The following is a 132,198-nucleotide window of genomic DNA, read 5'->3' as shown; positions in this document are numbered from 1 at the left end:
GATTAAGCCGTCTGGAGACTGAATCAGGGCAGTCTAAGTTTATATCTGAAAATTAGTCTTACTCATTCCCATCTGCCACAGCGGAAAATTCAGAGTCTATTTTGTGAGGTAAAGTTCTTCCACCTCACTAGAGCAGGTGCTGGGGGGGCAGCACCATGTTGCTTTAGCATTAGGATTTTTCACACTGGAGAGAGAAGATAACTACTCGCAGTTTAGGATAGCAGTAGAAAGTATTCCTTTCAACAGATGGCATACCTGTCTATATTACAGATGGCATGTTAAGAAGCAAAGATCATTATTATTATTCAAAATTATTTATTTTCTAGGAAGACAAATAAAAGGCACTATCAGTACTATAAGCCATGTCCAACTCATGCTCTGATGGAAGATGTTCACCATCTTTCTTGTGTAAACTCCAGCCATTCAACAATTTTATCCAATCTTCTTCTGCTACAGTACGGTCTAAATGTGTTTTAAGTCTTTAAACTGGGATTGATGACTCTGTTACTAAAGCACTTCTTCCCAGAAGGAAGCTGAATACTTAAACCAGGCAAATGGTAAAATCCTCATTCCTTGGGGCTACCCAGTGAAATCCAAATAGAGATCAGGATTGTGGGAAGTCATCTGCAGATAGATTCGTCGGGAGAGTTCTGGTCCAATCCTCCGGGAGGTGGCTGTCACACCATCACCGCGGTGCACAGGGATATTAGCCAGCATGTTTTCCCGCTCCTGCTCTGAGAAGCATCTGCTATATGCCTAAAAGCAACACAAAGGAACAACAGTATCATCTGTTTGCATCCATTGCTCAAAAAAATAATCAAAGCTATGCACGTGTGACTGCTCTACCCTTTCACAATGTACGCTCATTTTTCACCTGGTCCCTCCCCAGATCTCATTTGTAGCTTACAGGCTGACACAGAACCAATACTGCTCCCTCAGTACTCTGCTCTGTAATGCTAAAGCAATGGGTGCCAAGGAATCGGTTCCTTTGCTACCTTACTAAACAGTTCATACAGAATTGTTGTGTCAAATTTAATACCAATGAACTGATTTCTTCCGCTCCTTACATTAATTGGCTGCCTGCACCCAGTACTCTGCATCCTCACCTGGTTCAGAAGCTGAGGAGAAGGGTATGCAGACGCAATAGCCTCAGCCATCTCGAGGCTGACCCGGTTAAATTGTTGTATCTGCCTCTTCCAAACTTCGAAGAGGCCCTTTCCAGAATGATCCACCTTCACCCCTCTGCACCACCCCTTCTCTAAGTAGAAAGAGAACCCCGTCTTCTCTCGCTCTCGCCTAGGGAAAACAAAGAATGGGAAAGTAAATGAGACAATGAAGCTATGAAGAAAATCCTATCCCTCCATCTGTTGTCACATAGCCAGAGAGCCATTTCTCACTCCCTCCAAACACCATTGGAATTAAAGTAAATGCTAAAAATTTGACCCTATTTTCTTTACATTCATTACCAATTTCCACGTTTCAGACCCAGATTTCCTACTGGACAAGAAACAATCCTGTATTTGGGAACAATCCTGACACAAGCCAACATGCATACAAAGTGGTAAACAAGAATTCACTTTCTGACTGTCAACCATAATAAAACACTTTTACATGTAATTTTTAATGACGTGTCATTTCTTCTCACGGCTGAGATGTAAAACACAGCAGCTGCTGTGATAGGAACACTAGCATTGTGTGAGACTGCACAAGATGGCTTTCTTAGCTATCGCTGCATAACATACTGCTGCCCTTCCTTATCAATGGAAACAGCTAGATGGTTCATTCTCAGTAACATCTCTCTTGGTTACACACTGAAGAATAATAGCTGGTGCTGCAAGAGCCCAATCCTACTTGAATTCCCTTCCTACTCCTAGAATCAGACTGAGAACAAGAGCTTTGCTTGATGTCAAGACTCCAACGTGAAACCAGGGTCAATCCTCACCCCTCCCCAGGCAGGACATCAGCTTCAAGAACTAAGGCTGTGTTGAAGGAGCTGCATTAGCAGCTGGTCCTTTAAAGATCACTACACTGTGTTGTACTGAAGTACAGCCACGTACCTCCTGTTCCCTCCCAGTAACTGTGAAAGCACAGCCTCTCCAAAGACATGACCAAACCTCATCTGCTTACTCACTTGAACGGTGCTTCAGCTACAGCTTTTGTGAACATAGTGGCAAACTCTCCAAGCTCGTCCCAGCTCTCAAAAAAGCTGACTTGAACTTGTTTGCACACCTGCAGATCCACCAAGGCCTGTAAACATGATTGGAAACAACAGATGGAACAATTCATCCTCTCACATCAAACCCCACTCTTCTTTGAAACAAAAAAGGGTCACAACATCTTGCTATAGGACAAGAGCATCCACTCTCTCCCCATTTTGGGAACAGTTAATTTAAGGTACTGAAGTATTTGGGGCAGCCTGTGTCCTGCCGGTTAATACACATTTAGTGGCATTTCAGCCGCCACAGCTCCTCAGCGCAGGCTCTGGTTACAGGCAGGCCACCCTGCCCAGGGCAGCGCTGATGTGCTTTGCCAGCAGGCCACGAAGGGCGAGAGACGTGACTGAGGCTGACACTCCACTGCCCAGGACCAAGGTGAACGAGACACGTCAGTCCGTGGCAGAGCAGATACATACCTGAGCTGGGAACTGAACCCAAAGAGCTTTGCCCACAGACACACAGACTAATGAAGGCTGAATCCCCCCCATCCAAGAAAGTGTGTGATTGGGTCAAAGGTTCAAACGATGGCAGACAACAAGAGATGATGGCTGCATGCCTGTTATAAGGGTACTCACTTCCTCCACATCCATTCGGGTTATCTCCAGGCCAGAATCCTTAACTTTCTTTTTTCTCTGTTTTCCCTGTACCTCTTCTTGGTTTCCACTCGCCTGTCGCAGTCTCTTTGTTGACTGAACCCCGAGAGACCTAAGAAGAGTAAAGTAAGCCTGGGAGCACATGCTGTTCCCCAGGTATTTGCTATTGGTCACTGTGGTGACAGGCCAGGTGGACCTTTGCTTCTGTTTCTGTATAACAAATGGTGGAGCAGTTCTGGCTGGCAATACCTCGTACACTCCAGTCTCTGCTAGAAGGGATTAATGTAAACACCTACGGTATTTTTTCAAGGCCAGAGACAACAGAGAAACATTTGGAGTGAAAAAAAGTTTAACCTGAAATAATTTTCTACTTCAACCACTGCCAGTGCCAGAATTTTCCCAGGCATCTTCTCCATCACATGAGCTACGTAGCTCTGTAGGGTCTCCTTCTGTCCTTCTGTACAGCCCTGGGCTTCCTGCAAAGACCAATGGAAAAAAGGAGTTAGACCACTCTGAGGTACACATGCGAGCCCGACAACCTATGGCTCCAATTCTGCAGCTGGGTCTGCAGATGAAAAAGTCTGTACACATAGCTCTTCAGGGGCAAACAGGCAATACTTGATCCAGTATAAAGTTATGGCAGAAAGAAAAAAAAAATAAAAATAATTATTTAAAAAAAATCGCACTCGATCTGACAATGTTATTTCTTCAAAAATCTGTGAAAAACTGTAACTAGGACAGAAAGCTTGTCAGAACTTTGCATTATACAACCCTAGTGGTTTTGATCCATTAATGGCTTCTAAAACCAGATTTTTGGTTTACTGGAACCATGGCTCCATCCCACATCAAAACCTTCCTGCTGTGAAGAGATATGACAAACACCACCCTTACAGCAAGGCATGTTCAAGAACACAAAAGTCATAAGCACTCACTTGTTTGTAGTTGTGAACCATGGACAAAAACTCCTCCAAGTGAAGCAGAACCAGGACATTTGGTTCTTCTGTCCATTCATCTCCTTCTCCCATCTGTTCAGATATGAAAACAAACAGCCAGACCAACAGTCTGTCTATAATTTGCTCAAACCGGTGCTCCCACTCAGACCTCTGAGGCAGGGAGATTAGAGACCGTTTACTTGGGTTGCTAAATACAATTACTAATGAATGCAAACAACAGAGGAAGAAAAGGGCAAGAACATCAAGATTTTGCTTGCACACCTGAGATGACACAGTCTCTCTCCTCCAGGTAATGCTGCAGGGAACAGCCTGATTCTCAACCACACAGGAATAATTCGCAGCCTGCAAAGCACTAAGGATCTGTCCACCACCTTCTACCTGTAGCAGAACTGGAATTGGTGCATAGGTCAGGCCTCCACAGAGAGGAAACAACAGTCAGTATAAGGCAGATGCAGGTTGTGAGGACAAGTACCTGGATCTAAAACCACTGTTATGTATTTCTGGCACTCCCCTGGCCGCAGAGCTTTCAGCATCTTGGCAAGGGCCCTCTTCCTCTCTTTTTCCTGCTCCTTCTGCCTCCTTCGTGCTTCTCGCTCCTTCCTCCTCTGCCACGCAGCCCGGCAGATTGCCTCCCTTTCCTTCTGACTATATTTTGGCTTCTTAGGACAAGGGGATGTTTCCGGGCTTGCAGTGCTTACCAGGGACCTATCAAGCTGGTCTGCGGAGTCAGACTGAGAGGCTGGCAGCGGGCACAAGGAGGGCCTCTCAGCACCACATGCGTCATTTTGTCTACCACAAGACACTTCTCCAGACGACACCAGGGCTTCCTGCGGCCCTCTGCAGCCAGGTGCCAACAGGTCACCACTAGCACTAAGGCCAGCTGCCCCTGCTGCATCCCCACCACCCGGCTTGGGGGCCTCAAAAGCCACCTCCCTCTTTGCTTCTACCCTTCTCTTGATCCTCTCAGACAGAGGGACGACCTCCACTACCTCCTCCTCCTCCTCTTCGCTCCCACTGCTCACCACCACAACCACCCCAGCGTTCCTCCCCGGTTTGGGAGCGGGAGATGAGGACCACCGGCGGTCCAACCTGCCGGGCGGTAGCGATAGCGAGGGCTGCAGTAGAGAGGCTAAGGTAGGCAGCTCCTCCTCCTCCTCCTCCTCATCATCATCATCGCTCTCCTCAGGCCTCGGTTCATTCTCTGCCATTCCCGCTTTTCCCCTAAGGGAAAAGAGCGACCGGCGGCCGCTGAGAGAGAAGCTTGCGCGAGTGACGGTTGGTCCGAACGCGCGCGCGGTTGGCGGCGGTTGGTCCGAACGCGCGCGCATGCGCGCGCGTTCGGACCAACCGCCGCCAGCCGCGCGTGCGCTTGCGCCCTCCCACCGGAAGAGGAAGAGGTGTTAAGGAAAATGGCGGCGCTGCGGCGGCTCTGTGAGTGAGGGGTTACCTTCCACGTACACGCGCACCCCTCCAGCTTTACCACTCCGTGGGGTGGGGAAGGGGTTCGGCCGTGAGGTGGGAGGCAGAACTGGGGAGGGGGAGTGCCCTGGGGGAAGGTCGCTGCTCTGGGGGTAGCTCGAGGTCGAGGCCTAGGCCTTCGCCTTTTTACCTCAGGCCGCGGCTCGGGTGAGGCGGTGCTGTGGTGAAACAGGGGGATTTCGGGGCTTAGTGTTACCGCGTCGCGGGGTTATTCATGCAGGAAGGGCCCTTAGGTGGTGTATGGTGCAACCTGCTGAAAGCAAGGTCAGCTCTGAGGTGGGGCCGATGTGCTGAAGGTTTTATCACTTCTGGCCTCGAAAATCTCCAGAGATAGGGGACTGCACAACCTCTCTGTGCTGCTGCTTGACTGCCCTCATGGTGAAAAAACCATCTTTGGAAAAACAGTATTAATGTGCGCTAGGTACAGACCAAACAGCATGCTGCTCTCCCATTGCACAGTGCTATAGTCAGGAGGCTTCAAAAATCCCTTTTTTAATATGGAAGTGTTACAGGCAGAAATATCCTCACGGTTTCCTCGGTGGGGTATCAGAATTGTGATGTTTTTCCACTGATTTCCAATATGACTTCAACCAAGTTACAAAGTCTTTGTCTCAGTCTTCTCTAGATAACGGCTTTTCCCCGAGTGTCTGATGCTTTGAGGTTGTTTTTTGTTGTTGTTAGCAAGCTTCTTGCGTGCAACACAGAATGTAACCCTGGAATCAGCCTGTTGGAGCTTTTTTGATAAAGGTTAACTGGACTATAACTTCATAGAATTTGTGTATACGAAACTGTAACTCTTTTTCATCTTTGCTGACTTCCCCGTAGTTTGTCAAGTCTCAGAGCCTTTATTTTACTCAATGGGTAAGCTTCTGAAATTAACGGTACTTTGTAGAGCAATTATTCTTTTCTCAATAATATTTCTAGCTGACTGAGTATCTATGATCATTTAATGAAGATAAAATTAATCCAGTGGTTTTACTTAGGATAAGGAAAGAAGAATGTTACGATAACCACTATTCCGTACTAATCCGCTGCTTAAGAGGTTGAATAGAGGGATTCAGAAAAATTGGATTTGCCTGCTAACTGCGTGAAAGGAGCTACTGAAGAGATTTTTAAAAAGATCTAGTTAGATCACAATCATTTTTAACAGAGAGAAGTTCACATGAGGGGCAGCTTTCTTGATAAGAAAACCAGTGTGTTTTCTGTCAGTGTCATTTGTTTAAGGAATAAGTTTATGGGGTGAATGATATTTTGTGTTCCAGAGACAATCAGCATCTGTAACAACTGTTTGGTTTTTTTTTTCCTTGACTTGTCCTGATTGTAACTCAGGAATTTGCACAAAATGCTTCAGTCAGTATGCTCAGGATAGCAAATAGTATGTGCTTATATATTGGCCTGAATTGGAGTTGTCTTATTTGTAAGATGTCAAAATATTACTGTGTAAGTAAATGCAATTCAATTGAAGGGGAAACTGAAACAGAGATCACAGCTTGTCTTTTCTCAAAGCAATATAAGGCCAATCCACAGTGACTGGTAACTTCTGTACCTCATTTTACACGGCCTTGCTGAAACATGAATTTGTGCATGTCCTTTAATATCATTGCTGAGAGTTTTACTCCTCCCTGGGCAGCAGCAGTACTTGAGATGCAGCCTCTTTGCAGGGGACTTAGGCCATGGTGGTCTAATTATGGTTTATCTTGGAAGTACTTTTTGTTTTCCCTCAGAGCTTTCTTTTGCCTTTAGTTTTAAAGCCTGTATTAACTGACATCCTTTAAATCTGAAAAAAAGAAAGTGTGTGTAACAGGGTTTTTTTTCAGCCAATGTTGTTGTTCTTGTTCCGAACCTAGTTCTAACTACTCCACAAACAAGCCTGGTTGCTGTCAGATGTGCTTCTAAGAAAACTGGGGGCAGCTCAAAAAATTTAGGTGGCCGCAGTCCTGGGAAGCGCTACGGATTCAAAAAATTAGAAGGTAGGTCTGAGTATCTGCTGAGTCTTATTTGTGTTTCATTGGGTTTGTCACAGCTTCTCCCCTGGTTACAGGTGTCAGTTGTTGAGCGTTTTGATAGGAGGTGGCCAGGGCACTCTTCCAAGAGAAAGGAAAGGGGAGGTTCAGTGAAACCTTATGATCAAAGGTAGCCGGCGGGAGGGCAGGGCGAGTCAGCCTCCCTCCCGGATGGGCCTGCGAGTGGCCAGCCAAAACTGCCTGCAGAAAACGTACTTTGATTCTAACTTTGCCTCTCTGGAGCGCCTGGGAGGAGGGTACGCTGTGGGACACCTAATAACTTAAGTGCACTTTCCCCCCACGCTGTGTTGAAAAGCTGGGCATTTTAGATATTTACAAAGGGGAGAATTATGAGGCTTAACAGAAGCCAAAGTACAGATTCTTGCAGCTGAGTGCCTAATAATTATTAGCTTTGCTGATGAAAACATATCAATGTAAAAGGTAATAAAACAAATGCCTTCAGCAACCAGAAAATGCCTTGTACCCTTGAAGTAATCTTTTCAAAGACTAGAATTGCTTTTTGCCATTGTGTATGAATTGCCCTTTATTTCCTGCTAACAGCATTTTTATTTAGATGCTTTTAGCATTTGAAGTAATTTTTCCTTAGGAAATTCTCACAGAAAGCTGGGTTTGTAAGTCCTGGAATCATTTTGTTTTCTGCCAGGGCTGTGGGGAGCTCTGTTTCTCTGCAGTCTGACTCTGTTGCTCTGTTGCAGGTGCATTTGTGCACGCAGGCAACATTTTGGCTACGCAACGGTTGATACGCTGGCATCCAGGGGCTCACGTAAGTTATTCTCCCATCTTTTCCTTGACTTTCAGAGAACAGCAGCCCAGAACAAGTCCCGTACTCGGTATCTCCTCTCTTTCAAGCTCATTCTTAATGCTCTTCCCTATTATCTGTATAATTCTGAAATTGGGTTTCATTACCTGGTATTTCTTAGTTGCAGAGCCTGCTCAGTCACACCTGTGCCTGTGTGACTGGGGAAAGGACTGAAAGTTATGGAAATCCCCAAACACTTCCATAACCTAACTGCATTCTTGCACTTCAGGGTGGAATCGGTATCTGCTCCCTTGTAATAAGCACCATAGTGCAAATGGCCTGGTTTTCTTTTTATTTTAAAATACAAAGCAACAGATGCTGTTGAAGCCAGGATATCAAACGAGGCAGACCAATGATCAGATCTGCTTTAGTGGTGGACCTGCAGCCTTTCCTTTCTAACACTTCTCATCCTCTTCTAGGTGGGGATAGGCCGTAACAAGACACTCTATGCCCTGGAGGATGGGATGGTGAGATATACCAAAGAGGTCTACATACCTCCGCCCCGCAGCAGCGAGAGCAGGGAAGTGATCTGTCGTCTACCCAAAGGAGCAATTCTTTATAAAACCTTTATCAATGTTATCCCTACCGCAGAAGTAGGAAGCTTTAAACTGGTCACCATGCTCTGAGCCTCCTGTGTCCGGTAGGGATGGATGGGAAGGAGAGGCTGGGACAGACTATTCCAGCTGGACTGGCATCTGAGGACAGGAATATTCTAGCTCTGAAGATACCAGTTTAGGACTTTTGTTTTCTTGCTCCTAAAGCACACGTGGTCAGTGTTCAGGCACTGGATCACCTGCTGGCATTTGCAGGAGTGTGTAATAAATGCTGCAGGGCTGCTGAAGGTCATGACTGTTCACAGAATGTGTTACTTGTCTTCATTTACTATTGAGCTCTCTCTTCCTCTGGAGAACCTGTTGTGTTGTGCCACTGGAGGAGTTCTCGCTACCCTTATGTTACTACTTGTCCCACTAATAACTCTATTTTTACTCATTTTTAGACATTTCTGTTATATTTGTATCTTAATTAAAAAAAAACTGCAGAAGAGGCCAAATCGTTTTCCACTTGCACCTAACTGCATCCCAGGAAGCTGGATTTTTCCTTTTATTTAACTCACCTCAATGATTAACTCATATCTGAAAGTGTTCCATTTACTAGCCCCATGAGGCAAATTCACACTCATAAAGCTAACTCATAACTAATTTTAGAGTGCCTGGTAAGATGCACAAGTCTCGGTGGCATTTGAAGTTAAGTGGCTCAAGGTGTATCATAAAGCCACAATCCAGGAGACTTATCCTTTTGTCTTCCCTGAGTCATTCCGTGACACTTTCAGGCTTATGTCACTCAAAGGAAAGCAGCCTGAATGCCTGGTAGCCAAACTGATCTCATTTTAGCTACAGGTTTGTAAACAATTTGAAACATTGGCTCTGCAGCAGAAAACGGGTTATCAAAATTGGGGGTGTGAGGACACCAGTGTTTACATTATTAGATTGTCTGCTCTGCAGAACACAACTAGGTAAACTGGTCGGCCACACACGTCCACCTTTGCTTTACATTCTTCCTGGAGACCACCAGCTATTTTGTCCACGCTTCTCCTGTCCCTTCCCAGCTTGCATATCCAGTCACACGGTTCATCTTGGCGGTCGGTATTTGCATACAGCGGGTGACACAACCCCTGCACCCTCCCCGAATCTTTGTCTGGAGTCCACACGAAGCTGCTTGTGGTCAGAGGACCGCTGCTGTGAGAGTACACAGCAATGCTCTGACGCAAGTTAGTTCTGCTGCTCACAGGTGAAGATTCCCACCTGGTATCTGATACACCGATAAAGTAAAACGTTTTATAACTTAAGACACAAGTGAAATAGCACAACACGACCACTGTCTGAGGTCTGGTCCTTGCCACGCTGGATAGTGCTTGCCTCACAGAGGTATGATACACCAGCTGCTCGGAGGAGCTCTGGCTGAGCAGACCTTCACCTTGGCTTTATTCCCTGCGTAGAAGCAAGCAGCTGGTCCGTCACCTTTGGTAACGAGAAGAAAAGAGCGAGCAGACATCCCCAGCTGCTCCGCTTGGAGCACGGTACCTGGCGGTGGCTCCGTGTTCATCCCAGTGCTGCGGGGGGGATGTCTCCGCTGGCTGGGTCTGACTTGCCTGTGTCTCGGCTGATTACGAATTGGGGTGGAGATCTGAGGTTTGACCGTTCCCTACAGACGAGAGTGATGTCACAGGCACTTCTGTCACTGACACCGTGGGAAGAAGTGGTACGTGGAGGCCAAGGCCTTACACAGCTGTGTTTCGCTGAGTTTGGTAGCTGAGAGGGGCCTGGAAAGGGTCTGGCACGCCACGTCTGTCCAAGGTCTCTGAGCTTATTACTGTTCCTGAGAAAGCCGGAGGATGCCTCAGAGCATGCTCATAGGGAGGCGGCATCTATTGAGGAGAGAGGAAGAGCGTTACAGCTGATCAGAAATAACCAGGAGATTATCCCACCTCTTCCAACAGAGCAGATGACAAGGCTGACAGCCACCAGCAGCCTGAAATTAAATGCCTGCAGTCCTCAAGAGCAGCGAGCTGCTGGCTAGATGAATGCCTGGAAAACAAGTGCTTAGCACTGGTTTGCAGCACAGCAGGGTGCAATCCACTGGAGAGGCACGTTCCACCTGCTGCCCCCCCCACGCTCTGTGCCAGGTTCCTGCTCCTCCCTGTCCCCTTCAAGGACTTGTGACTACTTGTTGCAAGGCCAGAAAAGACCTGACTTTTGTTCAAACAGGACTGTTACTCGCTTTCCTTAGATCAAGGATAAATTACTGGGATTTATACAAGTACCTACAAACCAGGCTTTTACTCAGGTTTTGGTAGTGAGTCTCAGTACGCAGCAGAGAGGAACCTCCAGGCTGTTGTTACACTTATTTTGGCAGAGCTGGGCCAGCTTTGTCCCGATAATGAGTGACAGGAGTGGCACAGGGATGTTGTGGAAGAGCTCCCATTGTAGTTCCTCAACTACTCGTCCTTGGGGGCTTTACTCTCCTGTGCCCTCGGTGCTCTGGTTTCAGGGCAGGTATCATTAGTTACAGCTCCAAACACCAAGTGGCAAGTGCTGACTATGCCAGGCTTTACAGTGCAGTTTAAAAGCCCAAAATCCAGGTAAATCGGTGAACCTTTAGTGCTCTACTCAGGGCTTCAAATGTTTCTGTTCTGCATTAGTCAGCGAGGTCTCTCTGTTCAACAGGAGCCTCTTGGGCCGCTGCCACAGGACCTACTTGGCAGATGCACTCGCTTTTCTCTATTGCGGAGTGCAAATCTTGGATGTCGTAACAGGCAAAACCTCCTGCTCATAAATAAGCCATAAACACTTCAAGGTAATAGCGAGAGGCCTCCCGGGGGTGTCCTGCAGGGAGAAGGGAGCAAGAAACTGGGGAAGCCTTACAGATCTAAAAATAACATTCCCAGCTTGGGCTTGCACCGAGCAGATGATCCGAAGGGCCTGCCCTTTCAGCAGCAACTCTGCCATTCCTCCTGGCACAGGCATTTCTGCAAACGCACTGGGAGAGATGGATCATTAACCAGCGCAGATGTACACCAAAGGAGCCTCCTGGTACACTTTGTGCCCTTCCCAGAGATAAAGGCTATCGGAGAAAGGCAATCGCAGAGAACAGAGTCCTTAGCTACTGCAAACTGCTGAAGCAGGACCCAGATACAGACCGAAGTGGGGACTGCCCCGGGCCTCCGCCAGCACCCTCGTGCACGGGAAGGAGAGCTCACCTCCTGGGAGGGCTCTGCCCACAGCCCAAATCTCTCGGCGATCATCTGATGGATTTCCCGCTGACGATCTTTCTTCCGCACGCTCTCGTAGCTTGGCAAGCGGGGCTGCTCCCAGGAAGGGAGTTGGTAGGTGCTGGGGGGTCCTACACAGAATAGCTCATCTCCCTAGAAATGCCCAGCCCCGAAGAGAAAGGTCAGCACAGCAGTGGCTCTCTTCTCTGGAAGTTCATGGCCTGGTGCCACCTCAAGTTACTTCAGGGTTCAAAGTTGTGGGTGCCCTTCCTTGAACCCTGAGAAAGGACATCCACCTCCCAGGAGGGAATTACACCACAACCTGCTTTGGAGGATCCCAAGCCCTGAGGGATCTGCCTGGCACTTCATGCCTGCACACGTCAGGGCACCCTGGGCTCCTCTGCAGCACCCCTGGCTCTCCCCACACAGGCAGCACTTCCCAAAGTTGCTCCCGCTGTCCAGCACCTTCTCCCTGTGCCCCAGGAGCTCCCCGGGTCCCCATAACCACAGTCTCTTCCCAAGCTCATCAGGATCTTTGCCACCATTTGCCACCCTCCCACGAGGGACCCAGCCGTCACCTGCACGCCAGGGTTCTCGGCAGCGCTCTCCAGCCGTGATGCTCCGCACTGGGGACCCACCAGCCGCTGGCTGCTGCTGAAGTATGGCGGGGGGCGGTCCTGGAACGAGGGGCGAGGGAGGAGGACGTGAGCAAAGCCGAAACCCCTCACATCCCACCTGGCAGCAAGCAGAGCTCAGCCAGCTCACACGGGACAGCCTGGGAAGCGGGACTCTGGGCTCTCGCTGCTGGCAGCCAACCTCTGCCTGCCTGTTTACTGACACTGACGGCTCGGGCACGTCCTCGCTGGGCAGTGCAGGGACCGCTGAAAGAGCCCGAGCCAGCTGGCCCCGCTACGCAGCACGGCCAGAGGGATGGCAGGGCCCACGGCAGGGCTTCATTCAGACTCAGCAGAACCATCTCTTTTTGGGGGACAAGAAAAAAAAACAACTCAACTATTCCGCTAGCGTAGATAAGAGCTCCGTCACATGCTCAGGGTTACAGAATTTGTAAACACTTATCTACCAAGGTAGTCATTTCACAATAACGTAGCAAGCAAATCTGCAGAGCCATAGCTGTTCTGTTCCAGAGCAGTCTTGCTCCAGTTAAACTCGATTCCCCATCAAGGCGTTGAGCAACAGCAGAGATCCCTCTCGCAGAGAGCAGCCCCTCGAGCCAGAGCCAGGACTTGAGCCGTGGGCTGTTCCTCACTCAGAAAAGTCCCATCTCTGCCAGCAGAAAACAGTCCAGAGACTCCTAAAGCAACCAGGGATTTGCAGGGGGAACTACAAACAGCAGATTTACTTTTGCTCTTAACAACCGAGGAACCGTTTGTCTCGGCCCTACAGCGCAATTACAGAAGCTGCAGGAAACTGGGCTGGCTGGGGGTGCAATTATTTGTTTTAATAAATGATTAGCAAACCCAGCACAACCAGCGCAACTACACCAGCTTGAAATATGCCTCACACCACTACAACTGCTTCACTTTTTCTGATGGAAATACATCCAATATATGTTCCCTTTCTATATATAGTTCTTTGCATCTACATCCATCTGTCCACACAGCCCTTTGCTAAAGGCAAGATGCCTTCTCCTTTAACCACCCACCCAAGAGCCAGCCCCGAGCACAGCAAAGGCTCTGCAGCTCACGGCACATCCTGCACAGCCTCGAGGAGCAGCTCTGCAGGGCGAGAAGCACGGCGTCCGAGCCCTCTCCCCCACACGTGCCACGGACAGGGAGTGGGGAGGAAGAGGAGGCAAGGAGCTGATGCAGCGATGTGGGCAGGGGACACCAGCAGCGCAGCCCATTCCCAGTGTGATTCCTGCGGGGGACTTCCCAGCCTGTGCTGGACAACTGAATTTGCCTTTCACGGCACAAGTCTGTCCATCCGCTGCCAGCTGAGGCTGGATGTCCCCTCTTCTCCCAGGGACCGCAGCGGTACCCACAGCCCTCCCCCAAGCAGCCATCCCTGCGGCCTTCGGAGCCCAAGCTTTCCCCAGGCAGCCACCACCACAAAGGCAGCGCCAGCTGAACACGCTGCTCTTTTTCCATCACCAGCTTCCCCACATGAAAGCCAGCCCCAGAAAATTACAGATGCGAGCAAAAGGGCTTTGTCTCTCGCTGCTCCGCACTCGGGAGCTGTGCACAAGAGAGCCAGTTGCCGGGGATGCGAGCGCTGGTGAGCGGCATTGTCTGCCCTCGCCCTGAGCTTCCAGCCCCCTTCCCCGCTGGGCCCCTTCCCTGTAAAGCAGAGCCCGGCCCCCCACACAACTGTGCCGGGGGAGGAGAACTCCCCTCCTGAGCTGTGTGGGTCGTTGGGGAACCTGCTAGTGCTGGGCCGTGCAGATATCACCCCCAACAGCACAGCCAGGCAGGGTTGGATTTCTTGGGTAGAGCAGGAGCAAGCAGGAGGCAGAGCCCGGCTCTGCTCGGAGGTCTCATGTCCGTCAGCGAGCCCGGCCAGGCTGCAGGAGGGGAGCCCGGCGATGCCGCCTCGCAGATGCCAGCGCAAGGGAACAGCCGGGGCAGCCGGGGACTCGCAGGCAGGAGGAGGAGAGGGGGGGACACTCACATACTGGCTGGGGGTCTGGAAGAAGCGGCAGGAGCAGAGGAACTGGCAGCACATGGGGTCCCGGTGGTACAGGAGCAGCAGCAGGATGAGGATCGCCACGATGAAGACGGAGGTGGATACCGCTGCCAGGGGAAGGGAGAAGAGGCAAATGAGCCGGTGGCCCAGTGGGCTCATGGGCTGCCCTGCCACCTCCCCCCTTCAACCTCGGGGTGCCTCAGCAAAGAGCAGCTCGGAAAAGCCCCAGAGAAGCCACGTTCGCCCGTTACCCATCCCGAGGACGCCAAAAGCCCCTTCGTGCCCAACACCTCCCACTGCCTGTGAGACCAGGGACCAGCCGCAGAGCCAGAGGGGCTCAGCCCCATCCCGGACCGCTGCAGCAGGGACCAGCCCCCGCACCGACCGCGGCCCCGGCACCCCAGCGCTCTCTGTCTCTCCCGGGTCCGGGGCTCTCGGCTCACACTCAGCACCTCGGCAGGGTGCCGGTTCGCCGGCGTTCCGGGAACCCACGGCTCCTACCCAGCCCACGTTCTGCTCCGCGGAACCCACCCGGCACCGCCAACCCCTCCCGCTGCTCCGCTCGGGCTCCCAGCCCCGGTAACCAGCCGAGCCCCGGAGAAGAACCAGGAGCCGCAGCGACCGCTCTCCCTGGCCGCCCCGGGAGGCAACGGCAGAAGCTGATCCTACACGGCGGCGGCCACCCCCGCACTCCCCGCTCCGTTCCCGGTCCCGCCGCCCGCCACTCACTCGCGGCTATAACGATTGCCAGCACGTTACTGTCCATAGCCGCACCGGCAGCTGCCGTGTGAGCAGGGACCTCACCGGGATGCGCCATCCCGCCACCGGCAACCGCTGCCCGCGCCCCATCGGCCGGGGGCGGGGCCGGACCGGCCCCGCCCCTCCCGGCCCGCATTGGCCATCGCACCGCCCTCCACCGATCCCTATTGGCCGGCGGCGGGACTGGCTACATTCGCGGTACCGGCGGTTGCCGTGGCGACACTGCGCGACCGGGCACAGCCGCGCTGGAAACGCGGTCCCGATCCGAGCCGGCGCTCTCCCGACCGGGACGGACGGAGGGACGGCTCCCGTTCTCTCCCCGGTGGAGATAAGCCCGGGTCAGCCCAGCTCAGCTCGTTCGCGGGTGTCCCAGCCCCACGCGGCCCCGTGCCGGGGTTACCGGAGCATCGAGCCAGGCCGGGTTTCGTCCTCCGGCCCCGCACGGCGCTGCCCGGGGTCGGGTCAGCGGGCAGGGAACAGCCCCAGCGCTGCCCAACGCTCCTGGGGAGGGAAAACTGAGCCGGGCTACGGGAGGCTCCCAACCCGAGCCCCGCAGGCACCGGGACGTGCCCGTTCATTAGCTAATTAACATTTCAACGTAAGTGCAATGTAAACGGAACCTGCGGGGCGCCTGCTGCCAGGGCCGGCCTCTGCACAGAAAACCAGCGGGCAGCAGCGGGTGAAAACACGGGTCCTAACCGGGCTCCAGCCCCGGGGTAAGCAAAAGCAACAGCTTTTTTTGTGAGCCGCACACCACCCCGGTGAACAAGCCCACCCCTGCTCCAACACCCCAACACCCCCTGCCCTGGTGCCCAGGACGGATTTACACCCTCACCAGGGTGGTGGGCAGAGGCAAACCCCTCCACAGCCTTTCTGAAACCCAGCGGCTCCCCCCGCCCCTCCCAGCACACGCAGCAAAAACCCGACACACCGCACTGTAGAGATATAGATATATTTGTGGTGATGTTGCATATTTAAGACAACTTTACATAATACTTCTGACACAGAGTTTTGGCATCCTCCCCTGCAGCGGGGCCAGGCCCTGCACGGCCCCTCTCACCCCACGTTCCCCCCCCCCAGCCCCAGAGCACCCCGCGAGGGAGCGGGCGCAGGAGGGGGGGGCTGGGGTGCTGGCAGGTACCTGCCCTCACGCACCAAGGTCTCCATCCTCTCCCTTTTACAACGTGCCTCTTGCGGCACCGGCATCCTTAAACCTCTTTGTTTTTTGGCCAGGGAAGCACAGCAAATCCCGAGAGCTTCTGCCGACCCGGGAGAAAAACGAAAGGCTGGGCCAAAGGGCCGTGGCACAGGGCAGCCCCCCGGGCACGGCCAGCTGCTGTCACCTCTGCAGCAGGACATCAGCCCCGGGGATGGCATTTTGGCAGGGGACTGGGGCATCCCTTTGCCGAAGTTGAGACGGAGGCGGGAGGTTCTACAGAGTTTTGTTGGACTTGAACCATGAACTGAGCGCTCCCTGGCTTACCGTCGCACAAAACACAGACCAGCAGCTCCAAATGTTTGGCACGGTTGGGCAGCTGCCTCGGAGGGCAGGCAGCACCCCACAACCCTGGGGCAGCCCTGCCCAAGGGGCAGCAGGGTGCAGCTCCCCAGCAGGAAATGGGGAAACAGCAAAATAATAATACTAATAATAAAAAAATACTAATAATTAAAAAAAAATTACGTAAACAACCCAGCACCCTGTCCTGTAGCACCAGGACACCCAAGAGAACAAGGTATGTTACAGTCCGAGGGGATATGGAGACACAAGGACTTCCCGGCCAATGCGGGGTCTCGTCTCTATTGCACTTTGCATCATATATATTTCTATATATATATTTATAAAAATACAAACTAAAGGGCTGGGGTGGAGGGGATGAGATGCAAGCCCTGGGCCAGCAGCAGCTCCGTGCACACGGCAGGCTCCGACCCATTCTGCTTCCGCCTGTCCCTAGAGTCCCATGCCAGCCCTCCCGGGGGGGGGGGGGGCGCAGCCAGCAGCACAGGGCCCGATCCTGCGGGGATCTGGCCTGGGGGTGGCAGGGAGGGCAGGCTGCTGAGCTGGGCCAGAGCCTGCCCATCCGCCAGCCTCCCCTCCCTCCCCCATCACTCCTTCCCGAGGCCTGAAGTAACAAACACGCAGCTCTTCCCAGCTGCCAGCGTCATCCATGCCCCCGCGGTGATGGGCACCCCGGCACACTGTCCCTGGCCAACAAGCGCCTGTTCCTGGGGGAGGTGGGCAACACCGACCTCACACCTCCCCCTCCGCCCAAAACACCCACAGGAGAAGGTTTTCCCCGGCCCAGAGGTTCCCATGCTCTCTTCCTTGAGCGACTATGGTGCGAATCACACAGGGTGATGCAGTCCGGAGACCCCCCCACGCCAGTGATGGAGAATGCTCCTCGCTCCCAAGGCCACCCCCCTGGCTGCTCCTGCTACCTCAGCCGCCCGTCAGGTTTGACGGGCCCCAGTTCAGATTTGGGGTCCGGGGAGAGGGAGCTCCAGGAGGTTTTGCTGCAGGTCTCCAGTGAAGCGCAGGCAGAGGGGCTGCTGACGCAGACATCTGCCACAGACCAGAAAGTGCTGATGGCACCGTCCGCCCAGTCCTCCAGCGCCTTGCCCGTCAGCTGCGCCTTCCGCACCGCGTCCTCCTCCGCCTCCTCGGAGCGCGGCAGGTTGAGGATCCCCCCCAGGCCCTGGAAGCTCTGCTCCATGTACTCGTTGCGGGGGGGCCCGCCGTGCAGCCAGTTACTGTCATCTGGGGAGGACAGGCAGAAGAGAGAGGGGATCAGCAGGGCAGCAACATCCCGGCACCCTGCCCCTCCTACCGCTTCCCTCCCAGCGGGGCTCAGCACCCCATCCCTTTGCAAGCCCAGCCCAAGGAAAGGGGTGCCGCTGCGGGGCAGAGGGATGGACCTGACCTGCAAACGGGCCCTCTGCAGCTGCCCAGGGGCCCGGTTTGAGGACTCACGTGGGCAAGGGGACACCAGTGGGGAAGGATGACTCCTGCCTTGTCATCACCTGCAGCCCAGAGAGGCTGGCACCAGGGGGAAGTGCCTTGCTTGACCCTCCCATCCAGCCCCAACATCCAGAGCATCCTCCTCACCTTTCCTGAGAGGCTGCTTGCGGTTGAAGGTCTGGGGCACCACCAGGAACTGGTTCTCCCCCAGGGGCTCCCAGAACTGAAGGAGGCGGATGGTCCAGACACCGGGGCGTAGGGGCCGATTGAGGGGGGGCTTGTACTGGGTGAACTCTGCCTCGGCATCCACCGTGATGTCGTAGGAGGCGGCGATGACATAGGTGGGGTCGATCCACACCACCGTGGCCGTCAGGTTAGGGCCTCGCGACCACTTCTGCATGGCCACTGGCTCATCAAAAGGCCCCATCAAGCCTCCAAAATTCCGGAAGAGCCTTTCCTTGGGGTCCCACTCTGTGCCCACCTGGAGGGACAGGTGGCATGAGCAGTGGGACATTGGGCACTGAGCTATCAGCTCAGGTTTTGCATTTCACCTCCCCAAACCAGGGAAGGCACAAGCTTTGGAGCCCAAAGCAACACACACCCACCCTCCGTGGCTCTCCTGCCTGCCTGCACCATGCCAGCGCCAATCCAGCTGTGCGTGATGCCTCCTGCAGCCGCAGGCACTGGGCACCACAGTCTCAGCTTCCCCCTGAAAGTCCCCTTTCAGGCCTTTTCCCCACCGATCAGCACCACACTCCGCACAGAAGCCATACTCCTAGGCAAGTTTGTTCTCAGACATGACAGCGGCCCCCGTGTCCCTCTGTCCCCACAGCGTGCAGGTGGGGGACAGGAGGAAGGGCAGCGCAGTGTGGGAAAGCCGGGGAGGAAAGTGGGCATTGTGAGGGAACCTTTCCCCATATACCTCAAGGTTTTGTAAGCGGTTTGCTTGCACTCCGTGACCCGCCAGCTTCAGAGCTCCTTGGGGCATCATCCACACCTCCAGGGACTCTGCCTGCCCAGTTGCCAAATTCTGCACTTCCTGCATCACCAGGTAACCCTGGAAACGGTCGTCATAGAAATATAAGTGCACACTGGAAGGGAAGCCCTGGGGCTCAAATCTGGAGAGAGACAGACAGATGGAGAGGTTCCATATCTGAGCATCAGCATCCTCCCAACACGAGAAGCAGGCCACCACTCGGAGCCCAGCTCGAGCCCGCAGCGAATACCCCACCTGCAGAGCTTGTCAGTCTTTGCTGCTGGCGCAGACGTGGCTTTGCGGAGCCCCAGCCTGGAAAAGGCCATGTAGAAGGTGAGGGTGACATCGCTGAGGCCGCTGAGCCCATCGACGCGGTCATAGACATTCTCCCAGTATGCCTTCAGGGCCGGCGTGTTGGGGGGGTAGCTGCCGTAGAGGTGTGTGTCCAGGATCTCCAGCACCTCCTGATTCACCGTTGACTCAAACTTGCGGGCGAAGAAGGTGGGTCTGGAGAGTTGCTGGAAGAGCACACGCATTTCTAACAGCGTTGGCTGCAGCCCCTCTGCCCTCCCACCTCAGCAGGGCAGCTGGGAGGGAGACAGACCAGGAAGAAACATGCTGGGATCCATCCTGCCCCCTTTTGATGGCACAGGCTAAGGAGCAGCAAAGCACAGCCAGCCTCTATGTGGGATCCTCTATGGTAGGATCAGTGGGAGCGTACAGTACGGTTACTGGTAATGCAGATGGGTTCCCATCTCTCCCACTGCCTCCCCCTTTTTGTGCTCAGAAACAGCCATGTGTCATCTAGCGCCTTTGCTGCAATCTCTGTTCAGATGGGCCCCCGCCCTGCAGAGCCGCTGCAGAGCCCTTGGCCACGTGGCACAGCTTGCAGGATTGGGGCCCTGCACCATATAAGCCCAGGACTGCTTGAAAATCCTGCTAATTTCTCTTTTCAGGGCTGGGTGTATCTCCCCCAAATCTCTCTTGTTCAGCGTACGTCCATACGCACTGAGAGCATGGGAGACAGGTTGTCACAAGGCATTTTGTCCTGCCAAAGAGAACAGCGCTCTGGAGTGGTTTTACTGAAAAGGTGTTTGCCCAATAGGTCTGCAGGGAAACTGCAGGAAAATGGGAGAGATGACCTGGGAAGAGGAGCAGCATTGCAAGCAAAAGCCTGGCTGCTGGGCAGAACAGTCAGCATAATCATGCCGCCCGAGCATTTACAGACAGGTCTGTGCCGAGCCCCATGGCGGTGGGGGAGCCACTCCTGCTCCTGTCCCTCGCAGGGCTGGGGTGAGGCTCGTGCGTGCGTGCACAGTAGTTGGCACTGCACCCAGGGCTGCGCCCGCAGGGGAGCTCCGAGAAGAGAGATGGGGAGGAGGGGAGAGAGCGGGAGGAGAAAGGAGGATCTTTTTCACCTGTAGCCGGAGGAAGTCCTGGGGTTTGAAGTCATTTGGGGAGCACCCGCACCAGTCGACTATGTGTTTATATTGGCACTTACAGCCAAGCTTCCGGTTCCAGTTGGTCACTCGGAGGTTGTTATCGACCAGTGTCTCGCAGGCGTGACTGTTCTCCAGGACTGTGTGGAAGAAGGACTGTGCACGGCAGAGAAGGGACAGGAGACCCAGTGGGGATGGAGGACAGATGGTTAAAGGAGACACACACACACCCTCCCATCACTTAGAGCAACAGGACAGGCCTTGATAGCTCCTGAACAGAAACTTATCCCTGTTCCCAGCAGAGGGCAACAGGTAAGGGACCAGGCTGTGTACCCCTATCAGTTCTTGTCCAGCCCAGAGGGGCATGAGGACCTAAAGCAGGGTTGGATATAAACAAGACCCTTGGCCTGTCTGCTCCTCTCTTTCGTACCTGGGTCTGGACAAAGGGGAGGCACAAAGGTGCCCAAGCAGAACCATCAATGCCCTTTGCAGCTACCCAGGGCGGGGATGAAGTGGGACAGAGACGTTAAGTACAGTGGGAAGAAAATCCAGCCTGTGCCCTGCAGCCAGCACCCACCTCGGCTGGCAGGAGTGTGTAGGTGTAGAACTGGCGCAGCTGGGACACCAGCTGGTCGTCAGTGTAGACCACGTACTCCACGAAGCTGCGCGTCAGCGAGAACCAGTCGGAGCCCCCATCCACCACGATGCCCTCGGGGATGTGGCGCTCGCCCAGCCGCCACATGTGGGAGTCACACTCATGGAACAGGCGGTCCAGGCCTTGCTTCTTGATAAATCTGGGCATGGGGACAAAGACGAGGGGTTAGGAGTGTCACCCATTTTGTTGGGTGCAGCTGTAGCCAGAACATCCCCCTCTGACCTAACTGCTTCAGTTCTTTTCTGAAATCCCTCCTTTTTCTGTTCCTCCAGCTCAGCTCTGCCCCTAGCTGGGATTACCTGGCATTGTCTCGGCCATGAGACTTCAGGAAGTTCTTATCTCGGTATTTGGACAGGAACATCACCAGCTCCTCATTGGTCCTGAGGTGCAAATTAGAAAGCATTAATGACCCCTGGGGTAAAGCAGCCCAGAAAACATTCATGCTGCAAGAGCCATCAGACACAAGGAGCCTACAGCTGCTTGGTGGGTGTGACTCAAACCCTGGTCCCATTGCTGGGGAGACAGATGTGGCCTCTCTGCTGTCTGGCGCCTCACATGCGCGTTCACCTGCAACACCCAGACCGCAGGAAAAAAAAGCCTCTGAGGTACTGGTTGGGCTCCTCTGCAGAGATGGGACCAGCCTGGCCCTGGAGCATCATCACCAGCATGTGGGTGCAATGTCCAACCCCATCTTCCCTCGGCTCCCTGCTCCTCTCTGCACCTCCCGAGGCTGCTGCAGCATCACACAGCACAAACACCTCCATCATCCTCCCCTGACCCAGCACAGTCCTCACCTCGTGGGGTAGTCAGTGGCACTCAGGTTGATGAAGAAGTCCCAGGGCCACTCGGCCAGTTCTAGCAAGTCCTTCATGCTACGCAGGTACATCTTCAGCAGGCTGGCACCTCCCCAGATGGTCACCATGCGCCAGGGCGTCACGCGGATGTTGGGGTAGTGCCGGGCCAGCTCCACCGCCTCATGATGGAGGTAGTTGGAGCGCTGCCAGGGAACAGGGCTCACGGTCAGCAGGGAGCTCATCTTCCCAGGGCCTTGCCCTCCTTGCTGCCAGCCAGAGGTCAGCCCTTACAGCAGCCTCCGCAGGGAGGAGAGCAGCAAAACAAGACTGCTCTGGGCAGGGAGAATAGATCCTGCTTCCCTGGGGCTGCAGAAATAGGGGTGGGAAGGTCACAGCTCCACCGGTAGTGAGGACAAACCATACCCAGCCACTTCTTCCACCCAAGCCGCAGCTCTGCACCCTGTCCCAGTGACCGATCCAGGCGCTGTTAGCACCCCCCCTTCCTCTCACCCCTGCCACATACCTTGTCAACGTGGATGTAGAAGAAGTGCTGCTGGTGGTACACCGCCTTGATGAGCCGCTTTAGCTGGCGAATGGCCCGGCCGTGCACAACCAGCATGTAGGCAATGCGCACGGGCTTGCTGGGGGGCGCCTGCTGCAGCCGACTCTCATCCCACTGGATGACAGGGCTGACCTTGCCTGTGCAGGGAGGGAGAGGGCTGTCAGCCATCCCCGGCCTTGGCACCCACCGCCTGGAGCTCCTGATAAACCAGGGAGACCTGAGCAAGGCAGGGGACAGCAGGGAAGAGCCTGGCCTTGGGCAAACCCCATCACACTACAGTGCCAGGGCATGGTGGCACATGCAGCCCCTTGCGTTAAATTGACAGAGCCACGTTGGGAAAGGAAGGGGTGTCCTCCTCTGGCCCCTCAAAACAGAAAATGCAGCTGGTCCTGGCTCTAACCTCTGCAGGCACTGCAGGTTGGGATGAACAGCCCATCTTAAGGAGGCTGGCACAGCTTTGATTGGATTACAGAGACAGTGGTAATCTGGGAATCAGTGACAGATTGAGGCTGCTTTTTGCCAGATGGGACAGTTTGGTGACATAAGGAAGGTGGCCTACGTGCCTGGATGGGATATTCCCGATGCCCAGGGGTGACCGGGAACACCCTGGAAGGACTCACCCGAGAGCTGACAGTGGCGAGGCACAGACTGGGGCATGAGGCTGCCAGCCCGGTGCAGACACACCACGTTGGCGATCTCCTGTTGGCACTGCTTGCTGCTGGCCCGAGCCAGAGCTGAGAGGGCATCTTTGCCTGTGATTTCACACTTGGGGGTGAAGCTGTTCTCGGTGGGCTGGGGAGCCCCCTCCACACTGCCCGTGTCACCCTGCTGGAAGACAGCCAGCTGGGCCTCCCCACGCAGCTCCGTCAGGTTCCTCCGGCTGGAAGAGTCCGGTGCCGCCGGCAGCCTCCATCCTGGTTTGTGTCTCACTGTGACGGCTCTCACCACCTTGGACACCAGCGCCCCAGGGCTGTCCAGCCGTCCCCGCCATCGCCCGTGCTTCCGGCTAGTGCTGCCCCGGCGCCCAGCAGAGCTGTCCGAGTCCTTGGAGCCGTCACTGCTCTCGGGCAACCTGGCTTTCTTCTGCCGCTCCTGCACCAGTTCCAGGTGGATGCAGAAGAGAGGACAGACAGCATTAACTCAGGCCCGCTTCCCCCCGGCTCTGCCAACAGGTTCCCCAGAGCTTCCTTGCTCCCAGAGCTCGATGCTCCCAGTCTCCGAGTTGCTCAGCGCTACAAAATAGCAGGTCCCCCAGGAGCAACTGCTGTGCAAACGACCTTACACTGCCCCTCTGCCACTTAGAACCCCATGATACCTCCCTGCATGGTCCTACGCCCCCCTATATGCCAACAAGGGAGACTCCAATTTGCAGACCCCGTCATCGCAGCAGCCCAGATGCACAAACAGGGTCTTGCTCTCTGTTGCCAGGCTCACTGCAAGACTAACTGGTGTCTGCACCAGCCACCTCCTCGGACAGTGGGGACGAGCACAGGGCCACTCTGGCTAGCAGTGGTTATTTTACCAGGAGGCAAATGCACCAGCTCCTCCCTGCCATGATCATGCTGTGAGCCCAAGCCCAGCACACCCATCTGGGAGCAGGCATCCCAGGCAGCCACAGCTGTGCTCTCTGGTGATAAAGTACTGGAGAGGCATTGAACAAGGTCCTGCCCGCACTCCTTTCCCTGGGCCCCAGCTCCCCACACTGGGCTGGAGCAGGCGCTGTGATTGCCAGCTTCTCTAGAAATCCCTTTAACAAACCCTCCTGCCGAGCCAAGCGGATGTGTAAAGGGAGCAGTTAATTACACTTCGTTACCTCTGCCAGGCTGGCTGATGAGAAGAAACGAGTCAGCCTTGGGGAGAGCAGAGAGCTGGGAAGTTTCGATGCCTGTGAGAGCCACGCTCATGGGAAAGAACTTTCCCAGCAAGTGGTGCCCGCGGGACCATGTGCCCCCAGCCCACCGCAGGTGCTCCTGGCCAACAGGCAGACAGGCTGGCAGCAAAGCTGCTGCCTGCTCCAGCCAGGCCTCCCAGGGCTATCTCACAACACCCTCAAAACCCTGCCTGCCCAGCCTCTGTGCCAGGTGCTGCAGGAGACAGCAAGGTGCATCACGGGCTATTCCTGGGCAGCGGCATCTTCCAAGGATGGGCAGATGCCTCACAAGGACAGCGGGACCGAATTAGCCCCCTGCACAAGCCCCGCTGTGGGTGTAGCTGCTGGGAAGGTCACAGCCAGGAGAAACCATCCTGCGCAAAGGCTGGAAAGCATCTGGCAAGATCTGCCCACTGTCCCTGAACTACCCATGTTTTGGTGGCACAGCCTGCAAACCATGGCTACCCAGGAAGGGGCCAAGACACCACTTAACTTCCGAGGGGCTGGCGTCAGCAAGGATCAGCTGAGCCCCCTTCTGCCCAGACAGGCGTCACAGGCAGTCCGAGACAGGCAGCAAACCGTTCATTAGTCACCAAGCAGGACCATCTGTTCGAGAGTTATAAACCTGTTTTCTCTGCCGAGCATCACAGGAGTCAGGAGGCGACAAGCAAGTCTCTTCCTGTGGGGACTGGGCTGAGCCCATGGAAGAAACCTGCCAGCCCTACTCACATCCTCTGCTCCCCAAGTTGTGTTAACCCTCGATTACAGTCCTGCTCATGCCCCTGAAAGGAGCCCTGTTCCCGGCTCATGAGCACACCCGGCTGCCGTCGTCAGCAGGGAAGTTGTTAGAAGCACCGCCAGCCTTTCCAGAGCTGGCAGTTAACTAACTCAATGGCTTCTAATTACTGCACCACAGTGGAATGATCCCTCCACCCCAGCCAGGCAAGGGAATGACTCCAGCCACGTTGCTCTGCTGTATTTAAGACTTGCGTGCAGGACTTTTGGTAAGACTCCCCATCCCTCTCCTTCCAACACATTCAGACGACCCCAGGTGTCAGCCAGACGTCACTTCTCCCACCCTGCCTCCCCTGATGTGACACTGCCATGGAGCTGTGGGTCAGGTATCTACCTGCACCCTATTCCCAGTGCAGATCCAACTGCGCCAACATCTCCAAGTTCTGCCATTGCAAGGAGCAGTGCTAACAGCACCTGGTGTCCTGCAGGGTTTCCCCTCTGGTTGACCGACTCTGGTATCCGCCACATATAAGCACTCATCAGGCCAAAATGGCCCCAAAACATTCCAAAGTCACCAGAGGAATCTGGACTCTTGATTGCCAACTGCGGCAGCAGAGCCTTAAACCTCACAATGAAAATGGCTGGAGACAGCCCCCTAAAAAGAAGGTCTTGGGGGGGGGGGGGGCAGGGAATAAAAATCAAGGAATCTCAGCAAAAGTGGAAGGAAAGATGTTTCGTAGGAAGCATCTCTGGCGGCCACAGCACATGGAGGACACCAACACACAGGCCCCAGAAAGGTGCCGCCTCCTGCCTGGAAGGAGGAAGATAGGAGACAAAATGGGGGAAGAGACGTGACTGGGCTGACAGATCCTCTTCTCTGCCCACGAGGACGCTGCGGTTTGCACATTCCCACTGCCAGCTCCACCACGGACAAACCACCCTGGCAAGCTCTTGTGCTTGCTCAGGTGCTGTCTGTGCCACCAAGACAGTGGTAGGATGTTCTGGCCCCCTGGAGCTTAAGCACCCACAGGTCCCACCTTTGTGTGCAGTGCAGATGCTGCCAGCAAAGGGCTAGGTACCAATGGGAATCTCCTTTCCCATCAGTCAGTCTGGACAAGGATTGTGGTGTTTGATCCCAGTGGAACAAGATAATTTGGCTTCCTGGAGGTAGGAAACTCAGTGTTGACCTGGGTGGGTGGAGACTGATCCAACCTCTGCCGGTCTGCATGCCATCACCATCTGCTTGGTGAATAAAGGGAGCCTGTAGGACCCTGACATCGGGCTTGCAAAGAGAAGCGACACGATCCGAGCAGCATGGCCTTCTCAAGGAGGGTTGTGCCTCTGATGTGGCTGAAGCCTGTTACAGGCCAGCGAGTGGTCAGTGCTGCTGGTACGAGACGGGTTTACAACCTGCTCCGGTGAAAGGCAAAGATCCTCCCTCAGCTTCTGCTCAGCTCCCCCTGGGAGCCATGGGGGATGGAGCCTGCCAAAAAGGGGAAGCTCTTCCCTCCCCTACGAAGGGAAGAGAAGGAAACCAGCAGGCTTCGAAGAACTGAGCATGACAGAAAAGGGGGCTGCCCTTGGCAGAGATCAGAGAAGCCCTTTTGGGAGACCTGGGCAGCGCACGCAGCTGCCAGCCCGGGGCACAGGCCTGCAGTACAGCCTCCGAGTGCTGCAGACACCCCAGCCGAAGGCACTGGTCTGGAGGGCGAGGCAAGTTCGCCCAACTCCAGACACTCCATAGCTTTTACAGGACTAAAGTCTCCCTTTTGCTCTCTACAGCAAGTCACAGCGGGTTCGTGGTGGGGATGAGCCAGGTTAGAGCTCTGTCCATTAGTGGGAAGGAGCCATTTACTCAAGTAATTACGAGATCCCAAGGTTCCCCAAATCCTTCCATGCCTGCAAGGTCAGGCTCCCCTGGGAGGGTTCCTTCAGCTTTACGAGAAATGCCCCTGGGGAACGGTGGCTCCTCCAGGTCTGGCCAAAATCAGAAGCTGCAGGAGGGCACAGAAACCAAGAGCTTTGCCATTTTATAAGAATTAAAGGTTAATTGGACTTCTCCCAGCTTGCTAATGGGTTTGGGCTGTCCATAAAGTTCAGGATTGTTCTTGCCTTCTCTGAAGAGGCTTGTTTGTTCCCAAGCCCTGGAGTCAGGGCTGCTGGTGGTGAACCATCCCCTCTCCAGATGAGGGGACCCACCACCCAACCTGTCAGCTGCTCAGCCAGGTTTTGGGAAGAGACCTGGGGAAACCAGGTGAGGATTGAGGCTGCACAGGGCAAGAGAAGAGAAAAGCAGACAAGCAGTGTGGGATAGTGCAGAGAGGGAAGGAGAAGCCAGGACAGGTAAAGTGATTTGATCAAGGTCATGGGAAAGGGGGAGTCAGGCACTCCGGGCTGCCAGGTTGGTCTGCTCTCATGATCCCAGTGCCTCCAAATAGCAGGCAACTCCATGTCCCCTCTCCTTGCTGCATTTATTCCCTAGTTCTGTTTTGATGGTGGGTGTACAGCAGCACATGAGAGTGCTCACGGCCATTCCCAACATCCCAAGAGGAGGCCTGGGGCTGGAAATTAATCTGCTGAGTGAGCGGTTGCCTTAGAGACCTTCCCCCCTGCAAGGGGCTGCCCAATTCCCCTTCTCACCTCTTTACTCCCAGGGAAAACTTTCTAGTCCTGTGAAAAGACCTGCCAACCACAGACAGGATCACGCTCCACACCAGGAAAACACCCCATGTCGGGGAGGGGAAGTGCTCACCCCTCCAGAGATCCCCGCCTCTCACCTCATGACTACTGGCTTTGCTCTGCCCTAGCTATCATGCTCACCTCACGGCTGCCCCCGCACAGCTCCCAGATCTCACCGCATGCTGTCCCCCCTCCTACCAAACCTGGCTTCACCATCACCCCAGGGCTTGTCAACAGCCCCAGGCAGCCCACAGAGGGTCTCCACAGCCCCTAGAGCACGAGGGTCCTGCCCAAGGTGAGGGGCTCTGGTGCCACACAGACATTCACCAAGGAAGCCCATGCAAGGTCTGTCAGACTTTCCCCAATGCTCTTGGAGAAAGCGGCTTCAGCCACTGGGTCACCTAGATGCAGCAGGCCCGGACATGGTTGGGGCAGCTCACAACAAATAAATAAATTCAAATAAGCAACCCAGACGTCAAGAGCTTTGTTTGAAGGTGGAAGCAGTGTTCTCCAGAGGCCTGGGTCCTCCTCAATACCTGCTCCATGCATGACCTTGGGCAAACACCTTCACCAACCCATGCCTCAGTTTCCCCATGCATGAAAAAGAGCAGAGTGTTCTGGTATAGACAACAGATGACTGCAAAAGATCCCTGTACCCTCACACCTAACAGGGATACCCCTGACCAGACCAGCTAAACAGGAGCTGCCGCAAACTTCCTGAGCTGCTGTGCGTGCTCTCCCCAGCTCTCTCAATTACTGTATGTTTTTGTATTTTCTGGCTTGGGTGTCACTGACTCCAGCTTCCCACGACATCTCCCAAACCACAGAGAAGCACAAGACCCCCGTCGAGCCTCCCACGCCCCCCACCCCATGCCAGACACCAGTCGACGCCCCCTTGGCCACAAGGTCCCCTTCTCAGGTGCCACGACCCCACACTGCTGCAGCTGGAGCCCCCTCACAGGCTACAGCCTGCTGCCCACCCCACGGCCACCACCCCCCAGCAGCCTGGGGCCTGCGTGACCCCCACCGCAGGGACCCCGTCCTGGGATGGGGCCTCACCAGCCCCACAGAGACACTCTGGGGGGGGGCACGGGGGGAGAGCAGCACCCCCTTCGTGTCCCCTCACAGTCCCAGAGGAAGGGGACACGTTAACCCCCCGCAGGCACTGTCCCCCCCAAGAACCCCCACCCCAAGGGCGCTCTCCCCGTCAAGAGCCCCCTCCCAGCACGCGCCACCCCCCTATGGCCCCCCCAGGCCCCCCACCCACCCCAAGCCCCTCACCGCCTCCCCTGTCTCCCCCCATCTCCCTCAACCCCTTCACCGCCCCCCCCCAACCTTCGCACCCCCCTCAGCCCCCTCACCGCCCCCCAGCCCCTTCACCGCCCCCCTACCTCCCTCTCCTTTCACCTCACCCCGCCCCGTCCCCTCACCGCCCCCTCGGCCCCCGTCGGCAGGCCCCGGGCCGCCGGTCAGGCCTCCCCGCGGCGCACCTCGGCCGGTCCCTCCTCGTCGAGGCCGGCGGAGGTCCAGAGGACGAGCCCTTGGAGAAGGAGGATGGCGAGGGCCGTGGCCGCCGCCAGCCGGTAGCGCCGCGCCAGCTTCCGCGCCCGCCCGCTGGCCACCATCGTCACGGCCGCTCCGCCGCGGCAGGGCGGGCTGCGCCGGCGCGCGCCTCCCGCGCGCACGCGCCGGCGGGGTCGGGGGGGCGGGGTCGGGGGACTGCGGGGGGCGGGTGTGGGTGTGCGTGTGTGTGCACCGGGTGTGCGTGGATGTGTGCGTGTGTGTGTGCGTGTGTTCATGCATGTGCGCACCGGGGTGTGCGTGTGTGTGTGCACCGGGGTATGCGTGTGTGTGCATTGGGGGGGGGGGGGGTGTTCATGCATGTGTGCACTGGGGTGTGCATGGGGGTGTGTGTGCGCGCACCGGGGTCTGTGTGTATTCATGCATGTGCACACATTGGGGTGTGCATGTGTTCATGCACGTGTGCACACATTGGGGTGTGCGTGTGTTCATGCACGTGTGCACCGGGGTGTGCGTGTGTGCACAAGGGCGTGCGTGTGTGTGCGCACACCGGGGTGTGCATGTGTTCATGCATGTGTGCACCAGGGTGTGCATGTGTTCATACATGTGTGCCCCAGGGTGTGTGTGTTCATGCATATATGCACCAGGGTGGGTGTGTGCACCAGGGTGTGCGTGTATTCATACATGTGTGCGCCACATGTGCATGCCTGTGCATGCATGCATGTGTATGTGTGCTTGTGTGTGTGTGCATGTGTGCACCTGGGTGGGTGGGTGTGGTTATGTATGCATGCGTGCACTGGGGTATGCATGTGTGTGCATGTGTATGTGTGCCTGCGTGTCCATGCCTGTGTGCACTGGGGCGTGTATAAGTTCAAGCATGTGTGTATCGTGTGCATGTGTGGACAGATGTGTGCATATATCCATCCACGTACATGTGTGCAATGGGGTGTGCATGTGTTCATGCATGTGTGCATGCCTGTGCATGTGGGCACTGGGGTATGCATGTGTGCACACGTGCATGCAGGCGTGTGCACCTGTGCACTGGGTGTGTGGGGGTGTGCTTGCGTGCATGCATGGTTGGGGGTGTGCACGTGCCCGTGCATGTGCATATGTGCCTATGTGTGCATGCATGCACTAGTGACTGCACACATACATATGGTTGTGCATGTATGCACTGGAAAAGGTATTCATGCATGTACTTCTGTGCAAGCAGGGCATGCATGTGGTTGTGCATGTGTATCCTAGGGTGTTCATGTCCTTGTGAGCAGCAGGATATGCACGTGATTGCACATGTGCACACTGGGGCATATGTGTGCTTGTGCATGCTGGGGTATGCACAGGCACGTGTGCGCTGCAGTGTGTGCCAGTGTCCACTGGGTGTCCACATGTGTACGCACACTGGTGCGCACGTGTGCATGTACACATTCACATGTACTGGGGTGTGCAGGTGTGCCTCAGGATGTGTGTGTACACCTGCATGTGTGTGTTGTGGGCATTTATGTCCGTGCATGTGTGCGCACAGGGGCATATATATGAGCATGTTCATGTGCGTGCAGTGAGGCGTAGGGCTGTGCGTGAACAGGTGAGTGCACGATGGTGTATGGGCAACACGCCTGTGAACACAGGGGTGTGCGCACAGGCACATCCGTGCATGCGTGGGGGCACGTCCACGCGTGTGAAGGCGCTGGGTGCGTCCCACGGAGGAGCCAGCTCTGCACCAGCCGCAGGTGCGGAGCTCGCCGGTTCCCTTGCAACCGGTTACGGGCTGGGTGCGGGGCCCGGTGCCCACGCTGGGCGCTCGCAGCTCCGCTCCTCGGCACAGGCAGCGTGCAAAGGCCTTGCTGAGCCTCGGGGAGCCCCCCCAGCCCCGCGATGCTGCTCAGGGGGCTCTCAGCAGCAAGAGGTATCACCGTCCCCCCCCTCCCTGCATTGGCAGAGGAGACTTTTTGGGAGCCCGGGGGTGAGTGCCGAGTTTGCTGCAGCCCCAGAGCCCCTGGAATGGTTTTAAACTAAAAAAGGGGAGATTTAGACTAGATACAAGGAAGAAATTTTTTGCAATGAGGGTGGTGAAGCAGTGGCAGAGGCTGCCCAGAGAGGTGATGGCTGCCCCATCCCTGGAAACATTCAAGGCCAGGTCGGATGGGGCTCGGAGCAACCTGATGTAGTTGGAGATGTCCCTGCTCACTGCAGGGGGGTGGGCTACCCGGCCTTTAACGGTCCCTTCCAACCCGAACGGCTGTGCGGTTCTCCGATTGTCAGAGCCAGAGCTGCCCCCACAGCAGGAAACACCTGCGGCAACAGCACGGGCATGGCAGGGGCGTCTGCACAAACCCGTCCTACTGCCAAGCTTGCTTTAAGAAAAAAAAACCAAAACAACTCCCCTCATTCCTGTTTCTGCTGTGAGAAAACCTGAAAAGGTTCAAAACCTCTTTTGGGACACCCACCCAGCGAGAAGAGCTCTGGGGAAGCTCCCCGGGTGGCTGCAGGCAGCAGAGGTGCTCCGGGATGGAAACTGGGCTCCGCGGCAGAGCTGTGCTGGTGGCAGACCCTCGCCAGAGCTTCGCCCGCCAACCCCTACCTTACCCCCTGTAGGAGCTGCTGGGGGGGGGGGGAAGTATTTCAGCAGGGGAAATAGGAAGCAGTGTCTGGGTGGTGACAGCAGCTCCAGGGAGCCCCATAACTTCCTATCGGCTTTCTGGGCGCGTTCCGCAGATGCAGCAGAAGTCACACTCGCAGCCCAAAGGGTTTTGAGGGGAAGAGGTTTAGATAAAAGGGATTCCCCAGGCTGCAGGAGGGCTCCGTGCAGCCTGCTGAGCTCCAAGGGTGCTTCCCCTTGTACAGGGGCAATTTAGTCCGTGCTTGTAAAGGCCGAGAGCTGCAGGACTGCCTCAGCATCTCCACGCTGGCAGGAGAAGGCTCACCGCATGCAAGGAGAGGACCTCCACGCAGATAACAAACGGCCAGCCTGTTTCAGAGGCAGCTTGTGTGCCCCATCCCAGAGCAGGCTGTGGTGCCGGGGACGGGAGTGAGCACGGGCACAGCTCTGCCCCCGCACTGCTCCCTCACCGGTGCGTTGACCGATGCACAAGTGAGGCTCAAGCCAGAAAATGCGTGGCTTGTCAGTATGAAGGGCAAACCCTCCTGTTCCCTCCTCTGCTGGAAGAGGTTTGTTATTCCCCTGTTCCAGCTCCCACCTTGCAAGGTACAAGAGACAAATTACAGTTTAATGGTGTTTGAGGCTGTTTATAGCAAACAAGTCAGAGTCACTCCCACAGCCCGTTGCTTTGCAGCTTGCCAGGTAGCAAGAGCAGTTTGGGAAGCTGTTGCGCAGTCCAGGGGGTACGAGAGGCATGCTCCCCCCCACCAGCTTCTTAGTCAGGGCACCCGCCCCTGCGCATGTCCCTGGGGAAACAGGAGCAGGGAACCTCAAGCACATGGGCTGTCTGATGGAGAGGAGGGAAATGCTCCAAGGAAAGATGGAGGTGCTCCCCAAAGCCTGCACAGGCAGGAGCAGAAAGCTGGGTGCACCCCTAGTTCATGATGGAGCGGGGTAAAGCATGCGACTCCACCCAGCAGGCCCCCAGATAATTCCCCTCCCCTGCATTAGACCTGCCACTCGTGTAACACTCAAGTTCCTACCAGATCATGACCAAAACCATTTATTATTACAGTTGTTGTTAAAACTCAGCTATTGCACAGCGTCCTCAGAAAAACCCCAGGCAGCAAGCAGCACACCTCAGCCCCAGCGCAGGCTCTTCTACTAGCACAGGACTCCGCTCTTTTCACCTCTGGGTTCAACCTTGGTGCTTAAACCAGCCCAGAGCCAGAGCCCAAGGAGCAGAAGGGACACTTTCCTCCTGCTCATAGAGCCAAGGCTTCCCCAGGAGCAAAGCACACCCAGCTGCTCCCAGCCCCAGCTCCCTGGGGATGCGTAGCCCTGCAGCTTCGCCTTGTTCGCTCTCCTGCTGCTGGGGGGGGGGGGGGGCATAAAAGCAGGGCTGGCAGCAGCACCCCATCTCCTTAGCCCGGGCTCTGTGCTTGGCTGATGTCATGGTCTCCCCTTCCTTAAAATCCTGCTGCAGTAGGAGTAGAAGAAAAGCTCCTTCTCTGCTTGGATCATCCTATCTGCTCATCTCCCCTTATGTGTTAATTGGGGGTTGCAGTAATTCATTAATAAGCCAGGCAGCTAGGGCTCTCCCTCTCCTAGCTCTGTCCTGCTGGGGTTGGTCTCTCTCCCCAGCTTCACACGGGCTCCCCGTTTGCCCAGGGACCACTTTTCTCTCCAGCAAGGCATGGTTGTTGCTTCTGACTCTCTGCTTCCCACCCTGGCCAGGGGAAGATGTTTCTCTGCTGCTGAGCACCCCTGAGTATTCGCAAATTTTGTTATAGAGTATATATGTATCCCGAAGTCATCCCCTTTACACCTGAATGAGTTACAGGGGAGTCAGTACATGAAACATGGGGGTGATGGAGGGAAGGTGGAGAAGGCAGCAGGGTTATGTGGACATCAGGGAGCATCCTGTCCAGAAAAATCACTGTTCCTTTTCAGGAAGGGGTGAGCTACAGGAAGGCTGCTGCACCAGGATAGGACATCTCCACTTTCAGCTGACTCCTGCAGCCAGAGCTTGGAAATCATGATTTTGGGGCAGAGCTGGTTGCACAAAGTAAATCAGTATCCCTGCCCCTCAAACCAGCCCGGCTGTGCAGAGCTGCAGCGCCTGAATTCCTGTGGCACAGCAAAACTCGTCTCTTTGGGCAAAACCACTTGCATGGGACCACGTGCGTGGAAGAGCTCAGGCTTTCTGCTCCCAGCCCTGTTTCCATCGCGGGTCAGCTCTTCCAATGCCGAAAGCATGGAGGTTTCACGTGCCGGGCGTTATTTCTGTCTTCCAGGCAGCTGCCCTGAAATGCCACTAATGCTGGAGAAAAGGCAAATTTCTTATGCTCCTCAAGTTACCTGAGAAAGCTTGGAAGTCTTCAGCTGTTAAAACTTTGGTGCTCAAAATGACTCTTGCAGAAGGCGCTGCCGAATACCCCCCCTTTGCACACCCCGAGGATCCCACCCCCTCCGCCCCCCCATACATCCCCATCATGCAGCTGGCGGCTATTTCTGCCTTAGCACTGCGGCGAGGGCTTTAATTTAAGAAAACCATTTAGTTCTTTTTTTAAAGCATGAAAACTACCTCCAGATATGGCACGATGGGACCCGGTTACCTAAAAAGAAATCCAATGGATTCCTCCTCCTGATTCCTTCAGAGAAGGGGTGTTATTATCTCCAGTAATAAATGTTGGAGCAGGAGGAGCAATATGTGATTTTCTTCCCCCCCCCCCCGTTCCACATGAAATTTGTGGCAGAAGTTTGTTCGTGTGGTTGAGGAGGTGTTTGCTTTCCCTTTTTTCCCAGCAACGGCTGGAATCCGGCTGGATGCTCGTTTTCATTACAAAATTGCAGTGATGCTTGTCTGTGCCGTCGCTGTTTGCTCCCCGTGCGCTCCCTCCTCTGGTGCCCAGCCTGGTGCAGGGTAGGAAGGATGGATCCCACCTCCTGACCGAACACAGGAGGAATTTTGCTTATATGGGAATATAGGCTTATACAGGAGTAACCACAACTGTCACACCAGAGACCTTTACTTCCAGCTGCCTGGTTTTGACAGAGCAGGGGTGCTCCACATGGCTTCTCCAATAAAATAATTACAAAAATCTTGAAACAAAGCTTTACAGCAGTTACCAAAGTTAACAAATTCTTTCCAAATGAAGCCTAGAAATACCTTCAACTCAGCCTCACAAATAGATGCCCACCCCCTGACCTGTTTTTTTGGGGGAGTGGGTTGTCACGATGGATGAATTGCCCGGCGCCGGGCAGGAGCAGAGGGAATATGCATGGAGGAGGGCACCGGCATGCGGAGGGCAAGAGCGTGCCCAACGCGCAGTCCCGTGGGATGTCCTGTGGGATGTCCCATGGGATGTCCTGTGGGATGTCCCGTAGGGAGCGGTGCCGCAGCAGCCGGTGGTGGGGCTGCGGGTTCGTGCTGGAGCAGCAGAACCCAGAGTCCTTGCCCTTAAAGATCTGGGTTCCCAGGCTGCTGGAGCCTGCCCGGGGACCAGTGAGGGGCCGGACCCACTTTCGAGGCGACACTCTGCAATAAACCCTTTAGCAAGATGGAAAATTGCCGTAAAACGCAGCCAAATATGGTGTTAGATTCTATCGAATTCTCGCTTCCTGTCACTGATAAAGGAACGATACTTTACACGGAGGAATGCATTTAGTGGGTGCCAGTAAATAAATTATCGGCAAAGCAGAGAAGAGGGTGAGCAGAGTGACAGATACAGCCTGTCTGTGTGCTCCCAGCCGGGGAGTCCTTGGGGGTGGCAGGGGGGAGAGAGCAGGAGCAAAGCTTCCCGGGAGCAGGGGGGTTGGAGGAGCCGCTTCCCAGCCACCACGCAGGAGGGACAGGAGCACCTCTGCTGTCTCCTTTGCACCAAGACCCTAACGCACTGCACCGTCCATCCGGGTCCCCCCGGTATTTGGATATAACACATGCATTTGGATAAAACATTTCTCACTGTCCCTCTTCTCAGGAGCTGCCAGCTCTGCCCGGCATCAGCATGAAAAACAGTCAGCCTGGGTTTGGGAGCGGGTTTGGGAGCTTCAGCCCAGGGAATAATGCAGCCAAGAGAGGCAAGCGGAGCGGGTCCTGGGTGCACGGAGCCTGGCAGCCCACCCACCACCCCCAGCCCACCCTCGCCTCCCGCCACCAGGCTCCTCCATACCCTGCCTGGGCGGTCTCTGGCCTGGGCTACCCCAGTGCAAGGGGCGGGTTTTTTTATTCCCAGCACCATTGCTATACAGGTGAGGTCTCCAAATGCAGAGGGATGATTTCATCCTCATCCTGCTCCGCACCTCCTGCTCAACCTCATCCTCTGTGAGGCTGCTCTGAAGAAATGTCTGAGCCTACAAGAGCAGCAGCTCTGCTATCAAGCCAGCTCCTTTGGCTGAGCAGAAAGCCAACCCGACCCTTTGTGCATGTCCCACTGGCACTGCTGGCAGCAGGAGCAGCCCACGGGGCGAGTGCCGGCTCACACCCTCTGCACTGTGCTGTAGGGCTTTTCTCTGGGTCGTGGGGCTGGCAGCACGTTGGCGTAGACTTCCTGATGCTCCAGCACGGACGTCTCCATGGTGGCACATGTGGCATCTTTTTCCTTTTCCGAATGCTGGGAAAGGAGGGGGATAAACAAAAAGTACTGTCTGCTGGAACCTCTCTCAGCTGCTTTAAGCACCCAGGAGCAGCCGTGGGGATCGGAGAGGGCACCCGCATTATCCAGGGTCATTTGCACCCCAGCTTGGCATGTCCCTTTGCAGCCCCCTCCCTACCCACCCAACCCATCCCACTGCCCACGCCGTTGCCCACCCGCCCCAGCTTTCCACCCACTGCTTCGAGCTTGGTGCTGCTTTGCATTCTCCTACCTTATTGCTGTGCTTCACCTCCGTGTATTCGGTCCTAGTGTCCGCCAAGCAGCGGAAAGCCTCGGCATTGCTGTACAACTGGCTCTCGGCTGTGCCCGTGCGGTGGTTAATGTCCGCGTAGTTCAAGGTGGCCGCTCCCTAGCACACGAAGGAGAGGCATGAGCTCTTAACTTACTGCTGCTCCCCTGCCTGCAGCCCCTGCCTGCAGCCCCTGCCTGCAGCCCCTGCCTGCAGCCGCAGGGATGGGAACATCTCCTGTCCTGCTGCTGCTCCTCATGAGAGCTGAGATGGCTGCAGGCGCACTGGGGGAAAATTTAACCTGCAGCAAGGGCTGGCTCATCATTTCCCAGGGAAATCTGGTTAGTGACACCAGCCCCTCCACAAAAGCTGGCAGAAAACATTAGAAAATGTTTCCCAAGCAGTGACCGAAGATCAGCTGCCCCGCAGCCTCCTCAGGTGTGCTTTGCTGGAGGCTCCTAAGACTCTTTTGCCCAGAGAAGCAGGTCCCCTGCTTGGAGGGGCTCGAGGAGAAACCTCTCAGCTCAATCCTAAATTCCTTTCCCAGGAGTACTCTGCGATAGTCACACAAAATCCCTGGTCGGGTCTTTTTGTTGGTGAACGGAGCCCGAAGGATCCCTAAAGGGTCATCGACCTGGCTGAAAGCAAATGGATCAGGCAGCTCGTTTGCTCAGCTCGGGGTGTAACATTTCCCCTCCCCAGGTGAGCTCAGGGCACGCCATCCCAAGACCTCGCGCGGTTTGCCTTACTGTATGTGACGTGCTGCGTGTCCCGTCCATCTCTACAGCTGCTCCGGAGAGGGCTGGATGGAGCACGGACATGGTTAGACGTGAGTGAAACCAGAGGAAAAGAAATGTATTAAAAGACTGCGCTGCCACTGTGAATCTCGCTGTAAAGAGGGAAGGGAACCTGTTGCCCCATCAACCATCTAAACTGGAGCAGTTCTTAAAATAAAACCAGACCCCACCTGCCAGCTGGTGACATCCCCTCCTGTCCCTCCTCGTCCTTCACACTCACCTTAAGCTTCGCACCAAGCCTAGTGCAAGCCTGGCCTGCGCAACTGAGAACGTCTGGAGGAGCTGACGGTGCCCAGACAAACTCAAGCGGGTGCCGTGCCAGGCAGCGCCCATCGCAAGAGCCGTGGGGATCAGACCTGTGGGACAGCCCCACTGCTCCCTCAGGGGAAGGAGACCCCCGTGGTGGAGGTCTCAGTGACGGACCCAGGATTTGGATGATTCGGGGAGGGAATGGGGGAGAAAAAAGAAGTAAAGAGGGAAAAACAAATACAGTGGAAGAAAGGCTCTGGTGCAGAAACAGTGGGTGTGTGGCGGCGACAGCTTTGCTTACCCTTCTTCCTCTTCCTGGACAGCATTACCAAAATGCCAGCAGCAACTGCAAGCATAAGAAGAACCACTACGATGCCTGGCGTGAGGATGTGCACAACCACATCGAATCTGCAAGAAAAAAAGAGTTTCTGTTCTCACGCTGCTCCTCAGAAGCAGACTCGGGAGGAAGCGGCACGGAGCGGGCACGCAGGAAGTGGCTGCAGGTGACGGGGTTTGCCTTGGGAGGAAGGGAAGCAGGCGTAGGGATGGTCAGGCTGCAAGCTGGGCATGGAGCAAAGCAAACTGAAAACTGCAGAGGCAAATGGACGCTCGGGTCTGAGAGCTTCTGCCTCTTCACTACTTTAAAGATCAGTTCCTGGACCTGATTTTGCTCTGATTTAGCTCCATTATTTGTTGACTTTCTTGTAATGGGCAACCAGGCAAGGTTGTGTGCTAGTTACCCCTCGAGCACGCTGATGGGAAGCCTCAGCTTTGCCCAGTTCCTGCATCACCTCCAAGAGGCAGAGGAGGAGGGAGGAAGCTCCGCCGCTCTGGTCTCATGCTTTGTCAGTTATCTCTGTGGGGCTGCATGTGACTACAAAGCAGAACAGGACCCAGCTCAGCACTTGATTTCCCACAAGCAAATGGTCCCTCTGCGTTTTGGGGAAGGAAACGGGGTCAGTGCTACAGTCAGAAACCACTTCTTGCATGGTGGTAACTTGCGCCTTGCTTAAGCTGCAAGACAAGGAACAAGCAGGGCTTTGCCAGGGCTAAGCGACCAGGGGTGCTGGGATTACTTTCCATGCTGAGTGGCTGGCTGAGAGGATGAAATGCTGGTCTCAAGGCAAATGCAGGATCCTTAAGGGAAGCGTGAAGAGCTGCAGGGCTCCAGCTGCGCCACAGAGACCCGATGGAGGGAGATGGCCGCTGCGGGCAGGAGCTGTTACTCACTGTGGAGAGCCGGTGTCTTCGTGGTGGGAGCCATTTGATCCCGGTTGCACAGCTTTTCCCTGGGGAGTTGTCTGTGTGGAGACTGATACAGAGCTAGTGAGATTGGGGTGCTTGGTGGTCATGGAGTAGGATGACGCTGGGGAGGAGGAAGTAGAAGGATCTGGAACAAAAGGAGGAGATGCTTGGTAAGTCTCCTTGCCTCTGTGGGGAAAAAATTCTGCAACTTTTGCAGTGAGTCAGAACTGACCCACTTACCATCACCCCAGGAGACACTGGGTCCCCCCTGCCATGTCCAGAGCACACTCCTCAAGGTGGGAGGGCTGTGATCCCCCACCCCTGCCTGGGAGGCTTTTCGCAGTCCCGGTCCTCCCCCAAATCACACACACACATGCACGCAGCAGAGTTCACACTGCAGGAAGGGGGTCTGGGCACCCTGTCCCAGCCTGGCACCACCACAACAGCCCCACATAAATGTCTCACCAGGGGCTGGTCCCTGGCGAGGGGACAGAGAGGGACATTCCCTAAGCCCGGGGCCCAGTACCCACAGACACTGTCTGCCCCGCAGCAGGAAATGGGGTGGCATAGGGGGGAAGGCACTCCCTGGAGTTATAAAATAAGGCAAGGAGAGCAAAGACAGGACTAGCAGGATCTGATGAGGAGGAAAATGGGGCACGGAGAGCAGGGAGGTGCACCCCAGCGATGGGGTGGCTGACCCTGGGGCACCAAGAAGGGGCTGCTGTGAGACCTAGGCATGGAGAATGAGTGAAAGTGGCTTCTGCAACGGCAGCTGCCTGCCGAGCCCTGGTGACACATCCTGGGGCTGCCCCACGGGCCCGGGCACCCACTTCCTCCAAGCTGCCCCTCCCTGCATCCCCCACTCCAAGCACTTGGAGGGGGACACACGAACGCTGGAACAGGGGAACACACAAATACTGACCTGGGGACACGATCACCTTCACCTCGTGACTCTCATCACGCTGGATTATGCTCGTTCGCACCCCGCAGCGGTAGGTGCCCGCATCCTCCAAGGTCAGGCCTTCCACGGTCACTGTGAACACCCGGCGTGTGCGATTGTCCCGGATGGAGAATCGGTCCCTCCGCACCACTGTCTCCAGCTCCGAGGTGATGACGATGTCCTCAGCACAGGTACGAAATGTTGCCGGTTTGCACCAGAATTTTGGCTTTGTCTGCTGGCTGGCCTCGTACGTGCAGGTCACCGAGAGGGACCCCCCCAGGAATCCCCGCACGGTGTCGGGTCCTGTCACCGCCCAGCAGCCTGTGGAGACACACGGAGCCGAGGGAGTGATGCTGCTCCTGCTCCTGCTCCTGCTCCTGCTCCTGCTGCTGCCGCAGCCGCCGCGCCCGTCCCGCCCGTCGGGGCCGCCCCCCGGCGCCGCGCCGGGACTCGGGGGCTCCGGTCCCGCCTTACCTGGCAGCAGCGCCCAGGCGAGCAGCGGCAGGAGCTGCATGGCTGCTCCGGGACGGCGGGGCCCCGCGTCCTGCCGCGCCCGGTTCCTCTCCGCGGGGCCCGACCCGCCCCCGCGGCCGCCCCCGCGGTACCGCCCGCCCCGTCGGGGCGGAGCGCCGGGACCCCCGGGGTTGCCTGACCGCGGGAGCCACCGGAAAGAAGAGACGGAGGTGGGGAGCGGTGGCGAAGAAACTTTATTGCAGCCACCGGCGGCGGCGGGAAGGGCCCGGCGGGGCCCCTGTGCTGCTCCCCCCCCCCCCGCCTGCGCCGTCGGGGCCGGGGCGTCCCGGCGCGGAGCGGCGCCGGCTGCGGCCGTGGGGTCCCCGCCGGGGGCTCAGCCGCCCCGCAGGCTGACCCAGAGCACGGCTCCGCTCATGGCCAGCAGCGCCAGCACCTGCAGCCCGGCCAGCACCGGGAAGTAGCGGAAGGGGCCGCGGCTCTCCGGCGGAGCGTCCGGCACCACCACGGGCGGCCGGGGGGTGGTCGGAGGGAGGGTGGTGGCCGGGCTGTGTTTCGGGGCTGCAAATGCGAAGAGGGGAGAAGATGCAGAGCGGGTGCCTGCCGGGCACTGACCCGCCCCTACCCCCCCATCATCCCCCCATGCCCAGGGTACCACCTCCTCCCGTAGCTCGGCCCCGGTCCCCTGACATGGTGGTCAATGTTGCTGTGCGGGGAGACACGTCCCAGGACTGACCTGGGGACACGATCACCTTCACCTCGTGACTCTCATCACGCTGGATTATGCTCGTTCGCACCCCGCAGCGGTAGGTGCCCGCATCCTCCAAGGTCAGGCCTTCCACGGTCACTGTGAACACCCGGCGTGTGCGATTGTCCCGGATGGAGAATCGGTCCCTCCGCACCACTGTCTCCAGCTCCGAGGTGATGACGATGTCCTCAGCACAGGTACGAAATGTTGCCGGTTTGCACCAGAATTTTGGCTTTGTCTGCTGGCTGGCCTCGTACGTGCAGGTCACCGAGAGGGACCCCCCCAGGAGTCCCCGCACGGTGCCAGGTCCCGTCACCGCCCAGCAGCCTGTGGAGACACATGGAGCCACAGGAGTGGTGCTGCCATACCAACACCTCCTGCCTCATGGGCCGGTCCAGTGTGGGGCTTGAGTCCCGGGGTCCCCTCAGCCCTACCTGGCAGCAGTGCCCAGATGAGCAGCAGCAGGAGCTGCATGTACAGGCTGGCCTGGGCTGTGTGTCAGGGCAGCCCTCCTGCTCCTCACGCTCCTTCTTTGCTGTGTCTCTGGGGCTTTGCTTCCTCTTCTCCCTGGAGTACCAAATCCGTTGCTGCTGGAGATTTAGCAAGACCGTGGGGTTTCTTGTTTCCTCTGGTCTCATCTGACTTCCTGCCTCCCTCGTCACTGAGATCACCCATCCCTGCTGCCCTGGCACATCCCCCCAGGCGGTCCTCAGCACAGCCTCTCTGCAGCTCAGTAGCCCCATGGCCATTGCCCCTGTGAGGTCTCTCTGGACCTCCCCCTGTGTCCCCATCCCTTGTCCCCTGGAAGTACCAGTGCCCACCCCACCCCCGTGTCCTCCTTCCCACCCATCAGCCACTTGCTGAGCCTGCACTGGGTTGGGCAAAGCCTTTGGAAGAAGCTCCCTGGGGTGAGGGAGGGTTTGGGGACAGGGGGGACAGGCAGGACAAAAGCAGCCCATGCCCAGGGACCAGACCCGCGCTGGGTGTCACAGGGTCTTTCTCCTACAGCCACGGGCTGGTCCTGGCTTGGATCAAAGCCTCACACATGGACCCGCTGCTGGCACCACTGCAGCTCTGGCCTTAGCAAAGATGAGGAGACAGCTTTATTACCAATGGCTGGTTTTTGGTTGGAAAAGACCTTCTAGATCATCAAGCCCAACCATTAACCCAGCACTGCCATGTCCAACCACTAAACCATGTCCCTAAGCACCACATCTACACGTCTTTTAAATACTTCCAGAGATGGTGACTCTACCATTTCCCTCGGCAGCCTGTTCCAATGATTGATAACCCTTTCAGTGAAGGATTTTTTTCCTAATATCCAATCTAAACTATCTGAGCATCGCCCAGGCAGGGCTGTCTGTCCCCACCTGACGGTGCCAGGAGCACTCTGGGGACGGGAAGTCTCATCGGCTCCCCCCGTGCCCCCCTCCTGGAGTTTTCCCACTCCCACATGTTCACCCAGGGGGTGGCACCAGCCAGACCCAGGAAAACGAGGCCCTTCAAACCCACCAGACAATAAACGAGGAGTTGGGACCCCAGCGGGTGGAAGCACAGCCCTGGTCCCTGTGCTCCCGGCGGGCTCCCGGCACCTAGCCAGGTTCCCCAGCTCACTCCCTCCCAGACAGCCAAACTGCTGTGTCTGCAGCGGAGGTTTTGCCATGTGGGGCTGGAGCAGGTTGTGGGTTCCTGGTTCATGCCTGCTCCTGGCACCTCAGGCAAATGGTTCCTAAAACAGAGCTGAAAAGAAACAACTCTCCTCCAAAGCTTTCTGGGGGGATGCTGTTGAAGCTGGTTGTGCCATGAAATGCAGGACATGGTGTAGCCCCAAGGAGGATGGAGGTGGCCACACTGCTCTCCCTGATGTGGCTGCTGATGCCAGCCACCCCGTGGGACACAAGCACTCGTAAGGAGCAGGGTTTCAGCAGTGAGTGTGCAAGTGCCCACTTTTTGGAGATGCAGAACCTGGAAAATAATACCAGCAATGAGAAAATGAGCCCACGCTGCAGCACGGTGCGATGTGAGCTTTGCTCTCGGGCTAAGGGTGGAAAGTTTCTGTGTGGGGGAGGCAGTTGTAGAAGGACACTGTTCCCTGACTCTCACTCAGCTGGAGATGGGCATTTGGTTGCATCGGGCAGGGCTGGCATGGCTGAGGGCTCCTCTCCCTGTGCTGGGGCTCAGCCGGGCCATGGTGGAGCAGGTGCCCACGTGGCCTCCCGTGACCCCATGTCCCCCCCAGCCACGCCGCAGCATGTCCCCACACGACTCCACACATCAGCACGGGCAGCCACCAGCGACCCAGGCAGTGCTGGCAGCTGAAGGAGGGAGCAGACGGACAAACAGGCAGACAGACAGACAGGTGCCTGCAGAATACCCAGGCTTTATTGCAAAATTGTCTTCAGTTGGCAGCTCCAGCTCAGCAGATGCAGGCTCTCTGCGCCCCAAACACTCCCCTCTCCAGTGCAGGGGCTGCCAGGAGGGGCCGAGGCTTCACAGGGGGAGAAGCACCCAGAGCCAAGCAGCTCCCGGCATGGGGTGGCCCTTATGGGTGGTGCAGCCCTGGCAGGGTGGGGGGCAAGGGGGCAGGAGGCTGTCCCTGTGGCTCTGGGGCGCGGGGGGAGCCTGGTGCCCCAGTGCTGCCGGCCACCTCCAAGAGCTGCAGGTTTTCCCGGTCGTGGCTCCTGTGTCGGCTCCTCACCCAGGCGGCTCTGCACACCAGGGCCAGCACCACAGGCACCTTCACGCTGAGGAAGAGCAGCAGGTGGGTGATGCCGAGCTGAGACCTGGGCAGGAGAAAGGAGATGATGCTAGAGCTTGAGTAGGGTCTGGGAAATGAGGATGGGGACTGGGGCACTTGCATGTCTGCCAGCCACCCCACTTGCCCCTGGGATGCTCCTTGGGGCAGCTGCAACCAGGGAGGACCCGTGGCTGGGGATGCATGCAGGGGAAAAGATCTCTTAGGCTGAAGGATGCTGTTGGGGGCTTGCCCAGACCCCAAGCCCTGACTCACACCACTGGAGGCTCCCCACAGCCCGTGGGGCACAGGGGGTTGGTGGCCAACGAGCTCACGGTGCTGTCCTGGGTTGTGGTTGAAACAGCTGCAAAGAAAACACAGAGAGTGAGAGCAAAGTGGAGATCCCCCCCGCACCCCGTCCTTGTCCCCCACACAGGGTGTCTCTGCCCCGAGAGTTCGGCTGTGGAAGTGCAGGATGTGGAGGTGGGGGTCCATGGGCGATGCACTGGGCACTGGGGAGGAGGAGGAAGGAAGGAAAAGGGGAGTTTAACTGTGAGGGACTGGGGACTCCAAAGGACAGGCTTGGGGAAGCAGAGACCCTAAATGGGAGTGAGGGAGAGGCTCTCCTCTGCACGAAGCTCTGTACAGCCTCCTCCATCCTTCATCCAAATTTGCACTGGGGCAGCCTCCAGTGGGTCTCGGTGTGTGCAACGAGCTTGTTCCCGCTTTGACAACCTCAGTATTCCCCTGGCTGGGGAGGCCTTGTCCCCATCGCTGAGACCCAAGTGATGGGCTCCATCGCACACCCCTGCTTTGCTCCCAGCCCGGCTTTACCTGCAGAGACCGTCACCTTGGTGGCGTGCCACAGGCTGAACCACAGGCTGCTCCCCACCCCGCAGGAGTACCAGCCTGTGTCCCCCAGCTTGACATTGCTCAGCGTCACTGTGAACGAGTGTGTCGCGTGGTTGTCCCTGATGGACACCCTGCCCTGCGTCACCGTCACCTCTGAGCCGTTGGTTTGGGCGATGTAGGTGAAGCAAAACCACAAGAAGCTTGGGCGGCACCAGTACTTGGGGTAGAGCTTGTAGCCTGGCTTGTAGCTGCACGACACTGCCAGCGAGCCGCCCTGCTTGGCCGTCACCCGTGCGGGGCCCGTCACCGCCCAGCCACCTGCGGAGGACAGGGAGACATGCTGCAAGCCCATAGCGGCATCGCCTCGGGGAACCGGGAGGCCCCGGGAACTCAGGGGCACCCTGTCCCGAGGGAGGTTGTGTCCCGCTGTGCCGGGGAGCGGTGCCGAGATGACATGTCCCCAGTCATTGAAAAAAGCCCCCCCCGTCAAGCGTGCGTGTTATTAAATGAGCAAAAAGCCTTATTACCAGGGTTCATATGACAGCAATACAAGCGTACCTCAGAGATCACCCCCTGTAGCCATCTGCTGGCCACAAGAAAGGGACGGTATCGGCTGGGCTCTTGCTGTGACCGTGACGGGCTTACTGGGCTGGCTCGGTCCCAGCCTCTCCGCAGCTCTGCCAGAGCCTGTGGGGTGGGAACCGCCTGACCTGTGCTGCTGGGTCTTACCTGGGAAAAGGGTCCAAACCAGGAAAATCCTCATTTTCTAGCTTCTCACTCCCAATGTGGGTTTTCCCCTGCGGTTATTCACGAAGCATCCTGTGGGATGGAGCCTGGTTCACGCACACCCAAGTGTCCCAGGAGTTTCTCAAGCGTCCTTCTGCCGTTGCTTCCTTGGGCAGTGTTTACCCACAGATCCTGGATGTCTTTTTTAAAGGCAGTTGCTCCCTCCCCTTCACCAGGGGACCATGACTGACCCTAGGGGTGTCTCATGAGAGGGACTCTATGATTTTGCTCTGAAGCGGCCACTGGTTCCCAGCTAAATGCCAAAATGCGGTGGGTTCCTTCGCTGCGATGCCCGTCCCAGTGGGGAATACAGCCCCTTCCCCATGCACAGAGCCCAAAGGGCTTTGGGGGGGGTTTGCAGGGGGGCTGGCACAGAGCAGGGGTCCGGAGATCAGGGTAGAGCGAATGCAGGTCAGCCCCTGTGGATAGACCAGTTGGGATCGCTGGGATGCTCTCCAGGTCGTGAGGGACTGGGATGAGGGACTGGGATGAGGGACTGGGATGATGGACAGCCGTCCCTGCTGCACTGCTGCTCCCCAGCTCCCGAGCAAGCTGCCAGTGTGAGCTGGGCTGCTTCTGTTTGTTTTCTCAAGCAGAAGTGTCTCATTTCCCCCCCAAAAATGCCTTTTTTGGCACAGCTGTGGGTTTTGAGTGACAACACCGTTTTTCTCCCAAAATTAAGTGTTTCCACTGAAAGTTTCAGAAACCAAAACATAAAAAGCAAAACCACTTCCCTGGCAGCTGCCTTGCTGATGGCTTTCCTCCTCGATGTCCCTTGGAAAGAGCAGAAAGCAGAAACCTGTGGCCCTGCCAGAGGCTGAGGCTGCTCCTTCCCCCCGTGCCGTGCCCTCCCTGTCCCCCTGCCGTGGCAAGAGGAAGCTCTGTGTTCTCCTTCTGATCATCACGTAACCCCGTTCGTTCCCAGAAAACTGAGTGACCAACTGTGAGTCGAGTTGCTGCAAATAGCAGCAAGATCTAAATTCAAGAAGTGGCTGGAGATTGCAAATCTGGTTTCTGCTGATAAACCTTCCTGGAAAGGTTGGGCAGCCAGGGCTCCAGCCACCTCCCCAGCCGCTCTCGTCTTCCTTGCTTTGAGTGTTGGTTCCCATTGTCCCCTCCTAACGCAGCCCCAGCAGTACCAGGGTGCCCCGGGGACCCCCAAAAGGGATGACAGCAGCAGAATGGCTCTGTGGGCACACCAGATTGTCCCCTCTCCCCTCCAGACCGAGCCCCCACAGAGGAATTTCTTTCTTGGATTTATCTGAACCCAAAGCAATCTGTTTGCTGCTGAGCCAGGAGAACATCCCACTCCTCAGCCTGTGCAGGAATCAGGGATGTGGTTTCTTGCCAGCCGAGAGGCACGGAACAATCTGCCAAAGCAACGCAGGGGCACCCACGGCTGCCGCTGCCCTTCCCTGTGCCCACCCTGTGCCCCAGGCCCCGTGCTCACCCTGCAGCAGTGGTGGCGTTGGTAGGGGGATGCTCCGTCGTGGTGGTGGGGATCCAGGGGGTGGGGGTGGCTGGGGGAGCTGCCGGGGTAGCTGATACAGCTGCATAAAAGAAGGTCCTGGTGGGAACTGGGGGCTGGAGGTGACCGTGGGTTCCCCATGTCTCCTCTGGCAGCAGTTAAATACTTGCCCGTGTCCCCTCCAGCACGTGCCCCTGCCCTGCCGGCATCCCTGTGGGATGCACCTGCCTGCACCTACCTGCCCAGCTGCCCCCCCTCGCCTCTCCGGGCCGTGTCTCCCTATGGTGAGATATCTCTCCACCCACTGTGAACCAGAGGTTTCCCCGAGGCTGGTGGGGGTCAGATCTGCCCCTTTTCCTTGTCTGGAAACTCAAATGTTCCATCATTTGGCTGCCAGAGGCAGGTTTAGCAGGTGCTCCCTGGCCCCAGCGCTGGGGCTCAGCGTTAGTGCTTGCTGCTGCCTGTAACCGGCAGCTCCACCATCCTGCCTGCACCATGATGGGTGCCAGGAGCCCCCAAAACAGCCGGGGGCTACACCCTGCATTGGGCTCCAGCACACTCTGCCCGTATCTGTGAGCATCCCCAGGAGAGAGCAACCCGTCACCCCTCCCAGTCTCTGCCACTGGTTTATACTGGGTCCCAGGGGCTCTTTCCCATGTTGCTGCCTCCTCCCAGGCTACTGCTGGCCCATAAACCAGCAGCCTCTCCAGAAAAGGGTCCTGGCCAGCAAAACCTCTAGCCAGCTGGACACCAGGGCTTACCTGGGACCACCCTCACTGTCACCAGCTCCATCAGGTCCCTGCCTGTCCTCTCAACTCCACACCAGTAGCTCCCAGCATCCACCTCGGAGACGTCCTTCATGGTGAGCAGGACCACGCAGAAGATGTGGTTGTCCTGGATGCAGACCTGGCCGTGCTGCTGGACCACTTCCCTGCTTGCTGCCTCCGCCACCTTGTGGCAGGAGTCCCGGCTGGCCCCCCCGCACCAGTACTTGTAGTAGCCCTCGTAGCCCCGCGGGTACCAGCAGTGGAGGGAAAGCATCTGCCCCGCCTGGCCGCTCACCTCCCAGGGGACAGCCAGAGCCTGGCAAACTGCAAAGAAACCCACAACAACACTGGAGAGAAACAGGGCTGCAAAGTCAGCCTTCGCCCGAGCCCCTCCTCTGCTCCCTTTGGAAAGAAGCACTTTGGGGGAGACCCTGTCTGCTGGCTTTTGGCCCCAGACACGAGGCCATGGTGATGGGAAGCTTTGGCTCTGTCGGTGCCCGACGTGGAGCCTGAGCCTCTGGGGGGGCTCAGCAGCCCCGGCCCCTTGGTACCAGCGGGAGCCGGAGCATCGCCGGCACGGTTGGAACCTGTCCTCACCTGGGAGAAGGAGCCAGCCCCAGCCCAGCAATACCGCCATCGTCCCGCTTTGCTCTGGAGATTTTTGAGCATCAGTCTCCCACGCAGGGCAGCGAGCCAGGGGATGCTGAGCTGGTGTGCACTCTCGGCTTCTTTCACTGATTTTTTGCTTGTGCAAGAGGCGGTGGTGAAGCGTGCTGCTCTGCTGCCTGGTTATTTTTATCTGGCCGGGGTTTGCTTTGTGGCTGGGAGTATTCTGCCGTGAGTGAAAATCCGCTGAGATGCTTTTTGCATCCAACAGTGCGGGAGCTTTAATCTTTGCTTGACCTTTACAGAGCCCACCTCGCGTTCCCGGGGGTGCCGGAGGCTGCGTGTCCTGGTGCTCCCCCTCGGGCAGGCTAAGGAGTGACGCTGGGATGGGTGCAGCCTCCTGAGTGCTCGGTGGGAGTCAGCTCAGCCCCTGGGCTGCTTTTTGGCTGAGAGGGACATGCCAGGCCCTGCCAGCTCTCAGGTGTGCGGGTCCCTGGCCCCAGTCCCGGGCTCTGCTGGGGTCTGCAGCACTGAGCTGGTCTGAGGGGGAAACGTGAGACATGGGGGGGGGGGGAAGCGGGATCGATCCGGACATTGCCTGGAGCTGCTGTACGGCACAGGGGGATGTGTCTGGGTAGCTGGGGGTCGGCTCTGCCAATGGTGCTTGCTGGGACAGAGTGGTTGGGATGATGTAGGGCTTCCTCCTCCTCCTCCTCCTCTGGCTTTATCAGTCCAGGTATGACTGTGCTGGGGCTCAGGGGAAAATTGGGAGCAGGGCTGCATTGCTGGAGCTGGCCCAGGCAGCGAGTCCCTCTGTGCTCCTGCTCCCCATTTGGCACCAAAGCTTCTTGCACACAGTGAAGCTTGGGTTGCCCTTGGGAGCAAGCAGCACGCAGAGGAGCTCCCCTAGCCTGTGGCAGGGCAGGGATGGAGCTGAGCTTCCCCCCAGCTTGAGCTCCGGCTTGGCCACCCCCTGCCCAGGCTGCTGCTGTAGGGTTGTCTGCAAGCCCTTTGTGCAGCATCTCCCCAACTCTTTTTCTTTCCATCCTTGTGGCTTTTCTTCCTCTTTCTAAAACTGCTGAGTGGGTTCCCATTTCACATCAGGGTGATTATATTTGGGTGGATGACAAGACCAACCCAAACAGGGGCTTTTTGTTCTGCAGCTCTCCCATCTGGGATACGCAGCTGAAATCCTGATGTCTGCACAAGAGGCTGGACTGGGGGAAACAGGGGGACCCCCTGAGCCAGGCTCCCCCAGGACCCTCCCTCCACCTCACCCTTCAGCCCCTTTGCTCTGTGCAAAGACCCAGAGGGCAGGGAATGAGACACCAGGTAAAAATAAAGAAGCAGAAGTCTGAGGCCTGCGTGGGAACAGGGATGACCTCACTGGCTGCAGCATCTCAGAGTCATTGGGGTTGTGGAGGGGACAGAGGCCACGTCTCCGAGAGGACACCAGCCTCCCCTTCCTCCCCATGTGCTCCTCATTGCTGAGCACAAGAATCGAGGAGGATGAGAAGGGGCTGCCAGGGTGCAGCATGCCCTGGTACCCCACAGTCTGGACCGGGGGTGCTGGGCTTTTAACCCCTGATTGGGGGATATTTTAAACGCATCCCAAATCTTCTGATCTCAATTCATTTAATAATCTCATGGCAGGGTGGGGATGAACAATGCTGCTGGCCTGGTGGTGTGCGTGTCACGCTGCGGGACCCCGTGGCACGCTGGGGGCCCCGGTCTCACGTGGTACACAGGGGACGGGGGTTGCTTCTGCGGGATACAGGGAATTGCAACAGGAGAGGCAGAGAGAGCTCGGGCAGCGGTGAGGAAACACACCCTGGGTGTTGGGAGAGCTGCAGGGGATGCCCGTTACTGGCCACAGGGCTTTGTGGCAGCGAAGGACCAAGCACCGAGCAGCTCAGTGCGTGTTCATGTAGATCAGTTCTGGAGCTCTGGAAACCGAAACGTCATCTCCCTTTTCATAGTCCTGAAATGGGGAAGAAATGCAAAGATTTGGGGCCCTTTGCAGGTCCACCTGTGCTAGAGCACTAAAAGCTCGTGTCTACAGAATGCCTGTTCCTATGGAGTTTGTGAGCTGCTGCCCGGGACAGGCTGTTAAAGGGAAGGGAAAGGCTGGTGCGGGGAAAGGAGTGTGACCCCAAAGCAGGGCAGCTCCTCCTTCCTGCACCCCAAAGCAAGGTGCAGCTTCTTCTTGCTGCAGGTCTGGGAGCAAGGAGCACCCATGGGGTAACTTGCTGTGCACCCCAGGAGCTGCCCTTTACCTGCCACTTGGCTGGGCTGTTCTCATAGTCATCTTCAGGTGAGCTGAGCTCCCACTCCCTGTTCACATAGATGTTATTGGAAGTGGCTGCTTGCTCCCCGCTTGCAGTGACCTGGGGGGGATGAGGGGTGTTGAGGACAAGTGGGCTCCAGGCAGTGGCTCCCTCGTGGTGGAGCCATTGCAAGCGCCCTGTCCGACCGCCCTCCCACCCGTGGTACCTGGAGGTCCTTGTCCCTCTTCCTCTCCATGGCCCAGGCTGCTGGCGGAAGAGCAAGAGAAATGGCTCAGACAGAGCTCCCTTTGCTGAAGGGGAGCACTTTGGGGTGTCCTGACCCCCCTGCCATGGGTGCCCACATTGGGTCCTGTGCAACCTCAGGTCTGGCTTTGCCATGAGCCCCCTGGACTGTGGGGCTCAATGGATTGGGGTCCTGGGGAGGGCTCAGCCCCTTTCACCCCAAGTCCTGCTCACCCCTGGGACGGGAGTGGGAGCGCAGCCTGTGGTGTGCTGGGGTGGGGGGGAGCAGCATTGGGACCCCTGCAGCCACCCCACACAGGAGGGCCACAGATTGGGCCCCCAGATCACTTGTACCTCTGCTTTTCTCCGACGATGCCCTTCTCATCCTGCATCTGATGATGATGCCCAAAACCAGCACCAGCACCAGCACAGTGGAGGGTGTCAGGATCAGAACAAGCAGGTTTGGCATTCTAGGATGGGAGAAAAAGGAGTTAACTGCCGTTCTGCCCTGCTTCCTCTGCAGCCCTGTGCCCTGGGGAGGGCTTTTGTGCCTGTATCTAGTGCAGCCCCAGGGGGTATGAGACTCCACGAGCTGGCAAAGATGTTCCAAGGATTTCTCCCAGGTTTCCTGGCCAGGGACCCATGCACATGTAGACACAATGTCTGGACAACTTGGCATGAGCAAGTTGCACAGATTCGTCCTCCACCTCCATGGACAAGTGCCCAGATGCAGCACATGCCTGGGAATCCCACCAATGCATCCCTACGGCAGGCAGGGATACAGCAGCCCCCTTAGCATCACATTTTGCTTTCTCCAGAGATGTCCTGCTGACCCCAAAACCCTGTGGGCAGCTGGAGCTGGACTCTGCATCCTCAGGCTGCCTGGTCCTTGCACTGGAGACAGTCCCTCTCCTCCCCGGTGGCCCTGGCACTCACTCTGGCAGGCTTTTGACTTTTGGCGTGGACGCAGTGTTTTCCAGCTCCAGGGGAGTCCATGGGAAGGTGGGAGCAGATGTGGCCTCTTCCCCCTGTGTCGTGTGGAGGTCATACAGTGTTGTCTCGGGCACTGTGGTGTAAACAGACGGGAAGCAAAGCGCCGTGGTGTGGGTTACCTGGTCCTGGGCTGTAGCTGAAGTTGGTGACTGGGGGCTTTGGGGCTCCAGAGGCTGCTGGTGGGAAGGTGTTGGGGGGCAGCTGGGAAATGACAAGCATGGCCCTGAGGGGCTGTGTGCACCGGGGGAGTGAGGGGGGAGATGCTGGGGGATCAATGAAGGCAGCTGGGAGGGGAATTTCTTCCATCTCTGGCTCTCTGCGTCCTCCCTCCCAAGCCTCCCCTCTCTCCATTCCCTCTGCCCCTCCAGCCCCCATGAAAGCAGAACGGCCACGCCAGGCACTTACCTGGGACAACAGACACCATGACGGGGAACATGGGGTCATACCAGGCCATCTGGATCCCACACCAGTACTGATCCCCGTCCTCCACTGTTAGGTTCTCCATGGTCACCACGAACATGTGCCGAGTGGGGACATCTCGAATGGAGACGCTGTCCCCCAACACCTTGTCCCCAGGGGCTGTGGTCTGAACGAGGATGGAGCAGGAAAGCCAGCTCCTGCCCCTGCACCAGTACTTATTGGCATCCACCAGCTCTGGCTCGTACTCGCAGGGTACCTCCACGGAGCCCCCTGGGAAGCCGCTCACCTCTGCGGGGCCCTGCAGAGCCCAGCATCCTGCAGGGACAGAGGCCATGCCAGCCTGCGGGCTAGCACAAGCCGATGCACAAGCCTCCTGCCTGTCCCCAGCCCGCTGCCCGTGCCCGTGCCCCTGCCCCTGCCATGCAAGCTGCTTCGTGCTACCCCTGGAAAACCCCTCCCATAGCGAGCAGGGCTGCAGCCCAGGGGTCTGGGTTCAAGGTGGGGGGATGCTGTGCGGGGCCAGGGGCTGAGGAGGGAGGGAGAACACGGGGGTGGGAACCGCTTGGTCTCTGCCTCCCTGCGAAACCCCCAGTGCTTGGAAACCCACTTCTGCTTCTGTCAGAGGGTCTTCCAGGGTCAGGTTTAAAAGAAAGGAAGAAATGTCACATACCCCCCACTCTGCAACCCCCTGGGAGCTTCACCTCTGCCCTCCCCCAAAGCCAACCCCCCTGGACACTGCTGCCCACCCCAAAGTGTTTGGGTTTCTGTTAAAGCCATCTCTGCCAGCAAGCACAAGGTAGCAAGCCCACCCTTCCTGCCCTGCCTGCCCTGCCTGTCCTGCCTGCTGCTCTCATGGCACGGAGGGGTTGCAGGATTTGCAGGCTCCCTGCAGCCTCCCGCGGGGTGTTTTTAGGGATCCGTGAGTTGGAAAAGGTTGCCAACCTCTGTGTGGGATTGAAATAATTAATCATTTCTTGGCAGAGGAAAAGTAGGGAAGAAATGTATCTGCAAGGCATTTCCGTCACTGCTGGATGAGGATGTGGATTTTGGGAGGTTAGTACAGCCCCGGTGAGCCCTTACCCACTCCCATCAACACAAAAAGATCCTGTTCTCACCTGGGAGGAGAATCAAGGTCCAGACCAGGAGCCTTTCCCCCATCCCGCTTGCCGGGTGGCTGCAGGCTCAGCCCTCGCTCCCCAGCGCTACACGTCCCCGGCAGCGGCCATGCCAGGCAACAACTGCGCCCGAAGGATCCCTTCGCCGCCGCAGTGCCGCTCCTCGGCTTCCTGCCCCGATTTCACTTCCCCCAGGGTGTGGGTGCTGCCTCGCTTCTCTAGCTCGGGGCAGAGCATTCGGCTGCTCCTCTGGGAGCCAGGGAGACCCACACCAACCGCTTCTTTCCAAACTCACTCAGCCTGAGTCGTATCTTCACCCTTGCCAGCAGCTCCGGCAGCCAGGGAGCTGAGAAGGCGATCGGAAGCAGGGGGACGGTGTAGGCAAAGGCCTCAAGAGACTAAATTCAGCCTTCACTTTCTGTTTAAGAGTTTCAGGGCTGATGAAAAATTAAGTTCAGCTTTTAAAAGGGGAAAACCTGACGCTGAAGAGGAGAAATAAGCTGAGAATGGCCAAACCACTATAGGGCAATGGCCTGTGCTCTGCTTTGGCCAGTACACATGTGCTGGGCTTCTCTGGGCTGTCTGCATGAGGAGCAGCAGCTGGAGTTGCTGGCGTTTGGTTTCCATCTGTCCCGGAGTCTGTGCTGCCCACAACCAGCCCTGGGGTGACCGGGGGCGCAGACGCCGGCGTGGGAGAGTCAATCCCCAGGAAGGTGTCTCGCACCAGCTCTGCCAGTGATGGTGTCCTGATGGTACACGAGAGCTGCTAACGTACAGCAGCGCTGACCTGCGGGATACAGCAGAGGACCGAGCTCTTCAAAACGCAAGCAAGAAGGGGTCAACCTCCCTGGAACCCATCAGGTAGGAGAGGCAGACGCCAAGTTATCCTGCCAGGGTTTTTGTGTGCAGACCAGAGAGATGCAGGAGATGCACAGGCATCCCTACCACTGCCCAGCAAAGCACAGTGAGCCCTTCCCACCGTTCCCTCCGGGCGGGAGGAGGATTGGGAGAAGCTGCTCAGAGGTGGAGGCTCCAGCTGGAATGTGCGTGGGGAAAGCACCTACAAAGGCATTTGCTGACTGAGGATTTCGAGGGCAGCTCAGTTACCCGAAAGCAGCCAGAAGCACTTCTTCAAAGAGTCACTTTAGTAGAAAGGCTGGGGGAACTTTCCAAACCACATCTGTGCTATTATCATCAGATAAGAGGTATCATTTCTCCTTCCCTTTCTCTGCTTCAGGTTTGGTATCTGGGCAGGACGAGTAACTGACGGATGGCTACTGTAATGTAATTGTCCACCTCTTCTGGAATCTGTTCCTCCTTGGAGGAATCCTGTAGCATAAACACTCTCACCTCTATGGCTTTTGATTCTGGTATTAGTAATCTGATTTCTCCATCTTTAAAAATTATTTGTGCATCTAATTTGCTTAATAAATCTTGTCCCAATAAGGGCAACAGACATTTGGGCATGTACAAAAATTGATGTGTTACCCACTGTTTTCCCAGCATAAATTTTAACAGTTTCAAGAAAGCCTAGTTCTCTTTTTGCCCCGTCGCACCAACACCCTCTGCTGATTTATGGCTGAGTTTCGCTTTACAAGTTTATTATTCTCAGTCACGATTGCCAGAATTTTTCCATCCCTTTGCATTTGTCTGCCTTCTTTTTCTTTTTCTCTGTTGTTATACACAGTCCAAGCATTTTACCTAGGTCTCTGGACTCAGCCCCTCCCAGTTTCTGGAGTTTTTTTCTAGGGCTGATTATCCCATAAATATAGAGGCCAATTGTATAGCTTCTTCCGTGGTGTTTTTTGGTTTGTGGTTTTGTTTTGGTTTTTTTTTTTTTTACTCTGGGTCCAAATTAGTGTATTTTCTAGCAGTCACCTTCAGTCTTTCCGTAAAGGCTGAAGGGGACTCATTTAATTCTTGTCTCACTTCATAAAGTTTAGACCAATGAATTGCTTTTGGCATTGCATGTCTATCACCAAACAAAATCCACTTCTGAGATCTAGTCAGCATCCCTCTGGGTCCCAGTTGATTAGGGTCCCACTCAGGATTTGTGGATGGAAAATTCTGGTCCACTGTCCCTTGTATAATCCCATTAGCATGAGCTCCTTCTACTTGTTTTCTGGCCATATTCAATACCATTTTCTTTTCAGTATCTTCCAACAAAGTATCCAATATTACTTGCAAATCCTCCCAATTGGGGTTTTGGGTTCTGATTATTGTTTCAACTACTTTGGCAACTCTTTCGGGATCATCCCAATAAGTGCCTGCAGTTTCTTTCCATGCTCTTAAATCAGTTGAGAAGGGAACTTTTACCATTACCGGACCCTCATTACCAACTGCCTGTCGAAGAGGGGCCTGGAGGGGAGTTAATCCGTCTCCTCCCCCTCTTCCCCTTGTCCTCCCAGCAACTGGGCTGAATCCTTCTGCCTCTCCTTCCACAGGAGGGGCGGAAGCGTTGTTAGCCTCCAGATTTTGATCCCCCTGATCATTTCCTAGCCTTCTGCGAGGTGCAACCAATAATTCAACATCATCTTCTTCAAATTCACATTTAAACCACCGTTTACCAATATCATAAGCTGAGCAACCTTTTCCAAATTTTTATCAGGTTCCTGCCCCTTTAATGCCATTACCACAGAACTAGGTGAAACCAATTCGCATTGCTTTTGCCATTCCGGATGATTTTGCAGTGTGGAAAAACAAATCTACATATGCCATTGCATTCCATTTACCTTCCCTCTTACAAAATAGCATCAATTGCACAATTGTGTTATATTGCAATGTCCCGTTTTCCGGCCACTTTTCCCCACTCTCTAAAGCATACAGTGGCCACCAATGATTACAATATTCAATCGTTTCCGAGTCAAAGGATCAATTCTTCCCAGATCTTTCCAATGTTCCAAAATACATCCCAGTGGTGTTTTTCGTGGGCTTGGTTTCTTACTCGGAAAAGCACCCATCTCCCAGGGACTTAGTGGTTATGACTGTGCACTATCACAAGCACTCAGTCAGAGGGACCCCAACCCGTGTTAGAGCTCCCTCAGGGATTTCTCTCGGTGCGGGCCTGTCCCACCACGGTGGTAAGAGAAATCTCAACCTTGGAAGCTTCCCCTCCCTGGTGGGCCCTGCTCCGCAGGCTTTCGCCTAGCAGAGACTTTTCCCTGAGACGTCTCTCCAGCCCAACTCTGCGCAGCTTTCACCGCCCCTTACGAGCAGGCCTCTCGTGCTCCTGGTGCGGGCCTGTCCCGGTGCGGTGGTGAGAGCCACGGGGCTACTTGAATAAGGCCTTCAACTCGTGCTCTTGGTGTGAGCCTGTCCCACCATGGTGGTAAGAGCAAATATTCAAAAGAGCAAATATTCAAATCAAAAAAGAATGCCTTTACCTCTCCCAGGGGTCTTGCTCAGAGCTCTTCGGTCCGGGGATCGGAGGTTCTACCCGAGAATTACCCGGTGCCGGCTGGAGGTCCTGCGATCCCACAGATCCGTCGAGGTTCAAAAGCAGTGTCCCACCTGGGTCGCCAAAAACTGTCACTGAAACCCGGGAATAAACCTCGTAACACCAATGTAGTGTTAAAAGGCAGGCATTCTTTATTGCAGCGCTGGATGCACGGGGGATAGCTCCACCCAACGTGCATGCCAGGTGATCACCAACACACAAGTTATGTAGGATCAAAACATACATATTCATCATTTATCTCAGAAAGGGCAGTCCTATGATAATCATTTCTTAGAATCCATTTCCATATTCTCCTCCCCATCACGCACGCTCAGTGATTTGAGTCAGTGGTCCTCAAGGGTCTCTGGTGGTCGTCAGTGGTCTCGCACCCGTGTCCGCTGCGCGACCCTCTTCTTGCAGGCATGCGCAGTGTCCTTGCTGTGGATACACCTGTCCATAACGACTTACTTCATAAGATTAATATCTCCAAACCTATTGTTCAGTTTGGTAGGGACTGTACATGGAACATAGCAGCATTGTACCTTGCCATGGTCAGTGAGCTTCATTACCTATTACCTTGGTTACAAACTAATTATCTCAACCTGATTCTATAGTTTCTGTTTCACGGCCCTTATCCCACGGTTACAAGACAGGTCAGGGGATGCGCTCAGAGCCCCTCCTGCAGCAGGGACATGCCAGAGGTAAGCAGGGCTGGAGTCTTGGACCTGGTGGTGAACTGGGGGCTTCCTCCCCCCTTCACTGGGGGTTAAGTTCATCCCACCCCCTGGCAGCTTGGGTGCCCATGGTGGAGCCCGCAGCCCTGATGTGAGTGGGGCTGTGCAAGGGCCGCTGCGGGAGGTTTGAGGGCAGGCATCCCTTTTGGGGCTGGCACCTTTGGCCTGGGAGCAGGGGCTCGACGTTTCCAGTTTTGAGGGCGGACGCTGATTTTTGACGCGAGTGACGTAAGGCGCTATTTTGAGGCCTTGCGCGGCTGGGGCACATTTAATTTATTACAGAGATGATCAGAGGGGTGGAAAATCCTCTCCAGGCATGCAGCAGGACCAAAGGTGACAGCAAAGGACACGGTGCAGCAGGACAAGCCATCTGGCCATGGCCGCTGGCACCCAGCAGCCCACGGGGACAAACTGCTGCTGAGCAGGGCTGTGCAGTGGGGCTGCCATGGGGCTCATGGCCATGGGCTGGGGCTGGGCTGGTCCCTCCCAGTCCTGCTGCATTCACTGCCGTATCCCCCCAGCATCCCTTCCCCAAATGCCTGGCCCCCGGCTGCATGCCCTGCCTGCAAGTTTGGGCACCGCCTGCTCCTGCGTGCTGACACCTCTTTACCTGGTCCTTGCAGACGATCCTGGTCAGGGACAGCGGTGTGGGGAAGACGTCTCTGCTGGTGCACTTTGACCAGGGCAAGTTCATTCCTGGCTCCTTCTCTGCCACTGTGGGCATTGGGTTTACGGTAAGAGCCCAGCCCCATGTCCCTGGGCTGTGCAACCTCGCTCACCCTTGCGGGAGCAGTTTTATTTGGGTAATCATATTCTATCATTCCGAGGGGTGCTAAGCACAAAGAATTGGGAGCATTTATTTTGATGCTGTTGGATGAGGGGCCCGGTTTGGCTGTGTGCTCGCCGACAAGCTGGGGGCATCAGCGCTTTGGGCTGTGGAGGGGGATGGAGGAGGGACAAGGCTTCGTGTCCCAAAAGCCGTGGTGGGGCTGTGCCCAAGCTGCCTTCAGAGTGGCCCTGCTCTCCCAGGGAGAAGCCAGCCTGTGTCCTGCCTGTGTGGCCTGGGGTCCTCACAAAAAGTCAGGCAGATGGTGGCAGCACCTTGGAAAAGCGCTCAGCCACCATCCAGTGCTATTTGCAGAGCTGCCATGGGGCCAGCAAGTGGCTCCAGCGTGTGTGTCCCTTCTCCCAGGACAGAGAGACAGCACTTGGGAACTCACTGCACAGTGAGACCAGCATCCCTCCATCACCCGTGGCAAGGCTGGGGCTCAGCAAGAGGCTATAACCCACGGGATGGCTATTGCCCATGAGGAGGCTATTGCCCATGGGCAATTTCTCTCTAGTCCAGGCTAAGGAAGCAGGGAAACATGTACTGGCATGGGGGGCTTGGGGCCGAGCAGCCCAGGGGCTGGCAGCCAAGGGTGTTCCTGTGGACAGTGCCAAGCCCTGGGCAGGCAGAGGAGGCTCAGCCGTGCTCTCGACCTTTGCTGGCTCCCAGCTGCCTTGTTTCTCCTGCAGCAAATGACAGCGCGTGGAGGTGATGCTCAGCCAGGAGTTTTTCCTGCCTAGGCAACTCCGTGAGCACCAGCACCGTCTGCCATATCCTTCCAGCCCTCCTCCCCAGCAAGCTGCAGGGGAGCTCAACCGCTTCCAGGAGCTCTGAGTGCCTCCAGCCTTCAGCTCTGGGCACTTTCCTGGCCAAAGAGCGTATATAAACTATAAATCCCCTGACTTGGTCTGAGCGCAGTTATGGGACTGGAAATACAGGTTCCATTTCCCAAGGGGCAGAGGAAAGCTTGGCTGGAGCAGGAGCTGGCAGCCAGGGAAGGCGGTGGAGGCAGGTGCTGTCACAGAGGGCATCTCTGCCATCAGACCTCCCGTGGCCACACACGGCCTTTGCCCAGAGAGGAGTGAGGGGCACGGCTCTGCACTGTGCCGGACTGGAATCCTGCATGCTTGAATCCCAGCAACGTGAGCAGGGACAGGATGTTTGCACTGAGATTAGCCCCAGTGTGAGGCAGATGGGCTGAGTATCCTGGGGAAGATAAATTGGGGGGCTGAAGGCTCCTGTCCGTGGAGTGATGCCTGTGAGCTTGAAGACACGGAGGCAGCCATAGCCCATGGACCCAGATGAGGTTTCACGGAGTGAGTTTTTGAGTAACACAACATCCCTGGCTCTCTGCCAGGGCTTGTCCCATGTTCCCACGCTTGGGCTTTTCCCAAATGAAGTGTGCTATGAGTTGGACCCCAACAATCAGCATAGGATGCTGGGGGCTGTGAGCAGTGGGGGGAGCAAGACCCCCAGCAGCTGAGACGCAGGCACTGCTGAACCGGCTCACCGCAGCGTGCGGCTTCCGGCTAACGGCCGCTGCTTCTGGTTTCCTCCTGGCTTTGCTGTGCCTCGGTGCTAAACTGGGGCTCAGCTCAGCAGCTCAGGGCTGCAGTGGATGGGACAAACCCCCCACCCTCGGGTGGGCTGGTGGGGTGGGAGTGGGCACTGCCATCCCCACTGTCCCCACCAACTGGTGTGGCAGGCGTGATTTGGCAGCACCAGGGGCTCCATCCCCACACCCCGTGGGGGACAGGGGGCTGTTCATTTGTGGGGTGAGCGGTTCCTCCTCTCCCCATCCGTGTGTCCAGAGGGACATGCCAGGGCTCTGTCCAGTGCCACCGTGAGCCTGGCAAACCCAAGCACCCTGCGGTCGCTGGTGTGGGGGTGCAGGGGGGCAAGTTTCCAGCCTTGAGCCTCCTCTTCCTCATCCCGTGGCCGGGCTGGGTTGGGAGGCGGCCGGGGCACAGCCTTGGGGGTGGCATTGGCCGGGGAGGAGGAGGAAGGGGAGGAGGAAGGCGGGCCGGGCCGGGTGGGGCAGCGGCTCCCGTTGGCCTCGCAGCGCCGGGGCTCAGCGGCTTCCACTCGGACGCATCATGAGCGGGACGGCGGGGAGCGGGGACCCCCCGGTGGGGAGCGGGGACCCCCCGGCGCTGCCCCGGGACTACGAGCTGTCCGGCAAGGTGGGAGGCGGCGCGGGGTGCCGGGGTGGGGAGTGGGGGGGCTCAAAGCAGGGACGGACCTTCCAAGCCCTGCCGGGGGTGGAGGTTGGGGCTCGCCTCCCAGCCCGGGGGAGACCGGGAGGGGTCCAAGGGGGGTCTCGGGGGCCGCCCGCTTCCTCCGCTGCCGCGATCGCGCCCAGGAAGCGGCTGCGGGCCGGGGAGGTCCCGGATCCCGCAGATGTGGGGATAGGGGTCCTCCCCCCCGGGAGATGGGGATAGGGGGTCCCTGCCCGAGGGCGGGCGGAGGTCTTTGCCCCGGGTGCGTCCCTGTCCCGGGGGAGGTGGCGATGCTCCTATCTGCAGAAATAGGGATTTTGGGGGTCTCGGCTTGGTGGGCAGTGGGACTCCCTGCGGGGGGGCACGGCCGAGCTCTGCCCTCTGGAAGCCCGTCCTGCCCTTCTGCAGGCAAGGGGGACTCCTGCCAGCCGGGGGAGCGGTGCCCCCCATGATAAAGGGCAGGGGAAGCAGGACCCCATCCAGCCCATCACTGCATCCCGACGGCACTGGCGGCTCCTGGGCCGAGCCAGCCCTGGGCTCTGCACCCACTCGCAGCCCCCCAGCACTGCAAACACCCCCGTGCCCCTGCCAGGCACCAGGGTGGGAACCCTCCTCCCCGAATGCCCCCCTCCCTCTTCCCCAGACCAGCTCGGCTGACGGTCGCTCCGGGGAAGCACCCTCCTCTTCCTCGCTGCACAGGGGAGGCACGGGGTGGATGAACCTTGTACCCGAAAAATTTAACATGCAGCCCCAGGCTGAGCCCAGCGCCGACAGTGCCAGCCCTGAGACCTCCTGCTGCCTCGCTGAGCTGGCTCCCAGAGTGGTCCCGTGTGCTGCCACCTTCCCTAAACCACTTTTATTCCTTTGCCTTTATGCTCTCCACTCTGACTCCTTTCAGTGAAGGGCAATTTTTGTCTTTGAGGGTGGAAGTCAGTTGCCAGCTTGATTTAGAGCAAGGTGGAGGCAGAACTGGGTGTTGTTCCCAGCTGCCCTCCAGCCTAGGCTGGGTCAGGGTGTCCTGGGGAAGGATTTGACCAGCAAAGTGAATTGGCAGGAGGCAGAGCATTTCCAGCCCCAGGTCTGGCTGTGCTGGCCCACAGGGCTTTTTCTGTGCCATCCCTGCAGAGGGTGGCCATGGCTCGCTGTGTTTGCCTGGCCCCGGGGCAGCAGAGCCACGTAGGTTTGGTTTTCAGGCTCCAGCATCCCCGTAGGGTGGCCTTGCAGGGATGGACCTTCTTGCTGGAGTCCTGCTCGCTGCCATTTTTAAGCAGGGGATGAAGTCAGTGTCAGGTTAATTATTGCCTGACAGGAAAGGGCCGCTGCCAGCGAGCAGGGAGGAGGGCACGGCGTGGGGGCAGTGGGTAAGGCTGTGCTTACAGAGACCAGCATCAGTCCTGGCTGCTGCCTGCCTGGGTCTGGCGGTGCCGGAGCGGTCGGAGAGCCCAGGCTGAGCCTGTTTATTTAGCAGGAGGGGAAAAGGCGCTGTGTTTGCTTTGGTGTCTGTGGCAGGCAGGGCCCTGAGCACTGACAGGGTGAGAGTCCCGGACACGGCAGGGTTTGCCTGAGCCGTGCATCAGCCCTTGGGCTGGGCACACCCGCGTTAGGGGCAAAGCGTGGGCGGAGGTGGCTCCATGTGTCTGGGAGCTGCTGCTGGTTCTCCAGGAGCCTCCTGGACTGGGAGATGGCCAGGGGCCGGCCAGGAGACATCTCTTCTTGCTGCGGTACCTGCCTTTCCACCAGCTCTCCCCTTCTGCTCTCCCCCTCTCTGGTGGCTGGGGGCTGTGCTGCTGCCCTGGGGCACTGCTTGGCTGCACCCCCGGGGGTCCCATCCCACCCCCAGCTCTCAGAGGACTCCCCAGACCCCGCAGGACCAGCCCTCATGAAAGAAACAGGGATACAAGGGACTGGGGGTGCTCAGCACCACCCAGGGACGCTGTCCCCTCCCCGTCCCACTGACACCTCTCCCTGCGCCCATCTTACAGGTGATGTTACTTGGAGACTCAGGCGTGGGGAAAACCTGCTTCCTGCTCCAGTTCAAAGATGGGGCCTTTCTCTCCGGGACGTTCATAGCCACCGTGGGCATAGATTTCCGGGTGAGACCACCACGGCTGCTGGCCCCTCACCTCCCCCAACCCACACCTCGGCCAGGATGGGGTGCTGGGAAGGGGGCATGGGGGGTTGCCAGCCTTTGCACCCCAAATAATCTCCCAACCGTCTGCAGGCACTTGCTGAAACCCTTCCACCTCACCCAGTGGTAAGAGACAGAAGAGCCTGCTGGGAACATCACCTCTTACCTTTAAGTCAGCAAAAAGCCTCAGTTTAGCCCATCCCGTCTGGGCACATGGGCTGGGGGTGTGCGGTGGATGGCTGACACACTCCAGTGGCAGGGCTGAGGCCAACGGCTCAGGGGGGCAAACACTGGTTGCTGTCATTTCGTGCCTTGAAAGGGCTGAAATGGGCTGCCGAGGAGTTATTAAGATCACCGGATCCCGTATAAACCCTCCTGCTGCTCTCTGTTCACCAATTTTCAGCTGCAAGGTCTCTCTGAGGATGCATGGGCAGGCAGAGCTGTTTGCAGCACAGAGCGGAGCGTTTCAGCAGGCTGGAAGTCACGGGGGGTGTCCCTGGGCAAGGCTCTGCCCGCGGCTGCTGACACGTCGAGCGCGGTCGACACTTCCTCTGCCTCCGCAGCTGCTCTGTTTTTCTGCTGCCTTTGCTGCCTGGGCTGCTCTTGCAGAGGATTGGGGGGTTGATGAACGGAGGCTGGGGAAGAGGGCTGTGGGTTCGCTTTGGAGGGGTCTCGTGGCCTGTCCTTCCAATAAAGTCATGAAAGAAGGAAAATCTGCTGTGTCCCACTGCTGGGCTCAGCACTGGTGGCCCCAGGGGTGTTACCAGCTCATACGTACCTGCTCTGCCTCGTGCAGGTGTCCCCTCCAGCAGCTCACAGCTTGCTGCTGGTAGGTAATTTCCAGCATCTCCTACGGCACATTTTTTGTTTTACTCAGCCCATTTTCTCAACTTTTGTCATCTCCACATGGGCTGAATTTCCATTTCAAACAATTCCAGGCAACCAAATTATTTACAGGGGTCTTCTCTTTCCAGAATCATCCCTCCAAGTACAATTCTTTGAGTCTTAAAATAGCCCTTTAGTAATTCCTGCTTTTCTTTTCTCGGGCCTCTGGAGAGAAGTCCCTTGCACTTCCGAGTTGGGTACAGCGATTGCTTAAGCTCTCTCTGATAACTGCCTTCCCCTCTCACTTGCAAATGCTGCTTCCCTTCTGGGGTCCCAGCCTGGCTGCGGGGTCGAGCAGCCCCGATGTCTGGCTGCAAACCGCCCTGACCTGGGGGATTTCCTCCCGCCGTGCTGGATAAAACTATGTGCTACCTGCAGCCCCCCAGCTCACTGTGTACAACCACCTTTAAGGGTGAAGCGAGGCTCCCACCGGCAAGGAAACCTGAACTGGACACCTAGTATCACCCTCTGAGCATCCCCAGGAACCTCATAGCATCCAAAGGCCTTAAATTGCTGCAAATAGTCCAAATTTTTAGCGCGGCGGTGGTTCCTTTGGCACATGGAGCAGAGGAATCCAGGCAGAAGGGTCAGGGCTTTATGGTGGGCAAACATTATCAAAGCATGCACAGATGTTATTAATAGTTGCACATTTGCATGTAGTTCATGCAAGATGTCCCCACTTCTCCAGCTCTGCCAAACGTTCCCTGGCCACGCGGGCAGGGGCTGCTGAAAACCCGGGGGCTGCCCAGCTGGAGCCAGAGCGGGTCGGTGTCCCCAGGCTTTGCGGGGCAGCCTGCATCGTTAGCTGGCTCGTTAGGGGACTCGGGAGCCACAGGGCAGGGACGCTGGCTCATCCAAAGCAGGCTGGGATCTTGCTGTCCTGTCTCTGTCAGGGCCTGATTCTGCCCTTTTCCACCCCGGCACCAGGGGATGCTGCTGAGGGGTGTCCCTGTAGCTGCCACGCAACATCGCAGCCCCCGGGCAGGACCAGGGTTTGTAGCAATGAGGCTTCAGCCCCGCAGGCAGCCTGGCTTCATCCTGCCGGCCAGGGGAGAGCAGCCGAGGGGCTGGGGCACAGCCGGCTCCGCACCGGGGCTGGCCAGCACCCATGCCAAGATGCATTTTGGGCTGATAAAAGTGCTTTCCTTCTCTTCTGCAGAACAAAGTGGTGGCCGTGGATGGTGTGAAGGTGAAGTTGCAGGTGAGCTTTGGGAGGGGGGGAGCAATTCTCAGCCGGATTGCTGGAAGCCTCCCCCTGCCCTGAGGCTGAGCGCGGTGATCCAGTGGGGCTGGGAGCCACAGGGACATCCCCAGCCAGGGGCTTTCCTCTCCCCGCTCTCACTGGGGTGGCTTCTCAGCAGATCTGGGATACGGCAGGACAGGAGCGTTTCCGCAGTGTCACCCATGCCTACTACAGGGATGCCCAAGGTGGGTTTGGGGTCTGGTGGGGGTGGAGGAGACCAGCCGGGGTGCATCCCTGCAGCGGGACAACGCCTCTGCCTCTTCTCTTCCAGCCCTGCTCCTGCTCTATGATATCACCAGCAAGATGTCCTTCGACAACATCCGCGTGAGTCCCCGCCATGGGTCGGGAGGGTGTTTCTCCCCAGGGATCGGGATCGTGGGTACCCCACATGGCTTGCTGAGTGTCTGGGGCAGTGTGAAGCCTGTTTTACACATAAGCACCAGCTGTTTCGGCCAGAGCCAGCTGGCTGGGAGCTCATCCCCAGGGCGCCTGGCTGGGTGCTGCACGGCTGGGTGAGTTTTGTTTAGGGACACGGTAAATGGCTGGAGGGGGAAAAGGCAGCTTGGGATGGACGTGAGCTACATGTAGGCTTGGGCCGTAGCCAGGACACGGGGCGTTTTCAGGACTGTTCGGCCGTGATGCTGGAATGGTTCCCATGTCAAAAAAAAAAAGTCGTTTTCCCAGTCCTTGGTGGGGGGGGTGAGAGGGCTGAGAGGGGAGGGATGGGGGTATCGCTCACCCCGACGCAGCCCTGCTGCCCCGCAGGCCTGGCTGACGGAGATCCATGAGTACGCCCAGAAGGACGTGGTCATCATGCTGCTGGGCAATAAGGTGCGTACAGGGTCCCCCTTCGCCCCACGGTTTGCTGTGCTGTGCCGTGCCGTGCCGTGCCATGCTGTGCCAGTCCTGCCCTGCCCTTGCCACCCCCGTGGCGTGAAGGGATGGGGTTCGGTGGGCTCTGTCTGCACCCTGCCTGCACCCTCCGCCGGGCTCTGCTGCTTTCTGGGCTCAGCCAGGCCCAGAGGTGACCCCAGAGGTTTGGGGGGGCGGAGGGGCAATATCCCCGGCAGCCAGAGGGGGGCAGCACGAGGCTGAGGCTCCCGCCACGGGATGCTCCCGGTACGGGATGCTCCCAGTAAGGGACGCTGCTGGCTGCGGGATGCTGCTGGGCGTGGAATGCACACCCAGGTCCTGGATGCACCCCAGATCCCAGGTAGCTCCAAGTCCTGGATGCCCAACCAGGTCCCACATTCTCTCCTGGGGTCCCAGATGCCCGATGCCTGACTGGGTACCAGATTTTCCCCCGGGGCTGGGCGTCCCCCTGGATCCCAGGTGATGCTAGGTACTCGATACCCAGCAGGATACCAGAAGCCCCTCTGGGTCCTGGATGCCCCCAGGTACTGGATGCTGCCCCAGGTCCCCAGTGTCCCCAGGTCCCGGGTGCCACCCCCATCCTGAATGCTACCACGTCCCAGACATTCAACAGGTCCCAGATTTTCCTCCAGGCACTGGATGTTCCCGGGTCCCCAACACCCCCAGTTCCTGGCAGCCCCCTGTGCACCCCACACTGCCTGCTTGCCAGATGCCCCCAGGCTGCCAGCTGGCCCTGGTACACAGTGACACTGTCCTTTCCTTGGCAGGCCGACGTGAGCAGCGAGAGGGCTGTGAGGACGGAGGACGGAGCATTGCTGGCCAGGGTGAGCCATGCCGGGGTCTAACCCAGCTTCAGCCTCCCCAGATAGTTGCACGTCACTCAGGGTCTCCGTGCAGCCGTGCCATCCCCTCTAGCATGGGCAGCGCGGCAGCCATGTGCATGCAAAACCTGGAGCAAGGCAGGGAGGGGATGGCACCTTGTCCCTAAGCCTTGGCCAGGTGACAGGGATGATTTGGAGGGGCAGGAGGGCATTTCAGGGCTGGATGTTGATGGGGTCATGCTGCCTTTGCAGGAGTACGGGGTGCCTTTCATGGAGACGAGTGCCAAGACGGGCATGAATGTGGAGCTGGCCTTCCTGGCCATTGCCAAGTGAGTACCTGGGGGACCCAGGCAAGGGAAGAGGGGGTGTTCCTGTGGCCCCACCACCTCCCGCACTGTACTGGAGCAGGCAGGGAGTGATAACACGGCCCCACCACCCCAGGGAGCTGAAGCAGCGTGCAGTGCAGCCAGCAGACGAGCCCCGCTTCCAGATCCATGACTACATCGAGTCGCAGAAGAAGAAATCCAGCTGCTGTGCCTTCGCCTGAGAGGGGCTGGGAGGAGCCGGCAGCCCCGGGGGCACAGGCAGGCAGGAGGCAGAGCAGGGGCCCGATCCTGCCCTCGAGCGTCCGAGGGAACCAGGCTCTGACAAGCCAAGTGTGGATGGGACACTACGGCAGAGCAGAGCGTGCACGAGGAGAGCCATCGCCCCGGCACCAGGATCCAGGGGCCGGATCCTGCTGCCCCGCGGGGCAATGCCTGGAGCTTACTGTGTGCCACTGAAGGAATAACCACGGTGTGATGACTGCCAGCCTGGCCAGCGAGCCATGGTGATGCCTCCAGCACCCGAGCAGGGTGCAGGATACAGCCCCGCACCTAGCTGATGTGCCGCTGGAGGGGCCGTGTGCGTGCCGTGGATGAGCCGCCTTGCAGCCCCTGGCCCTCTCCTCCCCTGCAGCCATCCCTGCTCTCGGCACTGCTCTTGTCCACCTGGAAGGGCCTGATCCAGCCCCCCGTGTCCCCGGTGCTGCCAGTCTCTGGCTTCCCTCCAGGGAGCCTCCACTCTGCCCCCCGAGCTGCCCCACGCCCGGGTACAGCTGATGCCCACACTCGGCCGTGGCTCCTCGCTGCTGTGATTCCTGCTGTCGCCTTTTATCCTCCTGTTGCCACGAGGGCAGAGATGTCCCAGTTGTGTCCTGGTTCTGCCAAAGGGCCGGGATGGGGAAGCATCAGGCCAAGGCTGCTCCCTGCCTGCACAGCTGATGTGGGAAATAAAACTCCCGCGGGAGCACCCAAGCGATGTTTGGGACACTTCTAGTATATACAGCAAAAGAAGAACCTTTATTTCCCCCCTCTTGTAGCTACAGGAATTAGAGACTTTTTTTTCTTTTTTATTTTTCAACGGGAAAGGCCTTTCCCTCCAGACAAAACCATCTCCAGCTTCACGCAGGTTGGGGTGGAGGTGCCCGTGGTGGCCTGGGGCTGCTCTGCCTGCCGGCTCTGAGGGTGAGCTGGGTTTCTCTCCTGCCACTGCACATGTAATTCAACTGTTTCTTCCTGCTGCTGGCAAATAGCAGCTGAAGCCCACCCTCTGGAGGGCAGATGCCTGAGATGCTTCAGCCAGCAAGTGCCGCTAGGTTGGGCACCGACAGAGCGCAGGGTGCAAGGCTTGGGTCCCGCGTTGCTGCACATCTCCGGTGCTCAGCCTGGCTCTGCTGACCCCTCTGGCATGCTGCCGGCTCCCCCGAGCACCATGTAGGGCGGCAAGACGGTGAATATTTGGTTACGTAGCTGAAAAGCTGATGCGAAGGGCAGCTGTGGAGGGCATGGCAATGCTGCACGTGGGAGTTGGGGACTGGCCGGCACGTCCATCCCCGCCAGCACCTTCCCTGGTCCTGCGCCTGAGCTGCTTGTCTCTCACCGGCCCCCGGGCCCCTTTCGCCTCTGCTCTGCTCCTGGGTCTCTCTTTGCAAGTTTACAGATTAAAGCTGGGTATTTTTGAGGCTTTGCATCTGCCTGGTTGTTATTGCGTGAGAAATCCCTGCCCCGGGTCTGCAACGTGGGAGGCTGCTGCGCCCGGGCACTGCAGAGCAACGGGGCTGGAGGGGGGGCCCTGGGAGCAGCTGTGGGGAGGGGGAAGCACCCGCAGCCCCTTCCTCCCCACTGGGGCTTTTGTTGCACATTTCAGACAGTCCAAAGGTGAGAGGGGAAGAGTAAACATGGCCTGTTAAATTAAAACCAACCTCCTCCCCTGCTGTTCTCATGGTGCGGAGTCCAGCATTCCCCAAATAACTCTGTCTTCCCACCAATGGCATTGCTACTGCCGCTTGGCTGATGTCTGCAAAAAATGCTGGATGGCTTCAACACAAACAGACGTTGGCTCTTTTCTGCTTTCCCCCTCCAGCCTGAGCTCCCTTAACGTCACACCGAGCCACAAAGGGCCCTGGCAGGAGGAGGCAGCTGGGGTGTGATGGTGCTGCCTGCAATGGTGCTGCCTGCACCCTGCCATCCTGCGGGCACTGCCGGGGTCTGCCGGACCCAAAAGCAGCTCCTGCCGTTTCCTTTGCTGCTGCCTTTCTTCCTTATCGCGGTCCCATGCACAAACCAGCCCTCTTGGAGCTGGGTTTTGTTTCCTGACTTAGGGCAGTGTTCCCAAAAAGTGTCCCCCCCACCTCCCCCCCCAAACACGCTCACTCATGGGGCCATGCCGCTCACAACCCCCTTGCCGAGGGGAGGGCTGTGCTGCGTTGATGCTGTGGGCAATGGACCCCCCCCAGTCCTGGGACTGTACCGCGACATGCTCGCCATGGTTTTCCTCTCCGCAGGCATCTGCCGCCTGCTGCCGTGAGATTCCTCTCTGCCGCCTTTCTCAGGGCTGAGCGGCCGCAGACAAATGCTCAGCCGAGTGGAGGAAACAAATGAGCCCACCCTCCGCACCCAGCTCAGCCCCACGGAGTTGGAGCAAAGCCATACCCCAGCACACGGGGCGTTTCTCGGCCGTTGGGGTCCCTGCAGCAGGGATTTGGTGCAGAGCAGGCTGGGAGGGACACGTCCTGTGGCATGCTGCCGTCACCTCCCCGCTCACCTGGCTGCGACACAGTTAAATGTGGTCCTGGCTGCCCTGAGGACTTTTGGCCAGCCTGAACTTCAGCCAGACCCTGAAGCCCAGCAGTGAGAGACACTGATGGTACCTCCATGCCATCCTCCCCGGGATGATCCCAGGAGCCAGGGGCCAGCTCTGCCTGGCACCAGCAGCCCTGCCACGATGCTGGAGCAGCCTAGGCTTGCTGCTGCCTTTGTCTGCCCTGGCTGACCCGAAACCTCAGGATCTCACACTCTTGTAACCCCCTGCAGCCGTTTCTGCTTTCCAGGCTGCAAGCAGAGCACATTGGGGCCGAGCCCCAGGTTTCCTCTGTCTCCCCACCCTCTGCCCCCCCCCCAACTCCAGGGTGCCGAGCGGGGGCCAGGGGCTGCTCAGGGGAGCAGGGCTGCTCTCTCAGTTCCACCGCACAGTGGGTTACCGGCGAGCACGGCCTCCCGTGCAGCTCTGCCACGCTATTTCTGTTTGGGGTTTTTATGTTGCTTTTGAAGCTCCGAGCATCCCTCCAGCACTGGGGCCGGCAGCGGAAGTGGTGTTCGAAGACCGGGTGAGGGGATGGGGAGGATGGGTCCCGAGAGGCAGAGATGTGCCCCCCGAGACGTGCCTCGGGCGGGGCGGGGAGCACCCCACCGGTCTCCAGCCACCGTCGGGGCAGCCTGCGGTGACCGGGGGGGGGGGTGGAAGCAGATCCGGCCCTCGGGTGGGGGCGCTCAGCTGTGAGCGGGGGCTGCCCCGGCGGACGCGGCCGGCTGGCGGAGACAGGCGGGGGTGGCCCCGGGAGAGCGATCCGACCCACGCAGGAGCCATCCGGCCCCACGGGACGCGCAGGACCTCGCAGCCGGCGGCGGGACCCCAGCGCCCCCGGAGCGGTGGCATATTTGCATAACCCCACCCCCTATAGATTTGCATAGCCACGCCTCATATATTTGCATGACCTCGCCCCGTCGATCTCCTTGTTTGGCGGGTCCCTCCCCTCCCCGCTCTCCTATTGGCGGCGCCCCCTCCGCGCCCCGCCCCTAGGTATAAGATTGGCGGGCCGGGGGCCGTGCCACGCAGAGGAGCTCGGCGGCTACGGGCGGCGGAGCCGCTTCCGCCCCTCCCGCCATGAGCAGCAGCGCGGGACCCGCGGCGCGGCTGTGCCGCCTGGAGCGGGGGCCGGACGGGTACGGCTTCCACCTGCACGGCGAGAAGGGCAAGCCGGGCCAGTTCATCCGGCTGGTGGAGGCGGGCTCACCGGCCGAACGCTCGGGGCTGCGGGCCGGGGACCGGCTGCTGGAGGTAGATGGCGAGAACGTGGAGCGGGAGAGCCACCAGCAGGTGGTGGAGCGCATCCGAGCCGCCGCCGGTGCCGTCAGCCTCCTCGTCGTGGACCCGGTGGCCGACGAGCAGCTGCAGAAGCGGGGCGAGTCGAGTACCGAGCCCCCCGTGGGCGGCGGGCAGGCGGCCCCGGAGCCGGCGGAGCCCGCGACGCGGGAGCCCAGCGGCGGCGGGCAGCGGGTAAATGGGCGGCCGGAGGGAGCTCGGGTCCTTGTCGGAGGGAGGAGGTGGTGTCCGGGGCGGGGGGGGGGGAGGCGGGTCGGGACCTCCCAGGACCGGCCCCGGTCGTCGCCTTCCAGCCGAGCGAGCGGGAGCAGCAGCCGCGTCCGCCCCGGGCACCCCGCGGGGTGTTCCTCTCGGTTCTTTCTTTTTTGCTTCGCTTTAAACGCGGCTCCCCAGGAGTACCGGGTCCCGCCGGGCGCTGCTGCTTTTCCTTTTTTATTTTAAATTATTTTCTTTTGCTTAACGCTTTTCCCTACCAGCCACGTTGGGTGACGAGCAGGGGCAGGAGGGCACACGGGGGTGTTTGGACCCACAACCGAACAGCCCGTTGTGTCCCGGAGCCCTTTGGTCCATCCTTGTGCTGCAGGGCCGGTAAAACAGGGTGAGAAAAGCAACAGGGAGCGAGGGCATCGGCGAGCGTTGTCGTGCACGTGAGCCCCTGCCCAGGGCTGGGCTGAGGGCGGCTGACGTTAACCCGCTCCAAAATACAACAAAAAAAGCTGTGGCCAAGGGTGTTTTTTTGAGGGCTGTGACCGCAGGCGTTGGTGGCAGTCACTTGTGCCCTGAGTGGATTCAGTCTCCCCTGCGGAGCGGCGATGGCAGAGCCCTTTCCAGGCTGGAGGGACTGATCCCGTCGTCAGTGGGTCCCCGTGTACAGACACTTACTAATTCAGGAATGTCGGCCTTAAGCAGCGCGTGGGAGTTAGCAGTTGCACAGACAGAGTGATGTAGAAAGGTGAGAAATTGAGAAATAGCCGACCTTTCCTGCCCAGAGCGGTTTCTAAGAGACGCTCTGGGCTGCCGGAGATAATACTGCTTTTATTTACCCAGCAAAAACATATGTTTGTTATTGCAACAGAGATGTGGATGATCTTTCCAGGAAGCAGGTTCCTGGTGTCCCTGGGCTGAGGGACGTTCTGAGGAGCTCTCATGACCTGCTCCCAAAGACCAGGCGTGTGATGACTGGTGGGATGGGCTGAGCCCCAGCTCCTGGTGCTGGGGAAGGGTTGGTGCCATGGAGCCTTCCCAGTGCTGGTGCTGAGCCCCAGGTGGACTTTGGTGCCTCGCTCAGCTGTTGTCACGCAGGGTTTTGCTGAAGATCAGGTGTGTTTATTAGTTTAGTGTGTCTCCTGTTGGACTTCAGCCTCGTACCTGCTGCCTGTTGCCCCTGGTTGGGCTGATCCATCGCAGGGCACCGGGCTCATCCCCGCCTGGCTAAAACACCGCTCAGGCACCTCCCTGATGGGGTTGTTCAGGTGGGAACAACCAGGCTCTGCTCTGCCCCTGTCACTGCCCCACTTGCTCGCGGTCCATCCCCTGTGGCATCCCTGGTCCCTTGGGTCTGGCCCTGTGCCGAGCTGCGGTGAGCGTGCCTGCTGTCCTGTGTGTCACGGTGCCAGAGCTCCCTCGGGGCCAGTGAGACCGTCTGTGCTGTGCTTTCTGCTCCCAGATCTCTCCATGGGCTGGAGAAAATAAAAGGGATGTAGTTAATGCAGCTCGGGCAAGTCCCCTGCCAGGTTTTGGGGGGCTGAGGACACGCGGTCCCCAAGGGGGACAGGGCCCTGACGTGCTGCAGGGTGGCCACCTGCTTGCAGGGGCTGTGCTGGCTGGAGCAATGCAAAGGATGTGGGAAGATGGAGATGCCCCCCAGGCTTGGGGGGCAGGCTCGGGGTGCAGCCCGTGTGGGGTTACCATGGGTGGTTTCTCTCTGCACAAGAGCAGGAAGTGAGCGATGTGGGTGACACGGGGTGACATTGCTGCATAGCCCCGGATGGTTTCTCAACAGGTAGCAGGAAATCTTGTGGCTGGGGGCAGGGCAGGAGAGCAAAGACAAGCATGTTTGGAGACATCACCCCAGCCGGGTGCACACCGAGTGGGGTGGGAAGATGCCAGGCAGGATGCTGAGCCAAACTGGAGCGGCCAGAAAGGGATTTCTCTCCAGCGAGCCGGGAACACACTGGTGTGCCTGTTCTCTGGGTGCTGGCAGGCAGCCGGTGCCTGCCACCCCATCCCCCTACAGCCCCGTCCCAGCCCTGTGGGTTGGTGGGATTCCCCCGGGATCGCTGCGGTGGGGGAACGGGAGGTTTGCATGTGTCAGAGTCCTGTTTGCTTTATTGGGCTGGACTTGCCTTTATTTGCTTAATGAGCTTGGAGACACTCTGCTGCCGGGCCGGCCGGCCATGCCCGCACCCTGCCTGGGGCTGAGCGAGGGTTTAACATCTTCCAGCTTCGGGCAGGATCCAACCTCTCTCCAAACTCTGCTGCGTCCTGCACGGTCAGGACCCCCCTCTGCCAGGGGGCTTGGACACCCCTGTGACTCCCAGTGCTGGGCATGGGCTGAGGAGGTTTTGGGGGGGGTTGTCATGGGCTCCCTTCTCATTCCCATAAAAACCCTGGGTGTGCAAATCCCACTGATGTGCTGGGGCGGAGGTTTTGAGTGTCCCTGGAGACACCTGGGGAGCTGATCCCTGCACTCCTCTTCTGTGGCGCTGAGCCAGCGAGGTGACAGTTTTACACTCCCAAGGCCACCCTCGCTTCCGGGGGCCCTGCACCGCAGGGACTGTCCCCAACAGCTCTCGGCCGGGAGCTGTAACAGCTCATCCTGCCCCCGCCTGCGTTTCCGGAGGCTTCAGCTGCTCGGGAGTGTCTTGAGAAAGTTTTGTGCAAACCGCACGGCGTTAGAGCAACTCCGGCAGCTGCCAGCGCAGCGCCCTGGCATGGGCTGGGGCGGCTTTTACCAGGGCAAGGCTTTTGCTACCAGCCCCGGGCTTGCCTCTTGCAAATTTAGCACTAAATTAGAGCCCTCCCTGCCAGCAATGCTCATCCCTCCTTGTAAAACCCGGGTGAGCCTCCCAGGGTTGGGGTTTGGGGTATAACAGGGAGCAGATCCCCCCCCCCCCCCCCCGTTTGGGAGCATTGCACTGGGGGTAGCTGGCATCTAATTAGGAAATGAATTAAATTTCCTCTCAAGGCAGCTGCATGAAAAGCAGCTCCAGTCAGATGGGACGTGACAGGGATGCCGTGAGGAGGCTGCTTTGCATCCCCTTTGTATGAAACCCGAATGCGCGCGCCAGATTTCGGGACCCGTGTGAATTTGCTGGCCCAGGCGTCCTCGGAGCCGTTGTGCTTTGAGTAACCAGGAACGTTGCTGCCGATGGGCTTGTTGCTGCTTGTAGGGCTGCAGGGAGTGTCCTGGGTCTTGGGGCTTCAAAAGCTGTCCTGAAATTGCTGTTGGGGGGCTGGGAGCCGGGGAGCGGGTCCGGGCACACTGTGCAGTTGGGGTCCCTGGGGCTGCTGGTCCTGCCGGATGGCCGAAGGTGCTGGGCAGGGATGGTCCTGCATGGCTCTGGAGGGAGAAGGGTCTGGAGGTGCCCCAGGTCCTGTTCAGGGCAGGAATAGGGGTGTGATGCTGTGGAGCTCCCCATCCCAAATGGGCATCTCTGTGGGCAGGAGATGTCCCTCTGCCACCCCTGGGTGCAGAGGAGAGGGCTGGCATGGGGTGCCCGTGCTTGGGGCTGAGTTCGTCTTCCCCCACTGCCCTCCCCGCCGGAGGTTGTAATTGCTTGTAACGAGGCTCTGCCGGCTAATCCGTGCTCCGGCACGGCGGGAGGGCTGCTGGTATTGGAGGAGAGGATGCAAAAGCTTATAGAAATTAGGGGCATTTCCATTTTCCTGCTGTCCAGATCCTGTCCCCGCAGCCGTGGGGCTTCTCCGCATCCCGGGTGTTGACCCCGAACCCTCTCACCTCGTGTCCCCTCTGGCCAGGGGCACTTTGGGGATGCCCTGCCATGAGGTGCTCGCCCCGTGGATGGGCAGGATACGGCCACTGGAGGATCAGATGCATTTATATTTTTCTCTTGGGGAGGCAGAATGGTGGCTGCCTGCAGGGTTTCTGCTGCGTGAGGGATTTGGGGAGGGCGGCCTGGCACACGGGGCTGGAGGAGCAGCCAGCCTCTGGCAGGGGGATGCTGGGGAGGCCAGGTCACGGCTCGGCCAGGCTCCCTCGCAGTGGATGCTGCCGCCTTCCCTGGCTGCCATGACCTGCCCCCCTGCCCCGAGGCATCTGTCCATCCCGCAGGGCTATCCCCTCCCTTACCCCCCCCCAAATTAATGGCCACGGTATCTTGGAGAGCCCAGGCTGCTGGGGCTTTGTTAGTATGGGTGGGAGCGAAGTCCTCCCTCCTCCTCCTCGCCCGGGAGTGCTGCCAGCACCGCTTGCTGGGTGCTCCCTCCGGCTTTGTCCCGAGCTATCGGTGTGGAGCAACCCCGTGGTGCTGCCAAGGGCACTGGGAGCGTGGGTGCTTGCAGAGCCTGAACCCCCTTCCCAGGGCAAGGACTCGGGGAGGTGTTGCCTTCCTCCGGGCTCCACCAGCTTCTCCTTTTTGTCCTTGATTTGGGTCTTCCCTGTCCCCACCCTCGCTAGAGATTGCTGCCTGGGCGGAGGGTGCAGTCGCAGCAGCCCAGGCACCACGTGAACCTGGTGCCACCTGGGCATTGGGACCGAGGCAGAGCCCACAGCCCAGCCCCATGGCACAAGGGGAGCGAGGGGCAGCCGGGGCGAAGTCGAGGTGTTGCAATCCTCCATCCATCCAGGCAACCCACTGCAGGAGACACCACCAGCTCCTCGTGGTGCGGCCAGGCTGTTGCACCGGGCATTGCTCAGCTGAGCCATGGGTGGAGCGGGTCCTGCGTGACTGCCAGCACCGCGGTGTCCCGGGCTCACCTTTGCTCCCCGGCAGAACCAGCTGGGTGTTTGCATGTGCCTCCCTCCCCGGGGCGTTGGTGAGTGGTGCCGGGGTGGACGCCGGCCTTGACCCTGCAGGAGGGCGTTGTGCAAGAGGACGAGGTTTTATCACAGCGTTGGGCTTAGGAATTGCAAATGCATCACCCCAGCCCGTGCTGGGTGCCAGCACCCCAGGGACCAGGCTTTCCTGGCAGGGGGCAAAGGGGATTTTATGGTGAGAAGGGAGCATTCTGTACAGGGAGGGGAAGAGCAGCATGGTGCGGATACGGTAGGGGAAATTCCTGCAGTGCGTGTCCCCAGCGATGCTATGGGTACCAAAGGAGAACAAACAATCTCAGAAGAAAGAATAAATATTTACCCCCCCAGTGAGGAATATTTCAGGAGAACGAGTGTGGCTTGGCTGCTGGGAGAGCCCTACCAAAGCCCAGGAGCTCGTGGTCAAGGCAGGATCAAACCATTTTATATTGAAATATATAGAAGTGGTGTTTGGGTGCTGGGGTCAGAGCAGTTCCTGCAGGCAGCTGGTTCGTCTTGCCTGGTTCCTCTGATGCTTCCTGCACATCCCGCTGCCCACCGGGAGAGCAAAGGCAGCTCCTATTTGCCAGACTCCTGGGGATGCTCCTGCTTCCCCTGCTGCTGCAGTGTGCGGAATTGTGCCGTTAATGGGCTCGTGGGGGGCCGGGTGCGGGGCCATGGCTGCCCCAGTTGGTTCCCCGGCTCTGGATGCTGGTGGATCCATGGGTCAGGGTGAAATCAGGCACAGACGAGCTGGGTGTTGCCTCCTGGAGAGGTGAACATCCTGCGTTGTGCTGCCCCGGTCGAGCTGGTTTCTCTGTTTTGCAATCACAGAGGGTCGTGCCGGGATGTTGGGGTGTGCTTCAGTATCGGGGCTGCTCCGTCTGGCTCCCTGCTTGAGCTCCTTGTGCCCCTTCCCTGCCAGCAACAGCTATGGGGTGCTTTGGGGAGTGGGGGGGGGTCCCACTGCTGGATTTGCCATGGTGGGGGCTGGCACTTGTGAGGGGGTGATGGAGGGGATCTGCACCGGTGGCTGGGACTTCTCTGGTAGCAAAGGCTTCCCGGGTGGGGTGGGGGTGCTTCCCAGCAGCCTGGGCTGGTTCTTCCTCCGCCTTCACGTGGCAGTTGCAATCCTGATCCCAAAAGGAAGATTGTGGTCTAGGGACAGACATAATAACAAGTTGTCTTAATGTTTTGCTGCAATTAACATGCTCTGCACCTAATTAACTAACTAGATCCTGAGTTCATAGGGTGTCTTGGCACCCTGTGTCCCAACTTGAAGTGTCTGGGTGTGGGTGGCCACCTGAGGACAATGTCCCTGTCACCCAAGCAGATGTCTGGTGGTCCTGAGTGCTGTCCATGGGTGTTGGGTGGTCCGGGAGCGGCTTTCCCACGGGCTGTCCCTGTTGCAGGAGGAGCTGCGGCCTCGGCTGTGCTGCATGAAGAAGGGGCCCAATGGCTACGGCTTCAACCTGCACAGTGACAAGAGCCGTCCGGGGCAGTATGTGCGTGCCGTCGACCCCGACTCGCCGGCCGAGGCGGCAGGGCTGGCCCCCCAGGACCGCATCATTGAGGTATGCCAGGGCACGGGGAAGGGGGGTCTCCCTGAAAAGCTTGGTGCCCCGGAGGGAGGTGCACTTTGCTGGGAAGGTGCGGGGTGTCCCCGGTGCCGGTGGTGACTCACGGCACAGCCGCCTGGCCCGTGCCAGCCTGCCGGTTCCCACCCAGGGGTGCAGCCGGGTGGGCGGTGGGGAGCTGCACCGCAGAGGGCTGGGGCTGAGCACTAATTAGCCGGCTGTGGGTTAAGTGGCAGTAACGCTGTCCCCTGCCCAGAGCAGGAGTGTCCCTGGGCTGTCCTTGGGATGGGGCAGGCTGAGGACAAGGTGCACGACGGCCCCAAGCCCTGCTGCCGGCCGTGACGGGTGGGGATGGGGACAGGGTTTGTGCCAGGCGGGATGGTGACTCACAAGGGCAAGGACCAACCGAGCTCCAGCCCCACTGCTCACCAGAGTGTGGGGCTGCTGCCTCTTTTGGGGCGAAGCTTTGGGGTCTCTGGGGACCGTGCACAGCACGAGGGCTTTGTGCCTTGCCCGTGCTTCCCATCTCCTGCACCAGCCCCAGGTCCGTGCCCTGCCAGGCACTCCCTGCCAGCTTTGCCCGTGTGATCCCGTGCTAATCACTCAGAAGAAAATCTGCTTTTAATGAGGTTTGCTGGCTTCACCACTAATCCCCGTGAGGCTGCGGATACCTGCGGGGGCTGTGGGGTGGCCATGCTGGGGTTGTGACTGGTACGAAGGCTGGTACCCGGCCCCTCCGCAGAGCTCCCAAGGGATGGATGTCCCCTGGCCCCAGCAGTGACATGGTGCCATGCCCGCAGGTGAACGGGGTGTGCATGGAGGGCAAGCAGCATGCCGACGTGGTGGCAGCCATCAAGGCGGGCGGTGACGAGACCAGGCTGCTGGTGGTGGACGTCCTCACGGATGAGTTCTTCAAGAAGTGCAAGGTGGTGCCCTCTGAGGAGCACCTGGCAGGTGGGCTGGGGGCTGTGCTGCAGGGAGGGGGGTTTGTGCCACCTCTGCCAACTCTGTGTCACCTTGTCACCAAACCTGGGGGTGCTGGGGGAGTCCCTGAGCCCTGGGAGGTGGAGGTCTCATCACCTTAGGGCAAAGCAAGGTCACCTGGCTTTGGTATCTCCCTGCCCAGCTGAGGGCCCCGTGCCAGGGCAGTGGGGCTGATGTGGGCTCCATGGGACGACAGGTTTATGGCCCTGGGTTGCACTTTGGCAGGGTTTATGGCTTGGGGAGCAAACAGGCAGCAGCCGCCCTTCGCTCACCTCTACAGCCTCGGCTCAGCTGTGGCCCCCTCCCTGCTATGTGACAGTGGTCCCTGGGACAACCGGGAGTCTCGGTGGGCTCTGTGTCGTGACTGTCATCACGGGGATGTACCTGGTGTCTGACAGCATCCCCCTGTGCTGCAGGGCTGGCTGCGAGGGGTGGGTTAAAAAATTCGGGACCCAGGCAGACCCTGGGCAGTGTTGGATGAGCGCTGGGCATGGGCGGCCTTTGCTGGGCACTGCTGTGCCCACCAGTGAGGGGGGACAGGTGGGAGGGGACAGAGCAAATACATCCTCACCCAGCGCCCGTGTCCTCACCCTGCAGGTCCCTTGCCAGAACCAGTTGCCAATGGCGATATAGGGAAGGTAAGAGAGCTTCATCCTGCTTTTAATCCCATCCGTACCAGCCTCTGGGCAGGGCCCCTGCCTGTTTAGGTGTCCCTCTGCCCATGGATGGGTGATGCCACCAGGGGCTGTGATGCTCCTAGGCTGTCACACAAGAGCAGGTGCCTCCCAGGAAGGGGGTTGCCTGTGGGGCTGAGTGTCATGGAGGTGGCTGCAGTGCCTCCCTTCCTCCTCCTCCATCCTCATGATGCTGCAGGGAGGTAGCATCCAGCCTTGCAGCTGACCTCCTCCCGCTAAAGCCAGGGCAGTCAGACTGGGGTTTAATCCTTCCGCGCCCCGGATGGGCTGCGCTGAAGGTATTTATGAGCCTGGAGCTCGCAGGGGATTATGTGTGGGGAGGACGGATTTTGCACCCCCCCCGGGTGGGACTCTCAGCTCCAGGGGCCATTCCCAAACCTCAGGGCTGGAGCTGCCCCGCTCACGCTCACTCCCTGCTCCCCCTGCCCCCAGGAAAATGGTGGAGAGCTGCGGTCCAACTCGGTGTCCGAGAGCCCGTCCAGCCCCGGGCCGCTGGCCGTGTCCCCCAACTCCAGCGAGACCCACAGCGAGGTAGGGCTGGGGATGCTGGGGGGAGGCGGTGGCTGGGCTGAACCCCCACCACGGGGCTGTCCCGGGGGGCACGGTGGGGCTGACGCAGCATCTCGCCCCTCAGCCTGACACACAGGAGGGTGAGAAGCGCCATTCAGCATCTGGCTCCCTCCTGGACCTCGACATCCCGCTGGCGGTGGCCAAGGAGCGGGCGCACCAGAAGCGCACCAGCAAGCGGGCACCTCAGATGGACTGGAGCAAGAAAAATGAACTGTTCAGCAACCTGTGAAGGCCCTGGGGTGGGGGCGAGGGTCCACCGGCTCCCCCCCCCCCACTTCACACCCACCTCTCCTGCATCCCCCTCCTCCCTGCCACGGCTCCCGGTGGGGATGCGAGACTGCTCCCCACCACCCTGACCTGAGGGATGGGGCTCGGTGGCCAGCGAGCATCCCCGCAGTGGGGTCCTGGGTGGTGGTTTTAGGCTAGAGAGAGCCGGGGAGTGCTGGGGGGGCTGCCTCTTCCCATGAGCCCATCCCTGGGGTGCTCCTCCAGCCCTGCCCTGCACACACCCATAGGCACAACCAGGGGTTCGGGGGAGGGGGGGGATTTGGGGTGACCCGATGCCCAACACTTCTGATCTCTGCTGTTCCCTGGTTCTTCCCCCACCTCAAATCCCATCTCCATTTGAGCCCCCCCCAACCCCCCACCCTCAATTGCCCTTTAACTGCAAAACTCGAGGCTTTTAGTGACTTTTAGCAAACCCCACTGCCTGGCCATCCACCACAGCGATTCCTCCCCGGGGTGTTTGACCCTGCCTGGCAAGCTCCGTCCACGATGACCCTGTCCCTTCATCCCCCAGGTCCCAGCAAGTGCATGGAGGGGACACAGGTGCCCAGCATAGCAGGGAGCCCCCAGCACCCTGCCCCTGGGGCTGTTTTGGGAGAGGAGAGGGTGTCCAGAGCCAGCACAGCAAGCAATAATCATCTCCTTTGCTCCCACTCGCTCCTGGAGACAGAGCCGATCAGGGTTTGAATCCGACACTGTTTAATTTAAAGGCTTCTCAATAGACACTGTTTTTTTCCAAAATAAGAGTTTTCCAATCACATTGTTTATTTTTTTTTAAAAATGTATTTTGTGGAAATTCTTCCTGTGGATGTTTTGTTTCTGTGTTTTGCGAACGGGTGTTGTCATACTGTCCAGCTCAAGAGAAATTCTGTTTACTGGAATAAACCTTCCTGACTTCACGTCTCCGGTTTAAGGCTAAATCCTTCTGAAGCCTGAGGATGTGTGGGGGCTCACTGGGGGCTCACCGTGCTGCAGGGACTGGGGGAAGAGGCAGGTAATGCTCCCAGTGGTGGTGGGGACACTGGGGCTGGTTTGGGTGCCCTTAGCACTCAGTGGGGCCAGGCTGGGGGGGTCAGGGAGGGACCGGCTGGTCCCCGCGTGGGTTAATGCCTCGAGGTGATTAAATGGCTCTAATCCCCTGGGGAGGAGGGGGAGGTGTGATGTGAGGCTCTAATCTGTGTCTGCTGGCCTGGCTGGAGGGCAGCAGCTCTGCTAGGGGCAGCCCAAATCTGCCCCCAGCCCCTCTGGGGTGTTTGGGGTGAGCCTGAGTCCCAGGGTTGCATCCTGGGCTGGGGGAAAGCGAGGGGGGGAATCGGTGGGGAGAGGGTTGCTTGTCCCTCTGAATTGATGGATCTCAGCCCTGTCTGGGGAGCGAAGCAGGGGGAAGCAGGGCAGAGAGGGGTCTCGGCATGGGGTTGGCAATGGTGCTGTGGCTGGAACGGGCTGGGGTCACAGTGTGGTGGGGCCAGGATGCCCCCAGGGCTCCACCACCCTGCCCACTTCCCAGGGCGATTTTTAAGCCCATGCGGGGCAGTTTATACATGGCCAAGCTGAGCTCTGCTGCCGCGGTGGGCAAGTGTGGGGGCACGGTGTGCCTGAGCAGCTCATCGGGGCCGGGCTGGTGGCACCACAGCTGCACCAGGGAGGGTGGGATGGTGGCTTCCTTGGGGACAAGGCAAGGCTGTGCTCCCAGTAGCGGCCATGGTGTGCCGTGGACCCGCAGCCCCAGCCTCTGCCCGGCATCTTTGCTTCCTCCCCTTCTGCACGCTCTTGTCTCACACTCCAAACTCCTGGCCGAGCCCCTCTACCCGAGCAGAGGAGCCATCGCAGAGCTCTGCAGCTCAGATGACAACCAAGTGACAAAGTGCCACTGGATCTGCGGAGGGCAGGCAGGCTGTCGCTCCCCTGGAAGCTGGGGAAGCCCACTTCAACCCGCCTTGTCCTCCCAAGTCCTGTCCTCTGCGGCGGTGCTGCTGGACGGAGGTGAGCCCCCGTCCCTTCGTGTCCCACCCTCACCCCCTTGGGGCCAGCAGGATGTCCCTGCCTGGGACAGGGTGCGATGCCGCAGGCTGGGGCTGCCCATGTGGGGCAGGAGTGGGGCACCCACAGCCTCCTGGGAGCATCTTTTGCATCTTTGCCTGGTCAGAGCAGCCTGGGGACTGGTTTGCTGTGGGAACCCTGGCTGAGCTCTGCTGGGACCCCCCCGCCCAGCCCAGGGGAGGGCCGCAGCTCCAGGACAGACCCAACTTTGTTTTGGGTTGCCAGGGCAAAGGCTTTTCCCAGCCACCGATGGAGGCGGGGGAGCATGCCGGCGTTGCCGGGGGACCAAGGATGCCAAGCGGGGCGCTCACTGGCTCCAGAGTAACCGTCCAGGCACGGGGAGCTGGGGAGGGCTGTGTGGTTTCACTGTGCCCCCCTCAGCCCTGGCAGCAGGAGGTAAATGAAATTATTATTTTTCCCACCTTGGTCACTTTTTAGGGGAGCAAATCCCACCCCAGCTACGTGTCTCCTGCCAGTCTGACCTTGCTCTTCTGGCAGAGGGATGAAACGCTCCACGGAAGGAGCGTGGAGCCAGTAGTTCACCCAGCAGGTTCTGCAGATCTTGTTCTGGGGGACAGAATCCATTCCTGCCTGCAGCAGGTGACGAAGAGCACAAGGATTAGTAGCCCTTGTCATGGTAATCCCAGCTGGAAGTAGAGCTGCTCTTCACTTTATTACCGCACAAAGCTTTTGCTACAACTAAATCCATGCTAAATGCTTGTTTAAAATACCACGATACACTGTTCCCACACTTGGTTTTAATATTAGTCACAGGAATGATGTATTTAAATTAACTAAAATTGGAAAGCTAAAACCCCCAGGCCCTAAAAATACAGACACAAAAATTCCACAGTCTACCAATCTCTGATAAAAACATCCCTGGGCAAATCTGAAAGCTATTACCTGATACTGTGTCACTGGAACAAATAATTTCTGGTCTAGAATTAGCCGTTACGGCTGGTATTACAGTGGGAAAACACACAGGAGCGCCAGTTATCCTCCTTACCTTCTGTCCTCTCCTCTTAGCAAGCTTCCCTGCTGTGGAGAGCATGCTGTGTGGGGCAGGAAAGGTCAGACTAAATAACTGCATTAAAAAGCCTGTCCAGTGGGAGTCAGGCAAGTGCCTCTCCTTCAGCTATAGCTCTCATATATATCACAGCAGAGGCTGGCTGGCTGGCTGCTGCCCTAAATATATCTGCCTCCAGTAAGAGATATTTCCCCCCCCCGCCATTTATCTTACTGGGAAGCAGCAAATGGAGCATTTAGGCTCAGCAGAGCAAGTCCTGAGCTCCTCGAAGCAGGGGATCACTCCCCTGTCTCCTTTCAGTGGTAGTCTCCCTCTCCTCACTTTCACAAAAGCAGCCTGGAAAAATGAAGTGCAATCTCTCTTCACTGATGGCCTGAGGTTTCCAGGTCCGTGCATTAACATGCAGCAGTGTGCCAAAGCATGCCCTGAAACTCAGCAAGGGGTTTTGTCTCAGCAGCCTCCTCCGTTACGCAGCAATTGTGACAAGGCTCTGCTCTAGTCTTGATCGGCCGGTATCAATAATTTTCATCTGGTTAATTTGCCCTTTGGTTGTGCTGACCCACACCCGGGCCTCTCACTTCCAGGACAGAGCAGTGACCCCCACGCACCCCAGAAAATGTGTTTCAAAGAGTCTCTGCTGTCCTTTACAACTTCTAACCACCCTTTCAGCAGCCAAAGCCAGCAGCCGAGCCCCACTGCTCCCAGAGGGCTCTGAGGAAACCTCAGATTTTTGTCAGGTTTTTTTATTCAAGAGAGAACAGACTGAGCTACTAGCGTACTGAGACTGCCTCTGTCGAACTGATGAATCCTGCTCTAAGGGCAGTGAAGGAGGAAACAGTGGGTGCTGCTTGTCCAGAAACTGGTGGCACCAGGAATCAACTGCTGGTGATTTTAGGCTCTGCAGGAACAGCACGTTAAGGTTATAGTCAATCCTGGTCAAGCCTGTGAATTAGCGGCTGTTCTCCAGGTCCAAATTTCAGGCAGTATTCCTGGCTGGTGCAACAAGGTGCAAAGATGAGAAGATGACAAAGTAACTGAAGGAGACAGATGAAAAAAGTCAAGTGCAGCGCTGGCTCACTGGTGTCCTCCACGCCCAGACCTCACAGCAGCGTCCAACTCCTCCCTGGAAACCAGGCCTGTGCCTGGATGTGTCTGTCAGGTCTCCAGCACCCCAGCTGGCAGCTTCAGTTCAACGTAGCTCTTCTCCTCCACGTGATTTGTCTGTTCCAGGAGCCACCGTCTCTCCTGGTCAGTGACATCCAGCCTCAGCGTCACCTCTTGGAAAATGCTGTTCACAGCAACCTGTACCACAGAGGAAAAACAGCTCAATCCCAGTCACAGGGCAAATGCTGCTCGTGTTTTCTGGGTAGAAGACAGGCTGTCACCACACCTCCTTAAAATGAAGCTTTTTGAACATGCAAATACTGGTTTCATTTTCCTGACCAATCTTAGCTTCAAATTTGGTGATCCCCAGGTTTCTCACTCCTGCAAAAGAAACCAGAAAGAGAAGCATTTCTATTACCTGCTTGGCTGCCACATCTACAAAGGCACAGGACTCCAATTTCTGGAGCAGATGGATCCCTTACTACCCTGACTGTATCACTGGGAATATGCGCTTCTAGATCACGTCCCAACTGTACTCCCCTTCCCTTGCACTGAGCCACCCTTACCATAGGACATCATCATCAGAGTTGCCTCCTTGCCAAACCCTCTGCCGCGGTAGCTGGGCTCTGAAAGAGAGCGCCACAGAAGTCAGCATCCAGTTACGAGAGACAGATCAGCCATGCTGGGTACTTTTTGGAAAAGACTGCGACCCAGACCAGCAAAGGATGCTGATCAGGGGTGAACAGCCATGGTAAGGCTATGAGAATACAAAGATGCTGGACGTAACATCTGTCTGCAGCTGGCTTTAGCCACGGTGAGAGGCCCAAGCTAGGAAGCAGAACTTGACCTGCAATCATAATTTCAATCTCGCCCAACGTTGGATCCTCAGTGTCAGTGAGGAAGAGATTCACGTCCCCCACCATGCAGTCCTCATCCGCATGCGCCTGCCCGGACCACCGCTCCGTGTCCAGCACAATGAAAGTGCACTCTGCGGAAAACAAAAACGTAGCAGCGTTTTCAGGGCACGCTGAGAATTATTCACAAATTACTGAAGGATGAAATTAAAGGCATGCAATACACAGAGGAACAACAGTCTCCACTTGTTAACGGTGAGGAAGAGCTAATAATTAGGCCTCCCATGTCAAGCATGCCTGCTCCCATCCCCAGAAATGTAAGAAATATTCTGAAAAACCCATGGTGAAGGTGACGTAGACATCAAGACTAGAAACAGCTTATTTAAGGAGCATGAAAACTTTCATTCCATGACTGAGGTCTCCTTGCCTTGTCTCACTCTGCAGCAAGCTTGGGCAAAGAATTGTTTGGTGCACAAGAGACTGAGACCTAGTGATTCACCTAGACCATATTATTTTTTGCTTTTAGTAAGGCTTTAATGCCAGTTAAGACAAATGTTCCAGACTGAGGTCTTTGCCAGCCTCAGTATTTTGCAGCTCACTATATTTCTACCAGGCTTTTATGGGCAGTGATTCATTACCTGTAGGAGAGCCAGGGAACCAATTCAGTCAGCACACCTCAACCAGGTAATTATGAAGTCATTCGATTTCTCAAGGAAAAATACAACCCCCTTCCACCTTTTTATGATGATCAGACCTGAGGAGTGTTGACTGTGCAGGAGCAGCTCAGCAGATAATGCTGTGGGAGGTAAATCACTGTAATCTTTGGAAAACTGCATAAAAAGGACACCAACAGCCCCGGACATTCTTTACTTCCCTGAACATATACCAGCTATAAACAGAAAGTCAGTTTAAAGCTGCTGTTGTAGAAGGTCTCACATCCCATCTGCTTCAGCAAGTAGAGCCCACTCACTAGGTGCTCTCAGCCCCACTGTGGGTCCTTTACAGGACAGAAGGGACCTGCTCACCACTCCCAACCACCCTTAGAAAATATTTAAGATCCTCACTGTCTGTGTCGTCCCGCCAGCTGCGCTGCATCTCATACTCCTGCTCCAGGCTGAGTGGTTCAGAGGCGGTCAGGCGCTGCAGCTCCTCTGACTGCATCCACTCGTGGTACCTGCCAACAGGACCCAGAACCAGATCACTGCCTGAGCTACAGCATCGCAGTCTAATTTCCACAGGTGCTCCCAGGATCAGGCTTCATAAACCAGTTCTGGAAACACTAGTCTGGCATTTATGGCAACTTGAAAGTATCCACAAGCCTTTCTCCCTTATCTAACACAGGAATCAATGTTCTCTGTGGAAATTTAGCAAGTATGTGGCTTTTTCTGCAGAGTGCCCAATGCAAACTTGATGTTTTTAAAAGTACTGAGCATTGAGTTCTGGTGCATTTCATCCTGACCAAGATTGATACATCATCTCCCGGACACTGACAAAAAGACTAATACTGCCATCTTTGTGCTGAGGCTGCAGCTGCCCAGGCCAGCACTTTACAAACTGCCCGCATGCCTGCCTCTAATTTATCAAACATCCATCTGGCTTTACACATTGAAGTTTTGCTCTTCCACTGTCATTAGGGAAAGACATCAGTTAACAAGAGAACTCTTGGCAGTTCACTCATGGACAGGTATTTCCCTTTCCGTGGGTACCCAGTGGCACAGATGAAGTTCTCTTCGTCAGCAGACCTGACAAAGAACACAGACCTGCTGGGGATGTCTGCTGCAGGAGACAGAGGGCAAAACTGATTGCCTTTGTATGAGTGCTCTTTCTGCTGTGCAGTTCCCAGGGGGAAGAAGGCCCTGCAGCTGTCAAGCCAGCACCCTTTCTGAACACCACACTCCCTTTAAAAAGAGAAATGAAATCAGACCATGCAAGAGTATCAGAGGAGGACACCAGCCACGTACCGGGGCACATGTGCAGAAGTGTATGGCACCAGGGTCACCCTCTGTCCTTGCAGCACAGTGTTCTGGTTAATCTTCATGGTCTCTGCACTGAGAGAGATACAACACACCACTCTGCGTTTCCGGGGAGCCCAAGGGCTGGGACAGCACCCCTGGAGCCCTTCGGCAGCCAGTGGCAGCCGCTCTCACTGTGCGGACAGACCCCAGCTCATACCAATCCCCCCCCAGCAACCTTCTTCCCGCGTCCTCCGTGCTCCCCCTGCCCCAGGGCAGGGCTGTATCGGTGCCGAGTGCCCCCAGAGACCCAACAGCGGCTGGGGGTCTACCCTGACAGCGGCCACTTAACACTTCGTGACCCAGGTGGTGGTGGAGGTGCCCTGCTCTGACATACTGCAGGCCTCGGGGCAGAGGGGAGATGCGGGGCTAGGGGGGATGTGGGGCCTGAGAGGAGATGCGGGGCTACAGGGGGAACCGGGGCCTGAGGGGAGCCCCGGGACCTGAGGGCAGACCGGGGCCTGACGGGAGATCGGGGCTAGGGGGAGATGCGGGGCCAGGGGTGGATCGGGGGCCTGAGGGCAGACCGGGGCCTGAGGGGAGATCGGGGCTAGGGGGAGATGCGGGGCCAGGGGTGGATCGGGGGCCTGAGGGGAGGCAGGCCCGGGGCTGAGCAGAGGAAACGCCTACCTTCCGCGTCGCCCTTCCGCGCATGCGCAGAGGCCCACCCACCTCCCCGCCCCGAACCAGGTACGTCATCGCTCCGCCCCTACCCCTTCCCCGCCCCGCCGACGCGCACGTGACTCCAATCGCAGTCGGCGCATTCACCCCGCCCGGGGGCCGGTCACGTGCGCGGAAGGTCCCCGTGGGCGGTGCGTGCGTCGTAAGTGCCCCGCGATGAGAGGGGCGGAGCCGCCGGCACGAGCCGCCGCCGGTGAGGGACCGGGGTCTCGGTGTGGGGGTGCGGGGTGAGGCGGCGGGTGGGGCCCGGGCTGAGGCCTGGGGAGCGTCCCCGTGGGGGGAGTGCGGGTGAGGCCTGGGGAGGGGGTCCCATAGGCGGGGGTGCGGGGCGAGGCCCGGGGAGGGTCCCGGTGTGGGGCGGTGGTGAACTGCAGCGACAAGGCCCTGGCCGGGGGGAGAAGGCCGCGGGGGTATGTGTGCGGAGGGCAGGTTGGGCGAGCAGGGGAGCGCTCAGGGAGGTTCTGGGGACCCTGGTAGGCTCAGGGGTGGGTGCCCCGCACAAGCGCCCTTTCCCCAGCTGTGTTCCAGAGGTGTCTGTTGGCGTGGCCGTGGTCTTCCTGCTTTGCCTTGGTTTGTTAAGCTTGGCTCCAGCGACTCGAGTCGAGGTCTGTCACGAAGGATGTTTGGCCTCTTCTTCTGAGGGCTGGTCTAGTTACAACCACAGTGAGCTGTGCTGCCTGGCTGGTTTCTGTCATCTAGTGTGTGTGTGTGAGCTTGCAGACTGTTTGGGTTTTTCAGTAGTGTTCTGAGCTTGTGGAGTTTGTGCTGATGATTTGTCCCAGTTGGTATGGCTAAGTAGGAGCAGATGTAGAAGTATGAGGAATTTGATAAAACTCTGAAACAATTCAACTATGCCTAATTATTTACGGACTCTGAAATCTTTCAGAAGGCTTGGGTTCTCCCTCCCCACTGTAGTTCTAAGACAACGTGAAATTCCCCAGATAATTCTGCATTGGAAACCTTGGTACATGTAACAAAACTTAGTGTATTTTGTCTGTTTATTTCTTTACTTAAGATTATGAGGAGAGACTGCAGGCTGGGGTTTTTTACTGCTTTGATTTGCAGGAGGCACGTGCTCTCTAAGGGTAGTAGCTGTATGAGAAGCAGTGGTATAAGATCATCCTCAAGGCAGACATTCTTCCTCTTGAGGTTTTAGTGTTGAAATGGCCCCTCTGGCTGTTTGGGGAAGGTGAAGTTTTGTGTGCTGTGAAAGGGCGGGGCCTTTTTGGTTACTTTTAAACTAGTTTAATGAGTATGAGAACTTTTTGTAGAGTATTGAACCAAGTGTTGCCGGTGAGGGGGGGTCTATCTGTCCAAAGTGCAAGATCCTGCTGAAATCCTCTTTTGCTCAAATACCAGAAGACCGATGTGCAAAAGCTGACTTGAGTTCCTCCTCTTTCCGACAAAGCTAACACAACTTTATGATGTTTCCCTAGGTTAAAGGCAATAGAAGTTGAAAACACTCTCCTCGCTTTGCTCCGAGCCTCCGCACCATCTTCAACATGGCTGGTGGCATTACTGATACAGGAGAGCTTTACTCTCCCTATGTAAGTACCGTGGTTTGGGGGTTTGCTCACAAGTCTGTTCAAAATCCTCTTCTCTCAATGTTGTGTTTTCATTTCCTACTTCCCCATGGGCATGACGTCAGTGTTTCAAGAGATGATGGAGATCAAAGGGTACTTAAAAATGCTTAATGCTTATAGTTGTTGGGGTTTTTTACATCACTGATCACTTTATATAATGTAAGGGGATGATGTCTGCTTAAGGAATAGTTCTAAAAGTGTTACAAAGAGCTTCATGCCCCATACCAGCTCTTGCATCCTTCTACCTACTTTCCTTACATCTTATTAATGTTTTCATCAAGCCAAATTGTCATGTAAAGCCAGCAAAAACAAGGGGGATTGTGATGTGGAAACTATCCCACTTCTCTTTTTTTTTTTTTTTAAACTTTATATAAACATCTTCCTCTGAATTTCTTAAAGTTTACTTAGTTTAGCTGTTGTAGTAATTTGTTTTAAACCACTTCACTTAAAATAGTAATCAAGATGTTTCTTCCTTGTGATGTGGTGTCCTGTGAAACTGCAGAGCCAATTACTGCTTTCCTATGTTACTGGAAATACTGGTTTTCATAACTACAGGTGTTCATACAGGTGTCAGCTCTTAAAAAAACAGTGGTCTGCAACCTTTTTTTTTTCCTGAAGTGAACTCACTAAATATAGAACCAGTCCTGAAATCTGCCTGTTGGCTTTCAAATGCCTAAAAACTTCCATCCCCATGTTAACGACTGAATTTAGAAGAACCGAATATTAGACTGCAGAAATAGGTCACAACTGAGAAAATGGAGAACAAGACAGTAATTGGGACGTCTGGACCCTGAAGGATTAGCGTCACCTGCTCTTATGTTGTTATGCTAGTGTTGCATGAATTTCCTCGAGTCTAATCTCTAGGGCTATGACTCTCATCTTTCCCTGAAGATGTCTAGCCAGACTGACTACACAAGCACCATTCTCATCTCTGTCTACTTGACCAAAGTCAAGGAAAATCACCTGAAGTGTTGGTTTTTTTGGTTGGTTTTTTTCCAAGAGTCCTTCACTGGAGAGTAAGTCATGGCCCTGGACACTTGAGTTGTGCTGGGGGAATGACACCTCTGCTGGCTCAATGAAAAGAACTTTCCTGCCAGCTGTAATGGCTGATTTTTTTCGTTGTTCTGGGAGACTCATCAAAAGCTGAATTTGCTGTGCTTATGTTAGTGAATGAAGGGCAGGCATGCTCACAGGGTCTCTGGGGAATAGTCCTCCTGATATTAATTGCTCCACACCCAGAAAAGCGTACTCAGACACAGTTCTTTACTGGCTCTCCTCTGGAGAGACTCTGACCTATATAAAAATTAAAAAAAAAAAAAAAAACCAAACCACCACAACCAACTTTGAGGCAATTTTTGATCTTGAGTTCTGCTAAATTTGTAGTCTGGGGGTCGCGTCACAGGTGCGCAGTTATCTTTTGCCCCAGGCAGAAAAAAGCTCATTGCCAGAGAGGATAAAATCCTTTCCCCTCTGCAGGTAAAATCCCTTCTTCAGAATGTGCTCAGCTTTTTACTGATAAAATGGCAAGTAGGCTTTGCATTAGAATTCTGTTTGGGTATTTCCTGCTTGGGTAAGAATACAGAACAGCAAGAGATTCTAAAGGGTCACTTATGTATGTAGTCATAACTACATAGGCTCAGGTCAGAAAACAAGGAGAGACCCCAACCCACAATGTAGACCATTCTGGTAGAAGGCAGTGGATTTGAAAACAAACAAATAAAAAGCTCATGTGCTTTCTAACTTGAAAAGTTAGAAAGAAAAAAAAAATAAAATAATTAGAAAAATGGAGAGCAATATCAGTTTCTCCCAGAAGCGTGCTGACACTCACTTTGTTCTCTTTGATTATCAGTCCACCTCTGTTACTTATTTCCAGTATGGGTTTGCTCCCACCCTGCTTGCTCAAAGATTGCCGTCTCCATTTAAATCAATATGTATGTGGGGTGTCTTAGATAATCTCTGGCACAGCTGCACACTCATGTTGTGTTATGCGGATGATTGCAGGTCGGTCTGGTTTATATGTTCAACCTCATCGTCGGAACAGGAGCCCTAACCATGCCGAAGGCCTTTGCGACAGCAGGGTGGCTCGTCAGCCTCATTCTCCTAATGTTCCTGGGATTTATGAGGTAGGATGCGAGTACGTGTCTTTTGGGGATTGGGGAGTTCGGCTGGGTGGGGCTGTAAGGACAGTGCTAAGCCTTTTGCCACTTTTCTGAGCGATCCTGTCCCTCTGCTGCTTGAGCATTGGTCTCTGTAGTTGTGTTGCCTGTGGATCTTATTTGGAGGGATGCATTTTCTGACTGTGGACAGTAAGGTGCTACATCCTGTTTCCTGACTGATGAGAGAGACTTTTTCTCCAGTACAGAGTTTTCTGGGACATTTTTCCCAGCTTCTGTTTTTGACACCGTCCTTGCTGTGGATACATCCCGTGCTTGCCTCTGTCACAGATCAGTTCCCCAAACACTAACCAGGTCACAGGTAACACGGGGTCATTTCTCTGCTTTGTGACTTGCAGATGTGATGCAGACCTGTTGTGTTAGCTCTCTCTTGGCTTCTGGCAATGCTCTGGGCAGCTGCAAGAATGTCAGGAAAACAAATTACTGTATAGCTGGGCCTGTCTTATCCCCCCCCACATCTTTGCTGCTTGAGACCTTGGAACTGGTCTCATGATTTTCACACTGGCTCACCACGAGCTTCTGCCCAGACATCTGCCTGCTGGAGCAGCAGGTGGAGCTGAAGGCTGTTGATACAGCACTGATGTCCAAGTAGTTTATTAATAGAATTGCCATCTTCTGTCAGGCTGTGAATCCCTTCTTGCTTAGTTTTAAAATAAAACCAAAATCCCCTCCTGCCATTTGTAAGAATGGAACTTAAAGGTTCCTTTCTTGTCAGTAACCAGCTCTGTCAGCCTGAATGTGCCTTTCATTTGGAGGCAGAGCTTTTCAGATCTGTTAGGTGCTGCTATAGAGAGGTACTGTATGGTCAGTACTGACTGTAGTGATGCTTGTAAGTTCCCCACCTCAAAGCTATATGCTGCAAAGGCTTGATAAAATGTAAACTGTGGGAGTACCATAACTGGGAGCTTTGGAAGCAATTTCTTTTTAGATACATTAGTTTTAAAGCGTAAATTCAGTGTATGAAACTCAGCACCAGCAAACAATCCTTCAAGGTCAGCAGAAGAGCACAAAACTCCAAAACTGCACTGGATTAAACTGAGGAGATGCAGCTCAAAGTAGTACCGTGTGCCTTGGGAGCTGCGTTGCCCTGTTGCTTTTGTTCTGGTGCTCATGACTTCCTCCTGCCTGCTGGGGACCCTTTGGCGCAAGAAGAGTCTAGGCGGAAATTGCTACATGGGCCTCTGGACAGGGCTGCTTTCTTTATTCTTGCAAAACTAATCTCTCATTTGAGCTTGCTAAGTGAGTCCTGTTCCTGAAGCAGCGAGAAACCACTTTAAAAAGTTAAATAAGATTGATTTGAGGTTGGTTTGGTTTTTCAATTATAGGACTGCTTTTAGCTGAGATAATGATATTCCTTCCATCAGTGGCTCTCGTCGTCTCCCTGGACGGCTTTTCCCCTGGCCTCCAGTGAAGTGCATTTGCATGCACGTGTGATCTGCTCCTTGGTCTTGTATTGCTGCTTTGCTTCTGATGCCATGTGTAAGATTTTTTTAAAGGACCGTAGTACCTTTGTCACAGGCCCTAACAGAGAAGCTTCAGAATAGTACTATGTTCATCCTGGGCCCTAAAAAGAGGAAGGAAGCTTGCTTTCTAACAAAGGGGAAAGTCCTCTTGCCTTATTCAACCCACAGAAACACTAGGAAGGTGCCTTCCAGATATCTAAAGTGTCATCTTATATCTGAAGGCATGTTATATTTTACTCATATGGTGGTCTGCTTGAACACCTTAATCTCAAGAACAGAAGGGAACAGCAAACTGAGATGAAACACTGTACCAAAACCACAGTGTGTGTGGGGACCTTGTGAAAGGGTTGTTTTGGCTTGTTTGTTCCTACAAACAGATGGGACTAATTCTCCATCTCACTTCAGTGACAGTTCTTGACTATTATTGATATCAATTGAATTTCTCTAGCTATATGACTACGACCTTTGTGGTGGAAGCCATGGCTGCTGCAAATGCCCAGCTGCGATGGAAAAGAATGGAAAAACGCAAGGTTTGTGTGGGGTTTAATTTTCCATTTTCTTTTGTGCTTTTATCCTGTAGGACTTGCCTGAGATTCTTCTGCATCTTTGCCTTGCCTCATTAGTAACTCTAAAGGAATAAATTTCTACTGTACTTAACTTTGCTGTATAAAATATGGCTGTTGGTTCCCTGTGGGGTTGCTCATTAAAGGCAGGATTTTCTGCTCCTCCTTTGAAAAATCTCTTGCACTGTTCACATTTCTTACTGATTGTGCTCTCCTTGCCCAGAAGCGCTGCTCAGTGAATGTGGAGAGGTGGCAGCCAATATATTGGTGCTATTTGGGGTGTGCTGAGGTCTATAAATCCTTGCTGATCTCAGGTCATTTAACTGTGACAGGCTGGAATGTCCTTGCTGCCACTCGGGCTGTATCCCAGAGAGTGGACAGTCCTGAGCTGTGTCCTTGCTGTAAAACTTACTTGCGGCTTTTTGGATCCTGGCTTTAGTGGCTTTTCTTTTTTTTTTTTTTTTTTTTTCAGTTATGAGGCATAACTGTTTGCGCTGATTTAGATCTATGCCTGTATGTTAGTGGATTGGAGTAGGAGCTAGACCTGTCTGCTCTGAACAGCTAAGACTATATATGTTTGAATTTTTTTTTACCAGTTCTGCAACCTTGCAGATCTGCTGGAAGTTTCCAGCTTCCTTGTGCCACATATCACTACATGAATTCGACACTGTTGCTGTGTGCATGACCTAGACTGGGACAGCAGAGCCTGTCACACGCTTCAGCCCGATCTGCTAGTGCCCTCTTCTGCTCTCCACAGCACCCTGGGCCAAGGACTCCCTGGTACTGCCTTTGCTTGCATGTCCTGCCTGTGCCTGTTTGGGACCTTCCTTTGAGTTTCTGGAAGTGAGACCATGACACTGGTGGTACCACAGCCTAGCCTGTATTGTTGGTAGCAGACATCTCAGCAGTGGTCTGATCTTTTCTTCCAGGAGGATGATGATGAGGATTCCTCCTCTGGAGTGTCTGACAGTGACGTTCTTCTCCAAGATGGCTATGAGCGAGCAGAGACACGACCTATCCTGTCAGTTCGTAAGTACCCAGTTCATGCTTTCACTGCATCCAAGACCTCTTCTCTGCAGACAGTCTCCCAGTGGGCTCCAGCAAGTGGAGCAGGACTCTTCTGTCCACCTAACCCTTAATTTCACCCACATGCTCACATCCCAAAGTCCTTAGCACTTGCAAGATAAGACTCATTGAGAATTCAGTTCACCTTCTGCAGTCTGATAAGATCTTTTCCTTCTAGGTCACTCAGATGAGAACATCTTACTTTGAAAACACTTTTAAACTAACTTCAGCAGAGTAATTGGACCAGTGACTCTGCAGCTGTGGAGCTGTACATACTGTCCTTCAAACTGTTGTTAGAGCTTCCTGAGTGTCTTCAGATAGTCTGGCCTCTGGGTTTGTTGGAGGGGCTGGTTGAAACACTTCTTGTTTTCAACTTGCAGAGAGACGTGGCTCACCCAATATCTTTGAAATCACTGAGAGGGTGGAAATGGGCCAGATGGCTTCCATGTTCTTCAATAAAGGTAAGTGATTCACATTTTCAAAAGTCCATTCAGGTCCTCCTGCACACTGTGTGTATGGCTCTTCCTCAAGTTTGCATGCTTCTCTGTGAGTTTGCATCCTGAGTTTGTGATGATTCCACCCAAACGTGTTGTTCCTTCTCTCTGTGGACAGTAATCATTCCTGTGTAGTGTTTCTATAAAGTAAAAGAGTGTTTACAGGCCATGTGGGCAAGAACCTGCATGAAGGGGAGGGTGCTGTGGTGGTGGCAGAACTAGCCAAAATACTGCGGGTTACGGGCCCAGTTTCTTGAGACAGGTAAGTTTAAGTCAGTGCCTTTTCCGAGTGCCCTTAACCTAACTCTGAACTGCATCTATCCTCTGTGATCTCCACTGTCTAAAGCAGTAGAGCCCAGCTGTAGTGTCTGCTAGTTCCATCTTGGTTGTAGCATTTGAGAACAAGGTGTTTGGGCTTCCCTGAACCCCTTAAGTATCAGTCTGAAGGAGAGAGACTTCTGGGGAGAGTGTCTGAGAACTGTGTGCGTCTGGGGGATTGCGAAGAGAGCTGCTGGGGCATGAACTGCTGAAAGGGTCCCTGGTGTGTATATGATAGGCAGCTGTCTTGTCTTTTTGCTTCTATATCTCTTGTATGCCAGGGAATGAACTTGTAACCGTACTGCAATAAAGCCATATCCATTGCTGCATGCGATAGAAATGCAAACTACAATGTTAGGTATTTTGAAACTTGTAAAACAGTACATTTGAAATTCTGTGCAGAGCCAGAAAATCATCAGACACCATGGTTGTGCAGTTCTGAGCCTGTCAGGCCCCATTTCTTGTGTAAAAGGACATTTTCTCTTGTTCACTGGCCACCTTACAAAGACGCAATGGGCTGTTTTTTTCCACTACATTACATCAGCTTTATGCCAGCGTAAGACTGTTGCCTCTGAAGGACAGCTGGGCTTAAGGAGCGAAGATTCTTTGAACTATATTATTGCTGATGTTGAAGTCCAATTGAAAAAACTTTTTGATTTTCCTGCATGCCTCTGTAGATTTAAATCACTTAGGGCCATCAAAATAATCCACCTTGGATCAGACTGCTACTTCTCTAGTCAGAGAAGACGAGGGGTGACTTGAGTGTGGGTTGAAGACCCATAAATATCTTGTTGCTAGCCTTGCCTATAGCACTGGGTTGCTCTGACTTTAGCAAGTTTTGTTTGTGAAGTAACACTGTGAACACTTCCCTGGCTCTCGAGCATCCTCTACAGAGTAGTATTTGGGAAGTGCTTTGAGAGCAAACACCATATAATGGGGCTTAGCAGTATTGCTGATGATTTGGCTGTAGAGGCCTGTTCAGCTGCAGGAGGGCTGGGGGATCACAGGAGGTAGCGTGCTCCCATAAACAAGTTCCAGAAGGTCCCTGCTTTGCATGTGCTTCACAGAGGGAGATGGCAAGGACCCCCTAAATCCAGCCAGGCGTGGGGCAGTTCCTTCCAGACCTCTCTGCCTTGGTGCTGGCCAGTAGAGGGTGCTGGAAATACATGTCCTCTCTCCCATCCGGCACTGAGCTACACTTCCTAGCAAAGCGATATAAACTGCTTAGTACTCTAAATCTTAATCCCTCTTCTTAATGTTGCTTTAGCCAGAGTTATCTGATTTCTGTGTTAGGGATCCTCCCCAGGACCTACTCAGCCCAATGTGAAGGGATGAATTGCTGCAGGAAGGCAGCTGGAACAGCTGCAGACCATAGCTTGAAACAACTTGTGACTTCCAGATGAGATGAGGTACACACAGTGAAGGGTCTGGGGCAGCTGTAACTCATTTGCTGCTTTCCCTTCCTCAGTGCTCAGCAACGAGGCTCCATCCTTATACTGTTGCTGAGTCTTAGTTCAGACACCCCCTCTGGTCTGCTGAGCAGTTGCAGAGAAGAGACAAGTATCTCCCTCTGCAGATCCTTACTGAAGTGTTTCCTTCTGTCAGTTTTGCAGAAAGGCCTTCCTTCAAATAAGGGCAGTTGCTCAGTGACCAGTTGCTACTGCCTAGGGTTGAGAAACCGGGCCACACCTGGAAATTCCTGGCTTCAAGCACCAACCTCTGCAGTTGCTAGCAAGTGTCTAGGTGGGTTTTTGTTCACAATATACAAAGCACGGATCCAAACCCAAGGTGTCTGAGGTCTTTACAGCCTTCAGAGGGAAGGGTGGTGAAAGCTTCGCAACAGACCTCAAAGCCTCTGATTTCTAGCGAGTTCTCTGCTCCTTTCTCTTGACTGATTTTTATTTTCAACAACCTGACAGGACTTGAATCTGCAGTCCTGGGAGGTAAGCTGGGGATAAATCTCAATTTCAGACTGTCTGCTTTCTTAAAGGCAGCTGCCTTAGGTTTAGGCTGTGAAGGGTCTGTGTGCTCTTTTTTGAAAGAGCTGGCTCTGAAGAGCTACTTTTAATTTTTTTTTTTAATTTGCAATGTTGGGTGCTTTCTTCTGGGACTGAGCAGTCATTTATTGCGATAATAGATTCTAGGCACATCTATCATGCTGTTTCCACACAGGAAGTCATTGATTTTTTTCCTGTTTTGTGTCCAGTAATGAAAGTATTGATCAGGGAGGGTCAGTAGCAGTTTATAAAAGAACTGATGCTAAAGTCTTCCTGCCTTCGAGAGGATGAGTTTGGGAGAGGACTGCCGCCTGGACTTCCCGCAGACAGAGAAGTTGGGACTGGAACAGGGGTATAATGTGTGCTGGTGGGTACCTGGTGCTGCTGTGGCTTAGCTGGTTATGTTAGCCTTATTTTATGGGAGGGGGGTCAGCTGAGGCCTGAGATCAGTAGCAGGTCTCCAGAATTCATATGAGAGTCTGTCTAGTTCTGTGCTTAGTGTGTCTTGCAGCTTTTGTCCTATGTCAGATATTTGTTATAGTCCAACCCTTTTTAATAGGAAACTGGAGAAAACTGGTAGGTAGGTTGTTGCAATCTTCAGAACAATGCAGAGACTCCTTAACTGTGAAGCCATCTTAAATCTTTCATGGAGGAAGAAAAGAAGGGGAACTATATAAAATGATCTGACAATTTTTGTAAGATCTCCATTTGTCTGTTTAGTAGACAAAGCAGGAACAGCTCTAGAGTGCTGGTTGAGTGTGCTGCTTTACAGAAGCAGGGAAGTTTTCTTGCTGCTTTCCCAATACAGCCCCTTTTTAGGAATGTTTTATGCTAAGTAGGCTCAGCATATTGAATAATTTATTTAAATGAAGGAGATTGACTATTAATGTTTCCTAGATCTGGGGGGTAAAACTCTGGGGCATGCAAGCACTGTAGAAATATTAGTCCATGTTCATGCTGTACTGGTTTGATAGCTGTTGCATGCAAGGCATGGAGAGGTAAACTGATTTGCCCAAGCTGCATTAGGATTAAGCATCAGGTGGCATTGCAGCTTGAAAGTATGGGCAGGTTCCTTGAGCTGTTTTCCTTCAATGCCAACTTCCTAAATGAAACAAATCTGAGGCTTTTTTGTAGCTCACCTGTATCTGAACTAAAATTTGTTCCAGTTTGTTTTCCCTTGGTGAGATTTATATTGACTTGCTTGGACAAAAAGAATCCTGGTGCCTCATCAAGCATTTCTTTATTCCTGCAGATTTTAGCCCTCCACAGCAGTCTTCTTGTGCCCCAGTAAGGCTGTTCTGTGCACCCAATTAACTTGTGTAAGACTTCTTAATATCACAGGTGAAGGCAGGGCAAGCTTAAAAAACCCCCCACCAGTATGGGGCAGGTAACACCTTACTGCCACAGTATATGCTGTAAGAGGGCTGCAGAAAGAGTTTTAAAGCTGTGCAGGTTTGAACCTTGGCTCAAGTTGCTGATGGTAAGGAATCTCCCGAAGCAGCTTCATTCAACTCTGTGGAACCTGAGCTCTTTGGGGCCAAATCCCTAATGTGAAAGTCGTGCAGGTTTGCAAGCAGAGGATTTGGAATCAGCAGAGGACTAAAAGCATCTTGTCTCTTCATTTCACTGTTTGTCAAGCTGCGCTTGCACCAAGACTGTGAGCATCAGCTAGATATTTGTCTGTGTCTGTTCCAAGTTGACAGCTTCATCTGGCAGATGACTTATGTGAGACCTGTGGGTCTTGACCAGTGACTGGAGGATGGACTTGAACTAGAGGGCCTGGTGTCAAGGCCAGGTATTGAAGGAGGCAGAGTTGAGGTCTGAGGCAGCTTGTGTCCCATCAGTTTCCTAAGCTGCTGGTGTGACCCTTGGGAGGAGTTTGCAGCAGAAAGTAGTAAACTATGGAGGCAAATGGTGATTTAAGACCTTGAAAAAGTTTTGTGTATTTGAAGTGCAGAGTTCAAGAGTCCCTGTGTACTCTGCTGCCTACAATATTTCCTTTTCCTGCAGTGGGTGTCAACCTCTTCTATTTCTGCATAATCATCTACCTCTACGGGGACTTGGCAATCTATGCAGCAGCTGTACCGGTCTCTCTCATGCAGGTGACCTGGTAAGTGTGCTTACTGCTGTGGGGTTGTGTGCTAACAGAAGAGAGCAGGCTTTTGGATTTGATGGGGTGATGAGTCTGACTGGGATCAGCTCTACTTTCTGAAGAACGGAGTGGAGAAATGACTGAAGGACAGCTCATCATTTGTAGGTGGGAAGGTGAAGTTTTATTTTCCCCACCCGAGTACCTGCTGCCTGCCTGAAAAGTAGCTGACCCGATTTCAGATGAGTCCTCAGGTGTGAAGTACTTACAGCTTCAGCACCTTGCAAACATGGGACTTGTTGCTCAATAGTTTGATTGCCATACCCTGTGCAGTATTTTAGCTTCTCTGTCTCTTTGGGTAGGAGCTGAGAGGTGTGATGTTTACCAAGCCTGTGACCAGCAAGTGGTGACACTACATGGACTGAGACCAGTTCCTTTCTCAAAGAAAGATAACGAAAGAGACTGGTTTAATCAAATCTGTGCTGGGCTGGATTTGGACTCATGACTTGGAAATAGAAAACTGCAATGATCCATATATGACCTGAACTTGTTAACTTGATGACCAAATGACCAAACTTGTAGATAACTGTAGGCAATACAAGAATTTGTCTCTAAATATATGGTAGTCAGTGACTTGCTGTGTTACACAGTCCAGAAAATATAAGGAGGGAGGGAGGGTGGGTGTTTGGGGAGGGAGGGAGGGAAGGAAGGGACACTTCAGTCTCTGATAATTCCTCTTTCATGAATGCAGGAGAGGGGAAGACATCTGCTAGGAGTTAATTACAGTCTTTTGTTTCTCTCTCCTTTCCCAGCAGTGCCACTGGCAACCATTCTTGCAGTGTTGGAGATGGCACAAAGTATAATGATACAGACAAGTGCTGGGGGCCAATTCGACGGATTGATGCTTACAGACTGTATCTGGTGAGTTTCTGAAACTGGGATGACTATTATTTCCATTTAAACTTCTGGTGCATAGGGATTTTTTTTCCCTGTAGAGATGATGTGGTTCAATTGAACAAGAGAGGTGTGAAGCTTTTGGTTCATTCTGGCCTTATTGGCCAAATACCTCCTCTCTATTCTTGGTGACATGGCTGTGTTTCAGTTTGGCGGCCATCAGAATAATCCTTACAATTTGGAGTTTAAGTAGAGTTCTGTCCTTGTTGTGTAGCTTTATATTGCTTAAGCAGGTGATATGTCCATGCCAAAGGGTGGGGCTTTTTCAGTGGCTGGCTAAGTAATCGTTGCTTTGAGGTAATTGTTGTCAGTATACTCAAGTACATTAAGCTCTCTTGAGTGCATTCTTTATGTGAATAAAATTGTTTATGCTGCAGGAGAATCTGCTTTTTAAGAGATGATGGAAACAGCCCACTTAAACAACATCCAGTGCTATATGCTGCTTTAGTAATAGCTTTCTGTCTAGTTTAGGATTGTCTATTGCATCTATTACTGTGCTATGGTTCTGCTGTGAAACCAAGGTTTTTCCCAAAGGATGATAAACAGTGCTTTCCTTTGAGCTTGGGGAAAGTTGAGCGCTCATAGCTGGAGACAGATGTCAGTAGGGCAAAATGAGAAGGGGAGGTATGGAAGTGCTGCATAGCGTGGCTTCTGTTAAGGGTCTCAGTGAGAATTTTAAGAAAAAAGAGTGAAGGTGGCCATGTGTGTGCAGAGAAATCCAGGGGTAAAGACTATTTGAAGCAATTTTGCAGTTTAGTACATTTTGGACCTGCAGTGGATCACATCCCTGAGTGCACTTGTTCCAGCGTTATTGCAAAAGTAAGAGCTGAGCCTCAGAAATATTAGAGAATGTCAAAGCCTAGTTAATTATTTAAGAGAGATATTATTGCTTTATTAAATTGTGTCTTGGTCTGTTTCTTTAAAACTTCCAGAAGATTGAAAATTTCCTTCCTGAATTTCAATAACTCTCCCTAACCCAGCAGAAGGAGCTAGTCAGAAAAGGCAGACATGCATTAATTACTGCCTGCATCTCTCAGATATTATGTCTATAATTCATGAAGATAATTGTTGTTAGGAGTTGAAAAATTAAAAAATTAAGACTGTGTAAGCATTAGACTTTTCTGTCTGTGTACATAACTCTGAGGAGCTTTTCCCTCTGCTTGTCTCCTCTTGTGGATTTGGAGAATAAATATCTGCAAAGTCTTTTTGGTAGTGGTTAATCCTTCCCTGCTCAGTAATTGAGATGAGGGTTTCTGTGCTCTTCTCTGCCCTCCCTACCTCCCAAAGAAGGGAAGGATTGTTTGTGGGAGAATGTACCAGCCTGTGGAGGGGGTTCCACAATCGCAGTGTTCAGGAGACTACTGGGTATCAGCATTACCTCTGAGTTTGGGGGTTTTGTTAAGGTCTCTAATACTTCTTCCTGGATGAGTATGGGAGTAAACAGGGACTTGTTCTACCTCCAGCTCTGCTGGTCCCACTCCCTGCTTGCCCTGTATGTTGGTTTTTTTTTTTATTCTCCAGAAAACAAAAATGATGACAACTTGCCTAGAGAGAGGTAAGAGATGTAATAATTTATAAAACATTCAGACCCACAACACTGACAAGTTTGGGCTGCCTCTGAAGAGACTGTGCTGGTCAATGTTTTCCCCCACTGTCCTGTTTACAACATGGACAGCTAGTGACTAGTAGTTAAAGGTCTTAAATTCTCTACAAAAAATCTCTACAAATTTTGTCCAAGCTTCTTGTGTATAAAAGTGGAGTCGTAAACATGCAAGAAAAGCTGAAACCTGCCTGTCTGAAGGGGAAAAGGCAACATGAAAGTGAGGAGGGGTGAGATGCATCAAGAACGTAGCTATTCTCTTGGTCCCAGGGGATCATGCCCATAGAGAACTTGCTCTCTTTTCGCGTCTTTTTCTTTTTTGAATTCTTGTTTGCCGAAATAATTCAGGTTCCATGTTTCAGTGGACAAACAAGGTCTCTTTTTGCAGGCTAAGTTCCCCTGTGGCAAGGGGACAGATGGACATTGCGATCCCAAAAGAAAGCAGCTGAGTTTTTGGATCAGCCCTTTTGTCCTAGATGCCTGCCTCTAGTTGTTTCACCTTGCCTTAGTACTGTACTTAGGTTTTAAGTGGCTTTTAGGAGTAAGATGGGTGGATGTAACTGGAACATCTTCCCTGTTCCAGTGAAGCAGGTCTCTGGATGCAGTGCTGTATCTCTTACTCTGTATGTGGCCCCACAGAAAGCCTTTTTTTGACTACCAGGACAAATAATCTATTTGAGGTTTTCTGGGAAAATGGTGCCAATGGGAGCTCTCTTGTGCCAAGTACCACCAGTCTGCCAAAGATTTGCGCTGCCTTCCTCCTGTCGACTCTTTCTCTCTCAACACTATGTTGTCTTTTCAACAAAAACTATTTCATACATTGACTCTTCGAGCTGGGGGTGGAGAGGGGAATAATGACTGATGTAAAAATCCTATTTCACGGTTTATTGTCCAAAAAGGCCTCTGGAAACTGTCTATGCTCTGATCACTGTGAATGGAAGCTGAAAACTATGTACATAATGAGAATATTTAGACGGATTAAATCCTTCCCTTGAGACTTACTTGTCTGTGTAGCATCTTTATTGCTACTCCAAAATTTCACACCTAAGTGTGACTGCAGAGTCTTCAGAGACCACTAGGCCCCTATTAACCTTTGTGTGAACAAATGGTTGTCTGTCTTCTTGTTTGTAAATTGCCTTGGAAAATAAGGCTTGCAAAACAAATAAGCGAAGGCAAGTGCAGAAAATACTGAAATTGTCTTTTGCTCCTGTCCCATAGCTTGCTGCTAATATTTGCCTCCTATTTGGGGCTGTAGGAGTCCTGGGAGGTTTAAAAGGAGAGCCTTGCTGTGCTGTTCCACGCCTATGAGGGCAAGACCATGCAGGGCAAATCGGCTGGAAGAAAGGCATGTGTTAGATGGCCCAGTGACCTTGTTGAAGGCAAGCACTGATTACAGTTAAAGCAGATCGATGGATTTCTATCTTTGCTTCAGATCCGTCACCATGCTGTCATGTCCTCAAGAGCTGAAGTGACTCCTGGGTCCCTTGGCTGTCTCGATGGCAATGCTAAGGACAGGGTCGAGTTCTCTCTGTGCTGAATTCACACTTCATTGCAGTCGTTCTATCATGCTTTCTGTAAGGTCAGCTGGACGTCTTCTGTGTAGGCTGCAGGGAAGGGGCAGTGGACTTAAGTTTCAGATCTCTCATAACACTTTCTTGTCTTTCTGTTTCAGTGATGTAGGAATGTGACATGGTAGTCCCTGTTTCTAGAAAGCAGATACTGAGATAACTAAGAGATTAAATCCTGGGGATCAGCAGCCATTCAGAGTGTCTGATCCAAAATACATTCATGACCTGGCAAACAGTGCTTCTCTTCAGCACCAGGGCAGCCTTGTAGCTAAAACCTCTACTCTCTTCTCAGCCCTCCTCTTCTGGCAATTTGGGGCATAGTGTCTTCCCATGATGGAAAGGAAATGGCTTAAATTCTCAGGGGACGCCGTACGCCTTTCAGAAGAGGCACTGGCACAGGTACTCCTGGTAGCCTGGCTCGGTAGCGCGTCAAAGCTACCAGGTGCATCTGTTCTGTCTGAGTCTCTGTTGGTTTTTTAGCTGATTGGGAAAGGGACAAGGCATCCGCTTTTGCCGGTTCACAGATGCTGCAGTATCGCAGGCAGCCCAGCGGGTGCAGGCCGAGCGAAGATGGGAGCGCAGATGGTTTAATGGAGATTATCCCAGTTGGAAACGTGCTTGTGCAGTGAATAAAATGAGCGGGCTTGCAGGCGCTTACCGTCCCTCTTCAGGAGGGGACAATGTCACCCCAGCCCGATGCTCTGATCAGAATACCCAGCGACCAGAGCGGGGCCGGGCTGCAGCCGTGGGAGGCTGTGCAGGGGGGTGAGGACGTAGTCTGAGGACATGTACAATTGCTCGGTGCCAGCAGAACTTAATCGGCAAATGCGAAGGCTGAACTGATAAGTGTTGATGTAGATCCCGTCCGCCTCGGTGCGGTGCTGCCTTCCCGGCCCTCTTTGGCTACAGGCTGGAGCACCGTGCTTTGTGCTGCTAGTGTACGTGCTCTGCTTCCCTCCCTGGCATTTCTCCTTCCTGACTGTGCCGCATGTGTGTGTGCACCCTCTGCTCTGGGTAAAGGTGCCTGGGATTTTTATTGTCAAAACATCTCTTTCCAGACACATTTTCCCGCACTAGAGTGGTTTTATTGACTTGTTCAGTGTGTGAGACTCTTGTGGCCTCTCTGTCCATGTCCCCAGCTCAGGGTCGCCTTCTGGCCTCTGTGGGCTTTCTTTGTGGCTTGGTTTTTTTATTATTTTTTGCCTCCCAGCAGTGAGGAGCCCTCATGGCAGTACTTGAACATCCATGCTTGATCTAAGCTGTCTCTTGCTGAGTGGGAGCTGGAGAAACAGAGCTGGAGCAGTGCTGCAAAGCAGGGTGCTTCTTCCAAGGACACCTGGGTTTGCTCTGCTTGTTCCTTTGCAGCAAGTGCTTTTCCTCTGCCCTGCCTTCCTCAGCTGTGCCCTGCAGCAGCATCCGGTAATAAATGGGTCACAGCTGCTGTCTCCTGGATATTTATTCTTACAGGTCTCAGTGTCTAGAGACCTTGAGAGCCAGTGGTGGGGAAGGTAGCTCTTCAGTGGCAGGTGTCTGGAGCAGGGAGAGCTGATTTCACAGCACATCAATCAGAAAGGTTTGGGGTGCTTGCCCTGGGCTCCCCAGCTGAGCCAGATGAAAGGAAGGAAAGCTGATGGAAGCTTACACTGCTGGTGTGAAGCCATCATCTTGTTTAAATAAATTGCTTAAGCTGTAGTGTTGTTACGTTCCAGGTTACCCCCACTTACAGTAAGGATGCAGCAGGACTGGGGCACTATTAGTATGTCACCCTGAGTATCCCATAAGTTATTCATGGTAAGACCCTCTTGCCAAAGATACTGCATTGTATTCCATACCACAAATGCTCTGATGTGTTTTATTATGATACTGATACAGAAATAAACAAATGTACTCAAAAGGCGGCCGCTACTTCTGTGCGTAGATGCAGTTCAGAAAGCCTTCAAAACAGGGAAAAGCTTCTCAAGAATCCAGAATATTATGCCATTTCTGTAGGTACAGGCACCTAAGTTTTGAGCCATTGCTGTGGCAAGAGAGGAATTAGTACTGCATTGAGGATAAATATCAATAGCCCTAACTGTTTGTTACAGGTGCCTCTGAAATACCACTTTGCTTGGCTAAAAGCCTGGTCTCAGGGGCTGACTGGAGTCTTCTCATATCTCTTATCTAGTCAGCTTCCACAAAGTAAGGTCAGTTAAGTTGCTGCTTTGTTCTGAAGTGGTTGAAGAGGGACAGGAGCCAAGTTTGTTTAAAACAAATGGTGTCTGGATGTGGGATGGGAAGGCAATTCTCAGCTTTTTTTATTATGAAACTAATAAGGCTGAAATTGGCACACAGCCTTGTTAATATGGCATAAATTCTGCCTCCTTCATCCTGGTCCATTCTTCTTCTTCTGTGGGCTTGTTAATAAATTCTTTCAATTGCTCACTCATCATACGCCTGTGGCAGATAAACTAGCTATTTTGGAGTTTCCCACACCCCTTGTGTTTCCTAATGCAAAGGGAACTTCAGATAATAACTGGCCTTGTGAATAAAAGGTCCTTCCTGACCTGGCAGGAGGAGTGCAGTGTTGTGAAAGTAGAATATAAACGTTGTACTGGTGACCTAAGAGCTGGAGTTCGGCTTCTGGTGTGTGATTTTTCTTGCTTTCCTTGTAACTGATTGCATTTTGAGTAAAATAAACATCAGCCAGAAGGCAAGGCCCCCTGCTGCTAGGGCTGGGCAGGAAAGTCAGCCTTAGGTACAATAGTGAAGTGACTGCAAGACCACGGATTGAAGCAACTAAGTTTAAAGGATTAGCTTGTCTCTTTTCACAGGAAAATCAATAGTGCAGGGGACTGGAATGTGTTTTCTGCACAGAGCTGTCTGGTCACTTCACAATGAGAAGTGTTTTTTCCTTAAGTGGAGCTTGGGTTACACTGTCACTTGGACACTGAGCTTTTCCAAAGGGCCAATCCTTCCCCACCGCCATCTCCAGCTGGCTGGCAAGGGCTGTGTGGAAGGGAAGGGTGCTGTGCTGCTGGTTGCATGCTTGGCCAGATGTGCTGTAGGTGCTACCAGCCCTTGAGAAGCAAGGTGGCTGGTGTGATGGGCAGAGGCCATTGGTGAGCTCAGATGCACTTGGCTTCCCCATAGAAGAGTGTCCTGCACCCTTTAGTGCTTGGTTTGCCGTATGTGATGATGGCTGGTGGGTATGAACCTTGGAAGCAAGCCAGCCAGCCAACCTGGGTGAAGAAGTGGCTCTAGGATGCACCTCTGCTTTTGTGTACTTCCTGTAGTTGTGAACTCACCTACGTTGTTTGTTGGGTTCAAACCGCAGGCCCTGCTCCCCAGCCGAGCCACCCTGGCAAGGCTGAGAGGCCTTGCAGCTTTGGAAATAAAGCTGTTCTTTGGAGTAAGCTTACTAGGGCAGCGAGGCACCGAAACCGACACTGTTCTCTCTTGGTATTGGAGACCGATCTCTGCTGAACAGGGCAGGTGTCAGAACCGATATTTGTTTGTGATCACCCATGTACTACACAAGTTGTAAAGGTTTAAAAAGGGCCTTTTAAAATTCCTTTCGTGGAGTAGACTGTTCCAGCAGACTCACAGATCTTTCATTTTTGTAACACTTTTGTAGAAAATAAGTAATAAATGTATTTCCCCTGTGCAGTGTTATTTTGTGCGATGGTAGTGACAGCATCCTAGAAACCAGAATTGTAGAAGACCTGTTAAGTCACTAAGCACTCCCCTGGGAGATGCAATACCAGCCTTTCTCTCAACAGCATATTCTCCAGTGTCTTATTCAGTGCTTTAACACCAGTTTTGTTTCTAAACAGAGGTCTGACTTCGCTACCTACCTGATTCACATCAGCATTTTCATTCAGTAAGACAGCAGTCTTGATCTTTCCTCCCCTGAAATTATCATTAGATCCTTAATATACAGGTAGAAAGCACCACGGCTGCAGAACTGTGCAGTTATGCCACACTGAACACTACCAGAGGCTGTGGAAGGAAGAGGTCTGGACAGACTGATATCTCTTTATACTTCTAAATAAGTCTGCAACTTCTTAACATCCTCCTAAATTGTACTTTATGTCTGGGTGAGATCACTGACGCTCTTGTCCAAAAATGTGGATTTTTGGACTGCATCAGCAAATCCGACATGTGGCTCATGCTTCTGTAAGCAGGACTATAAATACAAATAATGCAGCTGGGATTTATCTTGTAAGTTGAAGTTGGTATAATGCTCTTGGGCAGAGCTGATCTCTGAAGCCTGTTGCACCAGTTTGGTGTGCGCCGTACAGCCAAGGCAAAGGAGGAGGCTGGGAGCAAGCAGGTTTCCCCACTAGCTCCAGGCAACAGGGCTTTATCTCTTGCTTTTGTGCTGCTGCAAAGTAGTTACAAAGTGTGTCTTTTCCCTTCTGGGCAATCCCTGCCTGACACAGTGAACGGGATGATACTGTCCCTGAAATTACATCCTCCAGGCAGCTGACAAAACTTGGCTGAGAAGTTTGTAGGGGGAAAAGAGCAAAAATAATGGTGTAGTGGTGGAGGTGCTGTTTTTGTTGTGGCAGACAAGGGGTTAGTGGCCTTCAGGAACAGTCATCCTTGCTGAACCCAAATACCTCCTAACCCTGGCAGTTCGTGGCTCGACGTGTTTGCAGGGCCCTCTCGGCATCTGTGTCACACTGGTCCACGTCTCCCTCGCTTGATGCTGTCTACCCCAGGGGCTTTTGTAGTCAATATAAATATTGTTCTAGTTGCCAATACCCTGCCAGGAGAGGCTATGAATATGCAGGAATTTTGGGAAATGTTTGTGTATAATGATTATGCCTTCACTTTGTTGGAAGAAACTCATTAATTTCTAGTACCATGCTAATAAATTGGGGAGGCAGGGGATGACTCCTCAAGGTTACCCAGTGTCAGAAGGAGAAAGGCTCCTGTTTTGTAGCATGTAGGAGGTCAAAGCAAGTTGGTGGGGGTGATACGGCCAGACCTGGCTCTGCAACAACTCTGCTGTCCTTCCAAGTATCAGAAACCAACCATTCAGCTCTCCTGCATCTATCCACTTTGCTGCTTCCCTCCTGCTTGTTCAGATGCAATTAGGAGATGCAGAATAAGGGGGAGCCAGGGGTCAAGGAGGCGGTAAAGTGATTATAAGATGCTGCGAATGGCTATGCCATAAATACTCCAATGATGAAAAATTAGATGCCAGTCACCTCAGGGTTATTGCTGGCCTCCATCTTTCTCATTGTGAAAAATGATAATGGAAGTGTATTTACCCCAGAGAGGGCAAGCTTGCCGCTGGCTGTGATCCTGCACACCCTAGGTGTGCCAGGGACTGCAATCCTTGCACTGAATGACTTTCTGAAAACACTTTGTGCCTGGATTTCTTCACTTTTAGAGGAAGAACTGGTTTTCCAGGGTGTTCTTTCCAAAGTGGAAAGTTCCTGGTGCTCAGAGATGGGCCAGCTCCAGAAACAGACTGCGGCCTTGAGTCAGGTTGGGGAGAGGAGAGGAGCACCCTTTGGTACTGCCTTGCTGTCCATATGCTGCTTCTGCCTTGACCTCCCAGAGCTGTGTGTAGAGGCTGCTTAATTGCTGGCTGGTCCTCTGTGTGTTGGATGCCCAGCAAGATCACAGCTTGCAAGGACATCGGCTGGGACAAGTATGCTTGTTCGCTGGATGGGCGGTTAAAAGCAAGCTGCCATCAGCTATTGCTGGACTACGGCCTTTGAAAATCTCTAGATTATGGATCTAGTGGATCCAGCTAAGTAGTTTTGGGGATACAGGCTCTTCTTTCCATCTCTGGCAGAAGGCCTTCCATTTGGAAGAAGCACTGGGAGTGCTGTGGCACAGAAACCATGAGAGGCAGCATCCAGCCTAAAGGGCACTGTGGGTGAAATGCCACTTGCTTTGCTGGCAAAAACTGGTCTGGCAGTAGTGGACGTCTTAGTTCTTGGGGGATACTGCCTCCCTGCCTTAAGGTACTGGGGAGAAAGGTGGGTGCAGGCTCCTTAGCGTCAGCAATATGCTTCGTGTGAGTTATGACTATAAACCTCTGCCAGGTGTCCCAAAAGCAGCACGTTAATTACCGGAGCTGCTGTGGCAGCAGATGCCTGCTGTACTCAAAGCGTAACTGCCCTTGTTTCTTTATCTATAAATATTCCTTGTGGGATGTCTGGCGGTTGCATCCTCCCTCCGTTGTGACTTCCTGACTCTACAGGGGATCTGGAGGTTAAAATCCCTCTTGCCTCTCAACCTCTTTGAGCAATCCTTGTTCTGTTGCTGGGTTATCTCTTTTCAACCAACTTTAAGAGCTTCCTAATCACTTGTCTGCTGATAACTTGCTGCCTATCAGCACGGCCCTTGCTGCAGCTCTGCCTCCAGCCTTGAGAGGCTGTGGATCTTCAGCTTTATTTTTTTCAGCTCTCTAAAAAGCTCCTTCCTGAACAATCAGACTCCTTTCATGTATTTATATTTGTACTGTCCACTGCAAGGGGTAAAGCTTTACCAGCGAAAGCTTGGATCGTCGCCCTCACTCATGTGCCATCTGGCTCTCTAGCTTCAGATATGAGCTCATGCAGGAGAGAAACGTGGCCTTCTTGCCCTAGTGAAGGTGAGGAGAGATGGCAGAGGGGACACTGCATTGCACTTGACACCCTTTTCCCTTGACATGTTTTAGATGAAAAACACTGAAGCCCTGGCACTGGCGGCTGGAGCCTGATGCTAGGTAGCGTAGGAGTTGCCACCATTTGAAGTAGGCGCAGAGGGGCTACTAGAGGCTGTGGGTAGGTGTTGGTGTGGCTGCACGTAGCTCTGAAATGTTATAAAGCTCTGCTTTCTTTATCTAGGAGTCCCAAAGAGTGGGGAAAGCACCTTGCATTTAATATTTCTCTCTAAAGTCAACCCTAAAAATTCCCTGAGGATGTGAACAGGAACACCAATTCATAAGAAACTACTCTATTGAAGATGATAGGTCTGGTTCAAGCTTCCAACCTGGGATAAAACCTCTGACCTGTGTCAATGATGATAAATCAAGTTTTTCTTTTTGGGTTTTTTTTTCTTTCCTAGAAGTCTCTTTAGACACACTCTAGAGGAGAGTACCTGAGGTGGGAATAGAGCAGCCACTCTCTCGCTCTCCTAATGTCTTGTTTGATCTCCGTACTTGCGCAGTCTGGTTTTGTTGAATTGTTCTGTCTGTCCCTTCTAGTGCTCATCTGGGTTGTGAAATAGCTCTGAGCTCAGGGATGTCTTGCAGAAGCAGAACGGATGTCAGAATTGCCACTCCTGACAGCGTGTATGAAATGTCTGCCTTTTTCCTACCGTGCTCAAGGAGACTTTCCTTGTGTCTGAGCACTGAATCAAAACAAAGCTTCCTCTGGGAGGTGCTCATTCAGTAGAGCTTGTGTCTTGCTGTCGGTATCTTGCTTTGCTGTGGGAATGCTGCATACCCATAGTCCCGTATAAAGCACTCAATGCTCAGCTTTCCAGCCAAGGTGTCAAAGTCTACTGAGGAGAGTGATCCATTTTGTTAAACCAGTAACTTTATTTTTAAATGTCAACTTGCTCCCCATTAGAGTAGGGTTATTTGCTGTACTGTCTTGTGGGGGAGAGGTACTATTATTCAACAGTTGTGAAATCTAAACATCAATATCTGTAGAGATGGAGTTGATGCTATCCCAAAACAGAGTTTGAGATGTTGCTCCCCCTTGATAGAAGAAGTGCCAGCAGCCTCTAAGGAAGGATTTGGTTTGGGATGAGTTCTGGTTTTGAATGAAGATGAGGAGGAAAGGAAAAGGAAGGGTGGCTGGGGCCTCAGTCCAAAGGGAGATATTTAAGAAGAGAGCACTGCAACATCTTTTTATCATTGTCATGTTAAAACAGGGGGATCCTTGGCTTGATATGAGACTTATTAACTTTGCATTGGTATGATAGCCCTGTGCCACACAAATGCATTTATCGAAAACCTCTCAAACTCTTTGCTCTGCTCCTGGTATATTTGTTGCATTTAACAAGGCTAATCTTCATGGTCTCACTTTGCTCAGGTAAATACCCTGCTTCTACTCAACCTGTGTGAAAGTTTCCAGGCTCTGAATCAACAAGAAGCAGCAGCTACTCTTTTTAATTTGCTACTCAGCAAGCACCAAAGACAGATGCAATACTTACAGATGAGTTTGTGGAGCATGAAAACAAGCAAGTTCTGATGACAGTTACGAATGAAGCTGGTTTTCAGATGGTCCTCTTGCAAATGTACACAGGCACTAGCCATAATGCTGTAACTACTGCATCTAATACATGAATCAGCTACGTTTGGGATGCTAATTGTGCTTCCTGAGCCGTATAGACTTTTTCTGTAAAAGCCGCATGCTGTGAAGCAGATGAAAGCTATTGAACTGTACTGGTTCAGAGTGATATATGGACCCTTCAGGTCAATAAAGAACCTGTTTAGTCAATACAGCCCTCTGGCTTAAAGCATGTTTGTATGGTATGAAAGACTCTTGGCATTAGCTGGTCATCACTGAGTGGTTGAGAGCTCTCTTGGTGGTCCTCTTGGCTGAAACTAAGCTGATAAAACCAGCCAGATGTCCTATTAACGCTTGATCTTACTTTTGCTTTTTTAAGATAAGCCAATAAACAAGGTTATGTAACCAAGTTTTAACGTAAGAGCTTTAATAAAATGTACTTTTAGAAATATCTAAATATATATAAAAATATATTCCAGGCAATGGTAAGCCCCAGCTAGATTCCCCTGTGGCAAGAAGACTTGAGTTGACCAGCCTACTTTTCACTTTGAAATACTAAGAGCTGACAGGTGCAGAGGCTGGGAAAGTGGTGTCAGCTGAGTAGCTGGCTAAGAGAAGCTCCCAAACCTTGGTGCCTGTACTGTTGTGGTGTGGCTTGGTGGGAGGAATGGATTTGAAAGACCCTCCCAGGGGTTGAGCAAGCTGGTGTGCTGCTCGTGGCTCCTACTAGCCTGCAGGGCAGAGCGTAATTCAGGGTGACAAGCTGTTGTTTGTTCTTCTACACTTGCTGGCTTCTAATTTTCTGACTGGAAATGTCAGTAAAAGCAAGAAAGCCACTGTTTTTTTCAGTCACTAATGTGCTGGATCTTCATGCTGGTTTTCAGCATGAGAAAGGAAAGAAAAATAAAGAGTTGTGTCTGTTGTATTTATTTGCTGTGTGTGGGTTCCACGTACCTTCCACAGCAAGCCTGGTGACTTGTCTGGCCTTTCCTGTTTAATGGAGGAGCTTGAAGAGAAATTAGGGAACCACTCTTAAGAGCCCGTCTGTGCAAAAACACAGTAAATGTTTCTCCCTGCATCCTGTGAATATAAACAGTGTTTGATAAATCCGATGCTCCTTCTTAGCCAAAGGGAGGATTCCCTTACCTTGCTTAAGTTTAACAATGAATCAGCCATGTACACCTGCTTGTTCCTAATAGGAAACCACTTCACTGGTAGAAAAATCTTTAATCAAAGTAGACTATGCTCATTCTGCCTTGGGTTAATTTGCTGAAGCTTAGGAAGAGAATGATAAACTCTTAGAAATCTCAGCTAGCTCAAGAGGTGAACTGGAAAACTCAGGAGAGCTTTTTCATGTGCCGGAGCTCTGCATATTTGGTTTCTGGCAGGGCTGACTGGTGCAGTTTTCTATGTAGGTTTTGGATTGTCTGAATAGCACGTGTAATGAAGCACTTTGTAAATTATATCCCTCAGGGGGAGACTTGAGCTTGGAGAACATCAGGTAGAAAGTTTGGATATATGTCTGAGGTGCTTATTTGGGCTTACTTTTTCCTTAGGGAGAAGTTATGAAACTAATTAACTTAATGGTTGGAAGAGCATTTATGTGTCTGGCACAGTGAGGTAGAGAAAGTAGACATCTTCCTTCTAAGCATCATGGTCTCTTCTCATCCTTTTGGGGATGTGTTTTTTAAATAGGCTTCCCAGCCTTGGGACTCTTCTGAGGGTTGATGATGAAATTAGCTCTAATCCAGGGACTGAGTCCTTGCCCCTCGTGTCCTGGTTATTGATGAGGAACTGATCCCTTTTTCCTGACCTGTGCTGAATCCTGTGGAGCTGTACACATTTCACTTTGAAGTGATGTTAATGTCCTCTTCTGCCCTGCCTTTCTCCTCTCAAGCAGTTCAGTGTGCACTGTGGCTTCCCTTCCTAAAAGTGGTTGGCAGAAATCTCTGCAAAGCAGGGCAACCTCATCTCATTCCAGGCCTTAGCATTGTTTGTATTGATCCATGGATATCCATCTTGGGCGTCAAGTGGGAAAGGTAAATACATTTCTACTGCACTTGAATTCATCTCTAGCTTGGTTCCGTTGGACCAGCTCCAGGATCTTGTTAAGAACAGAAGACAGTGATCATGTTAAAGGATGGGAGGGGAATCCAACCATTCAGGCACAATGACTTTTGTCTCTTCCCCATGCGCTGAGCATTAAAGCCCACAGAGGAGGGGGAGAGTTGAGAGAGTCACTCAATGGATTTAGTTGTTTAAGATGCCTCGAGCACTGGAGAATAACTGCAGAAAATGGAGTGTAATACCCAGAAGAATTCTTTCTGCTTCATTAGCACATGTTGGGGAGCATGTAGGAGACCCAGGTTCTTCCAGCACCTAATAATGCTTTTCAGCAACGGAGCCTAAATCCACCGTAACATAGCTCTTTCCTCAGTGCTCAAGACAAATCTAGGTTTCAGACCCAGCTGCTTTGGTGCTCAGTGATCTTGTGTCAATCCTTGCCATGGTTTGAGGTGCTGTTTTGCCAATTTGTTCTGGTGCATTCTAATTTGCAGAAGACACCTGTTCCTTAATTATCACCATCCTTCCTCTGTCTCTCTTTGTTTCAGCTCTTTGACGTATAAGCTATTAACATGATCTGAAGGGAGGCTGTGTCGAGCAGTGTGTGTGGTGGGAGGGGAGGTTGAAAGATATTAGTCACAAACTTGAGAATAATTACCAGTAAGAGAGTTGGTGTCTGCTTGGTTCGCTCTGGGTCCTTGACCTACATCTCTCTTTAGTCTAAAGCTTATTTAGCCCTTTGGAGTTTGTGCACAATCCTAGGATGCAGTGGCAGTCTGTAGAGGGCAGAGGAGGGTGGAAGGAGAGTAGAGGAGTTAAGCTCCTGATTTGAAGAAAGGAACAAGAGGGAGAAGAGTAAAGGAGGACTTCTAACTGGCTAGTTTGCTTTAGTGTTAAAACTGAAAGTGTCTTAACTATTAAGGCTGTTTTAGCTCTTAGCCTTGCCAGTTATGCTTGTGTTGTTGTATTCTGTGTGACTTCAGTGTTTCTTCCAAGGATCCTCAATTGCCTCACAAATCTGAATTCTGTGCATGCTTTCTGTCCTTTTTTTTTTTTTCTTCTCCTAAGCAGAAAAAACAAGACTTGGTATAAATTATGGCCTCGGGTCAGAATACGTCTTGACCGAGCGATGTGTGAAACCAAGGGTTCTCTCCTCTGGTCCCCTTCTGGGTTTACTTTGATCGTCTGAGAATACTTGTGATGCGAGGCGTTTCCAATTTGCCTTGCAGATATTCTGAAACTGTCTCAAAGAAGGTTTCTTGGGGTTGTACTAGTCCTAAAATAGCTTGGATTCTGTTCTGTCACTGACTCTGTTGGGGTTGACAGAGACCTTGAGGCTCTGCAGCCTGCCCTTTTGAGTCCCAGTTCTTCCCTTCTGGTGACACCTTTTTTCTGAACTGCTTTAAGAAGTCATGGAAAAGAGCAATGTGTAAATATTAATGTTGAGTATTTGTCTTTAAAAATCCCTTTGGGATGCTCAACAAATCTGTACCGTGTGTGCTGTGGCTTCCTAGATACTGCTTGCTTACAGCTTTTGGACCTATCGCTAGCCTGTGCCATCCCATGGATCATGCACAGGGCTGTCTTCTCTAACGCTCGCTTTGTTTTCCTATCACAAGTAGCTTCTCTCAGTTCACGTTCAGACCTCAGTCAAAGTCTGTTCTCTTTCTGCAGTAAAGCCTTTCCTTTTTTCTCTCTGGACTAGGTAGGCTCCGAGTGCTGTTCGGTGCCCAGGCTCTGGCAATGGTGCTGCGTGGGGCACTGTTTCTCTGCACGTGGGCTGACAGCACGGGTGCCTTGTGTGCCCTGGGAGAGTACTGGAGGAAATTCACATGGGAAACTGCATAGTGCTAATTTCCAGCTGCTTTGGATGTATTTTTCAACCCACCTGGAAGAGATGTAACAGACTGGTACTGCAGCACACCCCAGTTTAGTTTGCTAAGAAATGCTGGTCCCTAATATACATCTAATAGGGCAGTGAAAAGATAGATATCTCCTCATTGACAGTGTCTTTAATTTCCACAGTGAATGAAGTTCATTCTTATGAATGTATCTTTGATTCCTCCCCCCTCACTTTGCACAGGTTTTCAACTTCCAAGTCAACAGCTTAACTGTTATGCTATAGCTTCCCCGCTGTAAAACAAGCAACTTAACGTGTGGGAAAAAATGTTCCAGGCAGACCTGGCGCCATTGTTGTTGAGCCTGGGACACCCTGAAGCTACCCAGTCAGTGCTAATGTGAGCAGACTGGTCACGGCTATTGCTATCCGGACCTAAACTGAGCATGTAGCTGGACTAAGAGGCCACAGTTTAATATTTAATGTTCCATAAGACTGCACTGAGAGCTTTTACTGAAATGTGTCAGTAAAGGCGTGCTGTAGCAGTGATAGCAAGCGGCTGAGAGCCAAGAGGATCCTGTGCTCTGCTTCTGCCCGAGGCATGTTCTCTGATACCAAGCAGCTTGCTTGACCCCCTGTGTCTCAGCCAACTTAGCTGTAAAATTAAGCAGCAAAGAAAGCTCCATGACAGACAGTCATGTCTGGAGGTGAACTTTCAAGGCGAGCTTTCCTTTACTGATAAATTTGTCTTACTAGCAGAATATGTGGGGTTTAACCTAATGTGTGTTTTTGTTGTCCTTCCAGGCAGCATTCACTCTCCTCCTGGGTCCTTTCACCTTCTTCAATGTGCAGAAGACCAAGTATCTTCAAATTATGACATCCCTCATGAGATGGATAGGTGAGTTTTGGCAGAGTCTTGGCCACCTCTTTACCATAGATGGAATCTGAGTCACGCTACTAACACATCTTTTTGGCAAGATATTCTTGTTTGGAAGAAAGTGCTTGTCAAAACCACCTCTTTGAGGAAGATTGTCCAAGCCTGATAAATCTTGGAGGAAAAGGATTTTTGTTCTAGGATGAAATTTCTGATTAAAACAAAACAAATTGTTCTCAATCAGACATGAGCTGGTGGATGAAGCTTTAATCAGGTTTGTGTGAGAGACAGAAGGGATTTGGAAGAGTTTCCTGAGTGTGGGCTAACTGTGGTACCCACCAGTTGCTGTTCAGCAGTAAGTTTCTCATTCTGTCAGCATGCATGCAACAGACTTTGAACAATCTTTGTTTTGATCTGAGAACAAAAGGCATTTCTGTCAGACTTTCCACCCTTTGTTTTATCATCTGTTTGCCTTTTTTTTTTTTTTTTCCTGGGTCTTGCTTTAACATAGGATGTGCTGTATTGGAAACTCCCAAACCAATGTCTGTTGTCCTTGGGAAGCCCCACTCTCATGAGTTGTCTCCAAAATCTTACTGCCAAGCACTTCTGGGAAGACGGATAATTCCCTTAAGGGAAATAAGACATTGCTACTTTTTTTTTGCAGTGCCTTTGTCATCCAAAGATGCAGCTGCCTCACATCTGGCTTTATGTGTATGCGCCTTTAAAGGCTGAGAGGGGTGGGTGTGCTGTGGAGGTTTATGTTGAGGTTTGTCTTGTTTTGTGTAACCTAGACAGAGTAACTGATATTCAGGGCTGGAAGAGGGTGTTAGAGCACCAGCAGCATTTCTGCAGGTTAACAGTCTCCTGATTCATGGGTCTAGACCATTCAAGCACAGAATTAGCTCTGTCTATACCTATCACTGACCTGGAATAGAAGGAAAAGCTGATTCTCAGACTATTTCCCACCACATGCGCACACACTTGACTTCAGCTGGGTATCGTCCCTTTTCTGAGAGTTCAAAGGCCTATGATTCTGTTTGGAAGTGGCTGGCAGTCACTGTAGAGGAACAGAGATCCTCTGTTCTAGAGAACATCTGAGATGAGGTTAAGCAGTTGTCACCCAGGAAAATGAGGTTGGGTTTTAAGCCCTCAAGTCTCAGATGCTGAACGGCTTGAGTTAACGAATACTGACCTCGTATGGTGTGAAAATCCTGAATGTCTGTTTTTTCCTTTTGTTGTCTGAGCACATGAAAGGTTTGAAAGCCCCCATGTTCTTCAGAGAAAAAGGTTATCTCATTAAGGGATATTAAAGGAGGTTAGGGGTCTTTTTTAAAAAAAAGAGTAATCTCTGCTCAGCTCACTGGCCTGTTTCCAATCACCGTGCCTCCTCTTTCCTGGTAGAGACATCAGTCAGACCTCATCCTGTCTCTGTGACAACCTGATGCCTGGTTGATCTGCCATTGGTTTCCATTCAGCCAGCTCCCTCCAGTATGAGGACTGCTAAACCTTGGCATAAAGGCAGAACTGCTTCTCTTTTTCATTGCTTGATGGAGAGGGACAAAGGCAGTGTTTGGAGAAGTGTAGGGGAAATTCATGCTTTAGCCTGATTGATTCCTGCGTCAGCACGCTGGGGAACAGCTGCCCCAGATAATGATATTTAATGACCCTGACAGCACCTCAGTGGCTACTTAAAGCAACGGATTCCGTATGTGTACAATGAGGGATAGATTTATTAGGAAAGACGATTTATCAAACAGCCACGTGGTGCAGGGAACAGAGAAAAGCTCTTGCTGCAGATTCTGGGATAAGGATGGATCCTGTACTGCCGAGATTTATCAAGCTGGCTTCTCCCATGTCCTCACATCACCGCTGTCCCCTCTTCCAAAAGCAGGGCTGAGAATTAAACATTGTTTGGTCTTTTGGTGCTTAGGGAGCTTAGGTCCTAAAGAATGGTCTTGGCTGGTGTTTTATGGTCTCTTGAACTTGCCCTGCCTGAATGCCCGTGGCCAGACATGGACTCTGTCCTGCTATAAGCTTTGCCTTTTTTTCATCTTCCTGTGGTTGATTTTAGCCATGTGGTGCTGAAGGTGGTTCTTCTGCAAAGCACTCTGAGCAGCACAGCTGAACACTGGAGCTGCTAGCCTACCTGTTTGTTGTGCTGGGTAAAAACTTCCCATGTGGACAGTGGCTTGTTCAGCTTACCTGTGTCCGCTGGCCTGGTATGGATGGGAAGCTGACCCATGCTTTGCATCGTGATTTGAAAAAAAAAATCAGTCTTATTTGAGCTGGGAAGCCAGTACAGGCTTTGCAGTGTGCCTGCTGCAGGACCCACCCTTTTCCCCAGCCTGATGAAAAGCCCCTAAATTTCGGAGCAGCAGTGGCTGATGTAAAGCTGCACTGCCCCAGGTGTACTGGCGATTCAGATGACAGTAGCTGAGAGGATGGTTTTTGGCAGCAGGGAGAGCTAGCTGTGTGTGAAGGTCATTTCTGCTGGTGTTTGTAACAGTGTCAGCCTTGCCTTTGAAAGTTGCTTTCCCTCTTTCTCCTGATCTCAGTGATAATCAAATGTCACTAGCCTCTTTCCAGAGTCTCATGCTCATCGCAAGCAGCACACGAGCTAACAAAGCCTACAGTGGTCTCTTTCCATACCTCATGGACAAAAATTTCATTCTGTCACTGAAAAATACAGTCTTAAACACTGGGATCTGAACTGGAAATTAAAAATGGCACAGTTCAAAGAACGTGGGGATGCAGCAGGGATCAGTCTTTCATCTGGCTGTGTTTTTCCTGCCAGGGTAAGGGACTAGCCAGGACAGGCACCTCTGAAGTCTCTAAAAGGAGAAAGGTGAAGGAAGAGCTTGCAAGCCAAAGTACAGAGCCCACACGGATGGGTTGTTGTTGCCTGGGCCTGCCGAACATGGAGAGCTCATCTGGAAATAAGGCTGGCATGGCGAGGCGTTTCCCTGTCAGGACTGATAGGAGCACAGAGGGTGAATCTGCTTCTCCAGGCAGAGTGGGGCTGATGGCAGGGAGAGGGCTTCCAGAGCCATCGAGCTGTTGGCAGTTTTCTGAAGAGTAACAGCTTACATATTTGGCTGCAAAACCGATTGCTACCTTGCGTGGGTGAGTGCCAATGGTTAAATTCAGTGCAGCAGTCGGAGCTTGAACTGCTGGCCTTATCTGTGCTTAGAGATCTCTGTTTCCTTGTGTAGGGTTTGCCTGCACAAGCTCTCATCCATTTCCCAACTGCTTTGTCAGCCCTCTCCTGCCCAAACTGCTTTGGGAGACAGTATTGTACCCTAAGGGGTGTGATAGAGAGCCTGTATGCTGTGCTTCCCTGGAGGAAGGGCTAGATGGGAAAAATCACTTGTTCTGCATTCTAGTAATGGTGTATGAAGTGAAGCCTTGATTTGAGTTAGGGATAAAACCTTGCTGGCTCACCCAGCTCTTGTGTCTGCTCTCAGTATCCTTGCACAGGGCCCAGACTGGGTGACTAGATAAGTAGTCAGCAAGGTGAATCATCCCCTTGAGTAGGAAGGGTTCCTTTTCCAAACTGTAACTCCTTCCTTCCTTTCAGCTCCCTTCCACCTCACCTTGCAAGGGTGGAGCTGTTATTCACTCTAGTCCTTTACCAGTTTTGGAGCCTGCTGAGGTCTCTTGCAAGAGGTTCTTGGAACAGGGCATCTCCTGCAGAAGACTAACCCAACTAAGCCACCAATAAATTAAAGCTGTTGGTATTTTCAGTTCTGCTGTTTGGACTTCAGGCTCTTTTTTCCTGGAGGGTTTACATCTGTGGTGGTGATGGATTGTTCCCTAAAGAGACCTGAATATCTAGCTGGGTTTTTTTCCCCTCCTTTCTCCAATCCTGATCAAGTGGGTAGTGTTAAGGGTGAGCTCCTGGAGGGCATGGCACAGCAAAAAGGTCTAAGCCAGACAAGTCTGATGCACCTCTCAAAGCAGAGGGGGACAGAGCTTGCTGGGGCACAGCCCTACCTCTTTATTATTGGATAGTATTGGATAATAACTGTCTAGCAGCGTCATGGGAAAGGATACGGATTAGGAAAGATAACAAAAGGACAGGGCTTGGTGGAGCTCAGCGGCAAACATTGGACTATTGTGTACTAAGCAGCTAACCCGATTAATTGCAGCCTGTTACAGCCTGAGATGCCCAGCTCTATAGGTGAGGACCGTTGCTTTAAAGACGTTGGTAGCATATTATCGCTGCTGTTATTGAATGGTCTCTGACGAATGTTCCCAGACAGCTCCCACGTGGGACATTTGCTGTATGTGCTGTTCTTTACGCTGTATTGTAGTTATTAGAAAGAATCGTATTTTAATAAAGAGACATTTTATAGAAGAATAAACTTTTGGGTTTGGTTGCTGCAGGCTTAGTGCTCTCTTCCTGTAGCACAGTCAGATCATACCACATCTACTGAAGTAACTGCAGCCCTTGAGACAGTATTCCCAACCCTGTCCAAACTATGATCTCACAATTATATGCCCAGAAATAAAGTCTCTCCCCTAACTTTTCCCCTTGGCCAGTAAGGTGGAAGAAAAAAGGACACGAATAGCCAGGAAGCCTGTGTTAAGCTGGTGGTTTTGGGGTGGGGGGTGGGGTTGGGGTGGGGTTTTTTTCTTCTCTGTACTGTCCCCTTTCAGGATACTTGGTAGAAAGCTTCTAGGGAAGAAACTAGGAAAGGGCTCTCCAAAGCATGCTGGTGAGGCTAACTTCCCATATCTACTGATTTCCCTGATAGTTCTGCTCTCTCCAGCAGAACCCTGCTCTTTACAGGACTCCCCAGCACTTCTCTGCAGAAAACTGGTCTCAAACCATCTCACTTTGTGAGCAGGTTTCAGCTGCTGTAGTAGTTGTTGCTGCCATCCTTAGTAGGCTTATCCAGCCGTGCCGGAGTTGATTCAGTGCAGAAACTCGGAATCACTCTGTGTCCTTTCGGCTGCAGTGACACAGAATTATAGCGGCGTCTGATATAGGAGGGGGTGACAATTAGCTGAAGTCCTGTGTTTCCAGTCTCCTGCAGACAGATTAGTCTGCCAGTGTCCACAGTCCTCAAGGTGGCCTCTTTTCTGCATCAAAAATGGAGCTTTCTGCATACAGCTTAAGGAGGGACCAGTTCAATGTCTGCCCCTTTTCCTTTCACAGACCTGGGCATTTGGAAGTGGCAAGGAGGAGGGAATTGGACTGTAAATCAGAACACTGTTGCATGTTCATTCTGACAAGCTTCTTCAAAGTTACTTCATGTTCTTGCATCCCTTTTGGAGCAGAGAAAGCTGCTGCCAGAGCCCAGGGTAAATAATTCACTGAGAAGTGAATATATTTATGAAGAGTTAGTTAAAAGGCTGTGCTTCTGTCATGCCTGCTTTCAGAGTTGTCGGCTGAGGAGCTCATTTCAGTGCTGTTTGTGGGGGGCAATGGGGTGAAGCAGTGCCTGTGTGAGTGAAGGAGCCTTGTTAGCTTCAGATGCAGATGGAGAGTGACGTGCAATGCTGAACGGGACCACTGAGATCCTGCCTGAGGAATTGACGTTCCTGAAAAGAGCACTTTATCCAGGCAGCAGGAGAGAAACTGATGGGACTGAGGGCTGGAGAAGGGGAGGAGCTGAAAACATAAGGACACATTCAGCCCTGCAAAAGGGTCTGGATGATGGTTCACACACAGGTTTTCAGGTGCGTGGTGTGCAACTGCCCTTCTCACAGAAGAGTAAATTCTCACATGGAGAGAGAAGTGACTGTCAAAGCTAATAGACCAAGTCAACAGCAGAGCTCAGAGCCAAGTCCTGGTTGCAGAGGCTTTATGGTGCTTCTGCCAAAGGTGACTGGAGGAGAGAGGACAATAAACTACACGAGTAATTTTCCACCAGAAGCAAACAAGCCTCGCTGGCTGCTCTTTCCTTCCCATATGTTGAGATAAAGCACCCGTGATGAACACCAGAGCGCAGAGCCGTTTTTCTCCCTGTGAACTGTTACTGGTGTGCAGATGTCTCTGCAGACCAGCTGATGTGGGCTGAGAGGGGGCAGCTCCACCCGCTTCACAGCAGAGTTGTTGCCACAGTAGGGGGAGGCTACTTGTAAATCTTGGTTATTGCATAGCGAACCCTACCCTAGATGATGAGGAAAAGCAGAGAAATGATGCCTTTACAGCTGAGAAGTCCTGCTGAACCCCTTTTGACAGCCAAAAAGTCCTGATGGTACTTTTTAATAAGGTTTCCCTTTGTGAACAAACCAGGCTCTGCCTGGCCTGAGGCCGGGGCAGTGGTAGTGTCTGAGATGGTTGCAGCAGGACCTAGCCAAACCTGGCAGAGTGGGTGAGATGATGGGGCAGTGGAGGTGCCTGAGAGGCTTTTTCTTGCCTTCCTGGTAAGCTGCATCACACTTTTGTGACCTTACCGTGCCCAACGTGTGGCTATGCTTCCCCTGCTGCATGAGCAACAGTCCCCTGCCATGTAGACCCAGCTTTGGGGCAGGGGCGTAATGCTGTCCCTGCAAGTCCCTGCTGTCTATTAGAAGAAGGAACCATGCTGATGTCCCACAACTTTGGCTCATACCTTTCTTATGGGAAGTAATTTCCCTCTTTCTTCTGACGTCTCTCTCCAGAGAATTGCTGTCTTCTATGAACATATCCATCTTGCTTCCCCACAGTCTCTGCACTCATAAATCCTTCATCTTCCTAGAGATGGTGTTTTAGGGTCTGTCACTGCAGAGTCTGATCCTTAACTACTCCAGCTCCCACATCTAATGGAGCAAACCTGGTTTTCATGTTACCTCTTTACTGTCATTTCCTATAGAAACCTCTGATGGTTGGAGAAATTTATCAGTTGCTGCTCTGGAGTTTACAGAGAGCTGGAGGTCATGAACAAGTGACAGGATTATAGCTTCTGCAGGAGAAGCTGAGAACATGAGTTTTAAATTTAAGGATCAATGTCTTAATTTCAGATAGTTTGTTCTGCTGGCATGATGAACTTTAGCTCTGCTTTAATACCTCAAATGCCACAGCATCCGTAGCATCTGGCATTTCCAGAGTTGCACTGGGCTCTTACACTTGCCCAAAACACTGATAGAAGGCAGCTGGCTCTGAGAGGGGGCACCAGCATCCTAGGAAGACATCAGTAGCAAAGTAAACACAAGTGTTGGGTAGGGATGCAGAAGGTAGGACTGTCTTGACATGATGCTGTGCTGTCCAGTATGTACAGAGCAGACGCTCTTGCTTTCATGCCCTCTCTCCTGAAAGAGCTTCCTAATGTTAAACTAAATGGGATCTGTTCTCCTGTTTAGGAGTTTTCTGCTGTGTTTTGGCTTGATGGAGGATCAGGATCAAGGTTAAGGTGGGGAGAGATCTTTCTCGTTCCAAAGAGAGTGGGCTCAGGAAGCTCATGAAAATGTCCTCCTCTTGGAATCCATCATGCCACCTAATGTATGAAGAAGGAGGCAAGTGGCATTCATTGTGAAAGGGTGATTCATTATCATTATTTCTTGCCATATTGATTCTCCGCTTCGACAAGAAAGCTCTGTCACGCCGTCAGCCGGCGGTGACGGATGGCCCTGCTGCAAATGTGTCGGCAGCGCAACGCGGTGCCTGCTTAAACAAATGGCTGTAGGTGGGGGCAGGGGAGCAGCCAGGCATGGGCCACTGCGCTGATAGCGGGGTGGTGTGGCTGCGTGCCAGCGTGCCAGCGCCTCTCTGGATCCCTGGAAGGGATGGCAGGCAGGAACGGTGATGTTCTCACCAGGCTTTCCTTGTGGGAGGAGGAATGAGAGTAGGGACAGAGCTGGAGATGTGACTCGAGCTGTGGTGAATGGATATGCAAGATGGTTCTTTCTCTCTTTACCTTTCTGACTGTTAACGTACAGGTGGTTGTCATGTAACCTTTGTTCTGTTGTGTTGGGGTTTTTGTCCCCAGTAACTCTTTTACTCATCCCTGGTTTTGTGGCTGTCTGCCCCGGTGCTTTCTAGAGCCACTAAAACCATTCTTGTTTTAACGGTGACAAAAGCTTTGAAGATTGAAGTTCACCGGGGAACCCAGGAGGCAACATCTGGCTCTGGCTCTCCTTCCTGCAATCACAGGTTATCCAATGCCACGGTTCTGCAGAACCTCACTTCTGAGCTTGCTTCTCCCTTGCCAAGCCACCTCTTGCTGATTTACGTGACAGAGCATCTCTCTCCTCCCTGTTCCCAGTGTGGCTCAGTTCAGGATCTTTTCCATTATTTTCCACATGCCAGTAGAGACATGGAGGTAGGGCACCAGGTGAAACATCTCAAAAGTACAGTGTCTTACCAGGGACGTAAAGGAAGCTTAAGCTAGAAACTCATTCTGAGTATCAGTTCTTCCAGGAACCTACCATGATGAGGAAAAACGTGTTTCAGCCTTGGACTTTCCCCGCCCCCCCCCCGCAATAGCCTTTCTGCAGAAGGATAAAGCTCACGTACAAGACAACATTTTTCATTTACAAAGATGTTTGCTCTGACTCTGCGAAACAATCCTTAAACTTAGAATGGCTAAACTATCTTCACTGCTTCTCTGCAGCTCTGTTACACTTCTATCAAAGCTCACAAAAATGTACTTTTTAATATCCCCAGACTCCCATATTTTCCCAAAGTGCTTTTATTTGGATGTGTGCTCATCTATATTCATCCTTCTTACACCTGCAAGAACCGCAGCAGAGCTGCCCTGTCTCTGAATCAACGTCTCCTGAGTTGAGCAGGACAGGCAGCAGTAAATGTCTGCAAGGTCTGCTCTGCCTGAGAAGGGCCAGTGTTTGCTCCTCAAAGAGTGAGAGGAGGGGAGGCAGCTGGGCAGTGGTGATGAGATTCATCACAACTTTACAACATACCCTTCCTTTTCTATTTTTTTTTTATAAGCTTCACTTACATCCTTCAGTAAAAAGGGTGCTCAAACCTCTAGAGGAGAGAAGAGGAGATGAGTTAGAAGTGTCCTCTGTGCCTTGTTGACTGCAAAGCCTCTCTGGAGTGTGTGTGTTTGGAGTGGGTCTGACACTGTTGAAAAATCAGGACAAGCAAACCCCTTGATTTGCTTTTTAAGCACTCGTATAAAACAAGGTTTAAAACAAGGTTTTCATGTAACCTACTAGCAATCCATCACTGTCCACCTCACTTTGTGGCTCTGGGTGCTGTTGGTCATGGTATCTGAGGGTGTTTCATCCCTGGTGCATGTTGCTTATCCTCTGTCCTGCATATACAGGAACAGATTGAGGCTTTTTTTTTTTTTTAATGAACCCATGTCTGACTTTACCAAGGTCCTTCTAGTGAAGGAATGCTGTTAGTTTGTGTGGCAACCGTAGGTGACTTGAAATAGTGTGGTGTGACTGCCTTCAGCCTGCTGTCCCAGGTAGAAGAGGATGCAAGCAGGAGCTTTGTGTGTGCCTGCAGGATCCTGAGCTGCCTCTTGTCTGCTCAAAGCTGCCTGTCAGTCAGAGTTTGTCATCTTCTTTTCATCTTGATTTATCATCCAGCATAACTAGGTTTCAGAGTTTCATTTTTGAGCTTGCCTCCTCCCAGGGACAGGCAGATAAATCTGGCATGCAAATGTTTTAGCTCTCTGGTTCCAGGAGTGAGAGACTTTTCTGCTGCAGGGAGTGACAGAAAACACAACCGTTGAGGCAGGGCTGCTGTTGTCTCCTCTGGGGCTGGAATTGTGCAGGGGAGGTTTCCAGTTTACCCAGCACCACCTCTCTCAAGGATCATGCATCTGCAGAACACCAGTGCTAGGGCAAGGGGAGCACAGCTTGCCCTCTTGGAAGCAGTGCCAGTTTAGATCTTAGTACCAAATTATCACTCCTTGTAACTTTAACTTTTAGTAGGTTTAATTTCTGAAAGAAGTATTTAAGGAAAAATAAAGGTGTTATGAATTCTAGCTTCTTAATAAACTTCTGTCTATTATTTAGGGAATCCACCGGAAACCTGATCCTTCAGCGTTCCCTACCAGAAAAACATGTGCTGGGGCAGAGGAGAGCCTGTGGGTTTCTAACTGAAGAGATGCTCTGAGGACGGGGTGCAAGCCTGGGGGTTCCCCTGAACTGGGCCTGTTAGTGTTTCTGTGCAGAAAGCGGGGTTTTGAGCCAATGGCAAGAGTGAGCTGGGGGATGGAAATAGTTCACTCTTCACTCTGCTGAGCAAAGTAGGTGGAGATTTACTCTTGTGTGCAGGGGAGGAGGTGCGAGACTCTGCAGTTAGATCTAGTTCGTATACAGGACCAGCTCAGGACTGGGTCACAGAGGCTGACCACCTCTCAAGCGAGAAGGAAAGGAACCGTCTCAGTGTATTTCCAGAGCTGCCTAACCTGGTTTGTCGTACTGCTCAGGGCACCTTCTCCTCTTTCTTGTAGCCTGTGCAGCCCCGGGGAGCGCAGACAACATCACATCATCTGGAACACAGCTTTTTCCGGCTACCTTGCCGTAGCGGATATGGCTGGCAATTGTCTCCCCTCTGGGGAGCAGTGGAGGAGACACAACCGTACCTGTGTTCACAGTGCCCCTCACTTGCTGGCTTGAGTGAAGGCGAGGGGAATTGCACCCCCCCAGAGCAATGAGCTGTTGCTCTCCACAGCTCTCTTGGGGAAGTAAATAGAGCCCAGCATTCCTAAAGTGGCCTGGCCCTCGTGGTGCTATGAAGGTGCTGTCATCTCTCCAGTCCAGTGTTCATGGACTTGCCCTGTCACTGGGAAAGAGTTGGAAGCGAGAGGTTTCCTGAGGCAGCACGAGATGAAATGCGGTGTGTGGCTTGGTAAGGGCTCAGCACGATGCTGTTGTTTGCTGCAGAAGAAAAGGAGGATTGCTGTGAGAGGAGAAACTGGGTTTGAGAGAGCTGGGAGTGTGCGGGAGGTGATGTTCAGTTAAGGTTAATCTGGTCTCACTGGGGACAAAAGAAGGCAGTGTTCGCTAGCTGGTCTGTAACTCTCTTTTCTGGTCCTGTCCCTGGCAGGGTTTCCCACCTCCAGGTGCCTGTGTCAGGCAGAGCAGCACTGGGCACAGAGCAAGCCCATGTCCTTGTCACCCCACCGTGAGCCTGCTCAGCTCTCAGTGCCAGTGCCCACAGAGCTTGGCCACAGGACTGTGCGCTGCTCTGTGTAATTCCTCTGTATTTATATTTATGACATTCAAAGTTTTCTATAGTAGTAGTGTCAGCATTTTGTTATTTTTTTTCATTACCTGATAATTCACGGCTGTACTCCGATGTCTGAAACCAGTGCAGGAGATGGCTCTGTGCAAGTCGCAGTGGCCCATCCATTGCCAGCACCAGACTGTAAATCTTGCTGCTTGCTGCCCTGCCAGGCAGGTTTTTTTCCCCTGCTCCTTGTTAACTCCAGCAGCTGATGATCATCTTTCCCAGGTTGATGTGATTTCTGTGACACCAGAATTAGTTTTCTGCTGGTTTTATGTGCCATGCTAGGAATAACAGTCTAGCAGTAACTGCTTCTGGCTCAAATTTCCACCAGCAGAGTAAATAAGGGCATTAGCCCAATCTCTTCAATTAATTTTTGTCCGTAGCACGTCGCTTTTTGTGATAAGCTTTGTAAAATGTTGTTAGGCTTTTCCTTGATATAAGTGAAGGGTAGACGAGCAGACTTTGTGCCTAGAAGTGATGAATTTTAATAGCGGTCTTTCAGTGCCACTTTAGTCCCTTCCAGACTGGCTTCTCCACCCTGGGATTAACTGCAGACAGCCTGTTCCTCCTGCCCGGGAAATGGCTGGCTAGTTCTTGCTCTATCGTGCTTGACAGATCACAGGGACAGGAAAGCTCAGTAGTAGCTGCTGCTCCCGTGCATCTGCCTGTGTACATAGGTGAGATCTTGGAAACGTTAATCCAGTTGCAAATGTGCAAATATTACTGGGGTTGACTGCAGCCAGGTTTAATTTTTTTCTTCCTTTAGAGGTCAAAGCTCGGACATCTCTAAGCCATTTCTAAATGGTGCTATTTAGCCAAGGTGCGTGGCAGAAGCATCTGTGGACTGAGATCCTTGAGGGTGACGGGCTCCAACAGCCATGTTAGCGTTACTCTTCTGAAGGGCCCAGAGCAGCTGTTTGCTATCAGGGGTTGGAGGGTGAGTCCCCGTGGGAAGGAGAATCGAGGGAAATGTCTGCCAAAGGCAATCCCGAGCCCATTCCCTTATCTGCTGACTAGCACTGAAAGCAAGTCATGATTAATTCCTGTGCACCTCGCCTTTGATGTACTACCTTCTCCAGAGATAAGGAAGTGCTCTTGTGGAGCAGGAGAGAGCTGGTGCCAAGACTGCCAGTGCTGATGGGAGGAGGGTCCTGGGGAGTGCAGACCTGGGCTTGACCTGAAACCTTCTCTCTCTCTCTCTTCAGCTTTCATCCTCATGATTATTCTGGCCCTCATCCGCATCAGCAGAGGCCAAGCTGAAGGTCACCCGTCCATGGCCCAGCTATCAGGCATCCGCAATCTCTTTGGGGTGTGTGTCTACTCCTTCATGTGCCAGCACTCCCTGCCGTCCCTCATCACACCCATCTCCAAGAAGAAGCACGTCAACAAGCTTGTGCTGCTTGATTACATCCTGATCCTGGCTTTCTACAGCCTCCTGTCCTTCACTGCCATTTACTGCTTCCGCAACGATACCCTCATGGACATGTACACGCTCAACTTCACCAACTGTGAGATCATCAATGTTGCCTTCATTCGCTACTTCCTGGGCCTCTTCCCTGTCTTCACCATCAGCACCAACTTCCCCATCATTGCAGTGACCCTGCGCAACAACTGGAAGACCCTTTTCCACAGAGAAGGAGGGACCTACCCGTGGGTGGTGGATAGGATTGTCTTTCCTGCCATCACACTGATTCCCCCAGTGCTGGTGGCTTTCTGCACCCATGACCTGGAGTCCTTGGTGGGGATCACAGGAGCCTACGCTGGGAATGGGATCCAGTATCTCATTCCGGCTTTCCTCGCATACTGCAGTCGGAAGGACACTCAGTTGGTCTTTGGCAGCGGGACGGTTAACAAGCACCTCTCCCCTTTCCGGCACACCTTCTGGATTGTGTTTGTACTCATATGGGGCTTTTCTTGCTTTGTCTTCGTGACTGCAAACATTGTCCTGAGCGAGTCAAAACTCTGACGTGGGGGTAGCGGCACGCTCCCTCCTGGGCTCCAGAGCCTTTTGGCATTTCAGCTCCCCGTCTGGCACTATGGAGTGGGGGAGAGGCTGCGTGAAGGGAGGTTTCCAGGCCATCGGCTTGGTGGCACGGGTTAGACCTGGACACAGACTTTCTTCACTCCGCTTTTGGGTGTGGATGGAGCGGACTCAGCCTTGTTACGATCCTGGTCTCAGATCCACTATACAAAGCCATGGGGCTGAGCCCTTGGCAGCCTGCACGATTAACTGGTGTCCAGCCATTTCCGCCTTCAGCTCTGTTGGAGCATCACTGTCTCCGTCCCTACAGAGACTCTGTGTGCTGCAGGCCTCGGCACACAGGAGAGCAGACAGCCTTGGCTGCTCACTGCACTAATCAGCTAAATGTCCCTCTCCCAAAGGCAGGGACGTGCTGTTGCAGAATCCGGCAGGAGTTTGGGAGAATTGAGTCTCTTTCTGCTGAGACCCCTCCAAACCAACCTCCTGTACCAGTTGAGGGAAGAAATTAGGGTGGGAATAGCCCTAAGTCAGAAGAAAATAGTTTTGTGCTGTTACATTTTCTTTTTCTAGAGGCATTAGCCTGTTTGCGCACCGTGGATTATCTGGGATCTTTTGCTCAGAGAGGGATTTCTCCAGCCTAGGAGTTTACATTCACATTTCTCATCCTGTTCTCCTGTGCTGTGGCAGCCCCAGCCAGGCAGAGCAAAGCCCCTACGCATGCAGGGTAACAGCTCTTCGCCCCTGGAAAGGAAACTGCAGCCTTGCTTCCCTCTGCTCCTGTACAGGGCTTCAGCTGGCAGAGCCCTTCTCCCTTTCTCACCTTCGCACGGGGCTGGTACAACCAGCCAGACCCTGGCTCCAGTGGTCAGGATTGGTGCGGGCTGGGGAGGTGCTAATTACCCAGTCCTGACACGCGTGAGGCCGGCAGGAGCTCTGGCTGCGCACACTGATGTGTTTCCAGCCTCCTGCGCTGGGTAATTAGCCTTGAAACAAGGTGGGTGTTAACTCAAGGGAACGGGCTGGTGCCAGGAGGAAGCGGCAGTGCCCTGGCTCAGCCTGCCTGCAGAAGCAGAGCTCCCAGGTGCTGGAGAGGGGGCAAAAACTGAAACCTTGCTGGAACTGCGTCTGAGTTCCCCCTCTTCTCTTTCCGCACAGGGTTAAGGTGGGCTTCGGGCTGGTCCTGCTCAGCTTGGCTGAGAATGGGGCTGCCTGGTACCTTGGGCAGCCGGGGCTGCAGCTGAGTCTCTGCTGCTGAGGCTTCTGGTGTCTGAGGGAGGCCCTTGGGCAAAGACTGTATGGGTTTTCCTAACAAAAGGAAGAACTTTAAAAGTTTTCACCTGAAATATTTTAAACCCCCTCTTACTAAAGCAGATTCAAAGCCAGGTGCATGTCACTTATGTTAGATCCTCTTGCCCTCTGCACTTGCTGCAGCATTAAGTGTCACCACTCACTAAAGCAAGCTTTGAACTGCGGCTCTTTTTAATCAAGCTCTGTTTTCAAGTAGGACTTTCTGGTTTCCATATGACCTGAAGTGCTCCTCCTGGGGGAATATGCAAGTACCTGGAGCTGTATAAAAAAACACTTCATGGCTTTTAAAGCAAAACCCTGCACCTCTCAAGCCTGAGCACTGCCACTGTGTCCTTGCCGAGCTGCTTGGAGAGGATCCGGGGGGACTGTTTAGGATCAAGCTGGAGATGAGACAAACAAGCACTGGCAACTCTTGCTAGGGAGTTTAAACATCCCCAAGTGCTCCGGGGAAGCTGATGTGGCGTCTTCAGTGCCAAATTAACAAGTTATTTTACAGGTAGCTGGTGCTGGTGTCTCATTTAGGAAGAGGGACAGTTAGCTCTGTAGGTTGGAGGGCAAATTCATGGGGCAGCTGAGCTGGGAGCCACCTGCGAGGCAGCTGGGAGCCAGGCAGAGCCGAAGGGAGGAATTTAATACTGATAAAATGAGCCTTTGGAAAGCTGGAGAGGCTGCGGGGGCTGTTCCTCTGCACAAGTGCGCAGGTGTGGGTTTATGGAGGGGCTGAGCCCTTTCCTACCACGCTGCCTGCCCTAGGCTGCCTGTGCGTTGGCTCAGCCTCCATCCCTTCGAGTGCCCATTTCAATCTCTTGCCTTCACATTTCATTGCCAGCCAGACAAGGGGGCTGTTCTCTGTTCTTTCCTCTCACCCTCCCTTCCCCTCTCAGGGCTGCCCTTGTTCTCCTTTTCT

At 53.9% G+C, this 132,198-nt stretch overlaps 11 protein-coding genes across 25 annotated transcripts; 4 read left to right on the top strand and 7 right to left on the bottom strand.

Moving 5' to 3' along the window:
- Positions 1-212: 212 nt before the first annotated feature.
- On the bottom strand, positions 213-5,063 carry EME1 (essential meiotic structure-specific endonuclease 1). Its single transcript, XM_054846936.1, has 8 exons — positions 4,235-5,063; positions 4,024-4,151; positions 3,742-3,834; positions 3,164-3,285; positions 2,792-2,921; positions 2,132-2,247; positions 1,107-1,296; positions 213-756 (listed from the first exon to the last, which is right to left on the bottom strand). Exons 1-8 carry the CDS (start codon positions 4,968-4,970, stop codon positions 580-582), a joined length of 1,692 nt encoding a protein of 563 aa, XP_054702911.1. The 5' UTR covers positions 4,971-5,063; the 3' UTR covers positions 213-579.
- Positions 5,064-5,112: 49 nt separating this feature from the next.
- Positions 5,113-8,910, top strand: MRPL27 (mitochondrial ribosomal protein L27). 2 transcript variants are annotated; one of them, XM_054846862.1, is made up of 5 exons: positions 5,153-5,193; positions 6,067-6,102; positions 7,089-7,211; positions 7,961-8,028; positions 8,484-8,910. In XM_054846862.1, exons 1-5 carry the CDS (start codon positions 5,172-5,174, stop codon positions 8,688-8,690), a joined length of 456 nt encoding a protein of 151 aa, XP_054702837.1. In that variant the 5' UTR covers positions 5,153-5,171; the 3' UTR covers positions 8,691-8,910. The 2 variants fall into 2 exon arrangements, with proteins under 2 accessions (XP_054702838.1, XP_054702837.1); XM_054846863.1 differs by lacking the exon at positions 6,067-6,102 and having other exon boundaries at positions 5,113-5,193.
- A 143-nt stretch (positions 8,911-9,053) lies between these two features.
- LOC129214738 (uncharacterized) lies at positions 9,054-15,340 on the bottom strand. 2 transcript variants are annotated; one of them, XM_054846861.1, is made up of 5 exons: positions 15,206-15,340; positions 14,462-14,583; positions 12,412-12,510; positions 11,822-11,986; positions 9,054-10,489 (listed from the first exon to the last, which is right to left on the bottom strand). In XM_054846861.1, exons 1-5 carry the CDS (start codon positions 15,291-15,293, stop codon positions 10,343-10,345), a joined length of 621 nt encoding a protein of 206 aa, XP_054702836.1. In that variant the 5' UTR covers positions 15,294-15,340; the 3' UTR covers positions 9,054-10,342. The 2 variants fall into 2 exon arrangements, with proteins under 2 accessions (XP_054702836.1, XP_054702835.1); XM_054846860.1 differs by lacking the exon at positions 9,054-10,489 and adding an exon at positions 10,969-11,685.
- Positions 15,341-16,183: 843 nt separating this feature from the next.
- Positions 16,184-41,984, bottom strand: XYLT2 (xylosyltransferase 2). 2 transcript variants are annotated; one of them, XM_054846657.1, is made up of 16 exons: positions 41,790-41,984; positions 41,344-41,682; positions 39,182-39,341; positions 38,253-38,359; positions 37,655-37,707; positions 36,888-37,025; positions 23,238-23,709; positions 22,579-22,754; positions 22,056-22,258; positions 21,561-21,641; positions 21,184-21,400; positions 20,586-20,762; positions 19,423-19,685; positions 19,114-19,309; positions 18,339-18,672; positions 16,184-17,990 (listed from the first exon to the last, which is right to left on the bottom strand). In XM_054846657.1, the coding sequence occupies exons 1-16, from the start codon at positions 41,827-41,829 to the stop codon at positions 17,668-17,670; spliced, it is 3,279 nt and encodes a 1,092-aa protein (XP_054702632.1). In that variant the 5' UTR covers positions 41,830-41,984; the 3' UTR covers positions 16,184-17,667. The 2 variants fall into 2 exon arrangements, with proteins under 2 accessions (XP_054702632.1, XP_054702631.1); XM_054846656.1 differs by lacking the exons at positions 36,888-37,025; positions 37,655-37,707; positions 38,253-38,359; ... (1 more) ...; positions 41,344-41,682; positions 41,790-41,984 and adding an exon at positions 29,392-29,574.
- Positions 41,985-43,720: 1,736 nt separating this feature from the next.
- On the bottom strand, positions 43,721-46,872 carry LOC129214641 (CMRF35-like molecule 5). Of its 2 annotated transcripts, XM_054846631.1 has the most exons (4): positions 45,671-46,872; positions 44,924-45,259; positions 44,366-44,453; positions 43,721-44,138 (listed from the first exon to the last, which is right to left on the bottom strand). In XM_054846631.1, exons 1-4 carry the CDS (start codon positions 45,702-45,704, stop codon positions 43,898-43,900), a joined length of 699 nt encoding a protein of 232 aa, XP_054702606.1. In that variant the 5' UTR covers positions 45,705-46,872; the 3' UTR covers positions 43,721-43,897. The 2 variants fall into 2 exon arrangements, with proteins under 2 accessions (XP_054702606.1, XP_054702607.1); XM_054846632.1 differs by having other exon boundaries at positions 43,721-44,453; positions 45,160-45,259.
- A 1,013-nt stretch (positions 46,873-47,885) lies between these two features.
- On the bottom strand, positions 47,886-48,599 carry LOC129214831 (CMRF35-like molecule 2). Its single transcript, XM_054847074.1, has 2 exons — positions 48,560-48,599; positions 47,886-48,364 (listed from the first exon to the last, which is right to left on the bottom strand). Exons 1-2 carry the CDS (start codon positions 48,597-48,599, stop codon positions 47,931-47,933), a joined length of 474 nt encoding a protein of 157 aa, XP_054703049.1. The 3' UTR covers positions 47,886-47,930.
- A 1,590-nt stretch (positions 48,600-50,189) lies between these two features.
- Positions 50,190-54,197, bottom strand: LOC129214632 (CMRF35-like molecule 6). Of its 2 annotated transcripts, none has more exons than XM_054846581.1 (7): positions 53,607-54,197; positions 52,477-52,806; positions 52,015-52,144; positions 51,433-51,548; positions 51,062-51,102; positions 50,845-50,955; positions 50,190-50,549 (listed from the first exon to the last, which is right to left on the bottom strand). In XM_054846581.1, exons 1-7 carry the CDS (start codon positions 53,647-53,649, stop codon positions 50,481-50,483), a joined length of 840 nt encoding a protein of 279 aa, XP_054702556.1. In that variant the 5' UTR covers positions 53,650-54,197; the 3' UTR covers positions 50,190-50,480. The 2 variants fall into 2 exon arrangements, with proteins under 2 accessions (XP_054702556.1, XP_054702557.1); XM_054846582.1 differs by having other exon boundaries at positions 51,062-51,099; positions 53,607-54,188.
- Positions 54,198-60,430: 6,233 nt separating this feature from the next.
- Positions 60,431-68,777, top strand: RAB37 (RAB37, member RAS oncogene family). 4 transcript variants are annotated; one of them, XM_054846864.1, is made up of 9 exons: positions 60,431-60,788; positions 62,807-62,917; positions 64,997-65,038; positions 65,196-65,265; positions 65,352-65,404; positions 65,846-65,911; positions 66,721-66,777; positions 67,027-67,103; positions 67,216-68,777. In XM_054846864.1, exons 1-9 carry the CDS (start codon positions 60,702-60,704, stop codon positions 67,319-67,321), a joined length of 669 nt encoding a protein of 222 aa, XP_054702839.1. In that variant the 5' UTR covers positions 60,431-60,701; the 3' UTR covers positions 67,322-68,777. The 4 variants fall into 4 exon arrangements, with proteins under 4 accessions (XP_054702839.1, XP_054702841.1, XP_054702840.1 ...); XM_054846865.1 differs by having other exon boundaries at positions 60,440-60,788; positions 65,199-65,265; XM_054846866.1 differs by lacking the exon at positions 62,807-62,917.
- A 2,154-nt stretch (positions 68,778-70,931) lies between these two features.
- Positions 70,932-81,181, top strand: NHERF1 (NHERF family PDZ scaffold protein 1). Its single transcript, XM_054846858.1, has 6 exons — positions 70,932-71,370; positions 77,584-77,745; positions 78,549-78,702; positions 79,330-79,370; positions 79,860-79,958; positions 80,062-81,181. The coding sequence occupies exons 1-6, from the start codon at positions 70,978-70,980 to the stop codon at positions 80,224-80,226; spliced, it is 1,014 nt and encodes a 337-aa protein (XP_054702833.1). The 5' UTR covers positions 70,932-70,977; the 3' UTR covers positions 80,227-81,181.
- Positions 81,182-83,061: 1,880 nt separating this feature from the next.
- Positions 83,062-87,983, bottom strand: NAT9 (N-acetyltransferase 9 (putative)). 4 transcript variants are annotated; one of them, XM_054846964.1, is made up of 7 exons: positions 87,950-87,983; positions 87,269-87,355; positions 86,372-86,481; positions 85,301-85,441; positions 85,020-85,079; positions 84,740-84,834; positions 83,062-84,651 (listed from the first exon to the last, which is right to left on the bottom strand). In XM_054846964.1, exons 2-7 carry the CDS (start codon positions 87,343-87,345, stop codon positions 84,505-84,507), a joined length of 630 nt encoding a protein of 209 aa, XP_054702939.1. In that variant the 5' UTR covers positions 87,346-87,355; positions 87,950-87,983; the 3' UTR covers positions 83,062-84,504. The 4 variants fall into 4 exon arrangements, with proteins under 4 accessions (XP_054702939.1, XP_054702938.1, XP_054702940.1 ...); XM_054846963.1 differs by lacking the exon at positions 87,950-87,983 and adding an exon at positions 87,498-87,806; XM_054846965.1 differs by lacking the exon at positions 85,301-85,441.
- A 95-nt stretch (positions 87,984-88,078) lies between these two features.
- TMEM104 (transmembrane protein 104) lies at positions 88,079-131,635 on the top strand. 4 transcript variants are annotated; one of them, XM_054846604.1, is made up of 11 exons: positions 88,079-88,193; positions 89,437-89,547; positions 91,585-91,706; positions 93,669-93,750; positions 94,713-94,812; positions 95,229-95,309; positions 97,266-97,403; positions 99,668-99,767; positions 100,562-100,667; positions 116,796-116,889; positions 129,208-131,635. In XM_054846604.1, the coding sequence occupies exons 2-11, from the start codon at positions 89,503-89,505 to the stop codon at positions 129,966-129,968; spliced, it is 1,629 nt and encodes a 542-aa protein (XP_054702579.1). In that variant the 5' UTR covers positions 88,079-88,193; positions 89,437-89,502; the 3' UTR covers positions 129,969-131,635. The 4 variants fall into 4 exon arrangements, with proteins under 4 accessions (XP_054702579.1, XP_054702578.1, XP_054702582.1 ...); XM_054846603.1 differs by having other exon boundaries at positions 100,559-100,667; XM_054846607.1 differs by lacking the exon at positions 97,266-97,403.
- The last annotated feature ends 563 nt before the right edge of the window (positions 131,636-132,198 follow it).

The sequence above is a fragment of the Grus americana genome, chromosome 18, assembly GCF_028858705.1.
Source record: "Grus americana isolate bGruAme1 chromosome 18, bGruAme1.mat, whole genome shotgun sequence".
Lineage (NCBI taxonomy): Eukaryota > Metazoa > Chordata > Aves > Gruiformes > Gruidae > Grus > Grus americana.
The sequence above is the reverse complement of the archived record's forward strand: the minus strand, read 5'-3'. Positions and strand labels throughout refer to the sequence as shown.

What these genes read in the sequence shown, in the direction of transcription:
- EME1 (XM_054846936.1), bottom strand. Translation starts at nt 4,970, where the DNA reads ATGGCAGAGAATGAACCGAGGCCTGAGGAGAGCGATGATGATGATGAG. An exon ending in GAGAGACTGTGTCATCTCAG is followed by an intron (nt 3,835 to 4,023) that starts GTGTGCAAGCAA and finishes ATATCTGAACAG; the next exon opens with ATGGGAGAAGGAGATGAATG. An exon ending in TGGTTCACAACTACAAACAA is followed by an intron (nt 3,286 to 3,741) that starts GTGAGTGCTTAT and finishes TGGTCTTTGCAG; the next exon opens with GAAGCCCAGGGCTGTACAGA.
- MRPL27 (XM_054846862.1), top strand. Translation starts at nt 5,172, where the DNA reads ATGGCGGCGCTGCGGCGGCTCT. An exon ending in GGCGGCGCTGCGGCGGCTCT is followed by an intron (nt 5,194 to 6,066) that starts GTGAGTGAGGGG and finishes ACTTCCCCGTAG; the next exon opens with TTTGTCAAGTCTCAGAGCCT. An exon ending in GCCTTTATTTTACTCAATGG is followed by an intron (nt 6,103 to 7,088) that starts GTAAGCTTCTGA and finishes TTCCGAACCTAG; the next exon opens with TTCTAACTACTCCACAAACA.
- LOC129214738 (XM_054846860.1), bottom strand. Translation starts at nt 15,293, where the DNA reads ATGGCGCATCCCGGTGAGGTCCCTGCTCACACGGCAGCTGCCGGTGCG. An exon ending in GGCAATCGTTATAGCCGCGA is followed by an intron (nt 14,584 to 15,205) that starts GTGAGTGGCGGG and finishes TTCCCCTGGCAG; the next exon opens with CGGTATCCACCTCCGTCTTC. An exon ending in GGGCAGAGCCCTCCCAGGAG is followed by an intron (nt 11,686 to 11,821) that starts GTGAGCTCTCCT and finishes TTTCTCCGATAG; the next exon opens with CCTTTATCTCTGGGAAGGGC.
- XYLT2 (XM_054846657.1), bottom strand. Translation starts at nt 41,829, where the DNA reads ATGCAGCTCCTGCTGCTGCTCATCTGGGCACTGCTGCCAG. An exon ending in GCCACTGACTACCCCACGAG is followed by an intron (nt 21,642 to 22,055) that starts GTGAGGACTGTG and finishes TTTGCACCTCAG; the next exon opens with GACCAATGAGGAGCTGGTGA. An exon ending in ACCGCTTACAAAACCTTGAG is followed by an intron (nt 18,673 to 19,113) that starts GTATATGGGGAA and finishes CTGTCCCTCCAG; the next exon opens with GTGGGCACAGAGTGGGACCC.
- LOC129214641 (XM_054846631.1), bottom strand. Translation starts at nt 45,704, where the DNA reads ATGAGGATTTTCCTGGTTTGGACCCTTTTCCCAG. An exon ending in GGTTTGGACCCTTTTCCCAG is followed by an intron (nt 45,260 to 45,670) that starts GTAAGACCCAGC and finishes TGTCCTCCGCAG; the next exon opens with GTGGCTGGGCGGTGACGGGC. An exon ending in TGTGGGGAGCCTCCAGTGGT is followed by an intron (nt 44,139 to 44,365) that starts GTGAGTCAGGGC and finishes TCTCCTGCCCAG; the next exon opens with GTCTCAGCTCGGCATCACCC.
- LOC129214831 (XM_054847074.1), bottom strand. Translation starts at nt 48,599, where the DNA reads ATGGCGGTATTGCTGGGCTGGGGCTGGCTCCTTCTCCCAG. An exon ending in GGGCTGGCTCCTTCTCCCAG is followed by an intron (nt 48,365 to 48,559) that starts GTGAGGACAGGT and finishes TTCTTTCCAAAG; the next exon opens with GGAGCAGAGGAGGGGCTCGG.
- LOC129214632 (XM_054846581.1), bottom strand. Translation starts at nt 53,649, where the DNA reads ATGGGGGAAAGGCTCCTGGTCTGGACCTTGATTCTCCTCCCAG. An exon ending in CATGGTGTCTGTTGTCCCAG is followed by an intron (nt 52,145 to 52,476) that starts GTAAGTGCCTGG and finishes TTTACACCACAG; the next exon opens with TGCCCGAGACAACACTGTAT. An exon ending in ATCGTCGGAGAAAAGCAGAG is followed by an intron (nt 51,103 to 51,432) that starts GTACAAGTGATC and finishes CTCTTCCGCCAG; the next exon opens with CAGCCTGGGCCATGGAGAGG.
- RAB37 (XM_054846864.1), top strand. Translation starts at nt 60,702, where the DNA reads ATGAGCGGGACGGCGGGGAGCGGGGACCCCCCGGTGGGGAGCGGGGAC. An exon ending in CCGTGGGCATAGATTTCCGG is followed by an intron (nt 62,918 to 64,996) that starts GTGAGACCACCA and finishes TCTCTTCTGCAG; the next exon opens with AACAAAGTGGTGGCCGTGGA. An exon ending in ACGGAGCATTGCTGGCCAGG is followed by an intron (nt 66,778 to 67,026) that starts GTGAGCCATGCC and finishes CTGCCTTTGCAG; the next exon opens with GAGTACGGGGTGCCTTTCAT.
- NHERF1 (XM_054846858.1), top strand. Translation starts at nt 70,978, where the DNA reads ATGAGCAGCAGCGCGGGACCCGCGGCGCGGCTGTGCCGCCTGGAGCGG. An exon ending in CCAGCGGCGGCGGGCAGCGG is followed by an intron (nt 71,371 to 77,583) that starts GTAAATGGGCGG and finishes TCCCTGTTGCAG; the next exon opens with GAGGAGCTGCGGCCTCGGCT. An exon ending in CCAATGGCGATATAGGGAAG is followed by an intron (nt 79,371 to 79,859) that starts GTAAGAGAGCTT and finishes CCCTGCCCCCAG; the next exon opens with GAAAATGGTGGAGAGCTGCG.
- NAT9 (XM_054846964.1), bottom strand. Translation starts at nt 87,345, where the DNA reads ATGAAGATTAACCAGAACACTGTGCTGCAAGGACAGAGGGTGACCCTG. An exon ending in TCTGATGATGATGTCCTATG is followed by an intron (nt 84,835 to 85,019) that starts GTAAGGGTGGCT and finishes TTTCTTTTGCAG; the next exon opens with GAGTGAGAAACCTGGGGATC. An exon ending in AAAAGCTTCATTTTAAGGAG is followed by an intron (nt 84,652 to 84,739) that starts GTGTGGTGACAG and finishes TCTGTGGTACAG; the next exon opens with GTTGCTGTGAACAGCATTTT.
- TMEM104 (XM_054846603.1), top strand. Translation starts at nt 89,503, where the DNA reads ATGGCTGGTGGCATTACTGATACAGGAGAGCTTTACTCTCCCTAT. An exon ending in ATGTTCCTGGGATTTATGAG is followed by an intron (nt 91,707 to 93,668) that starts GTAGGATGCGAG and finishes GAATTTCTCTAG; the next exon opens with CTATATGACTACGACCTTTG. An exon ending in AGTTGCTAGCAAGTGTCTAG is followed by an intron (nt 97,404 to 99,667) that starts GTGGGTTTTTGT and finishes CTTTTCCTGCAG; the next exon opens with TGGGTGTCAACCTCTTCTAT.